General features: G+C 55.6%; 2 protein-coding genes across 6 annotated transcripts; both read right to left on the reverse strand.

Moving 5' to 3' along the window:
• Window positions 1-3202: 3202 nt before the first annotated feature.
• On the reverse strand, window positions 3203-40755 carry pcsk1nl (proprotein convertase subtilisin/kexin type 1 inhibitor, like). 2 transcript variants are annotated; one of them, XM_085979048.1, is made up of 2 exons: window positions 40653-40755; window positions 3203-4487 (listed from the first exon to the last, which is right to left on the reverse strand). In XM_085979048.1, exon 2 carries the CDS (start codon window positions 4395-4397, stop codon window positions 3513-3515), a length of 885 nt encoding a protein of 294 aa, XP_085835174.1. In that variant the 5' UTR covers window positions 4398-4487; window positions 40653-40755; the 3' UTR covers window positions 3203-3512. The 2 variants fall into 2 exon arrangements, with proteins under 2 accessions (XP_085835174.1, XP_085835173.1); XM_085979047.1 differs by lacking the exon at window positions 40653-40755 and adding an exon at window positions 19172-19376.
• A 29287-nt stretch (window positions 40756-70042) lies between these two features.
• idh3g (isocitrate dehydrogenase (NAD(+)) 3 non-catalytic subunit gamma) lies at window positions 70043-120573 on the reverse strand. Of its 4 annotated transcripts, XM_085979049.1 has the most exons (14): window positions 120406-120571; window positions 112559-112606; window positions 106747-106761; window positions 101149-101246; window positions 95625-95740; window positions 93251-93311; window positions 90231-90363; window positions 88860-88993; window positions 86718-86820; window positions 78929-79075; window positions 77799-77893; window positions 76562-76622; window positions 75639-75763; window positions 70043-71189 (listed from the first exon to the last, which is right to left on the reverse strand). In XM_085979049.1, the coding sequence occupies exons 1-13, from the start codon at window positions 120472-120474 to the stop codon at window positions 75662-75664; spliced, it is 1182 nt and encodes a 393-aa protein (XP_085835175.1). In that variant the 5' UTR covers window positions 120475-120571; the 3' UTR covers window positions 70043-71189; window positions 75639-75661. The 4 variants fall into 4 exon arrangements, with proteins under 4 accessions (XP_085835175.1, XP_085835179.1, XP_085835177.1 ...); XM_085979053.1 differs by lacking the exon at window positions 78929-79075 and having other exon boundaries at window positions 120406-120573; XM_085979051.1 differs by lacking the exon at window positions 106747-106761.
• Window positions 120574-141918: the final 21345 nt, after the last annotated feature.

Here is a 141918-nt window from a genome sequence, read left to right on the forward strand (position 1 = left end):
TCCTTCTCGACTTGTCCGCAGCCTTTGACACGGTTGACAACTCCATCCTCCTCCAACGCTTCTCCACCGCCGTCCCGCTGGGCGGGACTGCACTCGCCTGGTTCCATTCTGATCTATCTAATCATAGCCAGTGTGATGAAATATGTCATTCATCAGACTCTGTAGTTAACTGTATATATTGTATTGCCTGCTCCGGTGTTTGTACCTTGTATTGTGTATAGGGCACCGCCCCCTTTGTGTGTCGGCTCCGCCCATACCTGGCCCTACTTAAGACAAGTCCAGGCTTGTCCTGCAGTAGAACAGCAGCACGCCAGGTGAAGCTAGGTGCAGCCACCGGCATCTTTTCTTTGCTAATAAAAGCCTTGTTTTATTCTGCTAACTTCGAGTCTTGAAGTTATTGAGGCACGTCAGCCAGAGAATCACCTGCAACAGCTTCTCCTCCCACTCCCGCATCGTTACCTCTGGTGTCCCCCAAGGATCTATCCTTGGCCCCCTCCTCCTCCTATTTCTCATCTACGTGCTGCCCCTCGGCGACATCATCCAAAAACGCAGCGTCAGTTTCCACATGTACGCTGACCACACCCAGCTCTACCTCACCACCACTTCTCTCGACCCCTCCACGGTCTCTACATTGTCAAACTGCTTGTCCGACCTCCAGTTCTGGATGAGCAGAAATGTTCTCCAATTAAATATTGGGAAGACCGAAGCCATTGTTTTCGGTTCCCGCCACAAACTCCGTTCCCCAGTCACCAACTCCATCCCTCTCCCTAACAACTGTCTGAGGTGAACCAGACTGTTCGCAACCTTGGTGTCATATTTGACCCTGAATTGAGCTTCCGACCACATATCCGCAGCATCACTGAGACCGCCTACTTCCACCTCCGTAACATCGCCCGTCTCCGCCCCTGCCTCAGCTCATCCGCTGCTGAAACCCTCATCCATGTTTTTGTCACCTTCAGTCTCGTCGCACGCACCCATCACCACACCTCCCCACCCCCGCCCGACCCCCCCAGCCGCTCCCGCCGTGTTCACTGCCCTACATTGGCTCCCAGGCCCCCAATTCTCATCCTCGTGTTCAAATCCCTCCACGACCTCCTCGCCACCCCCCCCTCCCTATCGCTGTAACCTCCTCCAACCCTCCCAGATCTCTGCGCTCCTCCAATTCTGGCCTCTTGCCTTCAGCCGCCTGGGCCCCGAGCTCTGGAATTCCCTCCCTAAAACTCGCACCAAGCCCCGTTCACCCATCACTCTCCTGTGCTCGCTGACCTACACTGGCGCCCGGTTAAGCAGTGCCTCGATTTCAAAATTCTCATCTTCTGTTCAAATCCCTCCATGGCCTCCCTGCCCCCTCTCCCTATCTCTGTAACCTCTTCCAGCCCCTACAACCCCCCGCGATCTCTGCGCTCCTCCAATTCCGGCCTCTTGAGCATCCCCCAATTTCCATCACTCCACCATTGGCGACCGCGCCAGGGCCCCTAAGCGCTGGAATTCCCTCCCTAAACCTCTCCGCCTCTCTCTCCTCCTTTAAGACGCTCCTTAAAACCGACCTCTTTGACCAAGCTTTTGGTCGCCGGTCCCTAATATCTCCTTATGTGGCTTGGGGTCAAATTTGCACCTTCGTGAAGCACCTTGGGATGTTTTCCTACGTTAAAGGTGCAAGTTAGTAGTGGAACGCACTGGAACCCTGGTGTTGTGTCGTTTGAAGAAGGGGTTACTGGCCTCGGACTGCGTGACCTTGCGGAGCGCAAACGAACGGAATCGATCGCAAGAGATGGCGAATGTCATCGGGTTAATTGATCAAGGAAAGGGGAGGTCACAGCCACGTCTGACGGCCCCGAGGGGAAGGTCAGAGGTGAGCAATAGGGAGCGGGAACCTGGGGGCTGATTCCTCCACCCACACCTCCCAGACCTGAGGCCACCGAGGCTAGTTTCCTGCTGGGAACAGCAAACTCAGCACAGGTCCGGGATGAGGCCTGGGCGTTCCTGATCCATGAGGCTCCGTTGGTGGGGGAGGGGGCGGGAGAACATTTCTGCCGGTAGAAGGTCTCCTTCAGCCCAGTAGGCCGGGCTGGATTCAGCCCCCTCGAGGCTGTTACATTAGGAACAGGAGGAGGCCATTCAGTCCCTCGAGCCTGTTACATTAGGAACAGGAGGAGGCCGTTCAGCCCCCTCGAGCCTGTTACATTAGGAACAGGAGGAGGCCGTTCAGCCCCCTTGAGCCTGTTACATTAGGAACAGGAGGAGGCCGTTCAGCCCCCTCGAGCCTGTTACATTAGGAACAGGAGTAGGCCATTCAGCCCCCTCGAGCCTGTTACATTAGGAACAGGAGGAGGACATTCGGCCCCCTTGAGCCTGTTACATTAGGAACAGGAGGAGGCCATTCAGCCCCCTCGAGCCTGTTACATTAAGAACAGGAGGCCATTCAGCCCCCTCGAGCCTGTTACATTAGGAACAGGAGGAGGCCATTCAGCCCCACGAGCCTGTTACATTAGGAACAGGAGGAGGCCTTTCAGCTCCTCGAGCCTGTTACATTAGGAACAGGAGGAGGCCAGTCAGCCCCCTCGAGCCTGTTACATTAGGAACAGGAGGAGGCCGTTCAGCCCCCCTCGAGCCTGTTACATTAGGAACAGGAGGAGGCCATTCAGCCCCTCGAGCCTGTTACATTAGGAACAGGAGGAGGACATTCGGCCCCTCGAGCCTGCTCCGCCATTCAATCAGATCACGGCTGATCTGTATCTTAACTCCATCTACCCGCCTTAGTTCCGTATCCCTCGATCCCCTTATCCAACAACAATCTATCAATCTCAGTTTTGAAAGCTCCAATTGACCCCCAGCCTCGACAGCTCTTTGGGGGAGAGAGTCCCAGATTGCCACCAGCCTTTGTGTGAAGAAGTGCTTCCTGACATCACCCCTGAACGGCCTGGCTCTAATTTGAAGGTTCTGCCCCCTTGTTCTGGACTCCCCCCACCAGAGGAAATAGTTTCTCTCTCGATCGACCTGATCGAATCCTTTAATCATCTCAAACACCTCGATCAGATCACCCCCTTAATCTTCGACACTCAAGGGCACAAGTTTCTGCAACCTGTCCTCGGAATTGAACCCTTTTAACGCCCGGTATCATTCTTGGTAGATCTTTGAACCTTTGGTCCACAGTTCCCCCACCCCGCCCCCCCCCTCTTGCAAGTGAGACGGAAAGAAGGAGTGCAGTTTAAATGATGCCAAGTGAGAATACACCAGCGCACTTTATTTATACCAAACATCACTATACACAGATGGCGTGAGCACGACGGGCTATTCGACCGAGAGGCTCTTCGGTCGAATGCAAGGTTCACAGGACAGAGAAGAGCTGGAAACACAGAATCAGTTAGATTTCGCCTCAATCAATGATTTGCAAATTTGGGAACATTTCCCCAACCCACCCCCCCCAATGATTGGTGTTTTAATGAAATATTATTATTTTGGGGATTGTTATTAAGGTTTAATCCGGCAGGAACTAGACGACCCTCCCCCCTCTAGTAACCGGCGTAGCGCCTGCTCTGGATGGGCAGGCCCGCGTCTTGGAACTGCCCGTCTATTCTCTTCATCCGCTGGAGGCCGCCGGCCAGTTGGACCTCCTTGGGGCCCTGGGCTGGGAATTGGTCATCCTCCTCCTCCTCCTCCCCTTCCTCATCCGCGGTGCCACCACCGCCCAGGCGCTTGACCCGCAGCAGGTTGGCCTGGCCTGCCGTCCCCTCGTCCAGTGCCCGCCTGGCCCGCCTGGCGCCCGCCGCGTACTTGGCCTGACCGCCGGGCCGGGCCTCGGCCAGGGAGAGGAGCTCGCGCTTGACCAGCCGGGGCGGCCTGGCGTAGTCGCCGTTGGCATCCATGTTGGCCAGGATGCGGCCCACCAGGTAGCGCATGACCTGCTCCTCCACCTCCTTGCCCCCGTCCAGCGGCCCCTCCAGGTCCGGGCGGGCCGGCACGTTGTACGCGGCGTCCCTGTTGCCGTAGCGAGCCAGCTCAGGGAGCTTCCGGTTGCCCGCGCCAGCCCTGGCGAGCGCCAGCTCATCATAGTCAAGGTAGCCGCTGCGCAGGTCAGCTTCCGTCGCCTCGGCCGGGTAGGCCTCGGGCCGGCCCAGCTCATTCCAGGCGCGCAGCAGGTTGGTCAGGTAGGCGGCATCCTGGTCCCGCCGCCGTCCGTCCTCCACCAGCTGCTGCAGGGCCTGGCCCAGCCGCTCGTCGGCCTCTGGTCCCCCGCCGCCGGCTGGCTTCTCGGCCCGGCCCAGCGCCTGGCCCAGCCGGTCCACCTGCTCCCGCTCCCTGGCGCTCAGGCCCAGCCTGGCCAGCGCCGCCTCGCTCGCCATCTGCGGGTAGAAGGCCTCGTTGCGGCCCGGCTCGGCCGGAGGGTAGGCGAACATCTCTCCCTCGTAGGGCAGCGCGTCCCGCCGGAACCTGGCCACGACCCCCGGCTCCTCGTGGCTTTGGACCCTCAACACGGTGGCCAGCGGCTAGAGGAGAGAGCGGAGAGAGTTAGAGTGCGGCCGTCAGCGGGGGAGAAGGAGAAGGTGAAATGAGGAGGAGAAGCCATCTCATAGAAGAAGGAACTGGATGGAAGGAAGGAAAGAAAAACATAAGAATTAGGGGCAGGAGCCGGCCATTCGGCCCCTCGAGCCTGCTCCGCCATTCAATGAGATCACGGGCTGATCTTCGACCTCAACTCCACTCTCCCGCCCCGATCCCTTGATTCCCCTAGAGTCCAAAAACCTCTCGATCTCAGCCTTGAATATACTCAACGACTGAGCCTCCACAGCCCTCTGGGGCAGAGAATTCCAAAGATTCACCGCCCTCCGAGTGAAGAAATTCCTCCTCATCTCAGTCCAAAATGGCCGACCCCTTATCACGAGACTGTGACCCCTGGTTCTAGACTCCCCAGCCAGGGGGGAAACATCCTCTCAGCATCTACCCTGTCAAGTCCTGTAAGAATCTTATATGTTTCGATGAGATCACCTCTCATTCTTCTAAACTCTGGAGAATATAGGCCTAGTCTACTCAATCTCTCCTCATAGGACAATCCCCCCATCCCAGGAACCAGTCTGGTGAACCTTCGCTGCACTCCCTCTATGGCAAGTATATCCTTCCTCCAAATAAGGAGACCAAAACTGTGCACAGTACTCCAGGTGTGGTCTCACCAGGGCCCTGTACAATTGTAGCAAGGCTTCCTTACTCTTATACTCCAACCCTCCAGGAATTGGATAGGTGAAGGAAGGAAGGGATTGGATGGAAGGTGTCAGACAACCTCGACAACTGTTAGTTGTTGCTTGAACACTGTGTGTGTTTGATCAATTCTGCTAATGTTACTCTGAAGCCTTGTTAAACCCAAATGGGATTGCCAAGAAGAATCATTGCAAAATATGGGGAGAAGGTGGGTGGGTGGGGTTGAGGGAGATGGGGAGAAGGTGGGTGGGTGGGGTTGAGGGATATGGGGAGAAGGTGGGTGGGTGGGGTTGAGGGATATGGGGAGAGGGTGTGTAGGTGGGGTTGAGGGATATGGGGAGAAGGTGGGTGGGTGGGGTTGAGGGATATGGGGAGAAGGTGGGTAGGTGGTGTTGGGGGAGATGGGGAGAAGGTGGGTGGGCGGGGTTGAGGGAGATGGGGAGAAGGCAGGTGGGTGGGGTTGAGGGATATGGGGAGAAGGCGGGGTTGAGGGAGATGGGGAGAAGGTGGGTGGGTGGGGTTGAGGGATATGGGGAGAGGGTGTGTAGGTGGGGTTGAGGGATATGGGGAGAAGGTGGGTGGGTGGGGTTGAGGGATATGGGGAGAAGGTGGGTAGGTGGTGTTGGGGGAGATGGGGAGAAGGTGGGTGGGTGGGGTTGAGGGAGATGGGGAGAAGGTGGGTGGGTGGGGTTGAGGGATATGGGGAGAAGGTGGGTAGGTGGGGTTGAGGGAGATGGGGAGAAGGTGGGTGGGTGGGGTTGAGGATATGGGGAGAAGGTGGGTGGGTGGGGTTGAGGGATATGGGGAGAAGGTGGGTGGGTGGGGTTGAGGGATATGGGGAGAAGGTGGGTAGGTGGGGTTGAGGGAGATGGGGAGAAGGTGGGTGGGTGGGGTTGAGGGATATGGGGAGAAGGTGGGTAGGCGGGGTTGAGGGAGATGGGGAGAAGGTGGGTGGGTGGGGTTGAGGGATATGGGGAGAAGGTGGGTGGGTGGGGTTGAGGGAGATGAGGAGAAGGTGGGTGGGTGGGGTTGAGGGAAATGGGGAGAAGGTGGGTTGGTGGGGTTGAGGGAGATGGGGAGAAGGTAGGTAGGTGGGGTTGAGGGATATGGGGAGAAGGTGGGTGGGTGGGGTTGAGGGAAATGGGGAGAAGGTGGGTGGGTGGGGTTGAGGGAAATGGGGAGAAGGTAGGTAGGTGGGGCTGAGGGATATGGGGAGAAGGTGGGTGGGTGGGGTTGAGAGATAGGGTTGGGGTGGGTCGGTGGGGTTCAGGGATAGGTTTGAGGTGGGTCGGTGGGGTTGAGGGATCTGATCTGGTTGGGGTCATGGTTGGCATCAACACCCCTGGATTAGGGAAGATAAAACCCTACTCCTGATCTCTATCCGGTGAACCTGCTGGTTGGAGCGGGTGTGTGCGAGTGTGTGTGAAGTTGTTGGTGAGGACAGTGACGCCCCTCCCTGCGGACCCTCACTCTCCGGCCCGGTACCTCAGGAGCGGGCACGAGCTTGAGTTACCGGAGGGGCCCAGGAGGTCCACCACACCTGTGGGAGAAGAGGGGGAAAGAGCTGAGGTAAAAAAAAAACACCAAATAAATACATAACAGGCATTCTTCAAAGAGCGGGACTCGATAATAAATCGATTGAATGATCGGACTAATTTCCGGGAGAGCTGGACCTTGAACTGGGCCCAGGATCGGCGAATCATAGAATCACAGAACAGTGCAGCACTGAAGGAGGCCATTCGGCCCATCTGTGCCGGCTCTGTCGGAGAGCGACCTAGTTAGACCGACTCCCCCTTGCTCTTTCCCCACATCCCTGCAGTTTTTCTCCTTCTAGTATTTCTCCAATTCCCTTTCGAAGGCTACTATTGAATCTGCCTCCACCGCCCTCTCACGCAGCGCATTCCAGATCCTGACCACTCGCTGCGTAAAAAAGTTTTTCCTCATGTCGCCTCTGGTTCTTTTGCCAATCGCCTTAAATCTGTGCCCTCTGGTCATCGATCCTCCTGCCAGTGGGAACAGTTTCTCTTTATTTACACAGTCTGGACCTCTCATGACATTGAACACCTCTTTTAAATCTCCCCTTAACCTTCTCTGCTCCAAGGAGAACAACCCCAGCTTCTCCAGTCTCTCCACATCACTGAAGTCCCTCATCCCTGGTACCATTCTGGTCAATCTCCCCTTAACCTTCTCTGCTCCAAGGAGAACAACCCCAGCTTCTCCAGTCTCTCCACATCACTGAAGTCCCTCATCCCCGGTACCATTCTGGTCAATCTCCCCTTAACCTTCTCTGCTCTAAGGAGAACAACCCCAGCTTCTCCAGTCTCTCCACATCACTGAAGTCCCTCATCCCTGGTACCATTCTGGTCAATCTCCCCTTAACCTTCTCTGCTCTAAGGAGAACAATCCCAGCTTCTCCAGTCTCTCCACATCACTGAAATCCCTCATCCCCGGTACCATTCTGGTCAATCTCCCCTTAACCTTCTCTGCTCTAAGGAGAACAATCCCAGCTTCTCCAGTCTCTCCACATCACTGAAGTCCCTCATCCCTGGTACCATTCTGGTCAATCTCCCCTTAACCTTCTCTGCTCTAAGGAGAACAACCCCAGCTTCTCCAGTCTCTCCACATCACTGAAGTCCTTCATCCCTGGTACCATTCTGGTCAATCTCCCCTTAACCTTCTCTGCTCTAAGGAGAACAATCCCAGCTTCTCCAGTCTCTCCACATCAGTGAAGTCCCTCATCCCCGGTACCATTCTGGTCAATCTCCCCTTAACCTTCTCTGCTCTAAGGAGAACAATCCCAGCTTCTCCAGTCTCTCCACATCACTGAAGTCCCTCATCCCTGGTACCATTCTGGTCAATCTCCCCTTAACCTTCTCTGCTCTAAGGAGAACAACCCCAGCTTCTCCACATCACTGAAGTCCCTCATCCCTGGTACCATTCTGGTCAATCTCCCCTTAACCTTCTCTGCTCCAAGGAGAACAATCCCAGCTTCTCCAGTCTCTCCACATCACTGAAGTCCCTTATCCCTGGTACCATTCTGGTCAATCTCCCCTTAACCTTCTCTGCTCCAAGGAGAACAATCCCAGCTTCTCCAGTCTCTCCACATCACTGAAGTCCCTCATCCCTGGTACCATTCTGGTCAATCTCCCCTTAACCTTCTTTGCTCTAAGGAGAACAACCCCAGCTTCTCCAGTCTCTCCACATCACTGAAGTCCCTCATCCCTGGTACCATTCTGGTCAATCTCCCCTTAACCTTCTCTGCTCTAAGGAGAACAATCCCAGCTTCTCCAGTCTCTCCACATCACTGAAGTCCCTCATCCCTGGTACCATTCTGGTCAATCTCCTCTGCACCCTCTCCAAGGTCTTGACATCCTTCCTAAAGTGTGGTGCCCAGAATTGGACACAAGGCTCCAGCTGGGGCCAAACCAGTGTTTTATACAGGTTTAACAGAATCAATAAATTGATTGCTGGCTCCATCTTCACAGCCCCAGCCTTCAGACAATGATTTCCTGGCAGAAGGTAGAACATTTAATCTTTGCGATCCACACCTCTCCCCAGGCAAACAATGCAGGCTAATTGGTAAGCAGCAAATGATTAACCCGATGCCAGGTCAAGGGTCACGGCTGCAGTGTTGCCAAGTTTTAACCCTTGCACCGCTGGCAGTTCCAGAGAGTTTTTGGTCTCACTGAGGGAGCGCCGCACTGTCGGAGGGGCAGTACTGAGGGAGCGCCGCACTGTCGGAGGGGCGGTACTGAGGGAGCGCCGCTCTGTTGGAGGGGCGGTACTGAGGGAGCGCCGCGCTGTCGGAGGGGCGGTACTGAGGGAGCGCCGTGCTGTCGGAGGGGCGGTACTGAGGGAGCGCCGCATTGTCGGAGGGGCGGTACTGAGGGAGCGCCGCACTGTCGGAGGGGCGGTACTGAGGGAGCGCCACACTGTCGGAGGGGCGGTACTGAGGGAGCGCTGCACTGTCGGAGGTGCCGTCTTTCGGGTGTGATGTTAAACCCGAGGCCCCGTCTGCCCTCTCAGGTGGATGTAAAAGATCCCACGGCCACTATTGGAAGAAGAGCAGGGGGGAGTTCTCCCCGGTGTCCTGGGCCCAATATTTATCCCTCAACCAACATCACTAAAAACAGATGATCTGGTCATTTATCACATTGCTGTTTGTGGGAGCTTGCTGTGCGCAAATTGGCTGCCGCGTTTCCCACATTACAACAGTGACCGCACTTCCAAAAAAAAGTCCTTCATTGGCTGTGAGGCGCGTTGGGACGTCCTGAGATGGGGAAAGGCGCTGGAGAAACTCGTCTTTGTATTTTGGTTATGGCACCATGACGTGGGGAGGGGGGGGGGTGCGTGGGTTTAATGCAATAGGGCGAGCTTGATGGGCCGACTGGCCTCCCTCGTCTGTCTCTGCGTGGGCTGGGAGTTGGGTCTCGGCATTGGATGGTGGGATCAGCCTCCTGCGCACTCCTACCATCAGCCCCCACGAGTGGAATAGCTGGCTGTTTATCTGCTTAGCCTTTCTTGCTGAGTAGCGGGCAGCAAACTAGAAGCGATTGCCGGGCTGTTCGAAGACGTCCGCTCGTCCCCCCGCCCAACCCTGCATCTCGAGCTGACTGCACTCTGACACCAGCCCTGTGCCTCAAAGGGACCTTCCCGCACGTGACAATGGACTCACCGTGGCGCCGCGGCCAACCCGCGGACGCTCGTGAGGCCTCGTGGTGCGCAAGATGGCCGCCGCGCTCGCTGACAGCGCCCTTCATCGCAAAGGTAGGGCTTGCATTTCTCCGGCACTTTAACCACCTCAGGACGTCCCGAAGCTCTTCAGATCCAATGAAGGACTTTTCTTTTGACGTGTATTCACTGTTGTAATGTAGGAAACGCGGCAGCCAATTTGCGCACAGCAAGCTCCCACAAACAGCACAGCGATAATAAGCGGTTCATCTGTTTTTAAGTGATGTTGGCTGAGGGATGAATATTGGTCCCCAGGACACCAAGGAGAACTCCCCCTCTCCCACTGGCTCTTCTTCCAATAGCGGCCCGTGGGATCTTTTACGTCCCGCAGGAGAGGGCAGACGGCGGGGTGCCCTCGGGTTTAACGCCTCATCCCAAAAGACGGCCCCTCTGACAGTGCGGCGCTCCCTCAGTATAGATGTGGGGCGGCTGTCATGGTAACAAACGGACCTGCCCAGAGGTGAGTGATCAAGCCTCCAAACAGACTAAAAGACCCGGGCTGCAGTGCTTAAAGGGCTGCAGCAGACTGGGGGTTAAATCCGCTGAGCGGCAGCTTGCAATGGTTTGCACTGTCTCCGGTCGCCAGGCAACCAGCTCGGAACAGACGGGCAGGATATCAATCGGTCGGCAAACACAATAAAGGGACAATGTCGCCTGGCACGGTGAGATGCCCCAAGCTGGTTGGAAGCCAGAGTAACCGTGGCAACAGAGTCAGTGATTCAATGATCTCATTGCAACTTAGATGTTCGTCAGTCGTAGTTCAGAGGGTCTCACTCTCTCTCTGGCCTCTGAGTCAGAGGATCGTGGGTTCGAGCCCCCACTCCAGAGACTCGAGCCCCCCAATCCAGGCCCGACACTCCCCCGGTGCCAGTACTGAGGGAGCGCCGCACTGTCGGAGGGGCGGTACTGAGGGAGCACCGCACTGTCGGGGGGCAGTACTGAGGGAGTGCCGCACTGTCGGAGGGGCAGTACTGAGAGAGCGCCGCACTGTCAGAGGGGCGTTACTGAGGGAGCGCCGCACTGTCGGGGGGGCAGTACTGAGGGAGCACCGCACTGTCGGGGGGGCAGTACTGAGGGAGCACCGCACTGTCGGGGGGCAGTACTGAGGGAGTGCCGCACTATCGGAGGGGCAGTACTGAGGGCTTCACAGCCAATGAAGTACTTTTTTGAAGATTGGTCACTGTTGTAATGTGGAAAACGCAGCAGCCAATTTGCGCACAGCAAGCTCCCACAAACAGCAATGTGATAAATGACCGGATCATCTGTTTTTTAGTGATGTTGGTTGAGGGATAAATATTGGCCCCAGGACACCGGGGAGAACTCCGCCCTGCTCTTCTTCCAATAGTGGCCGTGGGATCTTTTACATCCACCTGAGAGGGCAGACGGGGCTTCGGGTTTAACATCTCATCCCGAAAGACAGCATCTCAGGCAGTGCGGCGCTCCCTCAGTACCGCCTCTCCGACAGTGCGGCGCTCCATCAGCACCGCCCCTCCGACAGTGCGGCGCTCCCTCAGTACCGCCCCTCCGACAGTGCGGCGCTCCCTCAGTACCGCCTCTCCGACAGTGCGGCGCTCCCTCAGTACTGCCCCTCCGACAGTGCGGCGCTCCCTCAGTACTGCCCCTCCGACAGTGCGGCGCTCCCTCAGTACCGCCCCTCCAACAGTGCGGCGCTCCCTCAGTACTGCCCCTCCGACAGTGCAGCGCTCCCTCAGTACTGCTCCTCCGACAGTGCGGCACTCCCTCAGACCCGCCCCTCTGACAGTGCGGTGCTCCCTCAGTACCGCCCCTCCGACAGTGCCGCGCTCCCTCAGTACCCGCCCCTCCGACAGTGCGGCGCTCCCTCAGTACAACCCCTCCGACAGTGTGGTGCTCCCTCAGTACCGCCCCTCCGACAGTACGGCGCTCCCTCAGTACTGGCACCAGGGGAGTGTCGGGCCTGCATTGTGGGTCTCGAGTCTCTGGAGTGGGGGCTCGAACCCACGACCTCCTGATGTTCCAAATTGGGGAATCTGACCTGTGCTCTTGTATTTGACATTTGAATATCACCTGAAGTGTGACAGCGGAAGAGTGACACACTCCAAGTGTTGTTATCTGTCGATGTGAACTTGTTGGATGGTCTTGTTCCTGTTCGCAATTTTTGTCGTACAGGGTTGTTAAAAGAAAAATAATTATATATCTGATTCTGGAAAGGTGAAGTTAAATGTGTAACTGATTTGATTTGAGGGGGAACAACGTTCGAGAGTATCCCTGCACATCCACCACCTTAAACATTCACTCCCTCCACCACCGGCGCACCGTGGCTGCAGTGTGGACCATCTACAAGATGCACTGCAGCAACTCGCCAAGGCTTCTTCGGCAGCACCTCCCAAACCCGCGACCTCTTCCACCTAGAAGGACAAGGGCAGCAGGCGCACGGGGACACCACCACCTCCAAGTTCCCCTCCGAGTCACACACCATCCTGACTTGGAAATATATCGGCCGTTCCTTCATCGTCGCTGGGTCAAAATCCTGGAACTCCCTCCCTAACAGCACTGTGGGAGCACCTTCACCACACGGACTGCAGCGGTTCAAGAAGGCGGCTCACCACCACCTTCTCAAGGGTGACTAGGGATGGGCAATAACTGCCGGCCTTGCCAGCGACGTCCGCATCAGGAAAAAGGCCCCGATTTGATCTGAGTTGGGCTCTCGGGAGTAAAATCGGAGAATGGGGTTGCCCTTGGCGTGCCCGGAGCAGCTAGTGCAAGAGAGACACAGGCAGGGTCCAGGGCACTCCCAGCCTGTCGGGTTAAGGTTGTGCTGTGCAACAGGGTGCCCCCGGTGGCTCCGTCAGTAGGTGCGCCGGCTGAGTTGAACCAGGCCAGGAAAGGGGGCCCGGGGTCGCATTCCGCACACCCCCCCCCCCCGGTCGGTGCTGACCCGCGCCGAGCTTGGCCGGCCGTCGGGGGAGGGGAATTTGGGGGGGGGGGGGGAAGGCTACGATTGCCTTTTCCGTCCCTGGGGCGGCATGATGGTGGGGGGTGGCGAGGAACTGCCCGGGGTCCCTGCTCCTAATTACCATCCAGGCACAGAGTGCGGGTGCGCGGAAATCAGGGCAAGGACAGCATTGAGCCCGGCTGCGATGCACCCCATGGCCGAATATCTTTTGGACAATTGGGCACTTGGAAAGGGAGCTATTGGTGGCTGTGGAACAGTATCCCTACTGGTTAATAAATTTAGCAGAGTGAAGCCTATTCAGAAGAGGTAATTAAAGTATTAAGGAGCAATATCAGAATCTGAATTAAGAATTTGTATGAAGGACAATAACTGGCAGGAGGGTCGGTAACCAGAGGACACAGATTGAAGATAATCAGCAACAGGACCAGAGGGGGGGATAATATTTTCCGCAGCGAGTTGTTGTGATCTGGAACGCGCTGCCTGAAAGGGCGGTGGGAGCAGATTTAATAGTAACTTTCAAAAGGGGGAATTGGAGAAATACTTGAAGGGGAAAATGTGCCGGGCTGTGGGGAAAGAGCAGGGGGGAGTGGGACTAATTGTGCACCAGTCGCTGAAGGTAAGCATGCAGGTGCAGCAGGCGGTTAAGAAGGCAAATGGTATGTGGCCTTCGTAGCGAGAGGATTCGAGTACAAGAACAAGGACGTCTTGCTGCAGTTGTACAGGGCCTTGGTGAGACCACACCTTGAGTATTGTGTGCAGTTTTGGTCGCCTTATCTGAGGAAGGATGTTCTTGCCATGGAGGGAGTGCAGTGAAGATTCACCAGGCTGATACCCGGGATGGCAGGAATGACGTATGAGGAGAGATTGGGTCGATTGGGCCAAAACTCGCTGGAGTTTAGAAGAATGAGAGGGGATCTCATTGAAACTTATAAAATTCTAACAGGACTAGACAGACTAGATGCAGGAAGGATGTTCCCGATGGTCAGGGTGTCCAGAACCAGGGGTCACAGTCTAAGGATAAGGGGTAAGCCATTTAGGACAGAGATGAGGAGGAATTTCTTCACCCAGAGAGTGGTGAACCTGTGGAATTCTCTACCACAGAAGGCAGTTGAGGCCAATTCATTAAATATATTCAAGAAGGAGTTAGATATATTTCTTAAGGCTAAAGGGATCAAGGGATATGCGGAGAAGGCAGGGACAGGGTACTGAATTTGGATGATCAGCCATGATCTCATTGAATGGCGGAGCAGGCTCGAGGGGCCGAATGGCCTCCTCCTGTGCTGTTTCATTCTGCGCTTCGACAAGAGGTGATCTTCAAAGCCACGAGTGGGAGGATTCGGCCCAACGGCATTAGCAAGCCGAATCATGTAAACCTATTTAAACAAGGTTTAATTATGCATTTCTCCACCCTCCCAATGGCAAACTGCGTGCAATTTTCTTTGTACATCTCGGAACCATAATCCGAATGATAATCACATCCCCAGCATCAATGTGCAGAAGGTTCTGGAAGAACCACATATTTTTATGATATTTATTCACAAGCTGCGGATTCAAGGCCATTAACTCTTCGATGGCCAGGGTGAAGTCCTCCGCTTGCCCAGATAGTTTATTCCAAACACTCCCAGGGCAGGTACAGCACGGGTTAGATACAGAGTAATGCTCCCTCTACACTGTCCCATCAAACACTCCCAGGACAGGTACAGCACGGGGTTAGATACAGAGTAAAGCTCCCTCTACACTGTCCCATCAAACACTCCCAGGGCAGGTACAGCACGGGTTAGATACAGAGGAAAGCTCCCTCTACACTGTCCCCATCAAACACTCCCAGGACAGGTACAGCACGGGGTTAGATACAGAGTAAAGCTCCCTCTACACTGTCCCATCAAACACTCCCAGAGCAGGTACAGCACGGGTTAGATACAGAGTAAAGCTCCCTCTACACTGTCCCATCAAACACTCCCAGGGCAGGTACAGCCCAGGGTTAGATACAGAGTAAAGCTCCCTCTACACTGCCCCATCAAACACTCCCAGGGCAGGTACAGCACGGGTTAGATACAGAGTAAAGCTCCCTCTACACTGTCCCATCAAACACGCCCAGGGCAGGTACAGCACGGGTTAGATACAGAGTAAAGCTCCCTCTACACTGTCCCATCAAACACTCCCAGGGCAGGTACAGCACGGGTTAGATACAGAGTAAAGCTCCCTCTACACTGTCCCATCAAACACTCCCAGGGCAGGTACAGCACGGGTTAGATACAGAGTAAAGCTCCCTCTACACTGTCCCATCAAACACTCCCAGGGCAGGGACAGCACGGGTTAGATACAGAGTAAAGCTCCCTCTACACTGTCCCATCAAACACTCCCAGGGCAGGTACAGCACGGGTTAGATACAGAGTAAAGCTCCCTCTACACTGTCCCATCAAACACTCCCAGGGCAGGGACAGCACGGGTTAGATACAGAGTAAAGCTCCATCTACACTGTCCCATCAAACACTCCCAGGGCAGGTACAGCACCGGTTAGATACAGAGTAAAGCTCCATCTACACTGTCCCCATCAAACACTCCCAGGGCAGGTACAGCACCGGTTAGATACAGAGTAAATCTTCCTCTACACTGTCCCCATCAAACACTCCCAGGGCAGGTACAGCACGGGTTAGATACAGAGTAAAGCTCCCTCTACACTGTCCCATCAAACACTCCCAGGGCAGGTACAGCACGGGTTAGATACAGAGTAAATCTTCCTCTACACTGTCCCCATCAAACACTCCCAGGGCAGGTACAGCACGGGTTAGATACAGAGTAAAGCTCCCTCTACACTGTCCCATCAAACACTCCCAGGGCAGGTACAGCACGGGTTAGATACAGAGTAAAGCTCCCTCTACACTGTCCCATCAAACACTCCCAGGGCAGGTACAGCACGGGTTAGATACAGAGTAAAGCTCCCTCTACACTGTCCCATCAAACACTCCCAGGGCAGGTACAGCACGGGTTAGGTACAGAGTAAAGCTCCCTCTACACTGTCCCATCAAACACTCCCAGAGCAGGTACAGCACCGGTTAGATACAGAGTAAAGCTCCCTCTACCTGTCTGTGAGGTGGGGTGTCAGAATTAACATCTCCCTATCTCTGGTGCTTTGCGACGTTTGTGCTTCAGTGTGTCTGGGTTCCAGTGGGTTGGATGCGGTGAGGGGATGCTACAAATGCCCATGGTGCCCGCTGCTGATTCAACCCCATTGGGAGAGGGCAGGATTGGGCTGGGGCCGCGATGCCCGCCGCGGTCGAATAGCCCACACATCTGGGCTCGCCCGTGGGGAAATCAGCTGCCGAATTTGAAGGTCGCACATTAAGACGGGCAGAATTAAGTCGATGGGACTGAGCCAAGGAGCCTTGCTTTTTCGTGCGGGCTGGCAGAATTTAAGATCCATTTCAGAAAGTGACATGTTCCAAGTAATATAACTGAATGGAAGTGGCGGTCACAGTGAGGGTGGGGAAACTGCACCCTGAAGAGATTTCCACCCTGGCCTTCCGAGGCTCTGACCGTCCCTTTAAACGACCAATTTTCGTCCAGGGATCGATTCTGCCCGGGTGCTCAAGAAATATCGCAGATAATCCTGTTTGGATTCTAAGTGGAGTCACTGGTGATGTTGCACCGTGTAATTACTGGGGCGTAGGGTGGAGACACCTCGATCCAGGGGATTTTCGGTCACAGGAACCGTGAGGAGTCACTCAGCATTCTCCACCTATCGTTGGGGTAAGAGAGAAAGACCGGCATTTCTCCAGGGGGAAGGAGATGTGGGAGATGCTCTTCGCCCTTTCGTATCTGCGCCAGACTGCTGGCTGCGAGGTAGGGGTCCCAGGGCACCCCGCAGTTGGTGCAAGGCACAGATTAAAAACAAACAGAAGGGAGAGACAGAGGGATATACAGGGTCTGTGAGAGAGCAGGGAACAGAGAGAGGGAGATACACACAGAGAGACAGACAGAGAGATAGTGAGACTGAGAGAGAGAGACAGAGACAGAGAGACAGAGAGAGACAGAGAGAGAGAGAGAGACAGAGAGAGAGAGAGAGACAGAGAGACAGAGAGAGAGACAGAGAGAGACCGAGAGAGAGACATACAGAGAGAGAGACAGAGAGAGAGACAGAGAGAGAGAAGGAGAGAGAGACAGAGAGGAGAGAGACAGAGAGAGAGAGACAGAGAGAGAGAGAGTGACACAGAGAGAGAGAGACAGAGAGAGAGATAGTGAGACTGAGAGAGAGAGACCGACAGACAGACAGAGAGACAGAGAGAGAGACAAAGTGAGAGATAGAGACAGACAGACAGACAGAGACAGAGAGAGAGAGAGAGAGACAGAGAGAGACAGAGAGAGAGACACAGAGAGAGAGACAGAGAGCGAGATAGAGAGAGAGACAGAGAGAGACAGAGAGAGAGACAGAGAGAGAGAGACAGAGAGAGAGAGAGACAGAGAGAGAGAGACAGAGAGAGAGAGAGACAGAGAGAGACAGAGAGAGAGAGAGACAGAGAGAGAGAGAGAAACGGAGAAACTGAGAAAAACCCTGACAATGTACAGACTTAGTGAACATAGCCTGGCAATCGAAAAAGGTAGACACAGGCAGACCCGGCTACCAAGAGAGGACAGGATATGCTCTCACTGCAGTCAGGGAGTGGTGGAGACAGAGATGCACTTCCTCACAGCTTGTGGAAAATATCAGGGCATAAGGGAGAATTTCTACCCAAAATTCACAAAAATATGCCCGGAATTCAGAAATTTGAATGACGACCAAAAACTCCCATACCTACTAGGGGAAGAGAGAAATTGTGTAACCTTAGCGGCACATTATGTTACAGCTTGCCATAAACAGAGGGACAACCACTAAATATAAGAAAAGAGTATATACAAATTATATGAATGTATATTTATACACTCAGGGATATATCTGTTTGTACATTGTATGGATAGATCTGTATTTTTGTGTACAACCATGAATGTTTTTCGATGCTTTGGCAACATAAGATGTACCTTGTCCTGCCAATAAAGCGATTTGAATTGAATTGAATTGACAGAGAGACAGAGAGAGGGGGGTAATTAAGAGCCGGAGAGATTCTCAGCAGGCTGTCGCGCAGTTCCAATTCCCGAGTCTGTGCAGTGAGCGCCAGGAGACCAATCCGCCTTTAAACACATCACTGATGCAATGAAATAAAGGGGGAATATTGAAAGGAATCTTCCTTTTTGTCATTTGAATGATTCGAGCTCAGACCTGCCGCTCCAACCAATTGGCAAAGGGTCGAATATCTGGATGGGAAAGATCTGAGGCTGAGGTAGAATCGATCTGTTTACCAGATTAGAAAACATGCTCATTTATATAAAAATATTATCATTTACAATAAAGGCGAGCAGCCACCTGTTGGGAGCCTTTCATTGGACTGTCTCCGTCTGCTGCTATAACCGGAGATTTCTCCCAGGGAAAGAGAGAGTGTTGGAGCCTTGTTGGTCCGACCCCGCTTGCATTCTCAGCTCCAACCCCGGACACAGACTGAGGCATTCTCTGAGCAAATCCCAGTGTTTTACTCATGGAAGGGCTGAGAGAGAGGGGGAGAGGGAGAGAGATAGAGAGAGAGAGAGACAGAGGGGGAGAGGGAGAGAGAGATAGAGAGAGACACAGAGAGAGAGAGAGGGGGAGAGGGAGAGAGAGAGAGAGATAGAGAGGGAGAGAAAGGGAGAGAGAGAGAAAGGGAGAGAGAGAGACAGAGAGAGACAGAGAGAGAGAGAGAGAGACAGAGAGAGAGAGAGAGAGACAGACAGACAGAGAGAGACAGAGACAGAGAGAGAGAGACAGAGAGAGAGACAGAGAGAGACAGACAGAGAGAGACAGAGACAGAGAGAGAGAGACAGAGAGAGAGAGAAAGGGAGAGTGAGAGAGAGAAAGGGAGAGAGAGATAGATGGCGAGAGATAGAGGAGAGAGAGACAGAGACAGACAGAAAGAGAGATAGAGGGAGAGATGGAGAGAGAAAGACAGAGAAAGGGGAGAGAGAGACAGAGGGAGACAGACAGAGAGGGAGAAAGAGAGCATACATTAAACAGGGGAATTAAGATGAGAGATTCTGCAGGATAAGACACGAATCTTGCTGCAGTACTCCTGAGCTGGACAGTTCAGCACCGGGGCAGCAGCCTGGATCAGACTGCTGGAGTCTGGGGCAGGGCTCCCGGCTCTCCAGTCTGTGCAGAGGGGGATCCAAGGGCAGGCTGCAGCCGGATGCCCAGCCACCCCAACACCCCAGCCCTACCCAGGGCTAGTTTTAAAAGCGCCTTCTTACCTTGCTCTTGGCTGCTTGCAAGAAGCTGAGGGCGATGCCGGTGCAGAGAAGCAGGGAGCACAACCCCGGGCCCATCATCCTGGGAGCGAATGAGGCTGCTCGGGGCAAGGGGTGGATGCGAGGAGTGGAGAGGAGAGCGATGGGGAGAGGAAGGATATGCAATGGAGGAGGAAACAGTCTCGACAGCCCACTTAAGGGACAGGAGCGTCTACATCACACAGAGGGAGGGGTAAACCAGGGAGAGGGGAGGGGCCTTACACCTGCAGCACAGCTGGCTAGAGAGACACAGACACAAGATATTGAGGCTACTTTGGGCTTTGCATACAATGCAATTTTAATCTCAGATGTGTAAATATTCCTTATCCTCCCCCCTCCTTTTCAAACACACACCACCACGCATCACACTCATCGTGGGTGAGTTTCAGATTGGGGGGGGGGGGGTGGTGTTTGTGGGATATTTGGCTATAGCGGCATCGCTGCAAATCCAGCAAATCCCTCTCGACCCCCACAGACAAAAGCACTCACTCACCAAAATACGGGGGAGTGGGCCTTTGGCGTAGCGGTCGCATCCCCGCCGCTGGGCCAGAAGGCGGAGGGTTTCGAACCCCGCTCCAGACAAGTCCCGGCAAGTGGAGTCGGAGCTCCGGCTCTAAATTCTGGGTTGACATCCAGTGGGATACTTGCGTCCGTGGGTGTGGGTGGCACCACCCCCCCGCCCTCGTATGGGTTGCGGGAGCCCGTAAAACCCTCCCGCCATAGGACTAACCACCCTAATGGCTGGTACGAAGATGGTTACGGTCACGGAAGGAGCGTTAATCGCAGCCAGAAATCCTTCCACCACTTCATACAGTTCCCCAAAGGGAACAGTGTGAAGACACGTATGACGACGACCAAAATACGCACAAACACGCCATATAGAGAATGGAAATGGGAAAAGGGCAAATGGGAACAGGACCAGCCACTTCACATTCACTCCCATTGTACAGGATCCCAATGGACCCATCCCACTCCCATTGTACAGGATCCCAATGGACCCAACCCCTTCCCATTCACTCCCACTGTACACAATCCCAATGGACCCAACCCCTTCCCATTCACTCCCACTGTACACAATCCCAATGGACCCAACCCCTTCCCATTCACTCCCACTGTACACAATCCCAATGGACCCAACCCCTTCCCATTCACTCCCATTGTACACAATCCCAATGGACCCAACCCCTTCCCATTCACTCCCACTGTACACAATCCCAATGGACCCAACCCCTTCCCATTCACTCCCATTGTACACAATTCCATTGGACCCAACCCCTTCCCATTCACTCCCATTGTACACAATCCCAATGGACCCAACCCCTTCCCATTCACTCCGATTGTACACAATCCCAATGGACCCAACCCCTTCCCATTCACACCCATTGTACACAATCCCAATGGACCCAACCCCTTCCCATTCACTCCCATTGCACACAATCCCAATGGACCCAACCCCTTCCCATTCACTCCCATTGTACACAATCCCAATGGATCCAACCCCTTCCCATTCACTCCCATTGTACAGAATCCCAATGGACCCAACCCCTTCCCATTCACTCCCATTGTACACAATCCCAATGGACCCAACCCCTTCCCATTCACTCCCATTGTACAGAATCCCAATGGACCCAACCCCTTCCCATTCACTCCCATTGTACACAATCCCAATGGACCCAACCCCTTCCCATTCACTCCCATTGTACACAATCCCAATGGACCCAACCCCTTCCCATTCACTCCCATTGTACACAATCCCAATGGACCCAACCCCTTCCCATTCACTCCCACTGTACAGAATCCCAATGGACCCAACCCCTTCCCATCCACTCCCATTGTGCAGAATCCCAATGGACCCAACCCCTTCCCATTCACTCCCATTGTACACAATCCCAATGGACCCAACCCCTTCCCATTCACTCCCATTGTACACAATCCCAATGGACCCAACCCCTTCCCATTCACTCCCATTGTACACAATCCCAATGGACCCAACCCCTTCCCATTCACTCCCACTGTACAGAATCCCAATGGACCCAACCCCTTCCCATTCACTCCCATTGTGCAGAATCCCAATGGACCCAACCCCTTCCCATTCACTCCCATTGTACACAATCCCAATGGGCCCAAACCCCTTCCCATTCACTCCCATTGTACACAATCCCAATGGACCCAACCCCTTCCCATTCTCGTAGTCTCAATCCTTGCCCAATGACTTAGTGCGAGAGTTTAACCATCAGCCAGCCTGTTGCTGGATGTTGCCCAAGTGGTACAATTATGAAATTCCCACATATTTATGCAATTCCTGTTTCCTGTTTACCGTGTCCTGATGCGTTCAGTCTGCGCTCTCGAATGAATGAATTGCTGAGCCATGAGACAGAGTTGTTTATTGGTTGGTGTCAGTCATGTCCCATTGTGTCTTGCTCTCCTCTGAGTCTGTAGTTCGTGGGTTTGAGCCCCCACTCCAGAGACTCGAGCCCCAAAATCGAGGTCCGACAATCCCCCAGTGCCAGTACTGAGGGAGCGCCGCACTGTCGGAGGGGCAGTACTGAGGGAGCGCCGCACTGTCGGAGGGGCAGTACTGAGGGAACGCCACACTGTCGGAGGGGCAGTACTGAGGGAGCGCCGCACTGGCGGAGGGGCAGTACTGAGGGAACGCCACACTGTCGGAGGGGCAGTACTGAGGGAGCGCCGCACTGTCGGAGGGGCAGTACTGAGGGAGCGCCGCACTGTCGGAGGGGCAGTACTGAGGGAGCGCCGCACTGTCGGAGGGGCAGTACTGAGGGAACGCCACACTGTCGGAGGGGCAGTACTGAGGGAGCGCCGCACTGTCGGAGGGGCAGTACTAAGGGAGCGCCGCACTGTCAGATGGCAGTACTGAGGGAGTGCTGCACTGTCGGAGTGGCAGTACTGAGGGAGTGCCGCATTGTCAGATGGCAGTACTGAGGGAGGGCTGCACTGTCGGAGTGGCATGTACTGAGGGAGTGCAACCCTGTCGGAGGGTCAGTACTGAGGGAGCGCCGCACTGTCGGAGGGGCAGTACTGAGGGAGTGCCGCACTGTCGGAGGGGCAGTACTGAGGGAGTGCCGCACTGTCGGAGGAGCAGTACTGAGGGCATGCAGCACTGTTAGAGTGGGAGTACTGAGGGAGGGCTGCACTGTCGGAGGGGCAGTACTGAGGGAGTGCCGCACTGTCGGAGTGGCAGTACTGAGGGAGTGCCGCACTGTCGGAGGGGCAGTACTGATGGAGTGCCGCACTGTCAGAGGGGCAGTACTGAGGCAGCGCCGCACTGTCAGAGGGGCAGTACTGAGGGCGCACCGCACTCGCAGATGGCAGTACTGAAGGAGTGCTGCACTGTCGGAAGGGCAGTACTGAGGGAGCGCCGCACTGTCGGAGTGGCAGTACTGAGGGAGTGCAGCACTGTCGGAGGGGCAGTGCTGAGGGAGTGCCGCACTGTCGGAGGGGCAGTACTGAGGGAGCGCCGCACTGTCGGAGAGGCGGTACTGAGGGAGTGCTGCAATGTCGGAGGAGCAGTACAGAGGGCGCGCCGCACTGTCAGTGTAGCAGTGCTGAGGGAGTGCCGCACTGTCGGAGGGGCAGTACTGAGGGAGCGCCGCACTGTCGGAGGGGCGGTACTGAGGGAGTGCTGCATTGTCGGAGGGGCGGTACTAAGGGAGCGCTGCGCTGTCGGAGGGGTAGTACTGAGGGAGCACTGCGATGTCGGAGGGGCGGTACTGAGGGAGCACAGTACTGTCGGAGGGGCAGTACTGAGGGAGCGCCGCACTGTCGGAGGGGCAGTACTGAGGGAGCGCCGCACTGACAGAGGGGCGGTACGGAGGGAGCGCAGCACTGTCGGAGGGGCGGTACTGAGGGAGCGCCGCACTGTCGGATGGGCAGTACTGAGGGAGCACCGCACTGTCGGAGGGACAGGACTAAGGGAGCGCCGCACTGTCGGAGTGGCAGCACCGAGGGAGCGCCGCACTGTCGGAGGGGCGGTACTGAGGGAGCGCCGCACTGTCGGAGGGGCAGTACTGAGGGAGCGCCGCACTGTCGGAGGGGCGGTACTGAGGGAGCGCCGCACTGTCGGAGGGGCGGTACTGAGGGAGCACAGCACTGTCGGAGGGGCAGTACTGAGGGAGCGCCGCACTGTCGGAGGGTGAGTACTGAGGCAGCGCCGCACTGTTGGAGGGGCAGTACTGAGGGAGTGTCGCACTGTCGGAGGGGCAGTACTGAGGGAGTGCCATCTGTCGGAGGGGCAGTACTGAGGGAGCGCCGCACTGTCGGAGTGGCAGTACTGAGGGAGTGCCGCACTGTCGGAGGGGCAGTACTGATGGAGTGCCGCACTGTCAGAGGGGCAGTACTGAGGCAGCGCCGCACTGTCAGAGGGGCAGTACTGAGGGCGCACCGCACTCGCAGATGGCAGTACTGAAGGAGTGCTGCACTGTCGGAAGGGCAGTACTGAGGGAGCGCCGCACTGTCGGAGTGGCAGTACTGAGGGAGTGCAGCACTGTCGGAGGGGCAGTGCTGAGGGAGTGCCGCACTGTCGGAGGGGCAGTACTGAGGGAGCGCCGCACTGTCGGAGAGGCGGTACTGAGGGAGTGCTGCAATGTCGGAGGAGCAGTACAGAGGGCGCGCCGCACTGTCAGTGTAGCAGTGCTGAGGGAGTGCCGCACTGTCGGAGGGGCAGTACTGAGGGAGCGCCGCACTGTCGGAGGGGCGGTACTGAGGGAGTGCTGCATTGTCGGAGGGGCGGTACTAAGGGAGCGCTGCGCTGTCGGAGGGGTAGTACTGAGGGAGCACTGCGATGTCGGAGGGGCGGTACTGAGGGAGCACAGTACTGTCGGAGGGGCAGTACTGAGGGAGCGCCGCACTGTCGGAGGGGCAGTACTGAGGGAGCGCCGCACTGACAGAGGGGCGGTACGGAGGGAGCGCAGCACTGTCGGAGGGGCGGTACTGAGGGAGCGCCGCACTGTCGGATGGGCAGTACTGAGGGAGCACCGCACTGTCGGAGGGACAGGACTAAGGGAGCGCCGCACTGTCGGAGTGGCAGCACCGAGGGAGCGCCGCACTGTCGGAGGGGCGGTACTGAGGGAGCGCCGCACTGTCGGAGGGGCAGTACTGAGGGAGCGCCGCACTGTCGGAGGGGCAGTACTGAGGGAGCGCCGCACTGTCGGAGGGTGAGTACTGAGGCAGCGCCGCACTGTTGGAGGGGCAGTACTGAGGGAGTGTCGCACTGTCGGAGGGGCAGTACTGAGGGAGTGCCATCTGTCGGAGGGGCAGTACTGAGGGAGCGCCGCACTGTCGGAGGGGCAGTACTGAGGGAGTGCCGCACTGTCGGAGGGGCAGTACTGATGGAGTGCCGCACTGTCAGAGGGGCAGTACTGAGGCAGCGCCGCACTGTCAGAGGGGCAGTACTGAGGGCGCAACGCACTCGCAGATGGCAGTACTGAGGGAGTGCTGCACTGTCGGAGGGGCAGTACTGAGGGAGCGCCGCACTGTCGGAGTGGCAGTACTGAGGGAGTGCCGCACTGTCGGAGGGGCAGTGCTGAGGGAGTGCCGCACTGTCGGAGGAGCAGTACAGAGGGCGCGCCGCACTGTCAGTGTAGCAGTACTGAGGGAGTGCTGCACTGTCGGAGGGGCAGTACTGAGGGAGTGCCGCACTGTCGGAGTGGCAGTACTGAGGGAGTGCCGCACTGTCGGAGGGGCAGTGCTGAGGGAGTGCCGCACTGCCGGAGGGGCAGTACTGAGGGAGCGCCGCACTGTCGGAGGGGCGGGACTGAGGGAGTGCTGCATTGTCGGAGGGGCGGTACTGAGGGAGCGCCGCACTGTCGGAGGGGCGGTATTGAGGGAGCACTGCACTGTCGGAGGGGCGGTACTGAGGGAGCACAGCACTGTCAGAGGGGCGGTACTGAGGGAGCGCCGCACTGTCGGAGGGGCAGTACTGAGGGAGTGCTGCACTTTCGGAGGGGCAATACTGAGGGAGCGCCACGCTGTCGGAGGGGCAGTACTGAGGGAGTGTCGCACTGTCGGAGAGGCAGGACTGAGGGAGTGCTGCACTGTTGGAGGGGCCGCACTGAGGGAGCGCCGCACTGTCGGAGGGGCAGTACTGAGGGAGCACTGCACTGTCGGAGGGGCGGTACTGAGGGAGCACAGCACTGTCGGAGGGGCGGTACTGAGGGAGTGCCGCACTGTCGGAGGGGCAGTACTGAGGGAGCGCCACGCTGTCGGAGGGGCAGTACTGAGGGAGTGTCGCACTTTCAGAGTGGCAGTACTGAGGGAGCGCCGCACTGTCGGAGGGGCAGTACTGAGGGAGTGCTGCACTGTTGGAGGGGCCGTACTGAGGGAGCGCCGCACTGTCGGAGGGGCAGTACTGAGGGAGCACTGCACTGTCGGAGGGGCGGTACTGAGGGAGTGCCGCACTGTCGGAGGGGCAGTACTGAGGGAGCGCTGCACTGTCGGAGGGGCGGTACTGAGGGAGTGCCGCACTGTCGGAGGGGCAGTACTGAGGGAGTGCTGCACCTTCGGAGGGGCAATACTGAGGGAGCGCCACGCTGTCGGAGGGGCAGTACTGAGGGGGTGTCGCACTGTCGGAGAGGCAGTACTGAGGGAGTGCCGTACTGTCGGGGGAGCAGTACTGATGGTGCGCCGCACTTTCAGAGTGGCAGTACTGAGGGAGTGCTGCACTGTCGGAGGGGCAGTACTGAGGGAGCGCCGCACTGTCGGAGTGGCAGTACTGAGGGAGCGCCGCACTGTCGGAGGGGCAGTGCTGAGGGAGTGCCGCACTGACGGAGGGGCAGTACTGAGGGAGCGCCGCACTGTCGGAGGGGCGGTACTGAGGGAGCGCCGCACTGTCGGAGGGGCGGTACTGAGGGATTGCTGCAGTGTCGGAAGGGCAGTACTGAGGGAGCGCCGCACTGTCAGAGGGGCAGTACTGAGGGAGTGCTGCACTGTCGGAGGGGCGGTACTGAGGGAGCGCCGCACTATCGGAGGGGCAGTACTGAGGGAGCACTGCACTGTCGGAGGGGCGGTACTGAGGGAGCGCCGCACTGTCGGAGGGGCGGTACTGAGGGAGCACTGCACTGTCGGAGGGGCGGTACTGAGGGAGCGCCGCACTGTCGGAGGGGCGGTACTGAGGGAGTGCCGCACTGTCGGAGGGGCAGTACTGAGGGAGCGCCGCACTGTCGGAGGGGCAGTACTGAGGGAGTGCTGCACTTTCGGAGGGGCAGTACTGAGGGAGTGCTGCACTTTCGGAGGGGCAATACTGAAGGAGCGCCACACTGTCGTAGGGGCAGTACTGAGGGAGTGTCGCACTGTCGGAGAGGCAGTACTGAGGGAGTGCCGTACTGTCGGAGGAGCAGTACTGATGGTGCGCCACACTTTCAGAGTGGCAGTACTGAGGGAGTGCTGCACTGTCGGAGGGGCCGTACTGAGGGAGCGCCGCACTGTCGGAGGGGCAGTACTGAGGGAGCGCCGCACTGTCAGAGAGGCAGTACTGAGCGAGTGCCGTACTGTCGGAGGGGCGGTACTGAGGGAGCGCCGCACTGTCGGAGGGGCAGTACTGAGGGAGTGCCGCACTGTCGGAGGGGCAGTACTGATGGAGTGCCGCACTGTCAGAGGGGCAGTACTGAGGCAGCGCCGCACTGTCAGAGGGGCAGTACTGAGGGCGCACCGCACTCGCAGATGGCAGTACTGAAGGAGTGCTGCACTGTCGGAAGGGCAGTACTGAGGGAGCGCCGCACTGTCGGAGTGGCAGTACTGAGGGAGTGCAGCACTGTCGGAGGGGCAGTGCTGAGGGAGTGCCGCACTGTCGGAGGGGCAGTACTGAGGGAGCGCCGCACTGTCGGAGAGGCGGTACTGAGGGAGTGCTGCAATGTCGGAGGAGCAGTACAGAGGGCGCGCCGCACTGTCAGTGTAGCAGTGCTGAGGGAGTGCCGCACTGTCGGAGGGGCAGTACTGAGGGAGCGCCGCACTGTCGGAGGGGCGGTACTGAGGGAGTGCTGCATTGTCGGAGGGGCGGTACTAAGGGAGCGCTGCGCTGTCGGAGGGGTAGTACTGAGGGAGCACTGCGATGTCGGAGGGGCGGTACTGAGGGAGCACAGTACTGTCGGAGGGGCAGTACTGAGGGAGCGCCGCACTGTCGGAGGGGCAGTACTGAGGGAGCGCCGCACTGACAGAGGGGCGGTACGGAGGGAGCGCAGCACTGTCGGAGGGGCGGTACTGAGGGAGCGCCGCACTGTCGGATGGGCAGTACTGAGGGAGCACCGCACTGTCGGAGGGACAGGACTAAGGGAGCGCCGCACTGTCGGAGTGGCAGCACCGAGGGAGCGCCGCACTGTCGGAGGGGCGGTACTGAGGGAGCGCCGCACTGTCGGAGGGGCAGTACTGAGGGAGCGCCGCACTGTCGGAGGGGCGGTACTGAGGGAGCGCCGCACTGTCGGAGGGGCGGTACTGAGGGAGCACAGCACTGTCGGAGGGGCAGTACTGAGGGAGCGCCGCACTGTCGGAGGGTGAGTACTGAGGCAGCGCCGCACTGTTGGAGGGGCAGTACTGAGGGAGTGTCGCACTGTCGGAGGGGCAGTACTGAGGGAGTGCCATCTGTCGGAGGGGCAGTACTGAGGGAGCGCCGCACTGTCGGAGTGGCAGTACTGAGGGAGTGCCGCACTGTCGGAGGGGCAGTACTGATGGAGTGCCGCACTGTCAGAGGGGCAGTACTGAGGCAGCGCCGCACTGTCAGAGGGGCAGTACTGAGGGCGCACCGCACTCGCAGATGGCAGTACTGAAGGAGTGCTGCACTGTCGGAAGGGCAGTACTGAGGGAGCGCCGCACTGTCGGAGTGGCAGTACTGAGGGAGTGCAGCACTGTCGGAGGGGCAGTGCTGAGGGAGTGCCGCACTGTCGGAGGGGCAGTACTGAGGGAGCGCCGCACTGTCGGAGAGGCGGTACTGAGGGAGTGCTGCAATGTCGGAGGAGCAGTACAGAGGGCGCGCCGCACTGTCAGTGTAGCAGTGCTGAGGGAGTGCCGCACTGTCGGAGGGGCAGTACTGAGGGAGCGCCGCACTGTCGGAGGGGCGGTACTGAGGGAGTGCTGCATTGTCGGAGGGGCGGTACTAAGGGAGCGCTGCGCTGTCGGAGGGGTAGTACTGAGGGAGCACTGCGATGTCGGAGGGGCGGTACTGAGGGAGCACAGTACTGTCGGAGGGGCAGTACTGAGGGAGCGCCGCACTGTCGGAGGGGCAGTACTGAGGGAGCGCCGCACTGACAGAGGGGCGGTACGGAGGGAGCGCAGCACTGTCGGAGGGGCGGTACTGAGGGAGCGCCGCACTGTCGGATGGGCAGTACTGAGGGAGCACCGCACTGTCGGAGGGACAGGACTAAGGGAGCGCCGCACTGTCGGAGTGGCAGCACCGAGGGAGCGCCGCACTGTCGGAGGGGCGGTACTGAGGGAGCGCCGCACTGTCGGAGGGGCAGTACTGAGGGAGCGCCGCACTGTCGGAGGGGCGGTACTGAGGGAGCGCCGCACTGTCGGAGGGGCGGTACTGAGGGAGCACAGCACTGTCGGAGGGGCAGTACTGAGGGAGCGCCGCACTGTCGGAGGGTGAGTACTGAGGCAGCGCCGCACTGTTGGAGGGGCAGTACTGAGGGAGTGTCGCACTGTCGGAGGGGCAGTACTGAGGGAGTGCCATCTGTCGGAGGGGCAGTACTGAGGGAGCGCCGCACTGTCGGAGGGGCAGTACTGAGGGAGTGCCGCACTGTCGGAGGGGCAGTACTGATGGAGTGCCGCACTGTCAGAGGGGCAGTACTGAGGCAGCGCCGCACTGTCAGAGGGGCAGTACTGAGGGCGCAACGCACTCGCAGATGGCAGTACTGAGGGAGTGCTGCACTGTCGGAGGGGCAGTACTGAGGGAGCGCCGCACTGTCGGAGTGGCAGTACTGAGGGAGTGCCGCACTGTCGGAGGGGCAGTGCTGAGGGAGTGCCGCACTGTCGGAGGAGCAGTACAGAGGGCGCGCCGCACTGTCAGTGTAGCAGTACTGAGGGAGTGCTGCACTGTCGGAGGGGCAGTACTGAGGGAGTGCCGCACTGTCGGAGTGGCAGTACTGAGGGAGTGCCGCACTGTCGGAGGGGCAGTGCTGAGGGAGTGCCGCACTGCCGGAGGGGCAGTACTGAGGGAGCGCCGCACTGTCGGAGGGGCGGGACTGAGGGAGTGCTGCATTGTCGGAGGGGCGGTACTGAGGGAGCGCCGCACTGTCGGAGGGGCGGTATTGAGGGAGCACTGCACTGTCGGAGGGGCGGTACTGAGGGAGCACAGCACTGTCAGAGGGGCGGTACTGAGGGAGCGCCGCACTGTCGGAGGGGCAGTACTGAGGGAGTGCTGCACTTTCGGAGGGGCAATACTGAGGGAGCGCCACGCTGTCGGAGGGGCAGTACTGAGGGAGTGTCGCACTGTCGGAGAGGCAGGACTGAGGGAGTGCTGCACTGTTGGAGGGGCCGCACTGAGGGAGCGCCGCACTGTCGGAGGGGCAGTACTGAGGGAGCACTGCACTGTCGGAGGGGCGGTACTGAGGGAGCACAGCACTGTCGGAGGGGCGGTACTGAGGGAGTGCCGCACTGTCGGAGGGGCAGTACTGAGGGAGCGCCACGCTGTCGGAGGGGCAGTACTGAGGGAGTGTCGCACTTTCAGAGTGGCAGTACTGAGGGAGCGCCGCACTGTCGGAGGGGCAGTACTGAGGGAGTGCTGCACTGTTGGAGGGGCCGTACTGAGGGAGCGCCGCACTGTCGGAGGGGCAGTACTGAGGGAGCACTGCACTGTCGGAGGGGCGGTACTGAGGGAGTGCCGCACTGTCGGAGGGGCAGTACTGAGGGAGCGCTGCACTGTCGGAGGGGCGGTACTGAGGGAGTGCCGCACTGTCGGAGGGGCAGTACTGAGGGAGTGCTGCACCTTCGGAGGGGCAATACTGAGGGAGCGCCACGCTGTCGGAGGGGCAGTACTGAGGGGGTGTCGCACTGTCGGAGAGGCAGTACTGAGGGAGTGCCGTACTGTCGGGGGAGCAGTACTGATGGTGCGCCGCACTTTCAGAGTGGCAGTACTGAGGGAGTGCTGCACTGTCGGAGGGGCAGTACTGAGGGAGCGCCGCACTGTCGGAGTGGCAGTACTGAGGGAGCGCCGCACTGTCGGAGGGGCAGTGCTGAGGGAGTGCCGCACTGACGGAGGGGCAGTACTGAGGGAGCGCCGCACTGTCGGAGGGGCGGTACTGAGGGAGCGCCGCACTGTCGGAGGGGCAGTGCTGAGGGATTGCTGCAGTGTCGGAAGGGCAGTACTGAGGGAGCGCCGCACTGTCAGAGGGGCAGTACTGAGGGAGTGCTGCACTGTCGGAGGGGCGGTACTGAGGGAGCGCCGCACTATCGGAGGGGCAGTACTGAGGGAGCACTGCACTGTCGGAGGGGCGGTACTGAGGGAGCGCCGCACTGTCGGAGGGGCGGTACTGAGGGAGTGCCGCACTGTCGGAGGGGCAGTACTGAGGGAGCGCCGCACTGTCGGAGGGGCAGTACTGAGGGAGTGCTGCACTTTCGGAGGGGCAGTACTGAGGGAGTGCTGCACTTTCGGAGGGGCAATACTGAAGGAGCGCCACACTGTCGTAGGGGCGGTACTGAGGGAGTGTCGCACTGTCGGAGAGGCAGTACTGAGGGAGTGCCGTACTGTCGGAGGAGCAGTACTGATGGTGCGCCACACTTTCAGAGTGGCAGTACTGAGGGAGTGCTGCACTGTCGGAGGGGCCGTACTGAGGGAGCGCCGCACTGTCGGAGGGGCAGTACTGAGGGAGCGCCGCACTGTCAGAGAGGCAGTACTGAGCGAGTGCCGTACTGTCGGAGGGGCGGTACTGAGGGAGCGCCGCACTGTCGGAGGGGCAGTACTGAGGGAGCACAGCACTGTCAGAGGGGCAGTACTGAGGGAGCGCCGCACTGTCGGAGGGGCGGTACTGAGGGAGCGCCGCACTGTCGGAGGGGCAGTACTGAGGGAGTGCCGCACTGTCGGAGGGGCAGTACTGAGGGAGCGCTGCACTGTCGGAGGGGCAGTACTGAGGGAGCGCCGCACTGTCGGAGGGGCAGTACTGAGGGAGGGCCGCACTGTCGGAGGGGCAGTACCGAGGGCGCGCCGCACTGTCGGAGGGGCAGTACTGAGGGAATGCCGCACTGTCGGAGGAGCAGTGCTGAGGGCGCGCCGCACTGTCAGTGTGGCAATACTGAGGGAGCGCCGCACTGTCGGAGGGGCGGTACTGAGGGAGCGCCGCACTGTCGGAGGGGCAGTACTGAGGGAGTGCCGCACTGTCGGAGGGGCGGTACTGAGGGAGTGCCGCACTGTCGGAGGGGCGGTACTGAGGGAGCGCCGCACTGTCGGAGGGGCAGTACTGAGGGAGCGCTGCACTGTCGGAGGGGCAGTACTGAGGGAGCCCCGCACTGTTGGAGGGGCGGTACTGAGGGAGCGCCGCACAGTCGGAGGGGCGGTACTGAGGGAGCGCCGCACTGTCGGAGGGGCAGTACTGAGGGAGCGCCGCACTGTCGGGGGGGCGGTACTGAGGGAGCGCCGCACTGTCGGAGTGGCAGTACTGAGGGAGCGCCGCACTGTCAGAGGGGCAGTACCGACGGAGTGCCGCACTGTCGGAGGGGCAGTACTGAGGGAATGCCGCACTGTCGGAGGAGCAGTACTGAGGGCGCGCCGCATTGTCAGTGTGGCAATACTGAGGGAGCGCCGCACTGTCGGAGGGGCGGTACTGAGGGAGCGCCGCACTGTCGGAGGGGCAGTACTGAGGGAGCGCCGCACTGTCGGAGGGGCGGTACTGAGGGAGCGCCGCACTGTCAGAGGGGCAGTACTGAGCGAGTGCTGTACTGTCGGAGGGGCAGTACTGAGGGAGCACCGCACTGTCGGAGTGGCAGTACTGAGGGCGCGCAGCACTGTCGGAGGGGTGGTACTGAGGGAGCGCCGCACTGTCGGAGTGGCAGTACTGAGGGAGTGCCGCACTGTTGGAGGGGCAGTGCTGAGGGAGCGCCGCACTGTCGGAGGGGCAGTACTGAGGGAGCGCCGCACTGTCGGAGGGGCGGTACTGAGGGAGCGCCGCACTGTCGGAGGGGTGGTACTGAGGGAACGCCGCACTGTCGGAGGGGCGGTACTGAGGGAGCGCCGCACTGTCGGAGGGGCAGGACTGAGGGCGCGCCGCAATGTCGGAGGGGCAGTACTGAGGGAGAGCTGCACTGTCGGAGGGGCGGTACTGAGGGAGCGTCGCACTGTCGGAGGGGCGGTACTGAGGGAGCGCCGCACTGTCGGAGGGGCGGTACTGAGGGAGTGCCGCACTGTGGGAGGGGCAGTACTGAGGGAGTGCCGTACTGTCGGAGGAGCAGTACTGATGGTGCGCCGCACTGTCGGAGTGGCAGTACTGAGGGAGTGCCGCACTGTCGGAGGGGCGGTACTGAGGGAGGGCCGCACTGTCGGAGGAGCAGTACTGAGGGCGCGCTGCACTGTCGGAGGGGCGGTACTGAGGGAGTGCTGCACTGTCGGAGAGGCAGTACTGAGGGAGCGCCGCACTGTCGGAGGGGCAGTACTCAGGGAGTGCCGCACTGTCGGAGGGGCGGTACTGAGGGAGTGCCGCACTGTCGGAGGGGCGGTACTGAGGGAGCGCCGCACTGTCGGAGGGGCAGTACTGAGGGAGCGCTGCACTGTCGGAGGGGCAGTACTGAGGGAGCCCCGCACTGTTGGAGGGGCGGTACTGAGGGAGCGCCGCACAGTCGGATGGGCGGTACTGAGGGAGCGCCGCAATGTCGGAGGGGCACTACTGAGGGAGCGCCGCACTGTCGGGGGGGGCGGTACTGAGGGAGCGCCGCACTGTCGGAGTGGCAGTACTGAGGGAGCGCCGCACTGTCAGAGGGGCAGTACCGACGGAGTGCCGCACTGTCGGAGGGGCAGTACTGAGGGAATGCCGCACTGTCGGAGGAGCAGTACTGAGGGCGCGCCGCATTGTCAGTGTGGCAATACTGAGGGAGCGCCGCACTGTCGGACGGGCGGTACTGAGGGAGCGCCGCACTGTCGGAGGGGCAGTACTGAGGGAGCGCCGCACTGTCAGAGGGGCAGTACTGACGGAGTGCTGCACTGAGGGAGCGCCGCACTGTCGGAGGGGCAGTACTGAGGGAGCGCCGCACTGCTGGAGGGGCAGTACTGAGGGCGCACCGCACTGTCAGATGGCAGTACCGAGGGAGTGCTGCAGTGTCGGAAGGGCAGTACTGAGTGAGCGCCGCACTGTCAGAGGGGCAGTATTGAGCGAGTGCTGCAGTGTCGGAGGGGCAGTACTGAGGGAGCGCCGCACTGTCGGAGGGGCGGTACTGAGGGAGCGCCGCATTGTCAGATGGCAGTACTGAGGGAGTGCTGCACTGTCGGAGTGGCATGTACTGAGGGAGTGCCGCCCTGTCGGAGGGTCAGTACTGAGGGAGCGCCGCACTGTCGGAGGGGCAGTACTGAGGGAGTGCCGCACTGTCGGAGGGGCAGTACTGAGGGAGTGCCGCACTGTCGGAGGAGCAGTACTGAGGGCATGCCGCACTGTTAGAGTGGGAGTACTGAGGGAGTGCTGCACTGTCGGAGGGGCAGTACTGAGGGAGTGTCGCACTGTCAGAGGAGCAGTACTGAGGAAGCGCCGCACTGTCGGAGGGGCAGTACTGAGGCAGCGCCGCACTGTCGGAGGGGCGGAACTGAGGGAGCGCCGCACTGTCAGAGGGGCAGTACTGAGGGAGCACCGCACTGTCGGAGGGGCAGTACTGAGGCAGCGCCGCACTGTCGGAGGGGCAGTACTGAGGGAGCGCCGCACTGTCAGAGTGGCAGTACTGAGGGAGTGCTGCAATGTCGGAGGGACAGTACTGAGGGAGCGCTGCACTGTCGGAGTGGCAGTACTGAGGGAGTGCCGCACTGTCGGAGGGGCAGTACTGATGGAGTGCCGCACTGTCAGAGGGGCAGTACTGAGGCAGCGCCGCACTGTCGGAGTGGCAGTACGGAGGGAGTGCCGCACTGTCGGAGGGGCAGTGCTGAGGGAGTGCCGCACTGTCGGAGGGGCAGTACTGAGGGAGCGCCGCACTGTCGGAGGGGCGGTACTGAGGGAGTGCTGCAATGTCGGCGGAGCAGTACAGAGGGCGTGCCGCACTGTCAGTGTAGCAGTCCTGAGGGAGTGCTGCACTGTCGGAGGGGCAGTACGGAGGGAGCGCAGCACTGTCGGAGGGGCGGTACTGAGGGAGCGCCGCACTGTCGGATGGGCAGTACTGAGGGAGCGCCGCACTGTCGGAGGGACAGGACTGAGGCAGCGCCGCACTGTCGGAGGGGCAGTACTGAGGGAGCGCCGCACTGTCAGAGTGGCAGTACTGAGGGAGTGCTGCAATGTCGGAGGGACGGTACTGAGGGAGCGCTGCACTGTCGGAGTGGCAGTACTGAGGGAGCGCCGCACTGTCGGAGGGGCAGTGCTGAGGGAGCGCCGCACTGACAGAGTGGCGGTACGGAGGGAGCGCAGCACTGTCGGAGGGGCGGTACTGAGGGAGCGCCGCACTGTCGGATGGGCAGTACTGAGGGAGCGCCGCACTGTCGGAGGGACAGGACTGAGGCAGCGCCGCACTGTCGGAGGGGCAGTACTGAGGGAGCGCCGCACTGTCAGAGTGGCAGTACTGAGGGAGTGCTGCAATGTCGGAGGGACAGTACTGAGGGAGCGCTGCACTGTCGGAGTGGCAGTACTGAGGGAGTGCCGCACTGTCGGAGTGGCAGTACTGATGGAGTGCCGCACTGTCGGAGGGGCAGTGCTGAGGGAGTGCCGCACTGTCGGAGGGGCAGTACTGAGGGAGCGCCGCACTGTCGGAGGGGCGGTACTGAGGGAGTGCTGCAATGTCGGAGGAGCAGTACAGAGGGCGTGCCGCACTGTCAGTGTAGCAGTACTGAGGGAGTGCGGCACTGTCGGAGGGGCAGTACTGAGGGAGCGCCGCACTGTCGGAGGGGCGGTACTGAGGGAGCGCTGCATTGTCGGAGGGGCGGTACTGAGGGAGCGCTGCGCTGTCGGAGGGGCAGTACTGAGGGAGCGCCGCACTGTCGGATCAGCAGTACTGAGGGCGCGCCACACTGTCGGAGTGGCAGTACCGAGGGAGTGCCGCACTGTCGGAGGGGCAGTACTGAGGGAGTGTCCCACTGTCGGAGGGGCAGTACTGAGGGAGTGTCCCACTGTCGGAGGGGCGGTACTGAGGGTGCGCCGCACTGTCGGAGGGGCAGTACTGAGGGAGTGTCCCACTGTCGGAGGGGCAGTACTGAGGGAGTGCTGCACTGTTGGAGGGGCAGGACTGAGGGAGCGCCGCACTGTCGGAGTGGCAGTACTGAGGGAGTGCCGCACTGTCAGAGGGGCAGTACTGACGGAGTGCTGCACTGAGGGAGCGCCGCACTGTCGGAGGGGCAGTACTGAGGGAGCGCCGCACTGCTGGAGGGGCAGTACTGAGGGCGCACCGCACTATCAGATGGCAGTACAGAGGGAGTGCTGCAGTGTCGGAAGGGCAGTACTGAGGGAGCGCCGCACTATCAGAGGGGCAGTACTGAGCGAGTGCTGCAGTGTCGGAGGGGCAGTACTGAGGGAGCGCCGCACTGTCAGAGGGGCAGTACTGAGGGAGCGCCGCACTGTCGGAGGGGCGGTACTGAGGGAGCGCCGCATTGTCAGATGGCAGTACTGAGGGAGTGCTGCACTGTCGGAGTGGCATGTACTGAGGGAGTGCCGCCCTGTCGGAGGGTCAGTACTGAGGGAGCGCCGCACTGTCGGAGGGGCAGTACTGAGGGAGTGCCGCACTGTCGGAGGGGCAGTACTGAGGTGGTGCCGCACTGTCGGAGGAGCAGTACTGAGGGCATGCCGCACTGTTAGAGTGGGAGTACTGAGGGAGTGCTGCACTGTCGGAGGGGCAGTACTGAGGGAGTGTCGCACTGTCAGAGGAGCAGTACTGAGGAAGCGCCGCACTGTCGGAGGGGCAGTAGTAAGGGAGCGCCGCACTGTCGGAGGAGCAGTACTGAGGGAGCGCCGCACTGTCAGAGTGGCAATACTGAGGGAGTGCTGCACTGTCGGAGGGGCAGTACTGAGGGAGTGCCGCACTGTAGGAGTGGCAGTACTGAGGGAGTGCCGCACTGTCGGAGGGGCAGTACTGAGGGAGCGCCGCATTGTCGGAGGGGCAGTACTGAGGGACCGCCGCACTGTCGGAGGGGCAGTACTGAGGGAGTGTCCCACTGTCGGAGGGGCAGTACTGAGGGAGTGCCGTACTGTCGGAGGAGCAGTACTGAGGGTTCGCCGCACTGTCGGAGGGGCAGTACTGAGGGAGTGCTGCACTGTTGGAGGGGCAGTACTGAGGGAGCGCCGCAATGTCGGAGTGGCAGTACTGAGGGAGTGCCGCACTGTCGGAGGGGCAGAACTGAGGGCGCACCGCACTGTCAGAACTGAGGGAATGTTGCAGTGTCGGAGGGGCAGTACTGAGGGAGCGGCGCACGGTCGGAGGGCCGGTACTGAGGAAGTGCTGCACTGTCGGAGGGGCGGTACTGAGGGAGCACCGCACTGTCGGAGGGGCAGTACTGAGGGAGCGCCGCACTATCGGAGGGGCAGTACTGAGGGAGCGCCGCACTGTCGGAGGGGCGGAACTGAGGGAGCGCCGCACTGTCAGAGGGGCAGTACTGAGGCAGCGCCGCACTGTCGGAGGGACAGTACTGAGGGAGCGCCGCACTGTCAGAGTGGCAGTACTGAGGGAGTGCTGCAATGTCGGAGGGACAGTACTGAGGGAGCGCTGCACTGTCGGAGTGGCAGTACTGAGGGAGTGCCGCACTGTCGGAGGGGCAGTACTGATGGAGTGCCGCACTGTCAGAGGGGCAGTACTGAGGCAGCGCCGCACTGTCGGAGTGGCAGTACGGAGGGAGTGCTGCACTGTCAGAGGGGCAGTGCTGAGGGAGTGCCGCACTGTCGGAGGGGCGGTACTGAGGGAGTGCTGCAATGTCGGAGGAGCAGTACAGAGGGCGTGCCGCACTGTCAGTGTAGCAGTACTGAGGGAGTGCTGCACTGTCGGAGGGGCAGTACTGAGGGAGCGCCGCACTGTCGGAGGGGCGGTACTGAGGGAGTGCTGCATTGTCGGAGGGGCGGTACTGAGGGAGCGCTGCGCTGTCGGAGGGGTAGTACTGAGGGAGCGCTGCGATGTCGGAGGGGCGGTACTGAGGGAGCACAGTACTGTCGGAGGGGCAGTACTGAGGGAGCGCCGCACTGTCGGAGGGGCAGTACTGAGGGAGCGCCGCACTGTCGGAGGGGCAGTACTGAGGGAGCGCCGCACTGTCGGAGGGGCAGTACTGAGGGAGCGCCGCACTGTCGGAGGGGCAGTACTGAGGGAGCGCCGCACTGACAGAGGGGCGGTACTGAGGGAGCGCCGCACTGTCGGAGGGGCAGTACTGAGGGAGCGCCGCACTGTCGGAGGGGCAGTACTGAGGGAGCGCCGCACTGACAGAGGGGCGGTACTGAGGGAGCGCCGCACTGTCAGAGGGGTAGTACTGAGGGAGCGCCGCACTGTCGGAGGGGCAGTACTGAGGGAGCGCCGCACTGTCGGAGGGGGAGTACTGAGGGAGCGCCGCACTGTCGGAGGGGGAGTACTGAGGGAGCGCCGCACTGTCAGAGGGGCAGTACTGAGGGAGCGCCGCACTGTCGGAGGGGGAGTACTGAGGGAGAGCCGCACTGTCGGAGGGGCAGTACTGAGGGAGCGCCGCACTGTCGGAGGGGCAGTACTGAGGGAGCGCCGCACTGTAGGAGGGGCAGTACTGAGGGAGCGCCGCACTGTCGGAGGGGCAGCACTGAGGGAGCGCCGCACTGTCGGAGGGGCAGTACTGAGGGAGCGCCGCACTGTCGGAGGGGCAGTACTGATGGAGCGCCGCACTGTCGGAGGGGCAGTACTGAGGGAGCGCTGCACTGTCGGAGGGGCAGTACTGTGGGAGTGCCGCACTGTCGGAGGGGCAGTACTGAGGGAGCGCCGCACTGTCGGAGGGGCAGTACTGTGGGAGTGCCGCACTGTCGGAGGGACAGTACTGAGGGAGCGCCGCACTGTCAGAGTGGCAGTACTGAGGGAGTGCTGCAATGTCGGAGGGACAGTACTGAGGGAGCGCTGCACTGTCGGAGTGGCAGTACTGAGGGAGTGCCGCACTGTCGGAGGGGCAGTACTGATGGAGTGCCGCACTGTCAGAGGGGCAGTACTGAGGCAGCGCCGCACTGTCGGAGTGGCAGTACGGAGGGAGTGCTGCACTGTCAGAGGGGCAGTGCTGAGGGAGTGCCGCACTGTCGGAGGGGCGGTACTGAGGGAGTGCTGCAATGTCGGAGGAGCAGTACAGAGGGCGTGCCGCACTGTCAGTGTAGCAGTACTGAGGGAGTGCTGCACTGTCGGAGGGGCAGTACTGAGGGAGCGCCGCACTGTCGGAGGGGCGGTACTGAGGGAGTGCTGCATTGTCGGAGGGGCGGTACTGAGGGAGCGCTGCGCTGTCGGAGGGGTAGTACTGAGGGAGCGCTGCGATGTCGGAGGGGCGGTACTGAGGGAGCACAGTACTGTCGGAGGGGCAGTACTGAGGGAGCGCCGCACTGTCGGAGGGGCAGTACTGAGGGAGCGCCGCACTGTCGGAGGGGCAGTACTGAGGGAGCACCGCACTGTCGGAGGGGCAGTACTGAGGGAGCGCCGCACTGTCGGAGGGGCAGTACTGAGGGAGCGCCGCACTGACAGAGGGGCGGTACTGAGGGAGCGCCGCACTGTCGGAGGGGCAGTACTGAGGGAGCGCCGCACTGTCGGAGGGGCAGTACTGAGGGAGCGCCGCACTGACAGAGGGGCGGTACTGAGGGAGCGCCGCACTGTCAGAGGGGTAGTACTGAGGGAGCGCCGCACTGTCGGAGGGGCAGTACTGAGGGAGCGCCGCACTGTCGGAGGGGGAGTACTGAGGGAGCGCCGCACTGTCGGAGGGGGAGTACTGAGGGAGCGCCGCACTGTCAGAGGGGCAGTACTGAGGGAGCGCCGCACTGTCGGAGGGGGAGTACTGAGGGAGAGCCGCACTGTCGGAGGGGCAGTACTGAGGGAGCGCCGCACTGTCGGAGGGGCAGTACTGAGGGAGCGCCGCACTGTAGGAGGGGCAGTACTGAGGGAGCGCCGCACTGTCGGAGGGGCAGCACTGAGGGAGCGCCGCACTGTCGGAGGGGCAGTACTGAGGGAGCGCCGCACTGTCGGAGGGGCAGTACTGATGGAGCGCCGCACTGTCGGAGGGGCAGTACTGAGGGAGCGCTGCACTGTCGGAGGGGCAGTACTGTGGGAGTGCCGCACTGTCGGAGGGGCAGTACTGAGGGAGCGCCGCACTGTCGGAGGGGCAGTACTGAGGGAGCGCCGCACTGTCGGAGGGGCGGTACTGAGGGAGCGCCGCACTGTCGGAGGGGCGGTACTGAGGGAGCGCCGCACTGTCGGAGGGGCAGTACTGTGGGAGTGCCGCACTGTCGGAGGGGCAGTACTGAGGGAGCGCCGCACTGTCGGAGGGGCGGTACTGAGGGAGCGCCGCACTGTCGGAGGGGCAGTACTGAGGGAGCGCCGCACTGTCGGAGGGGCAGTACTGAGGGAGCGTCCCACTGTCGGAGGGGCAGTACTGAGGGAGTGTCCCACTGTCGGAGGGGCAGTACTGAGGGAGTGTCCCACTGTCGGAGGGGGAGTACTGAGGGAGCGCCGCACTGTCGGATGGGCAGTACTGAGGGAGCGCCGCACTGTCGGAGGGGGAGTACTAGCTGAGCGAGTCGTTGTCATCTGCGGGCGAGGCGGTCAGGCGTGGTGAGTAAAATTGCGTCTCCCACGAGGTAGGGCAAAATGACGGAGAAGATGGCTGCCCCCGTAGCTCACATGAGGCACTATTGGGGTCGGTTGCCTTAATCAAAGATGGCCGCCCCATGACTCATGTGTGGGGATGCTGGCCTCAGTTGCCCTAAACAAAGATGGCCGCCCCCATGACTCATGTGTGGGGATGCTGGCCTCAGTTGCCCTAAACAAAGATGGCCGCCCCCATGACTCATGTGTGGGGATGCTGGCCTCAGTTGCCCTAAACGAAGATGGCCGCCCCCATAGTTCGCATGCGGCACTGCTGGCCTCTGAGGATCAGCTCCTGCAGGCCTTGGAGAAGCGGCCTTTCTTCAGGCAGGTTTTGCATATGGAGTTCTTGGCTGGGCAGCGCGACCTCGGGTGCTTCTCCTGGCCACAAAAATAACAGCCGGCGGCCCGATCGCGGATGCCCGATGTCGGGGCCGGTGCCGGGGGTGGCGGGGCCGGTCGGGTCCGGGACGCCGACGCAGAGGTAGGTCCCGGGGGCGGCGCTGGGAAGGGTGCTGTGGTAGGGGTCGGGCCCGAGTCCCAGGGTCGCGAGCAGTACCTGGTGAATGCTTCCTGATCTTGGTGGGCCACTTCCAGGGAGATAGCGAGGGCTTCAGCTTTTTCCATGCTGAGGTCTTTAGCTTCCAGCAGTCTTTGCCGTGAGTACTCGGACCGTAGGCCTTTCAGGAATGCGTCGCGGATATTCTCTTCAGTATTTTCGGCTGCCGACACCGATTTAAAGTCACAGTTCCTGGCGAGTGCATATAGCGCCTGTGAGAATTCGGCTACTGATTCTCCTGGCTGTTGCGGCCGTGATCTTAGGAGGTGCCTAGCGTACATGTAGTTTACCGGGGTCCGGTACTTCTGTTTCAGCAGGTTGATGGCGGTCTCGTAGGTAGTCATGTCCTCGATGAGAGTGTATACTCTCGGGCTCAGTTGTGCCTGCAGGACACTTAGTTTGGATGCCTGAGGGACGCTGGATTCTCTCAGGTATGATTCGAAGCAGACCAGCCAGTGTTTAAAGTCTGCGGCTGAGTTTGCTGCTCGTGGGTTCAGGTCCAGGTACGGCGGTCTGAGGGCTCGCAGCCAAGCTGGCTGGTGTGGCTGAGCTCCTGGGAGCTGCGCTGGTGGCTCCTCCGCCGGTTGTGACTCGTTGTCGGACATCATTAAATTTAGTCAATAAAATTGATATACCTATCAATTCCTCCAATAAAAGGCGAAGAGTTACGAAGGTGACTAAAGGTTTTTATTGACTAAATAACAGAGCCCACTCTCGTGGGTGATCCGATCCAAGCAGGAGGAATACCAGCCAGTCGCTCACCTTTATACCTGGCCTGGTGGGTGGAGCCAAGGCGGAGTCGGCAGTGGTCATCCCAGGTATAGCAGTGTGGCAAGAGGCGACCTCGTACCGTGATACAATAGTGGTCAGTGATACAGTTATAACGAACAGTGGTGAACAGTGCTAACTACTAACAGTGATACGATAGTGAACGTGGCTTACCACAGCGCCGCACTGACAGAGGGGCAGTACGGAGGGAGCGCAGCACTGTCGGAGGGTCGGTACTGAGGGAGCGCCGCACTGTCGGAGGGGCGGTACTGAGGGAGCGCCGCACTGTCGGATGGGCAGTACTGAGGGAGCGCCGCACTGTCGGAGGGACAGGACTGAGGGAGCGCCGCACTGTCGGAGTGGCAGTACTAAGGGAGCGCCGCACTGTCGGAGGAGCAGTACTGAGGGAGTGCCGCACTGTCGGAGGGGCAGTACTGAGGGAGCGCCGCATTGTCGGAGGGGCAGTACTGAGGGAGCGCCGCACTGTCGGAGGGGCAGCACTGAGGGATTGTCCCACTGTCGGAGGGGCAGTACTGAGGGAGTGCCGTACTGTCGGAGGAGCAGTACTGAGGGTGCGCCGCACTGTCGGAGGGGCAGTACTGAGGGAGCGCCGCAATGTCGGAGTGGCAGGACTGAGGGAGTGCTGCAGTGTCGGAGGGGCAGTACTGAGGGAGCGCCGCACTGTCGGAGGTGCGGTACTGAGGGAGCACAGCACTGTCGGAGGGGCAGTACTGAGGGAGCGCCGCACTGTCGGAGGGGCAGTACTGAGGCAGCGCCGCACTGTTGGAGGGGCAGTACTGAGGGAGTGTCGTACGGTCGGAGGGGCAGTATTGAGGGAGTGCCGTACTGTCGGAGGGGCAGTACTGATGGTGCGGCGCACTGTCAGAGTGGCAGTACTGAGGGAGTGCTGCACTGTCGGAGGGACAGTACTGAGGGAGTGCCGCACTGTCAGAGGGGCAGTACTGAGGCAGCGCCGCACTGTCGGAGGGGCAGTACTGAGGGCGCACCGCACTCGCAGATGGCAGTACTGAGGGAGTGCTGCACTGTCGGAGGGGCAGTACTGAGGGAGCGCCGCACTGTCGGAGTGGCAGTACTGAGGGAGTGCCGCACTGTCGGAGGGGCAGTACTGAGGGAGCGCCGCACTGTCGGAGGGGCAGTACTGAGGGAGCGCCGCACTGTCGGAGGGGCAGTACTGAGGGAGAGCTGCACTTTCGGATGGGGCAGTACTGAGGGAGCGCCGCACTGTCAGAGGGGCAGTACTGAGGGAGCGCCGCACTGTCGGAGGGGCAGTATTGAGGAAATGCCGCACTGTCGGAGGAGCAGTGCTGAGGGCGCGCCGCACTGCCAGTGTAGCAATACTGAGGGAGTGCTGCACTGTCGGAGGCGCAGTACTGAGGGAGCGCCGCACTGTTGGAGTGGCAGTGCTGAGGGAGTGCCGCACTGTCGGAGGGGCATTACTGAGGGAGCGCCGCAGTGTCGGAGGGGCAGTATTGAGGGAGCGCCGCACTGTCGGAGGGCCGGTATTGAGGGAGTGCTGCACTGTCGGAGGGGCAGTACTGAGGGAGCGCCGCACTATCGGAGGGGCAGTACTGAGGGAGCACTGCACTGTCGGAGGGGCGGTACTGAGGGAGCACAGCACTGTCAGAGGGGCAGTACTGAGGGAGCGCCGCACTGTCGGAGGGGCGGTACTGAGGGAGTGCCGCACTGTCGGAGGGGCAGTACTGAGGGAGTGCTGCACTTTCGGAGGGGCAATACTGAAGGAGCGCCACACTGTCGGAGGGGCAGTACTGAGGGAGTGTCGCACTGTCGGAGAGGCAGTACTGAGGGAGTGCCGTACTGTCGGAGGAGCAGTACTGATGGTGCGCCGCACTTTCAGAGTGGCAGTACTGAGGGAGTGCTGCACTGTCGGAGGGGCCGTACTGAGGGAGCGCCGCACTGTCGGAGGGGCGGTACTGAGGGAGCGCCGCACTGTCAGAGGGGCAGTACTGAGGGAGCGCCGCAATGTCGGAGTGGCAGGACTGAGGGAGTGCTGCAGTGTCGGAGGGGCAGTACTGAGGGAGCGCCGCACTGTCGGAGGTGCGGTACTGAGGGAGCACAGCACTGTCGGAGGGGCAGTACTGAGGGAGCGCCGCACTGTCGGAGGGGCAGTACTGAGGCAGCGCCGCACTGTTGGAGGGGCAGTACTGAGGGAGTGTCGTACGGTCGGAGGGGCAGTATTGAGGGAGTGCCGTACTGTCGGAGGGGCAGTACTGATGGTGCGGCGCACTGTCAGAGTGGCAGTACTGAGGGAGTGCCGCACTGTCAGAGGGGCAGTACTGAGGCAGCGCCGCACTGTCGGAGGGGCAGTACTGAGGGCGCACCGCACTCGCAGATGGCAGTACTGAGGGAGTGCTGCACTGTCGGAGGGGCAGTACTGAGGGAGCGCCGCACTGTCGGAGTGGCAGTACTGAGGGAGTGCCGCACTGTCGGAGGGGCAGTACTGAGGGAGCGCCGCACTGTCGGAGGGGCAGTACTGAGGGAGCGCCGCACTGTCGGAGGGGCAGTACTGAGGGAGAGCTGCACTTTCGGATGGGGCAGTACTGAGGGAGCGCCGCACTGTCGGAGGGGCAGTATTGAGGAAATGCCGCACTGTCGGAGGAGCAGTGCTGAGGGCGCGCCGCACTGCCAGTGTAGCAATACTGAGGGAGTGCTGCACTGTCGGAGGCGCAGTACTGAGGGAGCGCCGCACTGTTGGAGTGGCAGTGCTGAGGGAGTGCCGCACTGTCGGAGGGGCATTACTGAGGGAGCGCCGCAGTGTCGGAGGGGCAGTATTGAGGGAGCGCCGCACTGTCGGAGGGCCGGTATTGAGGGAGTGCTGCACTGTCGGAGGGGCAGTACTGAGGGAGCGCCGCACTTTCGGAGGGGCAATACTGAAGGAGCGCCACACTGTCGGAGGGGCAGTACTGAGGGAGTGTCGCACTGTCGGAGAGGCAGTACTGAGGGAGTGCCGTACTGTCGGAGGAGCAGTACTGATGGTGCGCCGCACTTTCAGAGTAGCAGTACTGAGGGAGTGCTGCACTGTCGGAGGGGCCGTACTGAGGGAGCGCCGCACTGTCGGAGGGGCGGTACTGAGGGAGCGCCGCACTGTCAGAGGGGCAGTACTGAGGGAGCGCCGCACTCTTGGAGGGGTGGTACTGAGGGAGCGCCGCACTGTCGGAGTGGCAGTACTGAGGGAGTGCCGCACTGTCGGAGGGGCAGTGCTGAGGGAGCGCCGCACTGTCGGAGGGGCAGTACTGAGGGAGCGCCGCACTGTCGGAGGGGCGGTACTGAGGGAGCGCAGCACTGTCGGAGGGGTGGTACTGAGGGAACGCCGCACTGTCGGAGGGGCAGTACTGAGGGCGCGCCGCACTGCCAGTGTAGCAATACTGAGGGAGTGCTGCACTGTCGGAGGCGCAGTACTGAGGGAGCGCCGCACTGTTGGAGGGGCAGTACTGAGGGAGCGCCGCACTGTCGGAGGGGCGGTACTGAGGGAGCGCCGCACTGTCGGAGGGGCGGTACTGAGGGAGCGCCGCACTGTCGGAGGGGCAGTACTGAGAGAGTGCCGTCCTGTCAGAGGAGCAGTACTGATGGTGCGTCGCACTGTCAGAGGGGCAGTACTGAGGGCGCACCGCACTCGCAGATTGCAGTACTGAGGGAGGGCTGCACTGTCGGAGGGGCAGTACTGAGGGAGCGCCGCACTGTCGGAGTGGCAGTACTGAGGAAGTGCCGCACTGTCGGAGGGGCAGTGCTGAGGGAGTACCGCACTGTCGGAGGGGCAGTACTGAGGGAGCGCCGCACTGTCGGAGGAGCGGTACTGAGGGAGCGCCGCACTGTCAGTGTAGCAGTACTGAGGGAGTGCTGCACTGTCGGAGGGGCAGTACTGAGGGAGCGCCGCACTGTCGGAGTGGCAGTACTGAGGGAGTGCCGCACTGTCGGAGGGGCAGTGCTGAGGGAGTGCCGCACTGACGGAGGGGCAGTACTGAGGGAGCGCCGCACTGTCGGAGGGGCGGTACTGAGGGAGTGCTGCATTGTCGGAGGGGCGTTACTGAGGGAGCGCTGCGCTGTCGGAGGGGTAGTACTGAGGGAGCACTGCGATGTCGGAGGGGCGGTACTGAGGGAGCACAGTACGGTCGGAGGGGCAGTACTGAGGGAGCGCCGCACTGACAGAGGGGCGGTACGGAGGGAGCGCAGCACTGTCGGAGGGGCGGTACTGAAGGAGTGCCGCACTGTCGGAGGGGCAGTACTGAGGGATTGCCGCACTGTCGGAGGGGCAGTGCTGAGGGAGCGCCGCACTGCCAGTGTAGCAATACTGAGGGAGTGCTGCACTGTCGGAGGCGCAGTACTGAGGGAGCGCCGCAGTACTGAGGGAGCGCCGCACTGTTGGAGTGGCAGTGCTGAGGGAGTGCCGCACTGTCGGAGGGGCATTACTGAGGGAGCGCCGCAGTGTCGGAGGGGCAGTATTGAGGGAGCGCCGCACTGTCGGAGGGCCGGTATTGAGGGAGTGCTGCACTGTCGGAGGGGCGGTACTGAGGGAGCACAGCACTGTCAGAGGGGCAGTACTGAGGGAGCGCCGCACTGTCGGAGGGGCGGTACTGAGGGAGTGCCGCACTGTCGGAGGGGCAGTACTGAGGGAGTGCTGCACTTTCGGAGGTGCAATACTGAAGCAGCGCCACACTGTCGGAGGGGCAGTACTGAGGGAGTGTCGCACTGTCGGAGAGGCAGTACTGAGGGAGTGCCGTACTGTCGGAGGAGCAGTACTGATGGTGCGCCGCACTTTCAGAGTGGCAGTACTGAGGGAGTGCTGCACTGTCGGAGGGGCCGTACTGAGGGAGCGCCGCACTGTCGGAGGGGCGGTACTGAGGGAGCGCCGCACTGTCAGAGGGGCAGTACTGAGGGAGCGCCGCAGTGTCAGAGAGGCAGTACTGAGCGAGTGCTGTACTGTCGGAGGGGTGGTACTGAGGGAGCGCCGCACTCTTGGAGGGGCAGTACTGAGGGAGTGTCGCACTGTCGGAGGGGCAGTACTGAGAGAGTGCCGTACTGTCAGAGGAGCAGTACTGATGGTGCGGCGCACTGTCAGAGGGGCAGTACTGAGGGCGCACCGCACTCGCAGATGGCAGTACTGAGGGAGTGCTGCACTGTCGGAGGGGCAGTACTGAGGGAGCGCCGCACTGTCGGAGTGGCAGTACTGAGGGAGTGTCGCACTGTCGGAGGGGCAGTGCTGAGGGAGTACCGCACTGTCGGAGGGGCAGTACAGAGGGAGCGCCGCACTGTCGGAGGAGCGGTACTGAGGGAGCGCCGCACTGTCAGTGTAGCAGTACTGAGGGAGTGCTGCACTGTCGGAGGGGCAGTACTGAGGGAGCGCCGCACTGTCGGAGTGGCAGTACTGAGGGAGTGCCGCACTGTCGGAGGGGCAGTGCTGAGGGAGTGCCGCACTGACGGAGGGGCAGTACTGAGGGAGCGCCGCACTGTCGGAGGGGCGGTACTGAGGGAGTGCTGCATTGTCGGAGGGGCGTTACTGAGGGAGCGCTGCGCTGTCGGAGGGGTAGTACTGAGGGAGCACTGCGATGTCGGAGGGGCGGTACTGAGGGAGCACAGTACTGTCGGAGGGGCAGTACTGAGGGAGCGCCGCACTGACAGAGGGGCGGTACGGAGGGAGCGCAGCACTGTCGGAGGGGCGGTACTGAAGGAGTGCCGCACTGTCGGATGGGCAGTACTGAGGGAGCGCCGCACTGTCGGAGGGACAGGACTGAGGGAGCGCCGCACTGTCGGAGTGGCAGGACCGAGGGAGTGCCACACTGTCGGAGGGGCAGTACTGAGGGAGCGCCGCACTGTCGGAGGGGCAGTACTGAGGGAGCGCCGCACTGTCGGAGGGGCAGTACTGAGGGAGCGCCGCTCTGTCGGATCAGCAGTACTGAGGCCGTGCCGCAATGTCAGAGTGGCAGTACTGAGGGAGAGCTGCACTTTCGGAGGGGCAGTACTGAGAGAGCACCGCACTGTCGGAGGGGCAGTACTGAGGGAGCGCCGCACTGTCGGAGGGGCAGTACTGAGGGTGCACCGCACTGTCGGAGGGGCAGTACTGAGGGAGCGCCGCACTGTCGGAGGGGCAGTATTGAGGGAGTGCCGCACTGTCGGAGGGGCAGTACTGAGGGAGCGCCGCACTGTTGGAGGGGCAGTACTGAGGGAGTGCTGCAGTGTCGGAGGGGCAGTACTGAGGGAGCGCCGCACTGTCGGAGGGGCAGTACTGAGGGAGCGCCGCACTGTCGGAGGGGCAGTGCTGAGGGAGCGCCGCACTGTCGGACGGGCAGTACTGAGGGAGCACCGCACTGTCGGAGGGGCGGTACTGAGGGAGCGCCGCACTGTCGGAGTGGCAGTACTGAGGGAGTGCCGCACTGTCAGTGTAGCAGTACTGAGGGAGCACCGCACTGTCGGAGGGGAAGTATTGAGGAAATGCCGCACTGTCGGAGGAGCAGTACTGAGGGCGCGCCGCACTGTCAGTGTAGCAATACTGAGGGAGAGCTGCACTGTCGGAGGCGCAGTGCTGAGGGAGTGCCGCACTATCGGAGGGGCAGTACTGAGGGAGCACTGCACTGTCGGAGGGGCGGTACTGAGGGAGCGCCGCACTGTCAGAGGGGCAGTACTGAGGGAGCGCCGCAGTGTCAGAGAGGCAGTACTGAGCGAGTGCTGTACTGTTGGAGGGGCAGTACTGAGGGAGCGCCGCACTGTCGGAGTGGCAGTACTGAGGGCGCACAGCACTGTCGGAGGGGTGGTACTGAGGGAGAGCCGCACTGTCGGAGTGGCAGTACTGAGGGAGTGCCGCACTGTCGGAGGGGCAGTGCTGAGGGAGCGCCGCACTGTCGGAGGGGCAGTACTGAGGGAGCGCCGCACTGTCGGAGGGGCGGTACTGAGGGAGCGCAGCACTGTCGGAGGGGTGGTACTGAGGGAGCGCCGCACTGTCGGAGTGGCAGTACTGAGGGAGTGCCGCACTGTCAGAGGGGCGGTACTGAGGGAGCGCCGCACTGTCGGAGGGGTGGTACTGAGGGAACGCCGCACTGTCGGAGGGGCAGTACTGAGGGAGCGCCGCACTGTCGGAGGGGCGGTACTGAGGGAGCACAGCACTGTCGGAGGGGCAGTACTGAGGGAGCGCCGCATTGTCGGAGGGGCAGTACTGAGGGAGCAGCGCACTGTCGGAGGGGCGGTACTGAGGGAGCGCCGCACTGTCGGAGGGGCGGTACTGAGGGAGCGCCGCACTGTTGGAGGGGCAGTACTGAGGGAGTGTCGCACTGTCGGAGGGGCAGTACTGATGGTGCGGCGCACTGTCAGAGTGGCAGTACTGAGGGAGCGCTGCACTGTCGGAGTGGCAGTACTGAGGGAGTGCCGCACTGTCGGAGGGGCAGTACTGATGGAGTGCCGCACTGTCAGAGGGGCAGTACTGAGGCAGCGCCGCACTGTCAGAGGGGCAGTACTGAGGGCGCACCGCACTCGCAGATGGCAGTACTGAGGGAGTGCTGCACTGTCGGAGGGGCAGTACTGAGGGAGCGCCGCACTGTCGGAGTGGCAGTACTGAGGGAGTGCCGCACTGTCGGAGGGGCAGTGCTGAGGGAGTACCGCACTGTCGGAGGGGCAGTACTGAGGGAGCGCCGCACTGTCGGAGGAGCGGTACTGAGGGAGTGCTGCAATGTCGGAGGAGCAGTACAGAGGGCGCGCCGCACTGTCAGTGTAGCAGTACTGAGGGAGTGCTGCACTGTCGGAGGGGCAGTACTGAGGGAGCGCCGCACTGTCGGAGTGGCAGTACTGAGGGAGTGCCGCACTGTCGGAGGGGCAGTGCTGAGGGAGTGCCGCACTGACGGAGGGGCAGAACTGAGGGAGCGCCGCACTGTCGGAGGGGCGGTACTGAGGGAGTGCTGCATTGTCGGAGGGGCGTTACTGAGGGAGCGCTGCGCTGTCGGAGGGGTAGTACTGAGGGAGCACTGCGATGTCGGAGGGGCGGTACTGAGGGAGCACAGTTCTGTCGGAGGGGCAGTACTGAGGGAGCGCCGCACTGACAGAGGGGCGGTACGGAGGGAGCGCAGCACTGTCGGAGGGGCGGTACTGAAGGAGTGCCGCACTGTCGGATGGGCAGTACTGAGGGAGCGCCGCACTGTCGGAGGGACAGGACTGAGGGAGCGCCGCACTGTCGGAGTGGCAGTACCGAGGGAGTGCCACACTGTCGGAGGGGCAGTACTGAGGGAGTGCCGCACTGTCGGAGGGGCAGTACTGAGGGAGCGCCGCACTGACGGAGGGGCAGTACTGAGGGAGTGCCGCACTGTCGGAGGGGCAGTACTGAGGGAGCGCCGCACTGTCGGATCAGCAGTACTGTGGCCGTGCCGCAATGTCAGAGTGGCAGTACTGAGGGAGTGCCACACTGTCGGAGGGGCAGTACTGAGGGAGTGCCGCACTGTCGGAGGGGCAGTGCTGAGGGAGTGCCGCACTGTCGGAGGGACAGTACTGAGGGAGCGCCGCACTGTCGGAGGGGCGGTACTGAGGGAGTGCTGCACTGTCGGAGGAGCAGTACAGAGGGCGTGCCGCACTGTCAGTGTAGCAGTACTGAGGGAGTGCTGCACTGTCGGAGGGGCTGTACTGAGGGAGCGCCGCACTGTCGGAGTGGCAGTACTGAGGGAGTGCCGCACTGTCGGAGGGGCAGTGCTGAGGGAGTGCCGCACTGACGGAGGGGCAGGACTGAGGGAGCGCCGCACTGTCGGAGGGGCGGTACTGAGGGAGTGCTGCATTGTCGGAGGGGCGGTACTAAGGGAGCGCTGCACTGTCGGAGGGGTAGTACTGAGGGAGCACTGCGCTGTCGGAGGGGCGGTACTGAGGGAGCACAGTACTGTCGGAGGGGCAGTACTGAGGGAGTGCCGCACTGTCGGAGGGGCAGTACTGAGGGAGCGCCGCACTGGCAGAGGGGCAGTACGGAGGGAGCGCAGCACTGTCGGAGGGGCGGTACTGAGGGAGTCGGATCAGCAGTGCTGAGGGCGCGCCGCAATGTCAGAGTGGCAGTACTGAGGGAGAGCCGCACTGTCGGAGGGGCAGTACTGAGGGAGCGCCGCACTGTCGGAGGGGCAGTACTGAGGGAGTGCCGCACTGTCGGAGGGGCAGTACTGAGGGAGCGCCGCACTGTCGGAGTGTCAGTACTGAGGGAGTGCCGCACTGTCGGAGGGGCAGTGCTGAGGGACTGCCGCACTGTCGGAGGGGCAGTACTGAGGGAGCGCCGCACTGTCGGAGGGGCGGTACTGAGGGAGTGCTGCACTGTCGGAGGAGCAGTACAGAGGGCGCGCCGCACTGTCAGTGCAGCAGTACTGAGGGAGAGCTGCACTTTAGGAGGGGCAGTACTGAGAGAGCGCCGCACTGTTGGAGGGGCAGTACTGAGGGAGTGTCCCACTGTCGGAGGGGCAGTACTGAGGGAGTGCCGTACTGTCGGAGGGGCAGTATTGAGGGAGCGCAGCACTGTCGGAGGGGCGGTACTGAGGGAGTGCCACACTGTCGGAGGGGCAGTATTGAGGGAGTGCCGCACTGTCGGAGGGGCAGTACTGAGGGAGCGCCGCACTGTTGGAGGGGCAGTACTGAGGGAGTGCTGCAGTGTCGGAGGGGCAGTACTGAGGGAGCGCCGCACTGTCGGAGGGGCAGTACTGAGGGAGCGCCGCACTGTCGGAGGGGCAGTGCTGAGGGAGCGCCGCACTGTCGGACGGGCAGTACTGAGGGAGCACCGCACTGTCGGAGGGGCGGTACTGAGGGAGCGCCGCACTGTCGGAGTGGCAGTACTGAGGGAGTGCCGCACTGTCAGTGTAGCAGTACTGAGGGAGCACCGCACTGTCGGAGGGGAAGTATTGAGGAAATGCCGCACTGTCGGAGGAGCAGTACTGAGGGCGCGCCGCACTGTCAGTGTAGCAATACTGAGGGAGAGCTGCACTGTCGGAGGCGCAGTGCTGAGGGAGCGCCGCACTGTCGGAGGGGCATTACTGAGGGAGCGCCGCAGTGTCGGAGGGGCAGTATTGAGGGAGCGCCGCACTGTCGGAGGGCCGGTACTGAGGGAGTGCCGCACTATCGGAGGGGCAGTACTGAGGGAGCACTGCACTGTCGGAGGGGCGGTACTGAGGGAGCGCCGCACTGTCAGAGGGGCAGTACTGAGGGAGCGCCGCAGTGTCAGAGAGGCAGTACTGAGCGAGTGCTGTACTGTTGGAGGGGCAGTACTGAGGGAGCGCCGCACTGTCGGAGTGGCAGTACTGAGGGAGTGCCGCACTGTCGGAGGGGCAGTGCTGAGGGAGCGCCGCACTGTCGGAGGGGCAGTACTGAGGGAGCGCCGCACTGTCGGAGGGGCGGTACTGAGGGAGCGCAGCACTGTCGGAGGGGTGGTACTGAGGGAGCGCCGCACTGTCGGAGTGGCAGTACTGAGGGAGTGCCGCACTGTCAGAGGGGCGGTACTGAGGGAGCGCCGCACTGTCGGAGGGGTGGTACTGAGGGAACGCCGCACTGTCGGAGGGGCAGTACTGAGGGAGCGCCGCACTGTCGGAGGGGCGGTACTGAGGGAGCACAGCACTGTCGGAGGGGCAGTACTGAGGGAGCGCCGCATTGTCGGAGGGGCAGTACTGAGGGAGCGGCGCACTGTCGGAGGGGCGGTACTGAGGGAGCGCCGCACTGTCGGAGGGGCGGTACTGAGGGAGCGCCGCACTGTTGGAGGGGCAGTACTGAGGGAGTGCCGCACTGTCGGAGGGGCAGTACTGATGGTGCGGCGCACTGTCAGAGTGGCAGTACTGAGGGAGCGCTGCACTGTCGGAGTGGCAGTACTGAGGGAGTGCCGCACTGTCGGAGGGGCAGTACTGATGGAGTGCCGCACTGTCAGAGGGGCAGTACTGAGGCAGCGCCGCACTGTCAGAGGGGCAGTACTGAGGGCGCACCGCACTCGCAGATGGCAGTACTGAGGGAGTGCTGCACTGTCGGAGGGGCAGTACTGAGGGAGCGCCGCACTGTCGGAGTGGCAGTACTGAGGGAGCGCCGCACTGTCGGAGGAGCGGTACTGAGGGAGTGCTGCAATGTCGGATGAGCAGTACAGAGGGCGCGCCGCACTGTCAGTGTAGCAGTACTGAGGGAGTGCTGCACTGTCGGAGGGGCAGTACTGAGGGAGCGCCGCACTGTCGGAGGGGCAGTGCTGAGGGAGTGCCGCACTGACGGAGGGGCAGAACTGAGGGAGCGCCGCACTGTCGGAGGGGCGGTACTGAGGGAGTGCTGCATTGTCGGAGGGGCGTTACTGAGGGAGCGCTGCGCTGTCGGAGGGGTAGTACTGAGGGAGCACTGCGATGTCGGAGGGGCGGTACTGAGGGAGCACAGTACTGTCGGAGGGGCAGTACTGAGGGAGCGCCGCACTGACGGAGGGGCGGTACGGAGGGAGCGCAGCACTGTCGGAGGGGCGGTACTGAAGGAGTGCCGCACTGTCGGATGGGCAGTACTGAGGGAGCGCCGCACTGTCGGAGGGACAGGACTGAGGGAGCGCCGCACTGTCGGAGTGGCAGTACCGAGGGAGTGCCACACTGTCGGAGGGGCAGTACTGAGGGAGTGCCGCACTGTCGGAGGGGCAGTACTGAGGGAGCGCCGCACTGACGGAGGGGCAGTACTGAGGGAGTGCCGCACTGTCGGAGGGGCAGTACTGAGGGAGCGCCGCACTGTCGGATCAGCAGTACTGAGGCCGTGCCGCAATGTCAGAGTGGCAGTACTGAGGGAGTGCCGCACTGTCGGAGGGGCAGTACTGAGGGAGTGCCGCACTGTCGGAGGGGCAGTGCTGAGGGAGCGCCGCACTGTCGGAGGGGCAGTACTGAGGGAGCGCCGCACTGTCGGAGGGGCGGTACTGAGGGAGTGCTGCACTGTCGGAGGAGCAGTACAGAGGGCGTGCCGCACTGTCAGTGTAGCAGTACTGAGGGAGTGCTGCACTGTCGGAGGGGCTGTACTGAGGGAGCGCCGCACTGTCGGAGTGGCAGTACTGAGGGAGTGCCGCACTGTCGGAGGGGCAGTGCTGAGGGAGTGCCGCACTGACGGAGGGGCAGGACTGAGGGAGCGCCGCACTGTCGGAGGGGCGGTACTGAGGGAGTGCTGCATTGTCGGAGGGGCGGTCCTAAGGGAGCGCTGCACTGTCGGAGGGGTAGTACTGAGGGAGCACTGCGCTGTCGGAGGGGCGGTACTGAGGGAGCACAGTACTGTCGGAGGGGCAGTACTGAGGGAGCGCCGCACTGTCGGAGGGGCAGTACTGAGGGAGCGCCGCACTGGCAGAGGGGCAGTACGGAGGGAGCGCAGCACTGTCGGAGGGGCGGTACTGAGGGAGTCGGATCAGCAGTGCTGAGGGCGCGCCGCAATGTCAGAGTGGCAGTACTGAGGGAGAGCCGCACTGTCGGAGGGGCAGTACTGAGGGAGCGCCGCACTGTCGGAGGGGCAGTACTGAGGGAGTGCCGCACTGTCGGAGGGGCAGTACTGAGGGAGCGCCGCACTGTCGGAGTGTCAGTACTGAGGGAGTGCCGCACTGTCGGAGTGGCAGTGCTGAGGGACTGCCGCACTGTCGGAGGGGCAGTACTGAGGGAGCGCTGCACTGTCGGAGGGGCGGTACTGAGGGAGTGCTGCACTGTCGGAGGAGCAGTACAGAGGGCGCGCCGCACTGTCAGTGCAGCAGTACTGAGGGAGAGCTGCACTTTAGGAGGGGCAGTACTGAGAGAGCGCCGCACTGTTGGAGGGGCAGTACTGAGGGAGTGTCCCACTGTCGGAGGGGCAGTACTGAGGGAGTGCCGTACTGTCGGAGGGGCGGTACGGAGGGAGCGCAGCACTGTCGGAGGGGCAGTACTGAGGGAGTGCCGCACTGTCGGAGGGGCAGCACTGAGGGAGCGCCGCACTGACAGAGGGGCGGCACGGAGGGAGCGCAGCACTGTCGGAGGGGCGGTACTGAGGGAGTGCCGCACTGTCGGAGGGGCAGTACTGAGGGAGCGCCGCACTGTCGGAGTGGCAGTACTGAGGGAGTGCCGCACTGTCGGAGGGGCAGTGCTGAGGGACTGCCGCACTGTCGGAGGGGCAGTACTGAGGGAGCGCCGCACTGTCGGAGGGGCGGTACTGAGGGAGTGCTGCACTGTCGGAGGAGCAGTACAGAGGGCGCGCCGCACTGTCAGTGTAGCAGTACTGAGGGAGAGCTGCACTTTCGGAGGGGCAGTATTGAGAGAGCGCCGCACTGTCGGAGGGGCAGTACTGAGGGAGTGTCCCACTGTCGGATGGGCAGTACTGAGGGTGCGCCGCACTGTTGGAGGGGCAGTACTGAGGGAGTGCCGCACTGTCGGAGGAGCAGTACTGAGGGTGCGCCGCACTGTCGGAGGGGCATTACTGAGGGAGTGTCCCACTGTCGGAGGGGCAGTACTGAGGGAGTGCCGCAGTGTCGGAGGGGCAGTACTGAGGGAGCGCCGCACTGTCAGAGGGGCAGTACTGAGGGAGTGCTGCAGTGTCGGAGGGGCAGTACTGAGGGAGCGCTGCACTGTCAGAGGGGCAGTACTGAGGGAGCGCCGCACTGTCGGAGGGGCAGTACTGAGGGAGCGCTGCACTGTCGGAGTGGCAGTACTGAGGGAGTGCCGCACTGTCGGAGGGGCAGTGCTGAGGGAGCGCCGCACTGTCGGACGGGCAGTACTGAGGGAGCACCGCACTGTCGGAGGGGCAGTGCTGAGGGAGCGCCGCACTGTCGGAGGGGCGGTACTGAGGGAGCGCTGCAGTTTCAGAGGGGCAGTGCTGAGGGCGCGCCGCACTGTCAGTGTAGCAATACTGAGGGAGTGCTGCACTGTCGGAGGCGCAGTACTGAGGGAGCGCCGCACTGTCGGAGTGGCAGTGCTGAGGGAGTGCCGCACTGTCGGAGGGGCATTACTGAGGGAGCGCCGCAGTGTCGGAGGGGCAGTATTGAGGGAGCGCCGCACTGTCGGAGGGCCGGTATTGCGGGAGTGCTGCACTGTCGGAGGGGCGGTACTGAGGGAGCGCCGCACTATCGGAGGGGCAGTACTGAGGGAGCACTGCACTGTCGGAGGGGCGGTACTGAGGGAGCACAGCACTGTCAGAGGGGCAGTACTGAGGGAGCGCCGCACTGTCGGAGGGGCGGTACTGAGGGAGTGCCGCACTGTCGGAGGGGCAGTACTGAGGGAGTGCTGCACTTTCGGAGGGGCAGTACTGAGGGAGCGCCACACTGTCGGAGGGGCAGTACTGAGGGAGTGTCGCACTGTCGGAGAGGCAGTACTGAGGGAGTGCCGTACTGTCGGAGGAGCAGTACTGATGGTGCGCCGCACTTTCAGAGTGGCAGTACTGAGGGAGTGCTGCACTGTCGGAGGGGCCGTACTGAGGGAGCGCCGCACTGTCGGAGGGGCGGTACTGAGGGAGCGCCGCACTGTCAGAGGGGCAGTACTGAGGGAGCGCCGCACTGTCAGAGAGGCAGTACTGAGCGAGTGCTGTACTGTCGGAGTGGCAGTACTGAGGGAGCGCAGCACTGTCGGAGGGGAGGTACTGAGGGAGCGCCGCACTGTCGGAGGGGCAGTACTGAGGGATTGCCGCACTGTCGGAGGGGCAGTGCTGAGGGAGCGCCGCACTGTCGGAGGGGCAGTACTGAGGGAGCGCCGCACTGTCGGAGGGGCAGTACTGAGGAAATGCCGCACTGTCGGAGGAGCAGTACTGAGGGCGCGCCGCACTGTCAGTGTAGCAGTACTGAGGGAGTGCTGCACTGTCGGAGTGGCAGTACTGAGGGAGCGCCGCACTGTCGGAGTGGCAGTACTGAGGAAGTGCCGCACTGTCGGAGGGGCAGTACTGAGGGAGCGCTGCATTGTCGGAGGGGCAGTATTGAGGGAGTGCCGGTACTGAGGGAGTGCTGCATTGTCGGAGGGGCGGTACTGAGGGAGCGCCGTACTGTCGGAGAGGCGGTACTGAGGGAGCACAGCACTGTCGGAGGGGCGGTACTGAGGGAGCGGCGCACTGTCGGAGGGGCAGTACTGAGGGAGCGCCGCACTGTTGGAGTGGCAGTACTGAGGGAGTGCCGCACTGTCAGAGGGGCAGTACTGACGGAGTGCCACACTGTCGGAGTGGCAGTACTGAGGGAGCGCCGCACTGTCGGAGTGGCAGTACTGAGGGGGTGCTGCTCTGTCGGAGGGGCAGTACTGAGGGAGCGCCGCACTGTCGGAGTGGCAGTACTGAGGGAGTGCCGCACTGTCGGAGGGGCAGTACTGAGGGAGTGCCGCACTGTTGGAGGAGCAGTACTGAGGGAGCGCCGCACTGTCGGAGGGGCGGTACTGAGGGAGCGCCGCACTGTCGGAGGGGCAGTACTGAGGGACGCCGCACTGTCCGAGGGGCAGTACTGAGGGAGCGCCGCACTGTCGGAGTGGCAGTAATGAGGGAGTGCCGCACTGTCAGAGGGGCAGTACTGACGGAGTGCCGCACTGTCGGAGGGGCAGTACTGAGGGAATGCCGCACTGTCGGAGGAGCAGTACTGAGGGAGTGTCCCACTGCCGGAGGGGCAGTACTGAGGGAGTGCCGTACTGTCGGAGGAGCAGTACTGAGGGTGCACCGCACTGTCAGAGGGGGAGTACTGAGGGAGTGCCGCACTGTCGGAGGGGCAGTACTGAGGAAATGCCGCACTGTCGGAGGAGCAGTACTGAGGGCGTGCCGCACTGTCAGTGTAGCAGTACTGAGGGAGTGCTGCACTGTCGGAGTGGCAGTACTGAGAGAGCGCCGCACTGTCGGAGTGGCAGTACTGAGGGCGCGCCGCACTGTCAGTGTAGCAGTACTGAGGGAGTGCTGCACTGTCGGAGTGGCAGTACTGAGGGAGCGCTGCACTGTCGGAGTGGCAGTACTGAGGGAGTGCCGCACTGTCGGAGGGGCAGTACTGAGGGAGCGCAGCATTGTCGGAGGGGCAGTATTGAGGGAGTGCCGCACTGTCGGAGGGCCGGTACTGAGGGAGTGCTGCATTGTCGGAGGGGCGGTACTGATGGAGCGCCGTAGTGTCGGAGCGGCGGTACTGAGGGAGCACAGCACTGTCGGAGGGGCGGTACTGAGGGAGCGGCGCACTGTCGGAGGGGCAGTACTGAGGGAGCGCCGCACTGTCGGAGTGGCAGTACTGAGGGAGTGCCGCACTGTCAGAGGGGCAGTACTGATGGAGTGCCGCACTGTTGGAGTGGCAGTACTGAGGGAGCGCCGCACTTTAGGAGGGGCGGTACTGAGGGAGTGCCGTACTGTCGGAGAGGCAGTACTGAGGGAGCGCCGCACTGTCGGTGGGGCGGTACTGAGGGAGCGCCGCACTGTCGGAGGGGCAGTACTGAGGGAGCGCCGCACTGTCGGAGGGGCGGTACTGAGGGAGCGCCGCACTGTCGGAGGGGCGGTACTGAGGGAGCGCCGCACTGTCGGAGCGGCAGTACTGAGGGAGCGCCGCACTGTCGGAGGGGCGGTACTGAGGGAGCGCCGCACTGTCGGAGGGGCGGTACTGAGGGAGCGCTGCACTGTCGGAGGGGCAGTACTGAGGGAGCGCCGCACTGTCGGAGGGGCGGTACTGAGGGAGCGCCGCACTGTCGGAGGGGCGGTACTGAGGGAGCGCTGCACTGTCGGAGGGGCAGTACTGAGGGAGCGCCGCACTCTCGGAGGGGCAGTACTGAGGGAGCGCTGCACTGTCGGAGGGGCAGTACTGAGGGAGCGCTGCACTGTCGGAGTGGCAGTACTGAGGGAGCGCTGCACTGTCGGAGGGGCAGTACTGAGGGAGTGCCGCACTGTCGGAGGGGCAGTACTGAGGGAGCTCCGCCTTGTTGGAGACGTTAAACCCGAGGTCCCCGTCTGCCCTCTCAGGTGGATGTAAAAGATCCCACGGCCACTATTGGAAGAAGAGCAGGGGGGAGTTCTCCCCGGTGTCTGGGGCCCGATATTTATCCCTCAACCAACATCGCTAAAAAACAGATGATCCGGTCATTTATCACATTGGCTCTTTGTGGGAGCTTGCTGTGCGCAAATTGGCTGCCGCGTTTCCCACAATACAACAGTGAGCGCACTGCAAGACGCTGTAGAAAGGCAGAGTTCTTTCGCTGTTCTCCCAGACAGTATGACTTCACCTCTGCTGTTTTTCGATGAACTTTCTCGTGTTCCCAGCTAATTAAATAAGCCCACAGGGGATGTCCCGGCCTTTTCCGCATGCATTTAATTGCGTCTAAGGCTTTCAGTGAAGGTTAAAGCGCGGGGGACTAATGGCCAATTACCCACAGGTTTGAAGAGCGTCTTGGCGAAGGGGAGTAGGTGGTGGGAGGTGAAGGGAAGGAGATTCTCCTGGCGAGATGGGTCGGGGTGCACTGAGCGATGATTAGCATTTATCCAGTGCCTTTAACGTCGTAAAATGTCCCAAGGCGCTTCACAGGAGCGATTATCAATCGAAATCTGACAGCCAGCCACATCAGGAGGTATTAGAGCAGGGCTGGGCCACAGAAGTAGGTTTTTAGCAACCTCTTAAAGGCGGAGAGGTTTAGGGAGGGAATTCCAGACCTCGGGACCCAGGCGGCTGAAGGCACGGCCGCCAATGGCGGAGCGATGGAAACCGGGGGGATGCGCGAGAGGCCAGAATTGGAGGAGCGCAGAGATCGCGGAGGGTTGCAGGGGCTGGAGGAGGTTACAGAGATAGGGAGTGGCAGGCAGTGACTAGTGGGGTACCACAGGGATCGGTCCTTGGACCCCAGCTATTCACAATATATATTGATGATCTAGACGCGGGAACTAGATGTAATATCTCCAAGTTTGCAGACGACACAAAGCTGGGTGGGCGTGTGTGCTGTGAGGAGGAAGCAGAGAAACTCCAGTATGATTTGGACAGGTTGGTTGATTGGGCAGATGCATGGCAAATGCACTATAATGTGGATAAATGCGAGGTTATCCACTTCGGTGGCAAAAACAGGAAGACAGATTATTATCTGAATGGCAATAGATTGGGAAAAGGGGAAGTGAAACGAGACCTGGGTGTCCTTGTGCACCAGTCGCTGAAGGTAAGCATGCAGGTGCAGCAGGCGGTTAAGAAGGCAAATGGTATGTTGGCCTTCGTAGCGAGAGGATTCGAGTACAGGAACAAGGATGTCTTGCTGCAGTTGTACAGGGCCTTGGTGAGACCACACCTTGAGTATTGTGTGCAGTTTTGGTCGCCTTATCTGAGGAAGGATGTTCTTGCCATGGAGGGAGTGCAGCGAAGATTCACCAGACTGATACCTGGGATGGCAGGAATGACGTATGAGGAGAGATTGGGTCGATTGGGCTTATACTCATTGGAGTTTAGAAGAATGAGAGGGGATCTCATTGAAACTTATAAAATTCTAACAGGACTAGACAGACTAGATGCAGGAAGGATGTTCCCGATGGCGGAGGAGTCCAGAACCAGGGGTCACAGTCTAAGGATAAGGGGTAAGCCATTTAGGGCAGAAATGAGGAGGAATTTCTTCACCCAGAGAGTGGTGAACCTGTGGAATTCTCTACCACACAGGGCAGTAGAGGCCAATTCATTAAATATATTCAAGAAGGAGTTGGATAGATTTCTTAAGGCTAAAGGGATCAAGGGATATGGGGAGAAAGCAGGGACAGGGTACTGAATTTGGATGATCAGCCGTGATCGCATTGAATGCCGAATGGCCTCCTCCTGCTCCTATCTTCTATGTTTAGCCTTGGCGAGTTGCTGCAGTGCATCTTGTAGATGGTGCACCACCTATCGCGACCGCCCCACTGCCTCTACATTGTCACACTGCTGGTCCGACATCCAGCCTTGGATCAGTCACAATTTCCTCAGGTTACCTTGTTCTCTGGGGTTTCTCACCACCCACGTGATTCATTCTTCTTCCTTCTATCTTCCGTCCATCTCTTCCCCCCTCCGTTCCTCCCTCCCTCATCTCCTCACCCTTTCCCTCCCCATCCAGCAACTCTCCCCACCCCCGCCCCTCACCACAGCTACTGCGTGCAGTTCTGGTCACCACATTACAGGAAAGATGTGATCGCACTGGAGAGGGTGCAGAGGAGATTTACCAGGATGTTGCCTGGGCTGGGGAATTTTAGCAATGAGGAAGGATTGGAGAATCACACAGAAATCACAGAAACCCCACAGTGCAGATAGAGGCCATTTCAGCCCATCGAGCCTGCACCGACACATATCCCACCCGATCCCTGTAACCCCTACACCAACACACATCCCACCCCCATAACCCCACGTATTTAATCCCCCTAACACTAAGGGTCAATTTATCATAGCCAATCAACCTAACCCGCACATCTTTGGACTGTGGGAGGAAACCGGAGCACCCGGAGGAAACCCACGCAAACACGGGGAGAATGTGCAAACTCCACACAGACAGTCGCCCGAGGCCGGATTCGAACCCGGGTCCCTGGCGCTGTGAGGCAACAGTGCTAACCACTATGCCACCGTGCTGGGGTTGTTTTCTTTGGAACAGAGGAGGCTGAGGGGAGATTTAATTGAGGTGTATAAAATGATGAAGGGGCCCTGGATAGAGTGGATAGGAAGGACCTATTTCCCTTAGTAGAGGGGTCAATAACCAGGGGGGCAGAGATTTAAAGTAGAAGGAATAGTGGGGGTCTATTTCCACCTCCGTAACATCGCCCGTCACCGCCCTTACCTCAGCTCATCGACTGCTGAAACCCTCACCCCAGCCTTTGTTACCTCCAGACTCAACTATTCCAACGCACTCCTGGCTAGCCTCCCACATTAAACTCGAGGTCATCCAAAACTCTGCTGCCCCGTGTCCTAACTCGCACCGAGTCCCGTTCGCCCATCACCCCCCTGTGCTCGCTGACCTACACTGGCTCCCGGTTAAGCAGCGCCTCGATTTCAAAATTCTCACCCTTGTTTTCAAATCCCTCCATGGCCCTCGCCCCCCTCCCTATCTCTGTAACCTCCTTCAGCCCCACAACCCCCCGGGATATCTACACTCCTCTAATTCTGCCCGCTTGAGCATCCCTGATTATAATCGCTAAACCCTTGGTGGCCGTGCCTTCTGTTGCCTAGGCCCGAAGCTCTGGAATTCCCTGGCTAAACCTCTCCGCCTCGCTACCTCTCTCTCCTCCTTTAAGACGCTCCTTAAAACCGACCTCTTTGACCAAGCTTTTGGTCACCTGCCCTAATTTATCTTTATATACAAAAGCAAAATACTGCAGATGCTGGAAATCCGAAATAACAACAGAAAACGCTGGAAAAACTCAGCAGGCCAGGCAGCATCGGTGGAGAGGGAAACAGAGTTAACGTTTCAGGTCTGGGACCCTTCTTCAGAACTGGGAAAAAAAAGCAGGAAAAGGGAATAGATTTTAAAGCAAGCGGGGGCTGGGAAAAGAGAGTGGCCTAGAAATTCGGTGGGCTGCGCCACCAGTTAGCGCCTAAAGAGGGCACTCAGTGGCTTTAGCGCCACTGGCCGCGCCTCCCGCGATATGTAGCTGGGGCGCTAATGGCGGCGTTAGCCTGTTGCGCTGCGCCGCCACCGATGACGTCATCGGTGTGCGCAGCGCCCCGATCTCGATATTCGGTAGCGCCATTCGCAACTCGCGCCCGGTTCACGGGGCCTACCTGTGGCGGCAGTGGCGCAGATCAAGGTGGAGGTGCGGGGCGGCCGTTTTTTTCCGGCGGCCGCCTGCCAGCACCTCCGTCCCCAGCCTCCTGAGCTCCCCCCCTGCGGCAGCGCCGGCTGTTTTCCCAGAGCCCGGCGCTTCTCCTCGGCACCGGGCTCTTTTGCCGGCACTCGCCATCTCCGATCGCGCCGGTGCAGGCCCCCTCCCCCCTTAAGAATGGGAGGAAGGCCTGCAGTACCGCAGCGCGCCGTGCCGCGGCGTGTGGCGCTGCGATATTCAGTTTCAGCGCCCTAAGAGGGACGCGGAGCGCCTCGAGCCTCGCCCCCGTCTCCCTCTTGGGGCGCTCAAGCTGAATTTCCGGCGGTCGCAACTGCTCCGAACGCTGCGCTAATTCCGGCGCCCAGGCGAGCTTGCCGCCCCGTTTACAGCTCCGCCCAATTTCTCCCCCAGTATCTCTTAATGTCTCTTAATCTCTCCTGCTTTCTATCCTGTCTCTGACCTTCCCTTTTGTTCTTTTATTCCCTCCCCGCTCTTCCCAGCCCTCAAACTTCTTTTGAAATCTATCCCTCTTCCTGTTTTTTTTCCCAGTTCTGACGAAGGGTCTTCGACCCGAAACGTCGACTCTGTTTCTCTCTCCACGGATGCTGCTCTGGCCTGCTGAGTTTTTCCAGCGTTTCAGATTTATTCTGATGTGGATCGGTGTCATTTTTTTTTGGTCTTAATAATACTCCTGTGCAGCGCCTTGGGACATTTTACGATGTCAAAGGCGCGATACAAATGCAAGTACAAGGTATTGGTGAGACCGCACCTGGAATACTGCGTACAGTTTTGGTGTCCATACTTAAGAAAGGACATACTTGCTCTCGAGTCAGTCCAAAGAAGGTTCACTCGGTTAATCCCGGGGATGAGGGGATGGACATATGAGGAGAGGTTGAGTAGATTGGGACTCTACTCATTGGAGTTCAGAAGAATGAGAGGCCATCTTATTGAAACATATAAGATTGTGAAGGGGTTGGATCGGGTGGATGCGGGGAGGATGTTCCCGATGATGGGTGAAACTAGAACTAGGGGGCATAGTCTTAGAATAAGGGGCTGCTCTTTCAAAACTGAGATGAGGAGGAACTTCTTCACTCAGAGGGTGGTAGGTTTGTGGAATTTGCTGCCCCAGAAAGCTGTGGAAGCTACATCATTAAATAAATTAAAAACAGAAATAGATAGTTTCCTAGAAGTAAAGGGACTTAAGGGTTACGGGGAGCGGGCAGGAAATTGGACATGAGTCTAGGTTCGGAATGGTCATGGCCCTGTGGGTAGTGGAGCGGGCCCAGGGGCCGTGTAGCCTTGTTCTGCTCCTACTGTGTTCTAATTCTGTTAGATTTCAGGAGATGGTTTTATTCCTGTTCCTGGCTGGGGTGGAGATCGCCTTTACAGAAGGTAAGTACTGTAGAAAATATAGGGACAGAGTGATCTCCTGGAAGAATTTCGATCGCCTAGATGGGTCGGAGAGGAATTTCCCAGATTTTTTTCTCCCAAATTGGCCATTGGGTCTTTTATCTGGTTTTTCGCCTCTCCCGGGAGATCACATGGGTTCGGGTGGATGCAGAGTGATAGAAGATTTGAGGTTAGGATCAGATCAGCCATGATCTTATTGAATGGTGGAGCAGGCTCAAGGGGCCGATTGGCCTACTCCTGCTCCTATTTCTTATGTTAAGTTATTGTTGCAGTGCGGTACGGACCGAGAGCTGGACAGTGGGATGAGGCTGGGATAGCTCTTGTTGTCGGGCGGAGCGGACACGACACGACGGGCCGAATGGCCTCCTCCCGTGCCGTAAATTGCTCCGATTCTCTGACTGCAGAACCTCCCCTCCTTTGCCTGCTCTCTCTCGCTGCTCCCGTCCGCTCCCCGACCCGTGACCTCCCACCTTTCACCAGGGACGGAGGCCGGGGGTTTTGTGCAGGGAGATGCAGTTGCCGCGGCAACAGTCGCTCATTCTCTGCGGGCGCTAATGGTCCTGTTGCCAGGGCGATAAATCCAGATTAAAACAGTTATTCCTCCTGCGAAGAGACACTGAACCATTAATAGGCCACCGCTGGTGGGCCGGCTGTGGATTGGCTGCACGCCAAAAACACTTTCGAGAGAAAATAAAACCCATCTTCTATCACATTCTACACAAAGAAAAGTGGCTCCGGCACCTTTCCCGACCTCAGTACATCCCAAAGCACTTCACACTGCTTCTGAGAGCCAGTCGATGCTGCAATGCAGGGAACTGCGTCAGCCGGTGTGCGCACAGCAAGATCGCACAAATAGCACGCGACCAGGTGGTCAGATTCAGATGATGGTGGTTGAGGGATGAATAGTGACAGCGGGAAGAACTTTTCTCCCAATAGTGGCCCGTGTGGGATCTTTATCGTCCCGCCTGAGAGGGCAGACGAGGGGCCTCGGGTTTAATGTCGCATCCCGAAAGACGGCACGTCCGACAGTGCGGCGCTCCCTCAGTACTGCCCCTCCGACAGTGCGGCGCTCCCTCAGTACCGCCCCTCCGACAGTGCGGCGCTCCCTCAGTACCGCCCCTCCGACAGTGCGGCGCTCCCTCAGCACCGCCCCTCCGACAGTGCGGCGCTCCCTCAGTACTGCCCCTCCGACAGTGCGGCGCTCCCTCAGTACCGCCCCTCCGACAGTGCGGCGCTCCCTCAGTACCGCCCCTCCGACAGTGCGGCGCTTCCACAGTACCGCCCCTCCGACAGTGCGGCGCTCCCTCAGTACCGCCCCTCCGACAGTGCGGCGCTCCCTCAGTACCGCCCCTCCGACAGTGCGGCGCTTCCACAGTACCGCCCCTCCGACAGTGCGGCGCTCCCTCAGTACAGCCCCTCCGACAGTGCGGCGCTCCCTCGGTACTGCCCCTCCGACAGTGCGGCGCTCCCTCGGTACTGCCCCTCCGACAGTGCGGCGCTCCCTCAGTACTGCCCCTCCGACAGTGCGGCGCTCCCTCAGTACCGCCCCTCCGACAGTGCGGCGCTCCCTCAGTACCGCCCCTCCGACAGTGCGGCGCTTCCACAGTACCGCCCCTCCGACAGTGCGGCGCTCCCTCAGTACCGCCCCTCCGACAGTGCGGCGCTCCCTCAGTACCGCCCCTCCGACAGTGCGGCGCTTCCACAGTACCGCCCCTCCGACAGTGCGGCGCTCCCTCGGTACAGCCCCTCCGACAGTGCGGCGCTCCCTCGGTACTGCCCCTCCGACAGTGCGGCGCTCCCTCGGTACTGCCCCTCCGACAGTGCGGCGCTCCCTCAGTACTGCCCCTCCGACAGTGTGGCGCTCCCTCAGTACTGCCCCTCCGACAGTGCGGCGCTCCCTCGGCACTGCCCCTCTGACAGTGTGGCGCTCCCTCAGTACTGCCCCTCTGACAGTGCGGCACTCCCTCAGCACTGCCCCTCTGCCAGTGTGGCGCTCCCTCAGTACTGCCCCTCCGTTATTCTATATGTAAACCCCCCGAACAGATTCCAGCCTGTAACTCACTCCTGGGTATCTGTTATTCTATATATAACCCCCCCGAACCCCTCAATTAGATTCCAGCCTGTAACTGATAGCAATGGACTGGTCAGGTGGGCAGAACAGTGGCAAATGGAATTCAATCCGGAGAAGTGTGAGGTAATGCATTTGGGGAGGGCTAACAAGGCGAGGGAATACACAATAAAAGGTAGGACACTGAGAAGTGCAGAGGGACCTTGGAGTGCATCTCCACAGATCCCTGAAGGTAGCAGGACAGGTAGAGAAGGTGGTTAAGAAGGTATACGGGATACTTGCCTTTATTAGCCGAGGCACAGAATACAAGGGCAGGGAGGTTGTGCTTGAACTGTATAAAACACTAGTTAGGCCACAGCTAGAATACTGCGTGCAGTTCTGGTCACCACATTACAGGAAGGATGTGATTGCACTAGAGAGGGTGCAGAGGAGATTTACAAGGGCGTTGCCGGGACTGGGGAATTTTAGCTATGAGGGAAGATCGGAGAGGCTGGGGTTGTTTTCTTTGGAACAGAGGAGGCTGAGGAGAGATTTAATCGAGGTGTATAAAATGATGAGGGGGCCCTGGATAGAGTGGATAGGAAGGACCTATTTCCCTGAGCAGAGAGGTCACTAACCAGGGGGGCAGAGATTTAAAGTCATTGGGAGAAGGATTAGAGGGGAGTTGAGGAGAACTTTCTTCACCCAGAGGGTGGTGGGGGTCTGGAACTCACTGCCTGAAAGGGTGGTCGAGGCAGAAACCCTCACCACATTTAAAAAGTACTTGGATACGCACTCGAAGCGCCGTAACCCACAGGGCTGCGGACCGAGAGCTGGACAGTGGGATTAGGCTGGAGTGGACACGATGGGCCGAATGGCCTCCTTCAGTGCTGTAAATGTTTATGATTCTACGTCCACTGGCTCCCCTTTATCTACACTGCTAGTTACATCCTGAAAAAGCTCTGTAATAGATTTATCAAACACAATTTCCCTTTCATAAAACCATGTTGACTCTCCCTAATCATGTTATGATTTTCTAAGCGCCCTGTTACCACTTCTTCAATAATTGATTCCAGCATTTCCCCCACGACTGATGTCAGGCAAACTGGCCTGTAGTTCCCCGTTTTCTTTCTCCCTCCTTTCTTGACGAGCGGGGTTACATTTGTTACCTTCCAAATCCACTGGGCCCATTCCAGAATCTAGGGAATTTTGGAAGATCGCAACCGATGCATCCACCATCTCTGCAGCCACCTCTTAGAACCCTAGGATGTAGGCGGTCAGGTCCAGGGGATTTGTCGGCTTTCAGTCCCATTAATTTCTCCACCCGAACCCCTCGATTAGATTCCAGCCTGTAACTCACTCCCGGGTATCTGTTATTCTATATATAAACCCCCCGAACCCCTCGATTAGATTCCTGCCTCTAACTTACTCCCAGGTATCTGTTATTCTATATATAAACCCCCGAACCCCTCGATTAGATTCCAGCCTGTAACTCACTCCCGGGTATGTTATTCTATATATAAACCCCCCGAACCTCTCGATTAGATTCCAGCCTGTAACTCACTCCCGGGTATCCGTTATTCTATATATAAACCCCCCGAACCCCTCAATTAGATTCCTGCCTGTAACTCACTCCCGGGTATCTGTTATTCTATAAAAAACCCCCGAACCCCTCGATTAGATTCCAGCCTGTAACTCACTCCCGGGTATCCGTTATTCTATATATAAACCCCCCCGAACCCCTCGATTAGATTCCTGCCTGTAACTCACTCCCGGGTATCCGTTATTCTATATATAAACCCCCCCCGAACCCCTCGATTAGATTCCAGCCTGTAACTCACTCCCGGGCATCTGTTATTCTATATATAAACCCCCCGAACCCCTCGATTAGATTCCAGGCTGTAACTCACTCCCGGGTATCTGTTATTCTATATATAAACCCCCCGAACCCCTCGATTAGATTCCAGCCTGTAACTCACTCCCGGGTATGTTATTCTATATATAAACCCCCCGAACCCCTCGATTAGATTCCAGGCTGTAACTCACTCCCGGGTATCTGTTATTCTATATATAAACCTCCCGAACCCCTCGATTAGATTCCAGGCTGTAACTCACTCCCGGGTATCTGTTATTCTATATATAAACCCCCCGAACCCCTCGATTAGATTCCAGCCTGTAACTCACTCCCGGGTATCTTCTTCTATATATAAACCCCCCGAACCCCTCGATTAGATTCCAGGCTGTAACTCACTCCTGGGTGTCCGTTATTCTATATATAAACCCCCCGAACCCCTCGATTAGATTCCAGGCTGTAACTCACTCCCGGGTATCTGTTATTCTATATATAAACCCCCCGAACCCCTCGATTAGATTCCAGCCTGTAACTCACTCCCGGGTATCTGTTATTCTATATATAAACCCCCCGAACCCCTCGATTAGATTCCAGCCTGTAACTCACTCCCGGGTAGCTGTTATTCTATATATAAACCCCCCGAACCCCTCGATTAGATTCCAGGCTGTAACTCACTCCCGGGTGTCCGTTATTCTATATATAAACCCCCCCGATTAGATTCCAGCCTGTAACTGATAGCAATGGACTGGTCAGGTGGGCAGTTAACTGGCAAATGGAATTCAATCCGGAGAAGTATGAGGTAATGCATTTGGGGAGGGCTAACAAGGCGAGGGAATACACAATAAAAGGTAGGACACTGAGAAGTGCAGAGGGACCTTGGAGTGCATCTCCACAGATCCCTGAAGGTAGCAGGACAGGTAGATAAGGTGGTTAAGAAGGTATACGTGATACTTTCCCTTTATTAGACGAGGCACAGAATACAAGAGCAGGGAGATTATGCTTGAACTGTATAAAACACTAATTAGGCCGCAGCTAGAATACTGCGTGCAGTTCTGGTCACCACATTACAGGAAGGATGTGATTGCACTAGAGAGGGTGCGGAGGAGATTTACAAGGGCGTTGCCGGGACTGGGGAATTTTAGCTATGAGGGAAGATTGGAGAGGCTGGGGTTGTTTTCTTTGGAACAGAGGAGGCTGAGGAGAGATTTAATCGAGGTGTATAAAATGATGAGGGGCCTGGATAGAGTGGATAGGAAGGGCCTATTTCCCTGAGCAGAGGGGTCACTAACCAGGGGGGGCAGAGATTTAAAGTCATTGGGAGAAGGATTAGAGGGGAGTTGAGGAGAACTTTCTTCACCCAGAGGGTGGTGGGGGTCTGGAACTCACTGCCTGAAAGGGTGGTCGAGGCAGAAACCCTCACCACATTTAAAAAGTACTTGGATACGCACTCGAAGCGCCGTAACCCACAGGGCTGCGGACCGAGAGCTGGACAGTGGGATTAGGCTGGAGTGGACACGATGGGCCGAATGGCCTCCTTCAGTGCTGTAAATGTTTATGATTCTACGTCCACTGGCTCCCCTTTATCTACACTGCTAGTTACATCCTGAAAAAGCTCTGTAATAGATTTGTCAAACACAATTTCCCTTTCATAAAACCATGTTGACTCTCCCTAATCATGTTATGATTTTCTAAGCGCCCTGTTACCACTTCTTCAATAATTGATTCCAGCATTTCCCCCACGACTGATGTCAGGCAAACTGGCCTGTAGTTCCCCGTTTTCTCTCTCCCTCCTTTCTTGACGAGCGGGGTTACATTTGTTACCTTCCAAATCCACTGGGCCCATTCCAGAATCTAGGGAATTTTGGAAGATCGCAACCGATGCATCCACCATCTCTGCAGCCACCTCTTAGAACCCTAGGATGTAGGCGGTCAGGTCCAGGGGATTTGTCGGCTTTCAGTCCCATGAATTTCTCCACCCGAACCCCTCGATTAGATTCCAGCCTGTAACTCACTCCCGGGTATCTGTTATTCTATATATAAACCCCCCGAACCCCTCGATTAGATTCCTGCCTCTAACTTACTCCCAGGTATCTGTTATTCTATATATAAACCCCCGAACCCCTCGATTAGATTCCAGCCTGTAACTCACTCCCGGGTATCTGTTATTCTATATATAAACCCCCCAAACTCCCCGATTAGATTCCAGCCTGTAACTCACTCCCGGGTATCCGTTATTCTATATATAAACCCCCCGAACCCCTCGATTAGATTCCAATCTGTAACTCACTCCCGGGTATCTGTTATTCGATATATAAACCCCCCGAACCCCTCGATTAGATTCCAGCCAGTAACTCACTCCCGGGTATCCGTTATTCTATATATAAACCCCCCGAACCCCTCGATTAGATTCCAGCCTGTAACTCACTCCCGGGTATCTGTTATTCTATATATAAACCCCCTGAACCCCTCGATTAGATTCCAGCCTGTAACTCACTCCCGGGTATCTGTTATTCTATATATAAACCCCCCCGAACCCCTCGCTTAGATTCCAGCCTGTAGCTCACTCCCGGGTATCCGTTATCCTGTTGATAAGCCAGCTGACCAGAAGCTTGATTCACAACGCTAGGGGCGAGAAGTAAAGATTCAACACGGAGCCTGGGTTTAACGTGTCTTTATTGGAATGCTAGCGGGTACAGAATGCTCATGGAATGGGTAGTAGAGTTCACGCACGCACGCACACACACTGGTCACCTCCGACACCAGGACAAGCCACTCTGAAGCACGGGAGTGGAGTCAAGCTACTACACACTGGCCTCACGCACTTTGGGACATGGGTGCATGCGACGGTTTAACAGAGGTGGTGTTGAGTGGCGCGGGAAGTTAAATTTGTTGCGTTACTAAGTAGATCTTCATTGGTCCGCTATCCAGGCCGGGGAGGGGAAGGGGGAGTGGGGGGCGGAGGGAGAGAAGGGGCTGCTAACACTCTTAAGCTGCAGTCGGTGCGAAGCTGGGCTGAGGGCCTTCGTAAAGGACTGGTGGAGCCCTCCGCCCCTCCGACAGTGTGGCGCTCCCTCAGTACTAGCACTGGGGGAGTGTCAGCTTGGATTACTCGCGTCTCTGGAGTGGGGGCTCAAACCCACAGCCTCAGGAGGGGGAGAGCATGCGAGACTGACTGAGCCAAGCTGGAGTGCAAGAGCGGCCAGCTCGGTTCGACGGTACAGGCCCTTCAAGATATTTACAATGACGGGGCGGGGGGGGGGGGGGGGTGAGAAATCTAGTGGAATTGCCCTCCCCGCTAATATCAGCAAGACAGATGGGCTCACCTTGAGGTGGCAGCCAATGAGGAGGAAGCTAGCGATCTGGTTTAACCCCTATCTGGGCAGGGTAGACAGGTGGCGCCTCCTTGAGTTAATGGGTGGTCCTGCGGGCTGCGAACGGATTGATACGGAAACGCCGGGAATCTGAACCGAGAGGATTGGGAATTCTGGAGCCTCAAGGGCCGGGGGATTGCGGGGTTGACGGAGGAGGAGAAGGGGGGAGGAGAGAGCACCCACGGGAGCGTTTGAGACGGGCGACGAGAGCCCCACGGGGTTACCCCATGGCCCCTTGCCCATCGGGGACCAACGGTAACAGATGTAGACGCCGCCGGAGGACATCCCGTGAGCGACGGAAGGGCGGCCGCGTGGCGTTGAGACGAGGCGACCGCGGAGGATGATAAAGACGCTCGGCTTCTGGGAAAGGCCGAGTGCCCCCCCCCCCCACCCTTCCATCGAGGTCAAGCGCCCAGCCGATAGGTCAGCATCTGGAAAGAGAACAGAAAGAACCCGCATTTCTACAGCAGCTTTCACCACCCCAACAACCATAGCTTGCATTTCTATACCGCCCTTAACATAGTAAAACATCACAAGGTGCTACAAGGCAGAGATCTCCGCGCTCCTCCAATTCTGGCCTCTCGAGCGTCACCCTGATTTCCATCGCTCCGCCATTGGCGACCGCGCCAGGGCCCCCGAGCTCTGGAATTCCCTCCCTAAACCTCTCCGCCTCTCTCGCTCCTCCTTTAAGACGCTCCTTAAAACCGACCTCTTTGACCCAAGCTTTTGGTCACCGGTCCCTAATATCTCCTGATGTGGCTCGGGGTCAAATTGTGTCTGATTTACGCTCCTGTGAAGCGCCTTGGGACGTTTCACTACGTTAAAGGCGCCGGATAAATACAGGTTGTTGTTGTTGTTGGCCACCGCGGAGAGTTAAAGGACCAACAGTCGAACCTCTTCAACAGACTTTCCAATATAGACAGGATGACTTTGAAGAGTCGTGAGGAGAAAGCCTAGCTCGTCTTCGGATATGTAAAGTGCGTGTGTAAGGAAATAAGGGACAGTCATGGTGTCAGCCATGAGTGATTAAAGTGTAACTTCTAGGGGCTAGGGTAATAAACATAGACAGACAGATCCATTAACTAGAGTATAGAAAGATAACGGCTAATAAAGCCTGTTCTGCAAAGATGCGAGGAAGCCTTGTTTAAGGGAAGCAGCTTTGACGTAAACAACTACAAAGGTTGACAATAATAATCTTTCTTCAAAGGATTTGGGAACAGATACGTCAAGCAGTCTTATCCATGACATTTTCCTTTGATGTAGGCAATGTATCTTCTATATATATAAAAACAGTATGTCTCTCTGTCTGTCTGTCTGTACAATCAAAAGTTATAGAGCGTACCTACACATATGTTATATCAAAAGAAAGCTCATCATTAGGGGACTCTTGTAAGTGTATTTACTTTTTGGTCGAACAAAAATTGTGCCGACGGTATCCAAAAAACGTTCAAAATTCCGCTCATTATCCACTCATTAGCATTGAGTGACGTCAAGGTCGACCAATCCTGTGCCGTGATGATTGACCAATCCTACAGTTCAGTCACCTGATGGTTGACCAATCGGTGTGTGTGTGGGCGGGACTAATCATTCTCAGCTCAGGGATCTGGCAGCCATTATGCACCAGCCAGGGCAGCTAAAAATATGGTCATCGAGGTCAGTATCTTTTTAAAAAAAAAAATAAGATTTACCAAAAATGTTTTATAAGTACTTTAACTTTCATCTTTGAAGGTATTAAAAGCTAGAAATGTTTAGGTTAAAAAACACTGGAAAATACCCCAGCCCCGGGGCCTAGGCTTCTCCAACTGCTGACAGCCCAAATCCAGTCCCAGGCTCCCGGCCCAGACATCGACCAGGCCCAAAAAAACCCTGGCAACGCGGGGCTCCCCAGCTAGTGGTGTATAAAGGAGCGTGGTTTTCAGCAGTCCTAGAGAAGGGTCTAAAGGTAGAACTCGCAAGCGAAAAGGCACTCTCTGTACACAGTTACGCCGAGCGCCTTTACTGTATATCAATAAAAAGTCGGCTCCGTATTCTTTTTCTTCTTAGGCAGTCCCTCGAAACCGAGGATGACTTGCTTCCATACTAAAAATGAGTTCTCAGGTGGCTGATGAGTCCAATATAGTCTGTCACAGGTGGGGCAGACGGTGGGTGGGGTGCCGCTTGCCAGTGTTGGGGCGTATGCACTGATGACCGTAGCGCACCGGTTCCGGGCTAGGGTGAGCCGTAGAGTCATGAGGCGCTCGCTTATTCCACAAGGAGAGTCTCGGAGACGTTCAAATGGCTCATTTTTTATGGCGACTCCTACCCCATGGAGGCGGCGTTCTTCTTCAGGTTTGCCTTTCCAGAAGGAGGTGTAACCACCGCCCTGCTCCTTGAGCTGGCCTTCCCCTAAGCCTGCCAGGTCTCGCTTAGGGCGGCGATGTCTATGTCGAAACGTCTGAGCTCCCGGGCAACGATAGCAGTACGGCGTTCCGGTCTGTCGCTGTTGGGGTTGTCCATGAGGGTCCTGACGTTCCAGGTCCCGAACTTCATTTTAAAGGGTGGAAGATGCCTGTGTGTGAATTCTTTTAATGTGGGGTGGCCGTTGTACACCAGCTACCACACGGGACTGACAGAGCAAGGTCTTGGTCCAACGGCAAGGGGATCCAAGACGATTGGAGACCAGGCTCTGCTCCGTATACTCCACTACAAAGTCACATGCTTACTCGAAACATGTTCTTTTTTTAAAATTCGTATATGGGATGTAGGCGTCGCTGGCAAGGCCAGCATTTATTGCCCATCCCTAGTTGCCCTTGAGAAGGTGGTGGTGAGCCGCCTTCTTGAACTGCATTGCGTGTGGTGAAGGTGCTCCCACAGTGCTGTTAGGGAGGGAGTTCCAGGATTTTGACCCTGCGACGATGAAGGAACGGCCGATATATTTCCAAGTCAGGATGGTGTGTGACTTGGAGGTGGTGGTGTTCCCCATGCGCCTGCTGCCCTTGTCCTTCAAGGTGGAAGAGGTGGCGGGTTTGGGAGGTGCTGCCGAAGAAGCCTTGGCGAGTTGCTGCAGCGCATTTTGTAGATGGTGCACACTGCAGCCACGGTGCGCCGGTGGTGGAGGGAGTGAATGTTTAAGGTGGTGGACGGGGTGCCGATCAAGCGGGCTGCTTTGTCCTGGATGGTGTCGAGCTTCTCGAGTGTTGTTGGAGCTGCAACTCATCCAGGCAAGTGGAGAGTATTCCATCACACTCCTGACTTGTGCCTTGTAGATGGTGGAAAGGCTTTGGGGAGTCAGGAGGTGAGACACTCGCTGCAGAATACCCAGCCTCTGACCTGCTCTTGTAGCCACAGTATTTATGTGGCTTTGAAGCGGAGAAGGAAGGAGGCTGGCTGCTAACACTTCACGGGAGCGATTATAAAACACAATTTGACACCCGAGCCAAGGTGATATTAGGGACAGGTGACCAATGGCTCAGTCAAAGAGGTCGGTTTTAAGGAGTGTCTTAAAGGAGGAGAGAGGCGGAGAGGTTTAGGGAGGGAATTCCAGAGCTCGGGGGCCCTGGCGCGGTCGCCAATGGTGGAGCGATGGAAATCGGGGGATGCGCGAGAGGCCAGAATTGGAGGAGCGCCGAGATCTCGGAGGGTTGTAGGGCCTGGAGGAGGTTACAGAGATAGGGAGAGGGGCGGCGGGGGGGGGGGGGGGGGGGGGGGGGGAAGCAGTGGAGAGGAGAAAAGACGCTATAGTTCGTCCCAAAGCATTTCACAGACAATGAAGTAATTTTTCTGAAATGTGGTCACTGCTGTAATGCAGGAAACGCCGCAGCCAATTTGCGCACAGCAAGATCCCACAAACAGCAATGTGATAAATCAGTTCATTTTTTTTTTAGTGAAGTTGGTTGAGGGATAAATATTGAGACCAGGTCACAGGGGAGAACTCCCCCACCCCCTGCTCTTCTTCCAATAGTGGCCTCGACCATCTGCCACGTCCTCCTGAGAGGGCAGACGGTGCTTCGGGTTGAACGTCTCATCCCGAAAGATGGCACCTCCGACAGTGCGGCGCTCCCTCAGTACCGCCCCTCCGAGAGTGCGGCGCTCCCTCAGTACCGCCCCTCCGACAGTGCGGCGCTCCCTCAGTACTGCCCCTCCGACAGTGCGGCGCTCCCTCAGTACCGCCCCTCCGACAGTGCGGCGCTCCCTCAGTACCGCCCCTCCGACAGTGCGGCGCTCCCTCAGTACTGGCACCGGGGGGAGTGTCGGGCCTGGTTTATGGGGGTCGAGTCTTTCAGGGCTCCTCCCCTGTTTTGGGCAATGGGAGAGACACCTTCAGCTCCAGCGAGATCCAACCCGCAGAGCTCTACCATCTCGCTCCGACTACCCCTCCTCCCTCTTTAGGGCCCTGCGCGCCCCACTGGAAGCGGAGTCACCCTGGGACGCCAGTTACGCCCCTCCATCTCTCCACCCCTCACAGGGCGGTGGGCACAGACCACACCAGCGCGACACTGGCCAACATGGATCGAAAGGAGCAGTGCTCGGGGAGAGACCAGCAATCCCGGGAGCAAGCCGGCCGTATTTCCGGGATGATGGGGGGTGGTGGTGTGGGGGTCGAGAGGGGTCAAGGAGGCCGGGGGGGGGAGGGGGGGGAGGGAGTAAGTGTTATAGCAAACCCACAAGGGCTCGGTACTTCACTGGGAGCGGAGCGATGTTCTACTGCTGTGTCGAGAGAACCTAAAATATAACTTAATAAAAAGGGAAACAGCGCCCTCGTGTGTAGCATGATTTAGAAGAGGACGGGCAAGTCTTTATCAATGGTAAGCAACTGAAACGATATTAATTAACATTTACACTCTATTCTACCCCTCATACACGCCCAGTAATACCAATGGCCCCCATAGCCCTCCACTTACCCCTCTCCCCCTCTGCTCCTGGTTTACGTCAGGGCGGGTCTGGTCCCTCCGTTCTGAATAAGCCGGGTTATGGCCTGAACCACTTCCACTGTGGTGCCCATCCCGCCGATATCTGGAGTGTGCAGCTACGCCAGAGAGAGAGACAGAATACAGGTACAGCACGGGTTAGATGCAGAGTAAAGCTCCCTCTACACTGTCCCCATCAAATACTCCCAGGACAAGTACAGCACGGGTTCGATACAGAGTAAAGCTCCCTCTACACTGTCCCCATCAAACACTCCCAGGGCAGGTACAGCACGGGTTAGGTACAGAGTAAAGCTCCCTCTACACTGTCCCCATCAAATACTCCCAGGGCAGGTACAGCACGGGTTAGATACAGAGTAAAGCTCCCTCTACACTGTCCCCATCAAACACTCCCAGGGCAGGTACAGCACGGGTTCGATACAGAGTAAAGCTCCCTCTACACTGTCCCCATCAAACACTCCCAGGGCAGGTACAGCACGGGTTCGATACAGAGTAAAGCTCCCTCTTCACTGTCCCATCAAATACTCCCAGGGCAGGTACAGCACGGGTTCGATACAGAGTAAAGCTCCCTCTACACTGTCCCCATCAAACACTCCCAGGGCAGGTGCAGCACGGGTTAGATACAGAGTAAAGCTCCCTCTACACTGTCCCATCAAACACTCCGGGGGCAGGTACAGGGGAGAGGGTAATCATGGACTGCATTCCCAGGTTATGGATAGTACAGATCCTGAAGGTAGTAGATACTCCTCAAGCCTGACCTTGGGTTGGACACTATGGCGATGGGTAACCCACCCGTTCTTGTAACTTGCTGGTGCCCGCCCCTCACCCGCCAGTGCATTTGTACGGAGAAAGGGGGAGCGGAGTGCCGTATTAAGCAAAGAATTAAATGTGCCACTTACTCTGTGTTCGTTCATGGTCACCATTACAGCGTTTCGGATCAAATTAGCAAAGTTATGCAGCCTTGGAGAGAGATAAATAAAGACGTGTTAGAGGATAATTGGCATGTACTGGTGGACCTCCTGTGGCATTGCTGATAGGAGGTCAAACTGAATCCTGTGGCATTGCTCAGATGGTCAGAATACATTTTCACCTCCCCTGGCATTGCTCAGCTGGTTAGAGGGTACATACTGACCTCCCCTGGCATTGCTCAGCTGGTTAGAGGATACATACTGACCTCCCCTGGCATTGCTCAGCTGGTCAGATACATACTGACCACCCCTGGCAGTGCTCAGCTGGTTAGAGGATACATAATGACCTCCCCTGGCATTGCTCAGCTGGTTAGAGGATACATACTGACCTCCCCTGGCATTGCTCAGCTGGTCAGATACATACTGACCTCCCCTGGCATTGCTCAGCTGGTCAGAGGATACATATGGACCTCCTCTGGCATTGCTCAGCTGGTCAGAGACACATACTGACCACCCCTGGCAGTGCTCAGCTGGTTAGAGGATACATACTGACATCCTGTGGCATTGCTCAGCTGGTCAGAGATACATACTGACCACCCCTGGCAGTGCTCAGCTGGTTAGAGGATACGTAATGACCTCCCCTGGCATTGCCCAGCTGGTCAGAGGATACATACTGACCTCCCGTGGCATTGCTCAGCTGAAGTCAGTGGAAAGATTGATGTAACTCCATTCCCGCCTCGACCTCCCGTCCCCTTGAGCTACCGGAATGCGGGTACACTGGGAGAGGCTGCTCTGCAGCACCAAGCTCTAGATATAAACCCCCCCCGCCGAACCCCTCGATTAGATTCCAGCCTGTAACTCACTCCCAGGTATCGGTTATTCTATATATAAACCCCCTGAACCCCTCGATTAGATTCCAGCCTGTAACTCACTCCCGGGTATCTGTTATTCTATATATAAACCCCCCCCGAACCCCTCGATTAGATTCCAGCCTGTAACTCACTCCCAGGTATCGGTTATTCTATATATAAACCCCCTGAACCCCTCGATTAGATTCCAGCCTGTAACTCACTCCCAGGTATCGGTTATTCTATATATAAACCCCCTGAACCCTTCGATTAGATTCCAGCCTGTAACTCACTCCCGGGTATCTGTTATTCTATTCTATATATAAACTCCCCGACACCCTCGATTAAATTCAAGCCTGTAAATCCCATGGGCTCCCTACTTGAGGTGGTCGAGCATGAGGCAGCTGGCCAGCAGCATGGCGGTCGGATTCGCGACGTTCTTGTTGGCAATGCTTTTCCCAGTGTTCCTTGTGCCCTGCAGGGAGACAAAACATCCAATAAGCAACTGGCAACACCTTATTTTGGCCTGCTGCCAATGCAAAGCAACCCGAATGAGACACTCTTACACATTCACTAAACATCTTTTGAAGTGTTGACACTTGTGTGGGCAGAAGCAGTGGCCAATTGGCACACAGCAAGATCCCACAAACAGCACAGAGATGAATGAGCAGATAATCTAATTTTTTAAATTTTTTTTATAAAGTGATGTTGGTTGAGGGATAAATACTAGCCCCCGGACACCGGAGTGGATCCCCCCTGCTCTTCTTCCAATAGTGGCCATGGGATCTTTTACATCCACCTGAGAGGGGAGACGGGGGTCTCGGGTTTAACGTCTCATCCTGAAAGACAGCACCTCCGACAGTGCGGCGCTCCCTCAGTACCGCCCCTCCGACAGTGCGGCGCTCCCTCAGTACCGCCCCTCCGACAGTGCGGCGCTCCCTCAGTACCGCCCCTCCGACAGTGCAGCGCTCCCTCAGTACCGCCCCTCCGACAGTGCGGCGCTCCCTCAGTACCGCCCCTCCGACAGTGCGACGCTCCCTCAGTACCACCCCTCCGACAGTGCGACGCTCCCTCAGTACTGCCCCTCCGACAGTGCGACGCTCCCTCAGTACCGCCCCTCCGACAGTGCGGCGCTCCCTCAGTACCGCCCCTCCGACAGTGCGGCGCTCCCTCAGTACCGCCCCTCCGACAGTGCGGCGCTCCCTCAGTACTGCCCCTCCGACAGTGCGGCGCTCCCTCAGTACCGCCCCTCCGACAGTGCGGCGCTCCCTCAGTACCGCACCTCCGACCGTGCGGCGCTCCCTCAGTACTGCCCCTCCGACAGTGCGGCGCTCCCTCAGTACTGGCACCGGGGGAGTGGATTATGGGGCTCGAGTCTCTGGAGTGGGGGGCCCGCACCCATGACTTTCTGACTCGGACGTGAGAGTCCCGCTGAGCCAGGGCTGAGACTGCAGTGGTTTGCCCATGCGTGCTGTGATCACCCCCACCGCCACCCCCGCCGGACACTCACCGTTTCGAACACCGCGTAGTCCTTGCCGTAGTTGGCGCCGGGCGCCAGCCCGGGACCCCCGACCAGCCCAGCGCACACGTTGCTCACCACGTTACCGTACAGGTTGGGCATCACCATCACGTCGAACTGCTGCGGCTTAGACACAAGCTTTGGAGGAGAGGGCGGGGGGTGGGGTGGAAAGAGGAAACGTCAGGGAGTTAGGAGTCGAGTGTGGAGCGACAAGCCTCAAGATAGCGGCGGCATCGTTCGAGGAGATTCCGGCCAGTCTGCTGCTGCTACCGAGCCCCGCCCTCCCCGCCCAGACCGTGCGCTGGATTCCCGCCCCTGCATTGCGCACTGGCGATCTGCGGTGGACGCCATTTTGTCCTGATGCGGGACCCTGCTCGGGCCGCGGTTTGAACGCTGCGCCCCCCCCCCCCCCTTTAGGTCTCCTCACATGGCAAAGGGGGACATCGAGGCCTCGAAAAGGGTGCGGAGGAGGGCCGCAAGATCAAGGCCCAGTCTAAGACACCTCAGTTACCCAGCTAGGCTTAGACAATCGGGTCGCTATACTTTTAGAAAGGACCATCTGATCAAAGTTTATAAAATAAAAAAGAGGGGACTAGATTGCGTTTGCGAGGACCAACTATTTCTAATGGAGAGGTTAGGGAGGACCAGGGGCCAGAATTTTAAGATGTGTAAGAAAGAAAGTCTTGCATTTCTCCAGCGCCTTTCCCCACCTCAGGACGTCCCAAAGCGCTTCACGGCCAATGAAGGACTTTTTTTGAAGTGTGGTCACTGTTGTAATGTAGGAAACGCGGCAGCCAATTTGCGCACAGCAATCTCCCACAAACAGCAATGTGATAAATGACCAGATCATCTGTTTTTTAGTGATGTTGGTTGAGGGATAAATATTGGCCCCAGGACACCGGGGAGAACTCCCCCCTGCTCTTCTTCCAATAGTGGCCGTGGGATCTTTTACATCCACCTGAGAGGGCGGACGGGGCCTCGGGTTTAATGTCTCATCCGAAGAACGGCACCTCCGACAGTGCAGCGCTCCCTCAGTACTGCCCCTCCGACAGTGCGGCGCTCCCTCAGTACCGTCCCTCCGACAGTGCGGCGCTCCCTCGGTACTGCCCCTCCGACAGTGCGGCGCTCCCTCAGTACTGCCCCTCCGACAGTGCGGTGCTCCCTCAGTACTGCCCCTCCGAGAGTGCGGCGCTCCCTCGGTACTGCCCCTCCGACAGTGCGGCGCTCCCTCAGCACTGCCCCTCCGACAGTGCGGCGCTCCCTCAGTACCGCCCCTCCCACAGTGCGGTGCTCCCTCAGTACTGCCCCTCCGACAGTGCGGCGCTCCCTCAGTACTGCCCCTCCGACAGTGCGGCGCTCCCTCAGTACCGCCCCTCCCACAGTGCGGTGCTCCCTCAGTACTGCCCCTCCGACAGTGCGGCGCTCCCTCAGTACCGCCCCTCCGACAGTGCGGCGCTCCCTCAGTACCGCCCCTCCCACAGTGCGGCGCTCCCTCAGTACTGCCCCTCCGACAGTGCGGCGCTCCCTCAGTACCGCCCCTCCGACAGTGCGGCGCTCCCTCAGCACTGCCCCTCCGACAGTGCGGCGCTCCCTCAGTACCGCCCCTCCGACAGTGCGGCGCTCCCTCAGTACTGCCCCTCCCACAGTGCGGCGCTCCCTCAGTACTGCCCCTCCCACAGTGCGGCGCTCCCTCAGTACCGCCCCTCCGACAGTGCGGCGCTCCCTCAGTACCGCCCCTCCGACAGTGCGGCGCACCCTCAGTACCGCCCCTCCGACAGTGCGGCGCTCCCTCAGTACCGCCCCTCCGACAGTGCGGCGCTCCCTCAGCACTGCACTGGGAGTGTCAGCCTAGATTTTTGTGCTCGAGTCTCGGGAGTGGGACTTGAACCCACAGCCTCCTGACTCAGACAAGTGTGCTGCCCACTGAGTCACAGCGGACAAGGCCAGATCTTGGTTAGTCAGGAGGTGGTTCTTTCCCCAGAGAATAGTGGACCTCTGGGACAGGCTGCCATCTTGAGTGCTGGACGCCGACTCGCTGAATTCCTTTGAGCGAGAGGCGGACCCGTTTCTGGCTGGGGCGGGACTCACCTCTTACAAGAGGTCGGTTACTGCACAACATCAATCCAGGCCAGAGAGAGCTCCTCAATGGTTTCTGTCGCCTAAGAGGAGGGGGGGGGGGGGCGGTCGGAGAGGAGTTTCCACATTTTATTCATCCCAAATTGAATGTGCATTTTTTAAAAATCGGGTCTTTGGCCTCTCCCAGGAGATCACATGGGTTTCGGGTGGGGTGGGCAGTGTCTGTATTGTGATGCGTGGGATGGGCTGGATAGACGAGAGGATCTTTCCCTGGCCATTATTGCTCGTGTGCTACAACGACTGCTGATGTACTGGTACAGAAATAGAACGTACAGCACAGAAACTGGCCGTTTGGCCCCTCTGCTCCGTTGCCGGTGTTTCTGCTCCACACGAGCCTCCTTCCGCTGCTCTTCATCTCACCCCATCACCATCTCCTTCTATTCCTTTCTCCCTCATGTGCTTATCCAGCCTCCCCATAAATAAATCTACGCTATTCGCCTCGACCACTCCCGATGGTCGCGAGTTCCACATTCTCACCACTCTCTGGGTAAAAGACGTCACCCCTCAACCTTCTCTTTTCTAGAGAAAAGAGCCCCAGCCTGTTCAGTCTTTCCTGGTAAGTATATACTGAGCAGTAAAGCCATACAGAGTCACCAGTCAGTGCACAGATATCTCCCTGAGGGAGAGGGACTGAGAGACACCAGTCAGTGTACAGATATCTACCTGAGGGAGAGGGGACTGAGAGACACCAGTCAGTGTACAGATGTCTCCCTGAGAGAGAGGGGATTGAGACACACCAGTCAGTGTACAGATATCTCCCTGAGAGAGAGGGACTGAGAGACACCAGTCAGTGTACAGATATCTCCCTGAGCGAGAGGGGACCGAGAGACACCAGTCAGTGTACAGATATCTCCCTGAGAGAGAGGGGACTGAGAGACACCAGTCAGTGTACAGATATCTCCCTGAGAGAGAGGGGACTGAGAGACACCAGTCAGTGTACAGATATCTCCCTGAGGGAGAGGGGACTGAGAGACACCAGTCAGTGTACAGATATCTCCCTGAGGGAGAGGGACTGAAAGACACCAGTCAGTGTACAGATATCTCCCTGAGAGAGAGGGGACCGAGAGACACCAGTCAGTGTACAGATATCTCCCTGAGAGAGAGGGACTGAGAGACACCAGTCAGTGTACAGATATCTCCCTGAGGGAGAGGGGACCGAGAGACACCAGTCAGTGTACAGATATCTCCCTGAGAGAGAGGGGACTGAGAGACACCAGTCAGTGTACAGATATCTCCCTGAGAGAGAGGGGACTGAGAGACACCAGTCAGTGTACAGATATCTCCCTGAGGGAGAGGGGACTGAGAGACACCAGTCAGTGTACAGATATCTCCCTGAGGGAGAGGGACTGAAAGACACCAGTCAGTGTACAGATATCTCCCTGAGGGAGAGGGACTGAGAGACACCAGTCAGTGTACAGACATCTACCTGAGGGAGAGGGACTGAGAGACACCAGTCAGTGTACAGATACCTCCCTGAGAGAGAGGGGACTGAGAGACACCAGTCAGTGTACAGATATCTCCCCGAGAGAGAGGGACTGAGAGACACCAGTCAGTGTACAGATATCTCCCTGAGGGAGAGGGGACTGAGAGACACCAGTCAGTGTACAGATATCTCCCTGAGGGAGAGGGGACTGAGAGACACCAGTCAGTGTACAGGTATCTCCCTGAGGGAGAGAGGACCGAGAGACACCAGTCAGTGTACAGATATCTCCCTGAGAGACACCAGTCAGTGTACAGATGTCTCCCTGAGAGAGAGGGGATTGAGAGACACCAGTCAGTGTACAGATATCTCCCTGAGAGAGAGGGGATTGAGAGACACCAGTCAGTGTACAGATATCTACCTGAGGGAGAGGGACTGAGAGACACCAGTCAGTGTACAGATATCTCCCTGAGAGAGAGGGACTGAGAGACACCAGTCAGTGTACAGATATCTCCCTGAGAGAGAGGGACTGAGAGTCACCAGTCAGTGTACAGATATCTCCCTGAGAGAGAGAGGGGACTGAGAGACACCAGTCAGTGTACAGATATCTCCCTGAGAGAGAGGGACTGAGAGACACCAGTCAGTGTACAGATATCTCCCTGAGGGAGAGGGACTGAGAGTCACCAGTCAGTGTACAGATATCTCCCTGAGAGAGAGAGGGGACTGAGAGACACCAGTCAGTGTACAGATACCTCCCTGAGAGAGAGGGGACTGAGAGACACCAGTCAGTGTACAGATATCTCCCTGAGAGAGAGGGACTGAGAGACACCAGTCAGTTTACAGATATCTCCCTGAGAGAGAGGGGACTGAGAGACACCAGTCAGTGTACAGATATCTCCCTGAGAGAGAGGGGACTGAGAGACACCAGTCAGTGTACAGATATCTCCCTGAGGGAGAGGGGACTGAGAGACACCAGTCAGTGTACAGATATCTCCCCGAGAGAGAGGGACTGAGAGACACCAGTCAGTGTACAGATATCTCCCTGAGGGAGAGGGGACTGAGAGACACCAGTCAGTGTACAGATATCTCCCTGAGGGAGAGGGGACTGAGAGACACCAGTCAGTGTACAGATATCTCCCTGAGGGAGAGAGGACCGAGAGACACCAGTCAGTGTACAGATATCTCCCTGAGAGAGAGGGGACTGAGAGACACCAGTCAGTGTACAGATATCTCCCTGAGAGAGAGGGGACTGAGAGACACCAGTCAGTGTACAGATGTCTCCCTGAGAGAGAGGGGATTGAGACACACCAGTCAGTGTACAGATATCTCCCTGAGAGAGAGGGACTGAGAGACACCAGTCAGTGTACAGATATCTCCCCGAGGGAGAGGGGACTGAGAGACACCAGTCAGTGTACAGATATCTCCCTGAGGGAGAGGGGACTGAGAGACACCAGTCAGTGTACAGATATCTCCCTGAGAGAGAGGGGACTGAGAGACACCAGTCAGTGTACAGATGTCTCCCTGAGAGAGAGGGGATTGAGACACACCAGTCAGTGTACAGATATCTCCCTGAGAGAGAGGGACTGAGAGACACCAGTCAGTGTACAGATATCTCCCTGAGAGAGAGGGGACTGAGAGACACCAGTCAGTGTACAGATATCTCCCTGAGAGAGAGGGGACTGAGAGACACCAGTCAGTGTACAGATATCTCCCTGAGAGAGAGGGACTGAGAGACACCAGTCAGTGTACAGATATCTCCCCGAGGGAGAGGGGACTGAGAGACACCAGTCAGTGTACAGATATCTCCCTGAGGGAGAGGGGACTGAGAGACACCAGTCAGTGTACAGATATCTCCCGGAGAGAGAGGGACTGAGAGACACCAGTCAGTGTACAGATATCTCCCTGAGGGAGAGGGGACTGAGAGACACCAGTCAGTGTACAGATATCTCCCTGAGAGAGAGGGGACTGAGAGACACCAGTCAGTGTACAGATATCTCCCCGAGGGAGAGGGGACTGAGAGACACCAGTCAGTGTACAGATATCTCCCTGAGGGAGAGGGGACTGAGAGACACCAGTCAGTGTACAGATATCTCCCTGAGAGAGAGGGGACTGAGAGACACCAGTCAGTGTACAGATATCTCCCTGAGGGAGAGGGACTGAGAGACACCAGTCAGTGTACAGATATCTCCCTGAGAGAGAGGGGACTGAGAGACACCAGTCAGTGTAGAGATATCTCCCTGAGAGAGAGGGACTGAGAGACACCAGTCAGTGTACAGATAATTTACAATTTTTACAATTTAAATCGCTTTATTGGCATGATAAGTTACATCTTATGTTGCCAAAGCATCAAAATACATTTATGGTTTAGCACATAAACGCAGTTCTATTCATACAGTGTATAAACAGGTATATCCCTGAGTGTATAAATATACATTTGCATTGTTTATATATATTTTTTTCTTAGTTTACTGGTTGTCCCTCTGTTCATGGCAAGCTGTAACATAGTGCGCCGCCAGTGTTATACAGCTTCTCTCCTCTCCCAGTAGGAATGGGAGTTTTTGGTTGTCATTCAGATTTCTGAAATCAGGGCATATTTGTGAGAATTTTTGGTAGAAATTCTCCCTGATGCCCTGATATTTTCCACAAGCTGTGAGGAAGTGCATCTCTGTCTCCACCACTCCCTGACTGCAGTGAGAGCATATCCTGTCCTCTCTTGGCAGCCTGGTCTGCCTGTGTCTGCCTTTTTCGATCGCTAGGCTATGTTCGCTAAGTCTGTACCTTGTCAAGGTTCTTCTCAGTTTGTTATCCTTTACCATGGTCAGGTAATCAGCTATGTTGTATTGTCTGTTTAGGGCCAAGTAGCAATTGAGTTTGCTTTGGGTTTTTGTTGTTTCTGCCCAATATGTCAGATATTTTTCCTTTTGCTTAGCGACGATTGTGTTGGGTCGAATTCTTTGTGTTACCCTGTCACTGTCCTGGGGCTGGTTATTGTTAGTATTGTTAGTAGTTACTTCACTGAGTCCCAGGACTAGTTGACTGAGGGTATTCTTCTTTATGGTCAGCTCTTGGCATTTCAGGGCGTCGTAGTGATAGCATTGGGGATTGCTCATTTGTAGGTGATTCCAAAATTTGGTGGCTCTTTTTTGGATAGTGATTATTAATGGATATTGGCCTAGTTCCGCCCTGCATGCATTGTTTACTGTTTTCCTTTGAGTCCGGAGGATACTTTTACAGAATTCTGCATGTAGGATCTCAATTGGGTGTTTGTCCCATTTTGCAAATTCTTGTTGAGTTAGCGGTCCCCATACCTCACTGCCATAGAGTGCAATTGGTTCAATTACTGATTTGAAAATTTTGAGCCAAATGCTAATTGGGATTTCTATTTGGATTGATTTTTTGATGGCATAGAAAGCCCTTCTTGCTTTCTCTTTCAGTTCATTCACAGCCAGTTTGAAGTTTCCCGTAGAACTGATTTTTAAGCCCAAGTATGTGTAGTTAGTGGTTTGTTCAATTTTGGTTGTTCCTACTGTGAAATTTATTTTGGGTCCCTGATGTTTGGATCTTTGCTGGAACACAAGGACTTTGGTTTTTTGGGGATTTATTGTCAGGGCCCAAGTCTGGCAGTACGACTCCAGCAGGTCCAGGTTTTGCTGTCTCCCTGATATCTCCCTGAGAGAGAGGGACTGAGAGACACCAGTCAGTGAACAGATATCTCCCTGAGAGAGAGGGGACTGAGAGACACCAGTCAGTGTACAGATATCTCCCCGAGAGAGAGGGACTGAGAGACACCAGTCAGTGAACAGATATCTCCCTGATGGCCCCTAGTTCTAGGCTCCCCCAGAAGTGGAATCATCTCTCTGTCTAACCTATCGAAACCCCGTCACAAATGTTATAAAGATGGAGAAAGGGGAAGGGGGAAATTCCTTCATCTGGAGCACCGCACTCCCCGAAGGTTCTGGGGTACTGTTCCTCAGCCGGCAGTACCCAGTCAATGGTTGTCCTTAACGCGAGTTCGGGCGGTGATTGGAGGACTGGGGCTAGGGGCGGCTGCAATCAGACCCACGCACACTCCGGGGGTGGGGGTGGGGTGACGACATGGGGGAAGCCAATCAGGAGTCGACGCTCTCTCTTGGCGATTCCAAACCTCCAACCCAATTCCCCCCGCCACCAGCCCAAAACTCCAGAGCGCGACACAGCATCCCCCGGCCCGAGGAAGACACATACCTGCATGGTGGTGTTGTCCACGATCATGCTGTCGAACTTGATGTCGGGGTAGCCTCCCGCCACCTCCTTGCAGCACTGCAGGAACAGCCCATCGGCCAGCTTCCTGAAAGAAAAGTGGGGGGGGGAACGGCAGATTATTACCAGCGTCTCGCTGTCAGAATTCCCCTCCTCCTCCTCTTCAAATCCTTCCATGGCCCTTTTAAGGTCAGATTTAAGCAGCTTCATAAAAAAAGGAGAGGGGGGTTTGGGGCGGTTTAGGGAGGGAATTCCAGATATTGGGACCTAATCCGAGCTCGTACCGAGTCCCGTTCACCCATCACCCCCCACCCCCTGTGCTCGCTGACCTACATTGGCTCCCGGTCCGGCAACGCCTCAATTTTAAAATTCTCATCCTCCTGTTCACATCTCTCCGCAGCCTCGCTCCACCTCCCTCCCCACCTCTGTAACCTCCTCCAGCCCCTACAGCCCTCCGAGATCTCTGCGCTCCTCCAATTCCAGCCTCTCGCGCATCCCCCGATTTCCGTCGCTCCACCGTTGGCGACCGCGCCAGGGCCCCCGCGCTCTGGAATTCCCTCCCTAAACCTCTCCGCCTCTCTCTCTCCTCCTTTAAGACGCTCCTTAAAACCGACCTCTGTGACCCAGCTTTTGGTCGCCGGTCCCTAATATCTCCGTTTGTGGCTCGGGGTCAAATTTTGACTGATTTACGCTCCTGTGAAGCGCCGCGGGACGTTTTACTACGTTAAAGGCGCTATATAAATACAAGCCGTCGTCCCAGCACACCCGCCGTGCAACCACAAACCAAAACGGTCGCCACTTTAGATTGAGAACGTCAGTACTCCCCACCCTCTCCCCGCCGTGTGGTGACTGGAGGCATCGCTCACCCCAGACCTCGCTCTGCTACGATACACAGTGCAGATCAGTCCTACTGTCACAGCAAGTCTCGGGGGTGCCTACCCCCGTGACTTTTAACCCCGCTATACTGGCAACTTAACGCCAAATGAGCTACTTCCTCAGCGCACGAGCCCCCCCCCCCCCCTCTATTCTGCGCCATATTCCTCAGCACGCCCCCTGCCCTCTCACACTTTACTGCCCCGTCTCCTCAAATGTACCTGTCGACACATTCCTGCCCCTTTGGCGACTCACGGGCTCTTCCTGTGTGCCCTCCCCACCCCTTGAAATATATTGATTACGCTTCTCCCCGTCATCACCTGCTGAACGGCAAAGGTGTTTAGAACCACCCTCCCGCGTGGGTTTAGCTCACTGCGTTGCCGGTCCCTCCTGCCCTTGAAACCCGCTCCTGCTCAAACGCCTCTGCCCAGCACCTCCGAGCAGCCGAACCCTCACCTCCCTCCGTCTATTAATAGAGCAGAAATATAACAGGGAGAACTCGAGGAAAGACTCGCATTTCTCCAGCCCCTTTCACCACCTCAGGACGTCCCAAAGCGCTTCACAGCCAATGAAGGACTTTTTTGACGTGTGGTCACTGTTGTAATGTGGGAAACGCGGCAGCCAATTTGCGCACAGCAAGCTCCCACAAACAGCAATGTGATAAATGACCGGATCATCTGCCCTTGTAGTTATTTGAGGATAAATATTGGGCCCCAGGACACAGGGGAGAACTCCCCCCTGCTCGTCTTCCAATAGTGGCCGTGGGATCTTTTACATCCACCTGAGGGGGCAGACGGGGGCCTCGGGTTTACCATCTCATCTGAAAGACGGCACCTCCGACAGTGCGGCGCTCCCTCAGTACTGCCGCTCCGACAGTGCGGCGCTCCCTCAGTACTGCCGCTCCGACAGTGCGGCGCTCCCTCAGTACTGCCCCTCCGACACTGCGGCGCTCCCTCAGTACTGCCCCTCCGACAGTGCGGCACTCCCTCAGTACCGCCCCTCCGACAGTGCGGCGCTCCCTCAGTACCGCCCCTCCGACAGCGCGGCGCTCCCTCAGTACTGCCCCTCCGACATTGCGGCGCTCCCTCAGTACTGCCCCTCCGACAGTGCGGCGCTCCCAGTACCGCTCCTTCGACAGTGTGGCGCTCCCTCAGTACCGCCCCTCCGACAGTGCGGCGCTCCCTCAGTACTGCCCCTCCGACAGTGCGGCGTTGCCTCAGTACTGCCCCTCCGACAGTGTGGCGCTCCACTTACATGATGTTGGCCTTGTGCACTGCGGTGATCTTCTTCCTGCCCTTGGCCCGGGCCAGCTCGAAGGCGTACTCCGCGATACGCATCGAGTTACGCTTGGTGATGATCTTCAGGCTCTCCACCACTCCGGCCACGCTCTGAGGACGACACAGGCAGACGTGTGGCCACCGTTATAATGTTGGAAACGCGGCGGCCAAATTGGCGCATACGCACAGCAAGATCACACAAACAGCAGTGTGATAAATGACTGGATCATGTTTTGGTTGAGGGCACCAGGGAGGCCGTTCAGTCCCCTCGAGCCTGTTACATTAGGAACAGGAGGAGGATGCTCCGCCCCCTTGAGCCTGTTACATTAGGAACAGGAGGAGGCCATTCAGACCCCCTCGAGCCTGTTACATTAGAAACAGGAGGAGGCCATTCAGCCCCCTCGAGCCTGTTACATTAGGAACAGGAGGAGGCCATTCAGCCCCCTCGAGCCTGTTACATTAGGAACAGGAGGAGGCCATTCAGCCCCTCGAGCCTGTTACATTAGGAACAGGAGGAGGCCGTTCAGCCCCCTCGAGCCTGTTACATTAGGAACAGGAGGAGGATGCTCAGCGCCCTCGAGCCTGTTACATTAGGAACAGGAGGAGGACGCTCCGCCCCCTCGAGCCTGTTACATTAGAAACAGGAGGAGGCCATTCAGCCCCCTCGAGCCTGTTACATTAGGAACAGGAGGAGGCCGTTCAGCCCCCTCGAGCCTGTTACATTAGGAACAGGAGGAGGCCCATTCAGCCCCCTCGAGCCTGTTACATTAGGAACAGGAGGATGCCATTCAGCCCCCTCGAGCCTGTTTCATTAGGAACAGGAGGAAGCCATTCAACCCCTCGAGTAGTGACTCTCAGACGCACACACACACACTCGCAGCAGAGAGAGCAGTGACTTTAACACGGCTTGGGATTTACTTCAGTGTCACGTGGTGATTTTAGTGTTCCCCAGTTTAGTTCCTGATGTGGAGAGGTTTGTCCGTAACGGGGTCTTTCCATGCATTATCGGGGAACAGGAAACAGCTGGATTCAAGCCCTGGCTCCAGCTCATCCCTCGCAGATAGCAAAAGGTGCCTGTACCTTGACCAAGGGCCCATTCTTTACCTGAGCACAGACAGCGAGCTGTCCAACCAGAGCACACTGGGCGGGCGGGCAGACAGACGCGCGCATGGAGACACAGGCGCACAGACAGAGACACACAGACAGACAGACACACAGACAGACAGACACTACACTTGTGCAAGTGGTGTGAACACCTACACGTGCGTCCGTCCATACACACACACACGACTTGTAGAAGTGGCGCCCACAGACAGATCTGAGGAAGCGAGCGGTCTGCGGGGCGCACCTCGTGCTCTAGGTTGCTGTACTCTCCCTCCGTGTTCTCCCGGATGATCAGGATGTCGATGCCCTGGTGCCTGGTCTGGACGCCCGGCAGGCTCTGGCAGTGGATCACGTTGGCGTAAAGGTCCAGCGACATCCTACAAATGGCAGCAAGGGGGGGCGGGGGGGGAGAAAAGAGGCAAGTCAGGCGGCTGGTCCAGGTGTTGGGAAGGGGGGGGGGGGTGCTCCGACCGCAGACACCGGCCTGTCCACACACCTAAACCTACGTGTTGGAGCGAAGCCCAACTCCCCGCGCGGCTCTGTGCTGCTGCCACACAGTGAAACCTCAGCACCACGCATCAGGAAAGGTTTGACCAGAATCGCACCGCACAGGAGGCCGGTCGGCCCATCGTGCCTGTGCCGGCTCTTTGAACCAGCTCTCCAATTAGTCCCACTCCCCCCTGCTCTTTCCCCACAGCCCGGCACATTTTTCCCCTTCCAGTATTTCTCCAATTCCCCCTTTTGAAAGTTACTATTGAATCTGCTCCCACCGCCCTTTCAGGCAGCGCGTTCCAGATCACAACAACTCGCTGCGTAAAAAAACATTCTCCTCATCTCCCCTCTGGTTCTTTTACCGATTATCTTCAATCTGTGTCCTCTGGTCACCGACCCTCCTGCTACTGGAAACAGTTTCTCCCGATTTACTCCATCAAAACCCCTCATGATTTTGAACACCTCTATTAAATCTCCCCTTAACCTTCTCTGCTCCAAGGAGAACAACCCCAGCTTCTCCAGTCTCTCCACATCACTGAAGTCCCTCATCCCCGGTACCATTCTGGTCAATCTCCCCTTAACCTTCTCTGCTCTGAGGAGAACAATCCCGGCTTCTCCAGTCTCTCCACATCACTGAAGTCCCTCATCCCTGGTACCATTCTGGTCAATCTCCCCTTAACCTTCTCTGCTCTAAGGAGAACAATCCCAGCTTCTCCAGTCTCTCCACATCACTGAAGTCCCTCATCCCCGGTACCATTCTGGTCAATCTCCCCTTAACCTTCTCTGCTCTGAGGAGAACAATCCCGGCTTCTCCAGTCTCTCCACATCACTGAAGTCTCTCATCCCTGGTACCATTCTGGTCAATCTCCCCTTAACCTTCTCTGCTCGGAGGAGAACAATCCCGGCTTCTCCAGTCTCTCCACGTAACAAAGACGGACGCAACGAGCATTATTTCGCTCTCCTCCCTCCGACAGTGATGGACCCGGCTACCATGGAGCCGACGGGCACCTTGCCCGCAGTGGGAGTGGAACGAGAGATCTCTGGGTTGCTAGTGCGATACCCGAGTGTTCAGCCTAGTGCTGGAGGACGTGGGAAAAACACTGGTCGGGTCACTTATTCCCACCATCGAGGCAATGCACGCCCGTGTCCCCACCAGTGTCAAAACCCACATTCTTGGCTCTACCAACACGAGCCTCGATTATTGCAACGCTCCCTACCCAGGACTCCTCACCTCACCCGAAAGCAACTCGATTAGATTCCAGCCTGTAACTCACTCCCGGGTATCTGTTATTCTATATATAAACCCCCTGAACCCCTCGATTAGATTCCAGCCTGTAACTCACTCCCGGGTATGTTATTCTATATATAAACCCCCTGAACCCCTCGATTAGATTCCAGCCTGTAACTCACTCCCGGGTATGTTATTCTATATATAAACCCCCGAACCCCTCGATTAGATTCCAGCCTGTAACTCACTCCCGGGTATCTGTTATTCTATATATAAACCCCCCGAACCCCTCGATTAGATTCCAGCCTGTAACTCACTCCCGGGTATCTGTTATTCTATATATAAACCCCCAAACCCCTCGATTAGATTCCAGCCTGTAACTCACTCCCGGGTATCTGTTATTCTATATATAAACCCCCTGAACCCCTCGATTAGATTCCAGCCTGTAACTCACTCCCGGGTATCTGTTATTCTATATATAAACCCCCCGAACCCCTCGATTAGATTCCAGCCTGTAACTCACTCCCGGGTATCTGTTATTCTATATATAAACCCCCTGAACCCCTCGATTAGATTCCAGCCTGTAACTCACTCCCGGGTATCTGTTATTCTAAATATAAACCCCCCGAACCCCTCGATTAGATTCCAGCGTGTAACTCACTCCCGGGTATCTGTTATTCTGTATATAAACCCCACCCCCCGAACCCCTCGATTAGATCCCAGCCTGTAACTCACTCCTGGGTATCTGTTATTCTATATATAAACCCCCTGAACCCCTCGATTAGATTCCAGCCTGTAACTCACTCCCGGGTATCTGTTATTCTGTATATAAACCCCACCCCCCGAACCCCTCGATTAGATCCCAGCCTGTAACTCACTCCTGGGTATCTGTTATTCTATATATAAACCCCCTGAACCCCTCGATTAGATTCCAGCCTGTAACTCACTCCCGGGTATCCGTTATTCTGTATATAAACCCCACCCCCCGAACCCCTCGATTAGATCCCAGCCTGTAACTCACTCCTGGGTATCTGTTATTCTATATATAAACCCCCTGAACCCCTCGATTAGATTCCAGCCTGTAACTCACTCCTGGGTATCTGTTATTCTATATATAAGCTCCCTGAACCCCTCGATTAGATTCCAGCCTGTAACTCACTCCCGGGTATCTGTTATTCTAAATATAAACCCCCCGAACCCTTCGATTAGATTCCAGCCTGTAACTCACTCCCGGGTATCTGTTATTCTATATATAAACCCCCCGAACCCCTCGATTAGATTCCAGCCTGTAACTCACTCCCGGGTATCCGTTATTTTATATATAAACCCCCCGAACCCCTCGATTAGATTCCATCCTGTAACTCACTCCCGGGTATCTGTTATTCTATATATAAACCCCGCCGAACCCCTCGATTAGATTCCAGCCTGTAACTCACTCCCGGGTATCCGTTATTCTATATATAAACCCCCTGAACCCCTCGATTAGATTCCAGACGGTAACTCACTCCCGGGTATCCGTTATTCTATATATAAACCAGGCTTACCGCAGTAAGTTGTTACTAGACTTGTGCGATGGGGGCATGTTGTGGTTGGTTTCGATGTTCCCTGCGAGAGAGAGGAGGTACAGTTGGGAAAAGCGTGATGGTGACAGAACAGCGCGTCCTCGGGCTTACTGCGAGGTTAACCACAGGCGAATAGCTGTTACAAGAAAGGCCTGTCGCGCATTGTAACGTCACATTCAGTGCCGGAGCCAGAGTGTCTGCAGCATCTTAAACTGAGCGATCCACAAACACTGGCCGGGGTGGCGGGGTCTTTGATCTGCAAGTGATCTCCAGTTTTGAGAATGCCCAGTGACTGCACCTTTCAGTCTTAAAGGGGCATGCCCCCTAACCTCAGCAGCAGAATGGTGTAATGTCCCCGCTTGTATATAGAAACATAGAAGATAGGAGCAGGAGTAGGCCATTCGGCCCCTCGAGCCTGCTCCGCCATTCAATGAGATCATGGCGGATCATCCAAATTCAGTACCCTGTCCCTGCCTTCTCCCCATACCCCTTGATCCCCTTAGCTTCAAGAAATATATCTAACTCCTTCTTGAATATATTTAATGAATTGGCCTCCACTGCCCTCTGTGGTAGAGAATTCCACAGGTTCACCACTCTCTGGGTGAAGAAATTCCTCCTCATCTCTGTCCTAAATGGCTTACCCCTTATCCTTAGACTGTGACCCCAGGTTCAGAACTCCCCCGCCATTGGGAACAGCCTTCCTGCATCTAGTCTGTCTAGTCCTGTTAGAATTTTATAAGTTTCAATGAGATCCCCTCTCATTCTTCTAAACTCCAGCGAGTATAAGCCCAACATCCCAATCTCTCCTCATAAGTCATTTCCTGCCATCCCAGGTATCAGTCTGGTGAATCTTCGCTGCACTCCCTCCATGGCAAGAACATCCTTCCTCAGATAAGGCGACCAAAACTGCACACAATACTCAAGCAGCCCCCCGCCCCCCGAACCACCTTAAACATCCAACCCTCGCCCCCCGCCCCCCCCCCCACCTATCTACAGGACGCACTGTAGGAACTTGCGGCTGATCCAACACTGGATGTCGGAACAGTGGTGTGATCACATAAGGGCAGTCGAGAGCGGTGGTGTACTATCTACAAGATGCACTGCAGCATCTCGCCGAGGCTTCTTTATCAGTACCTCCCAGCCCCGCCACCTAGAAGGACAAGGGCAGCAGGCGCACAGGAACACCAGCATCTCAAAGTTCCCCTCCAAGTCACACACACCATCCTGACTATCTCCAACAAGCGAGAGTCTAACCGCCTCCCCTTGACATTCAACGGCATTACCATCGCCGAATCCCCCACCATCAACATCCTGGGGGTCACCATTGACCAGAAACTTAACTGGACCAGCCACATAAATACTGTGGTAACAAGAGCAGGTCAGAGGCTGGGTATTCTGCGGCGAGTGTCTCACCTCCTGACTCCCCAAAGCCTTTCCACCATCTACAAGGCACAAGTCAGGATTGTGATGGAATACTCTCCACTTGCCTGGATGAGTGCAGCTCCAACAACACTCGAGAAGCTCGACACCATCCAGGACAAAGCAGCCCGCTTGATCGGCACCCCATCCACCACCTTAAACATTCACTCCCTCCACCACCAGCGCACCGTGGCTGCAGTGTGGACCATCTACAAGATGCACTGCAGCAACTCGCCAAGGCTTCTTCAGCAGCACCTCCCAAACCCGCGACCTCCACCACCTAGAAGGACAAGGGCAGCAGGCACACGGGAACACCACCACCTCCAAGTTCCCCTCCAAGTCACACACACCATCCTGACTTGGAAATATATCGGCCGTTCCTTCATCGTCGCTGGGTCAAAATCCTGGAACTCCCTCCCTAACAGCGCTGTGGGAGCACCTTCACCACACGGACTGCAGCGGTTCAAGAAGGCAGCTCACCATTGACCAGAGACTTAACTGGACCAGCCACATAAATACTGTGGCAACAAGAGCAGGTCAGAGGCTGGGTATTCTGCAGCAAGTGTCTCACCTCCTGACTCGAGGGCGATTAGGGATGGGCAATAAATGCTGGCCTCGCCAGCGATGCCCACATCCTGAGAAGGAGTAAAATTTTAGAGACTGAAATATTTACAGCCTTTGCCCCCCCCATATGCTGCCACACTTACCTGTAAGGGGCTACATCCCTTAAAATTGTAACTACACGCACAACGGATTACTTGAGCGCCGACTGTTGTTAAGTAGGTAAAGGCGGCAGCCATTTTGCTCACAGCAAGCTCCTGCAAATATCAACAAGATGGCCGACCGGCGGCACTGCGTTGGGAAGCGCCAGCCTAAAACCAAGAGCGGGACTTCGACCCACGGCCCCCCCCCCCACCTTCCCCGCGACCCCACTCACCCTTCAGTGCCACACGGTTCCTCCGGATGGCGGTCAGCGCGCCCTCGATGCCGGCCTTGTTGTCGAGGGAAGGATGGACATCGACCACCTCAAAGTCAACCGGCACGCAGGCGCACCTGTGGCGGGTGGGAAAGGAAATGGGGGTCAAGACAAAGCAACAGTATAAGAAATAGGAGTAGGAATAGGCAACTTGAAGTGGGGAAAGAGTTAAAATAAACATCGCTGGCAGTGCGCAGAACGGTGTAAGAGAGACAGTTGCTAACATGAAAGGCCACATCCATAAGGTGTGGTCAAGATAACCGACCTTTGAAGACTAAAAACAACTCAGTTGAGACATGGGCCTAGAAATTCAGTTGTTTGCGCCAGCCGCTAGCGCCTTAGGAGGAGGAGATGTTGGGCGCTAGGCGGCCGGGCGCAGCGCGATCTGCACCTCTCCCCAACTTCAGTAAAGATTTAGCGGCGGCGCAAAGCCATTGCGCGCGCTCAGCTGCGCGCGCAGATCCTGACGTCATTTCATCGTGCAATGCCCTTTGTTCGCCCCAAACCGGAAATTCAGTGGCGCCGGCCTATTGTGCGCCTGGCGCCCCTAGCGACTGGTAGAGGGGAACGGTTCTCAGTCGATGCGGGGCGCGGGGGGCGCTAATTAAAGGGCACTCCTCCTGCAGTAGAAATGGCAGCCATTTTGCAACACTCCTTCTTTGTGAGAAACGGATCTTTGGAGAGAGACAAAGGTAGAGAGCTTTCTGGTTTGGCTCAACACTCGCACAGGTACTTGTGGCTTCAGGCCACAGCTTTGCACTTGTCTTTAACTTCAGAGTCATAGCATTGATTGGAAACATATAATGGGGGCTGCAATGGGTGTAAACGTTGGGCTTCTCCATTGCACTGGGCGTTGTACAGATCAAGCAGCAGTGGTCAGGCCTTGCTTCAGGGCTGCAGTGTGCAGGGCGTGCCAGCCAAACAAATCCACCCTCCCCCTTTAAGAGCTGACCGGCGCCAGAGTGTCTGCCGTCAATCAGCAACTCGCCGCACCTGCGCTGCGCCCGCCCTGGGGGGTTTCGCCCCTGGCCGCCGGCTTAGCGCCTAATGATAGTCGTGCATCGCCTGTTTTAGCGCAGCAGCAACCTCTTGGGGCGATGCCACTGAATATCGGCGAAGGTGGCGCGAACTTGCGCCGGGCGCAAACTTTAACGGCCACCCGACTGTAGCGCCACAAACATGGCTATACTGAATTTCTAGGCCATGATGTCTACCACTTTGCCCTTAGGGTATGGTGATCTGGGTCACAATGCTTCCAAGTTATCTTTTAATCAGCATTCAGCAGTTTGGGCTAATAATTTGAGTATGCAGCTTACACATGTTTACCTTAGGACATGTAACCCAATCCGTGAAGGTGCATGTGGGCCAAGATCCAATCAGGTTGCGGGAATGAATTGTGCATGAGGCCACCATGCTTATTTGAATGTATAAAAATGTAGTGTTTGCTGTAGCAATTTGGAGAAGTCTGGCTAAAGACAGAGCAGACTGCCTCCCCACCGGAGTAATAAAGACAACTTGACGATAGATCAAAAAACCTTGTGTCGAGTGTTGGTTTAAAATACTCCACATCACCCCTCGAGCCTGCTCCGCCATTCAATAGGATCGTGGCTGATGTCGGGCTCAAAGCCACTTCCCCGCCCGCTCCCCATAACCCTTCACTCCCTTATCTTGCAAAAATCAGTCTATCTCCACCTCAATGACCCAGCCTCCGCAGCTCTCTGGTGCAGAGAATTCCACAGATTTACGACCCTCAGAGAAGAAATTCCTCCTCATCTCAGTTCTAAAAGGGCGACCCTTTATTCTGAGACTGTGCCCCCGAGTTCCAGATTCCCCCATGAGAGGAAACATCCTCGCTGCATCTACCTTGTCGAGCTCCCTTCAGAATCTTATATGTTTCAATAAGATCCCCTCTCATTCTTCTAAACTCCAATGAGTGCAGGCCCAACCTGCTCAACCTTTCCTCATAAGTCAAACCCCCTCATCTCTGGAATTAACCGAGTGAATCATCTCTGAACTGCCTCCAATGCAAGCATTGCCCGCCTGCTCTGCTGAAGCCCTCTTCGATGCCTTAGTTACCTCTAGACTTGACTATTCCACAAGCTCTCCTGTCAGCTTCCCATCTTCCACCCTCCATAAACTTCAGCTCATCCAAAACTCGGCTGCCCCGTATCCTAGTCCCGTTCACCCATCACCCACCCTCTGCTCGCTGACCTACACTGGCTCCCGGTCTGGCAACGCCTCGATTTTAAAACTCACATCCTCCTGTTCAAATCCCTGTGGCCTCCTCGCTCTCCTCTCCCTCTCCCTGCGACCTCCTCCGGCCCCACAACCCTCCGAGATCTCTGCGCTCCCCAAATTCCAGCCTCTCACGCGTTCCCCGATTTCCATCGCTCCACCACTGGCGACCGCGCCAGGGCCCCCGAGCTCTGGAATTCCCTCCCTAAACCTCTCCGCCTCTCTCTCCTCCTTTAAGACGCTCCTTAAAACTGACGTCTTCGACCCAGCTTTTGGTCACCTGTCCCTAACATCTCATGTGGCTCAGGGTCTGATGTTGTTTGATAATCGCTCCTGTGAAGCGCCTTGGGACGTTTTACTAACGTTAAAGGCGCTGGATAACTACAAGCTGTTGTTCCCCTTCACCTCTGTCACCCTGTTGCAGAGACCGGATGAAAGGCTCCTCGCCTTCACATGCAAGGATCTCGGAACAAAATGTATTTGGGACCTTCTCAGTCCGGCTCCAAGGGCTCGTAAGCCACAAGGCAAAGATGTCCACTGCTTGGCACCAATTGAACAATACCAGCGACAGCTTCCAGCTTTATTGGTGGGGTTAGTCCCACCTATCAAGTAAAAGGAGATATCTGCACACAAACCATGTCTCTCAGTCCCCTCTCCCTCAGGGAGATATCTGTACACTGACTGGTGTCTCTCAGTCCCCTCTCTCTCAGGGAGATATCTGTACACTGACTGGTGTCTCTCAGTCCCTCTCCCTCAGGGAGATATCTGTACACTGACTGGTGTCTCTCAGTCCCCTCTCTCAGGGAGATATCTGTACACTGACTGGTGTCTCTCAGTCCCCTCTCTCTCAGGGAGATATCTGTACACTGACTGGTGTCTCTCAGTCCCCCTCTCTCAGGGAGATATCTGTACACTGACTGGTGTCTCTCAGTCCCCTCTCCCTCAGGGAGATATCTGTACACTGACTGGTGTCTCTCAGTCCCTCTCCCTCAGGGAGATATCTGTACACTGACTGGTGTCTCTCAGTCCCTCTCTCTCAGGGAGATATCTGTACACTGACTGGTGTCTCTCAGTCCCTCTCTCTCAGGGAGATATCTGTACACTGACTGGTGTCTCTCAGTCCCTCTCCCTCAGGGAGATATCCGCACACTGACTGGTGTCTCTCAGTCCCTCTCTCTCAGGGAGATATCTGTACACTGACTGGTGTCTCTCAGTCCCCTCTCCCTCAGGGAGATATCTGCACACTGACTGGTGTCTCTCTGTCCCACTCTCTCAGGGAGATATCTGTACACTGACTGATGTCTCCCAGTCCCTCTCCCTCTGGGAGATATCTGTACACTGACTGGGGTCTCAGTTCTTGATGTGGGACAATGGGAGTGAATGGGAAGGGGTTGGGTCCATTGGGATTCTGTGCAATGGGAGTGAATGGGAAAGGGTTGGGTCCATTGGGATTGTGTACAATGGAAGTGAATGTGAAGGGGTTGGGTCCATTGGGATTGTGTACAATGGGATTGTGTACAATGGGAGTGAATGTGAAGGGGTTGGGTCCATTGGGATTCTCTGCAATGGGAGTGAATGGGAAAGGGTTGGGTCCATTGGGATTGTGTACAATGGGAGTGAATGTGAAGGGGTTGGGTCCATTGGGATTCTCTGCAATGGGAGTGAATGGGAAAGGGTTGGGTCCATTGGGATTGTGTACAATGGGACATGGCTCAAGATAAAAAATCACGGGATTGGGGGTAATATTCTGGCATGGGTAGAGGATTGGCTCTCTAACAGAAAGCAGAGAGTTGGGATAAATGGTTCGTTCTCAGATTGGCAACCAGTAACTAGTGGTGTTCCGCAGGGGTCAGTGCTGGGTCCCCAACTCTTTACAATCTATATTAACGATTTGGAGGAGGGGACCGAGTGTAACATATCAAAGTTTGCAGATGATACAAAGATGGGACGGAAAGTAGTGAGTGAGGAGGACATAAAAAACCTGCAAAGGGACATAGACAGGCTAAGTAAGTGGGCAGAGATTTGGCAGATGGAATACAATACTGGAAAGTGTGAAGTTATGCACTTTGGCAGGAAAAATCATAGAGCAAGTTATTATCTTAATGGCAAAAAACTGGAAAGTACTGTAGTACAAAGGGATCTGGGGGTCCTGGTGCACGAAACTCAAAAAGTTAGTATGCAGGTGCAGCAAGTGATCAAGAAGGCCAATGGAATGTTGGCTTTTATTGCTAGGGGGTTGGAATATAAAAACAGGGAGGTATTGCTGCAGTTGTACAAGGTATTGGTGAGGCCGCACCTGGAATACTGCATACAGTTTTGGTGTCCATACTTAAGAAAAGACATACTTGCTCTCGAGTCAGTACAAAGAAGGTTCACTCGGTTAATCCCGGGGATGAGGGGGTGGTCATATGAGGAGAGGTTGAGTAGATTGGGACTCTACTCATTGGAGTTCAGAAGAATGAGAGGCGATCTTATTGAAACATATAAGATTGTGAAGGGGCTTGATCGGGTGGATGCGGTGAGGATGTTCCCAATGATGGGTGAAACTAGAACTAGGGGGCATAATCTTAAAATAAGGGGCTGCTCATTCAAAACGGAGATGAGGAGAAACTTCTTCACTCAGAGGGTGGTAGGTTTGTGGAATTTGCTGCCCCAGAAAGCTGTGGAAGCTACATCATTAAATAAATTTAAAACAGAAATAGATAGTTTCCTGGAAGTAAAGGGAATAAAGGGTTACGGGGAGCGGGCAGGAAATTGGACATGAGTCTGGGTTCTGAATGGTCATGGCCCTGTGGGTAGTGGAGTGGGCCCAGGGGCCGTGTAGCCTGGTTCTGCTCCTACTGTGTTCTAATTCTGTGTTAGATTTCAGGAGATGGTTTTATTCCTGTTCCTGGCTGGGGTGGAGATCGCCTTTACAGAAGGTAAGTACTGTAGAAAATATAGGGACAGAGTGATCTCCTGGAAGAATTTCGATCGCCTAGATGGGTCGGAGAGGAATTTCCCAGATTTTTTTCTCCCAAATTGGCCATTGGGTCTTTATCTGGTTTTTCGCCTCTCCCGGGAGATCACATGGGTTCGGGTGGATGCAGAGTGATAGAAGATTTGAGGTTAGGATCAGATCAGCCATGATCTTATTGAATGGTGGAGCAGGCTCGAGGGGCCGATTGGCCTACTCCTGCTCCTATTTCTTATGTTCTTATGTTCTTATGATCGCTCCCGATTTCCATTCGGTATCGTCGAGCATTCTCACCTGAAAACATCTCGGACATGCACCATCAGTTCAGGGCCAATTCCATCTCCCGGGATCATCGCTACTGTATGTCGGCCTCCGTACTTGGCCGGAGGAGGCTGCAGGAAAAACAGGATCAGTCAGTCAACGGGCGAGAGACCTCGAATAAAAAGTCTCACATGCAGGGACAGGGAGTGGCTACCAGCATACAGATCAGATTTTGATGTATTGTTGCCTGGCCACATTTTTCTGCACCTGTTTTGGGTCCATGAGCACAAGAACTAGGAGCAGGAGTCTGCCATACGGCCCCTCGAGCCTGCTCCGCCATTCAATGAGATCATGGCTGATCTTCGACCTCAAGTTCACTTTCCTGCCAAATCCCTGGATTCCCTATCGATCTCAGCCTTGAATATACTCAACGACTGAGCCTCCACAGCCCTCTGGGGAAGAGAATTCCAAAGATTCACCGCCCTCTGAGTGAAGAAATTCCTCCTCATCTCAGTCCTAAATGGCCGACCCCTTATCCTGAGACTGTGACCCCTGGTTCTAGACTCTCCAGCCAGGGGGAAACAGCCTCTCAGCATCTACCCTGTCAATCCCCCCTCAGAATCTTGTATGTTTCAATGAGATCACCTCTCATTCTTCTAAACTCCAGAGAGTATCGGCCCAACCTACTCAATCTCTCCTCATAGGACAGACCTCTCGTCGCAGGACCCCCTGACACCCCTCCCAACGGTAGTACCCTTCCCTTGGGAGACGTAGGAACAGATGGAGGTGACTCCCTCCCTAGTTCCTCCATCTTGTCTTTGATCCCTGCCCTGGACGTTGCGAGCCTTCCATCCCAGACGCGCTTCAAACCCTCTCTGCGCCCTGACCCTTTCCCAGGGATTTCCGGCAGTGGCCCTGTTCAAAGACTCTGCTGTTCTCTATCTACCCTGGGGGGCCCTTCTGACCCGGAGGCGAGAGTCTTAGCAGTTGGGCTTTTTACAATATCCAACAGCGCCTCGTGGTCAACTTTGCCCTGGTGCCAGCTTACAAATTACCAGAGTTTCACAACTTGGCGTGGTGGGAACTGAACCCGCAATCTCTGGGGTGGGTTGGGGTGGTGCTCCGCGCTCGCGTCCGGGCAGGAGCGAGCTCGGCCGCGATGCCCCCCATGGCCGAAGAGTTGTCCGACACACAACGTCCCAAGGGTGCACAAGGGGACAAAGCTGCTGGAGGAATGCCGGCCCTGATCAGGAGACGAGGGGAGAATCTTAGGAGGGAGAGCGTACATAGGATTACACAGGCTATACAGCACAGAAACAGGCCATTCGGCCCAACCAGTCCATGCCGGTTTATGCTCCACTCGAGCCTCCTCCAGTCTTTCCTCATCTAACTCTATCAGCGTAACCCTCTATTCCCTACTCCCTCATACGCTTGTCCAGCCTCCCCTTAAATGCATCGATACTATTCGCTTCAACCACTCCCTGTGGTAGCGAGTTCCACATTCTCACCACTCTCTGGGTAAAGAAGTTTCTCCTGAATTCCCTATTGGATTTCTTGGTGACGATCTTATATTGATGGCCTCTAGTTTTGCTCTTCCCCACAAGTGGAAACATTCTCTCTGTATCCACTCTATCAAAACCTTTCATCATTTTAAAGACCTCTATTAGGTCACCCCTCAGCCTTCTGTTTTCAAGAGAAAAGAGACCCAGCCTGTTCATCCTTTCCTGATATGTGCACCCTCGCATTTCTGGTATTATCCTTGTAAATCTTCTCTGCACCCTCTCCAGTGCCTCTATATCCTTTTTATAATATGGCGACCAGAACTGTACGCAGTGCTCCAAGTGTGGTCTCACCAAGGTTCGATACAGGTTTAGCATAACTTCCCGACTTTTCAATTCTATCCCTCTAGAAATAAACCCGAGTTCTTGGTTTGCTTGTTTTTAAATGGCCTTGTTAACCTGTGTCGTAACTTGTTAGTGATTTGTGTATTTGTACTCCGAGATCCCTTTGTTCCTCTACCCCACCTAGACTCGCACCCTCCAAGTGATAAGTGACCTCCCTATTCTTCCGACCGCAATGTAATACCTCACATTTATCTACGTTGAACTTCATTTGCCAATTATATGCCCATTTTGCAAGTTTATTAATGTCCTCCTGTAACTTGTTGCAGTCCTCCTCAGTATTGACTATCTCCCCAATTTGGTGTCATCCGCGAATTCAGAAATTGTGTTTTGATTCCAAAGTCTAAATCGTTAATATAAATTGTGAACAGCAGTGGTCCCAGCACTGATCCTTGTGGAACACCACTACCCACCTTCTGCCACTGTGAATAGCTACCCTTTACTCCCACTCTCTGCTTTCTGTCTTGAATCCAGCTAGCTATCCATTCTGCTACTTGTCCCCTGTCTCCGCATTCTCTGACCTTGTTCATCAGTCTATTATGGGGGACCTTATCGAAGGCCTTTTGAAAATCTAGATAAATTACATCTACTGCATTACCCTTGTCTACTCTCTCTGTTACCTCTTCAAAAACATTCGATGAGGTCGGTCAAGGAAGACTTTCCCTTTTGAAATCCATGCTGACTATTCATCATTATTATATTTTTGGTTTCTAGATGTTCTTCTATTTTCTCCTTTAGTAGGGATTCCATTATTTTTCCTACCACCGATGTTAAGCTGACTGGTCTATAATTCCCTGGATATGTTCTATCTCCCTTCTTAAATATAGGTATATTATGTTAGCTATCCGCCAGTCCTCTGGCACTACACCTTTTTCTAACGAATTATTGGCCCAGAAATTTCGGATCGGGGGCCTCCCGCGGGTGCAAGCCCTCGACCTGCACTTACCTAGCGCGCCGGCCATTGAGCTGTGGGCCCGCGTGGGATTCCGATCCTGGGCCTGCTCCAGCTGCCGGCGTGCAGTGCTTGCGTATCCCAGGGGCGCAGTTAGTTCGATGCGTCCCCTGGGATCACATGGGCCATGGAGAGCCAATGGTAGCAGGGAATGCTTCATTCATAAGTTTGACAGGAAGAGCTGTCAAACCTATAAATACTGTAAGCCCCAAAACATCACTAAAACTTCAAATACATTTTTTTTAAAAACATCACATTTTTAAAATAACTATAAATGACATGAAATAACTATTTTAAACAATAATTTAAATTTTTGAAAAAATTAATTATATTTTCTAACGGGGCTAAAAATAAACTTACCTTTCTCTAAAGTATTTAAAAATAATAAACCTGTGGAAAAAATGTTTTAATTTTACTTAATTCACCACTTACCTTGTTAAAAGCAGGCCTTGCGCCTGCTTTTTAAAAGTGCAACTCCTGGAGACTTACCCTCCCGGGAAAACCTGGGAAAAAAAACGTAAGTTCGATGCGCACGCGCTGCCTCTCCGGCGCACGCGTTCGACCTCTGAACCCCTTACTTCAGGGGAACGGAAGTGCCGGTTTCCCGCGCGTGCGCAGTGTGTGCACGAAACCGGCACTTTCGTTGGGCCTACGCGCGAGTACCCCGTGCGTACTCACCTGTGGAGACCCGAATTTCTGGGCCAATAAGCATGTGCAGTAATGCTTCTGCTATCTCTTCCCTAGATTCCGTCAAAATGTGCGGATGTAATCTGTCCGGACCAGGGTTTTTTTCCTTTGAGTTTGATTAGTTTATTTAATATATCCGTTATATTTTAAATGCATTTATGTTGTTACTAATCTCATGATCTGATGTCATGTCCACCCTTTCCATCTCCCTGGCAATTATTTAATATTTCGGCCATCTCGCTATCACTGCCTGTGGTATTATCCTGTCCATCCCTTAATGGCCCTATTCCCATCTCGACCTTCCTGTTTTTATTGATGTGCCGATAAAATACTTTGCTATATTGTTTTATGTTCCTTGATAATTTAATTTCACAGTTCCTCTTTGCTTTTTTTGACTTCTCTCCTAATCTCTTCGTATACGAGCAGTGACAGACAGGTGAAGACCCTCCGGTCCATCCAGCCCGTCCCATACAACTGCGATACCTTGTACACACTCGCCACCTCACCCAAAACCGCGTGATCTCCTGGGAGAGGCCAAAGAAACCGATTTAAAAAACCCCCAGGTCAATTTGGGGTGGGAAAAAAAAAAAATCAGAGAAATTCCTCTCTGACCCATCTAGGCGATGGAAAGCCCCTAGTCCAGGGGATCACACTGGCCCTTAATTCCCCGCAGCACCTACCTCCTGCAAGAGGTGATCTCCGCCCCAGCCACAAACAGGACCAGCTCTCGCTTGAAGGGATTCAGCCAGTCGGTCTCCACCGCACCAGACGGTGGCCCTAGCCCAGTGGGCCCACTATTCTCTGGGAGAAAAACCGCCTCCTGACATCCAACCTAGATCTGGCCTCGCACAACTTCAAAATGGTGACCCCTGGTCCTCCCTAACCTACTGTAACAACCTGCCAACTGCAGCAGAATCCAATCCCTTCATTATCTTATAGATCCCAATCAGAGAGGGGGGTAATTAAAGAGACATAGAAAAAGAGGAGTAGGCCATTCGGCCCTTCGAGCCTGCTCCGCCATTCAATATGATCATGGCTGATCCTCTATCTCAATACCATATTCCCGCTCTCTCCCCATACCCCTTGATGCCTTTTGTGTCTAGAAATCTATCTATCTCCTTCTTAAATAGATTCAGTGACTTGGCCTCCACAGCCTTCTGTGGTAGAGAATTCCACAGGTTCACCACCCTCGGAGTGAAGAAATTTCTCCTCATCTCAGTCCTAAATGTCCTACCCCGTGTTCCGAGACTGTGACCCCTCGTTCTAGACCCCCCCCCCCAGCCAGGGGAAACATCCTCCCTGCATCCAGTCTGTCTAGCCCCATCAGAATTTTATACGTTTCAATGAGATCCCCTCTCATTCTTCTAAACTCTAGTGAATACAGGCCTAGTCGACCCAATCTCTCCTCATACGACAGTCCTGCCATCCCAGGAATCAGTCTGGTGAACCTTCGCTGCACTCCCTCTATGGCAAGTATATCCTTTCTTAGGTAAGGAGACCAAAACTGCACACAATACTCCAGGTGTGGTCTCACCAAGGCCCTGTACAACTGTAGTAAGACATCCTTGCTCCTGTACTCAAATCCTCTTGCAATGAAGGCCAACATACCATTTGTCTTCCTAACTGCTTGCTGCACCTGCATGTTTGCTTTCAGTGACTGGTGTACAAGGACACCCAGGTCCCTCTGTACATCAGCATTTCCCAAACTATCACCATTTAAATAATACTCTACCTTTCTGTTTTTCCTACCGAAGTGGATAACTTCACATTTATCCACGTTATACTACATCTGCCATGTATTTGCCCGCTCACTCAACTTGTCAAAAATCGCCTTGAAGCCTCTTTGCATCCTCCTCACAACTCACAATCCCACCTAGTTTTGTGTCGTCAGCAAACTTGGAAATATTACATTTGGTTCCCTCATCCAAATCATTGATATATATTGTGAATAGCTGAGGCCCAAGCACTGATACCTGGGCAGATACAGAGGGGTTCCCACACAACTTACTCGCCGATCAAGTCCTGTGCAAGGTTTCCCGCCCAACGCCAGCTCCTGTTAGTAGCGATGTACGTGCAATAAAAAATACTTACTATTGATTGATCGGTCTAGTCGAGAGGGAGGAGAAAGGAAGAGACGGTTAATTAAACACACACCCAGCAGCCGGTGAAGCTTCATTAAGGCATAATCACATTCCCGTGAGCCTGGGCCAGTGCCACTGTCCGGGGGTAAACTGCACTTCGGTGAGGCGGAGGTTTCTGCAAAGGGTCCAGCCCAGGCAGGGCGTCCCGAAGACAAGACTCGTGCAAGCTTCAGGGTGGAAGCTCCCAATTGGGCAACGTTTGTATCGCAGCTCAGCTCAGGGTCGGTGCTTTCATCACCAGTGACAATATATAGAGTGGCCATCCGGTATCGAGTGTAACTACTGGGAGTGTGTACAGTGGGAGTGAATGGGGAGGGGTTGGGTCCATTGGGGTTGTGTACAATGGGAGTGAATGGGAAGGGTTTGGGTCCATTGGGATTGTGTACAATGGGAGTGAATGGGAAGGGGTTGGGTCCATTGGGATTGTGTACAATGGGAGTGAATGGGAAGGGGCTGGGTCCATTGGGATTGTGTACAATGGGAGTGAATGGGAAGGGGTTGGGTCCATTGGGATTGTGTACAGTGGGAGTGAATGGGAAGGGGTTGGGTCCATTCGGATTGTGTACAATGGGAGTGAATGGGAAGGGGTTCGGTCCATTGGGATTGTGTATAATGGGAGTGAATGGGAAGGGGTTGGGTCCATTGGGATTGTGTACAATGGGAGTGAATGTGCAGGGGTTGGGTCCATTGGGATTGTGTACAATGGGAGTGAATGGGAAAGAGTTGGGTCCATTGGGATTGTGTACAATGGGAGTGAATGGGAAGGGGCTGGGTCCATTGGGATTCTGTCCAGTGGGAGTTACCAGGAGTTAATGGAATACCACAGTCGCCGAGCGGTCACAGTGCCCGAGCTTGCTGAGTGTTTGACGTCAGCTGGAAGGGGTTCTTCCTGCCTTTGAAGAGCAGTTTAAGGAAGTGTCGGCCCAGGACTCACATGACATCCATCCGAGCTCTCGGGGTGGGGGGTGGGGGGAAACCAGAGACACCAATCACAAAACAAACGGATATACCTCCGAGCTGGAAGGTTCACAAACTTGAGGTTTCCTAGTCTTGGAATCAATTTTTGTCGGGGTGATGTGGGCAGGGGAGGAGTGGGGGGGGGGGTGCGGCGGGCGGAAGTGAGGGAAAGGAAGAGTGAAGTAGAAATGAGCAGAAATAATGATATTGAAGCACAGGCTTTAGGTTCAACGCAAGGAGCTGGGGGTTAAGTCAATCTCCGAAGGCACTGTGCCTTTGAACACGGGGAGAATGGGCACTGACTGGGGGGGCGGCGGAGAGAGAAGGGGCAAGATGGGGATCGGGGAGCGGACATCATTTGAAGGGAAGGGTTTCTGGAAGCACTGAAGGAGGTTACAAGGTGGAGGTGATAAGAAAAAGGGGTAGAGAGAGAATTGTAGAGGGGGGCGGGGGAGGGAAGGACACAGAGGGACGAACCAACGAGTACAGTTTCAGCAGAGAGACAGCAGTGGCAGGGTAGGGCAAGGGCACGGGGCGGAGAGGGGGCAGAAAGGGGAGGAGGAACTTCTTGGTGGGACGGGAGACACGCCGTGGCATTCCGGATAGGGTAAAGAACATAGAATATAGGAGCAGGAGGCGGCCATTCGGCCCCTCGAGCCTGCTCCGCCATTCAATGCGATCATGGCTGATCATCCAAACTCAGTACCCTGTCCCTGCCTTCTCCCCATATCCCTTGATCACATTAGCCTTAAGAAATATATCTAACTCCTTCTTGAATATATTTAATGAATTGGCCTCTACTGCCTTCTGTGGTAGAGAATTCCACAGGTTCACCACTCTCTGGGTGAAGAAATTCCTCCTCATCTCAGTCCTAAATAGCTTACCCCTTATCCTAAGACTGTGACCCCTGGTTCTGGACTCCCCCGCCATCGGGAACATCCTTCCTGCATCTAGTCTGTCCAGTCCTGTTAGAATTTTATAAGTTGCAATGAGATCCCCTCTCATTCTTCTAAACTCCAGTGAGTATAAGCCCAATCGACCCAATCTCTCCTCATACGTCATTCCTGCCATCCCAGGTATCAGCCTGGTGAATCTTCGCTGCACTCCTTCCATGGCAAGAACATCCTTCCTCAGATAAGGTGACCAAAACTGCACACAATACTCAAGGTGTGGTCTCACCAAGGCCCTGTACAACTGCAGCAAGACATCCTTGTTCCTGTACTCGAACCCTCTCGCTACGAAGGCCAACATACCATTTGCCTTCTTAGCCGCCTGCTGCACCTGCATGCTTACCTTCAGCGGGCATTTATATAGCGCCTTTAACGTAATAAAACGTCCCGAGGCGCCTCACAGGCCCGTAATCAGACTACATTTGACCCCGAGCCACATAAGGCGATATTAGGGACTGGTGACCAAAAGCTGGGTCAAAGAGGTCGGTTTTAAGGAGCGTCTTAAAGGAGGAGAGGGTTGGAGTATAAAAGTAGGGAAGTCCTGCTACAACTGTACAGGGCGTTGGTGAGACCACACCTGGAGTACTGCATACAGTTTTGGTCTCCTTATTTAAGGAAGGATATACTTGCATTGGAAGCAGTTCAGAGAAGGTTCACTCGGTTAATTCCGGAGATGAAGGGGTTGACTTATGAAGAACAATGAGCATAGGCTCATTGGAGTTTAGAAGAATGAGAGGGGATCTTATTGAAACATATAAGACACTGAAGGGGCTCGACAAGGTAGATGTAGAGAGGATGTTTCCCCTCGTGGGGAAATCTAGAACTCGGGGGCACAATTTCAGAATAAAGGGTCGCCCTTTTAGAACTGAGATGAGGAGGAATTTCTTCTCTCAGAGGGTCGTAAATCTGTGGAATTCTCTGGGGCAGAGAGCCGTGGAGGCTGGATCATTTGAGGTGGAGATAGACAGATTTTTGCAAGATAAGGGAGTGAAGGGTTATGGGGAGTGGGCGGGGAAGTGGCTTTGAGCCCTAGATCAGCCGTGATCTTATTGAATGGCAGAGCAGGCTCGAGGGGCCGAGTGGCCTATTCCTGCTCCGATTTCTTATGTTCTTATGAGAGGCGGAGAGGTTTAGGGAGGGAATTCCAGAGCTCAGGGGCCCAGGCAGCTGAAGGCACGGCCGCCAATGGTGGAGTGATGGAAATCAGGGGGATGCTCGAGAGGCCAGAATTGGAGGAGCGCAGAGATCTCGGAGGGTTGTAGGAGGAGGTTACAGAGATAGGGAGGGGGGGGCGAGGAGGCCATGGAGGGATTGCAACACGAGGATGGAGAATTTTAAAATGAGGGTGTTGGTAGACCGGGAGCACAGGGGGGGTGATGGGTGAACGGGACTGGGTGCGAGTTAGGACACGGGGCAGCAGAGTTTTAGATGAGTTGATGGTTACGGAGGGTGGAAGGTTGGAGGCCGGCCGGGAGAGGGTTGGAATAGTCGAGTCGTGAGGTAACAAAGGCAGGGATGAGGGTATCCGAGGGAGAAGGTCAAATTCCACAGGTGACGGTTTCGGATTGCTGACCGCTCCGGGACTCCGAAACCCCGGAGAGCTCGGGGAAAAATCCCGTTCCTTCAAATTCTACACCGGCGGGACGTGCAATCGCTCGTCTAAAAGCGGGGAGCTCGCTGTCGCTGTGCTGCTTATCCAGACCACCCCACCACCCCACCCCCCCCCCACCCCCCCCCTCGCACCTGCTCACCGCCCCCTGTAACACAAGCAGAACAGACAGATACCGGCAAGAGTCAGCAAAAGTCCCCACCTTCCCCCCCCCCCCCCCCCGCCCGATCAGCAGGGATTCCAAGCTCATGGAGAATGGGATTGTCGGCGGTCGGGGGGAGGGGGGGGGGAGAGCGGATAGCAAGCCTGCGCTTTGCTCCCGGGGGAGCGCGAGTGGTGGAGGGGGCCAAGTCGCGGACGTTAAATTATAGCCTCTCGCTTGCTGGCCTCTCTGGGCGCGGGGGTAGACCATCGATGCTAAATCGCAGTAGATGCGATTGATGAAAGATTGCAATCATGCTGTGCTCTAAAATCACAGAGTTGGGAGGGTGGCGGGGGGGGGGAAACAGTGGAGGGTTTCACTAAAGCAAAACTGGAGGGGGATTGTAGAGCCTCGTGGGCATTCGGGTGGTCTTTGGCTGAAGTTCCCCCATCAGAGGCAAACGGTGAGGAGGATACCAATCGACTGCAACAGGACATCGAAAGGCTCGCAGAATGGGCAGACAAGTGGCAGATGGAGTTTAATACAGAGAGGTGTGAGGTGATGCATTTTGGCAGAAGGAACAGGGAGAGGCAATATACACTTAATGGCACAGTTTTAAAGAGTGTGCAGGGACAGAGGGACCTGGGAGTTAATGTGTATAGGTCCCTGAAGGTGGCAGGACATATTGAAAGAGCGGTTAGCAAAGCATATGGGATCTTGGGCTTCATAAATAGAGGTATTGAGTACAAAAGTAGAGAAGTTATGCTGAACCTTTATAAAGCGCTGGTTAGGCCACAACTGGAGTATTGCGTCCAGTTCTGGTCACCACACTTTAGGAAGGATGTGAAGGCCCTTGAGAGGGTGCGGAGGAGATTTACCAGAATGGTTCCGGGGATGGGGGATCTTAGCTACAAGGACAGGTTGGAGAAGCTGGATTTGTTTACATTAGAGCAAAGGAGGTTGAGGGGTGATTTGATCGAGGTGTACAAGATTATGACAGGTTTGGATAGGCTAGACGGGGAAAGGCTGTTCCCACTAGTTGATGGTACAAGGACTAGGGGACACAGATTGAAGGTTTTGGGCAAGAGATACACGGGGGGATGTGATGTTTTTACGCAGTGAGTGGTGATGACCTGGAACTCGCTGCCGACGGAAGTGGTGGAAGCGGAGACACTCGATGTTTTCAAGGGGAGACTGGATAGGCACTTGAGGGAAATAAACTTGCAGGGCTACAGGGATAGAGCGGGGGAATGGGACTGACTGGATCGCTCTACAGAGAGCCGGCATGGACTCGCTGGGCCGAATGGCCTCCTTCTGTGCCGTTACGACCAGCTGCTGCTGTCTGAACGGGACAGTGCCCCGCTGCACAAGCCGATTACGGGAAACTCTCGATTTACCAGCACCTGAATAACCAGAAATCTCTGTTAACCGGCAAAATTCAGGAGTAGGTTCAGGTAAGTTTTACTTCATATTAGTGGCAGTTCCTGGATCTGTGGCTGTGTAGCTGGGGTTCGTGCACTTGTTGCTAAGCAACAGGGACGCTTGGTCTGTGGCCGGCGTTCCTGCACATGTTGCTAAGCAACAGGGAAGCCTGGATTTGTTGCTGTGTACGGAGCGCTCGTACCTTTTAAACTATACCGCTCTGTAATCTGGACTTTTTGATAAACCGGCATCACACCGGTCCTGGATAAAAAAGTTTCCTGTACTACACAGGGCGCGAACCCTGGCTCGGAGGGTCCAAGGGGGCCGCGCGGTGTGGAAACAAAGCGGTCAGGAACAACTGTGGTTCAAGGGGGGGTGGGAGAGGGTGAGGGGACGAGTGTGAGGGCGGGCGAGGGGGGGATTAGAGTGAAGGGGGTGTAAAGTCTCCCAGCCCAGCCTGCTCCTTCCCTCACCAGCGCCCAATCAATGCTAGCCGCAAAGCCCAGCTAACAGCAGAGCTGCCGAAGGAGCTATCAGTGAGGATTTGCGTTAACAGCAGAAGCGTCGGAGCGTGAAGAGGTGGCAAGCGGACCGCAGGAAGCCGTCGGGTCACATGGCAAGCACGCCGTCCTATTGGCCGACGGCCAGAAAGAGTATGAGTGAGGCCGGCGATCAGACTTACAATGAATGCCGCGAGGCCTCGGTGACTGGACACTGTCGCACCCAGAACCTGGGGGAGTGAAAGAAAAAAAAGAAAGACTTGCATTTATATAGCGCCTTTCACAGCCACCGGTCGTCTCAAAGCGCTTTACAGCCAATTAAGTACTTCTGGAGTGTGGTCACTGTTGTAATGTGGGAAACGCAGCAGCCCATTTACGCACAGCAAGGTCCCACAAACAGCAATGTGATAATAACTGTTATAAATCTCATCATCATGAAGAAACGACTCATGAAATAACACTGGACAGCCAGCTGGTGGCGCCGTCCAAGGAGTAGAAATACGCGGGCGTGGGCCCAGCTTGTCCAGGGACATTTTGTAAGACAGGAACTAGTGAAGTACAACTAGACCTCCATGTTTTGAACCAAGTTGATTAAAGCCTTATAATAGCAAAATTGATTAAAGCCTTGCTTTATACTCGAACCAAGTGCGTAGTGAGTTCTGTTATGTCAATAACGACCAGATCATCTGTTTTTGTTATGTTGGTTGAGGGATAAATATTGGCCCCAGGACACCGGGGAGAAATCCCCCCTTGCTCTTCTTCGAAATAGTGCAATGGGATCTTTTATGTCCACCTAGAGAGAGAGCAGACTGGGCCTCGGTTTAACGTCTCATCCGAAACGCGGCAGCGCGGCGCTCTCAGTACTGCCCCTCCGACAGTGCAGCGCTCCCTCAGTACTGCCCCTCCGACAGTGCGGCACTCCCTCAGTACCGCTCCTCCGACAGTGCGGCACTCCCTCAGTACCGCTCCTCCGACAGTGCGGCACTCCCTCAGTACTGCCCCTCCGACAGTGTGGCGCTCCCTCAGCACTGCCCCTCCGACAGTGCGGCGCTCCCTCAGTACTGCCCCTCCGACAGTGCGGCGCTCCCTCAGTACCGCCCCTCCGACAGTGCGGCGTTCCCTCAGTACCGCACCTCCGACAGTGCGGCGCTCCCTCAGTACCGCCCCTCCGACAGTGCGGCACTCCCTCAGCACTGCACTGGAGTGTCAGCCTAGCTTTGTGTGCTCAAGTCCCTGGAGCGGGACTCGAACCCACAACCTTCTGACTCAGAGGGCGTGGGTGCTGCCCACTGAGCCACAGCTGACACGGGGGCACAAAATGAGGCAGGGTTAGCAGGAGGGGAAAACGCCACAATGGCTGGTCTGCACGCAGTTCCTGTCCACAACACCTTACTGTCTGTCGGCGCGTTCCTGTCACACTTTCGTGTCAACTCCCTCCCACCAGTGTAGATTCCAGTTATAATGGAAACAGCTATGTAAACAGGTCACGCTGCAATGGCAGCCTCCCGCCAGAGGGTGGCGGTGTGGGCCTTCCTTTTTTTTTTAGCAACTCTGAATCTTTCAGCCTGTTCTGTTTCTCCAACTACCTCTAGAATCATTGAATGATGCAGGACAGAAGGAGGCCATTCGGCCCATCGTGCCGGCTCTTTGAACGAGCTCCCCAATTAGTCTCACTCTTCCCTCTGCTCTTTCCCCATAGCCCTACAATTTTTCCCCTTCAAGTATTTCTCCAATTCCCCTTTTGAAAGTTACTATTGAATCTGCTCCCGCCGCCCTTTCAGGCAGCGCATTCCAGATCACAACAACTCGCTGCGTAAAAAACATTCTCCTCATCTCCCCTCTGGGTCTTTTACCGATTCTATTTAAAAAGCACCTCCCTGGATTAGATTGCAGGGTGTAACCCACTCCCTGGGTATATTATTCTATATAAAACCCCCCCTGGATTAGATTGCAGTCTGTAACCCACTCCCTGGGTATATTATTCTATATAAAAACCACCTGAATTAGATTGCAGTCTGTAACTCACTCCCTGGGTATATTATTCTTTATATAAACCCCCTGGATTAGAGTGCAGTCTGCAACCCACTCCGCGGGTATATTATTCTATATATAAACCCCCCTGCATTAGAGTGCAGTCTGTAACCCACTCCCTGGGTATATTTTTTCTATATATAAACCCCCCTGGATTAGAGTGCAGTCTGTAACCCACTCCCTGTGTATATTATTCTATATATAAACCCCCCTGGATTAGATTGCAGGGTGTAACTCACTCCCTGGGTATATTATTCTTTATATAAACCCCCTGGATTAGAGTGCAGTCTGCAACCCACTCCCCGGGTATATTATTCTATATATAAACCCCCCTGCATCAGAGTGCAGTCTGTAACCCACTCCCTGGGTATATTTTTTCTATATATAAACCCCCCTGCATTAGAGTGCAGTCTGTAACCCACTCCCTGTGTATATTATTCTATATATAAACCCCCCTGGATTAGATTGCAGGGTGTAACCCACTCCCTGGGTATATTATTATTCTATATATAAACCCCCTGGATTAGAGTGCAGTCTGTAACCCACTCCCTGGATATATTATTCTACATATAAATCCCCTGGATTAGATTGCAGGGTGTAACCCACTCCCTGGGTATATTATTCTACATATAAATCCCCTGGATTAGATTGCAGTCTGTAACCCACTCCCTGGATATATTATTCTATATATAAACCCCTCTGGATTAGATTGCAGGGTGTAACCCACTCCCTGGGTATATTATTCTATATATAAACCCCCTGGATTAGAGTGCAGGGTGTAACCCACTCCCTGGGTATATTATTATTCTATATATAAACCCCCCTGGATTAGATTGCAGTCTGTAACCCACTCCCTGGGTATATTATTCTACATATAAACCCCCTGGATTAGATTGCAGGGTGTAACCCACTCCCTGGGTATATTTATTCTATATATAAACCCCCTGGATTAGATTGCAGTCTGCAACCCACTCCTTGGGTATATTATATTCTATATATAAACCCCACTGGATTAGATTGCAGTCTGTAACCCACGCCCTGGGTATATTATTCTAAACATAAACCCCCCTGGATTAGAATGCAGTCTGTACACCCACTCCCTGGGTATATTATTCTACATACAAACCCCCCTGGATTAGAGTGCAGTCTGTAACCCACTCCCTGGGTATATTATTCTATATATAAACCCCCCTGGATTAGATTGCAGGGTGTAACCCACTCCCTGGGTATATTATTCTATATATAAACCCCTCTGGATTAGATTGCAGGGTGTAACCCACTCCCTGGGTATATTATTCTATATATAAACCCCTCTGGATTAGATTGCAGGGTGTAACCCACTCCCTGGGTATATTATTCTATATATAAACCCCTCTGGATTAGATTGCAGGGTGTAACCCACTCCCTGGGTATATTATTCTATATATAAACCCCTCTGGATTAGATTGCAGGGTGTAACCCACTCCCTGTGTATATTATTCCAAACATAAACCCCCCTGGATTAGAATGCAGTCTGTACACCCACTCCCTGGGTATATTATTCTACATACAAACCCCCCTGGATTAGAGTGCAGTCTGTAACCCACTCCCTGGGTATATTATTCTATATATAAACCCCCCTGGATTAGATTGCAGGGTGTAACCCACTCCCTGGGTATATTATTCTATATATAAACCCCTCTGGATTAGATTGCAGGGTGTAACCCACTCCCTGGGTATATTATTCTATATATAAACCCCCCTGGATTAGAGTGCAGGGTGTAACCCACTCCCTGGGTATATTATTCTATATATAAACCCCCCTGGATTAGATTGCAGTCTGTAACCCACTCCCTGGGTATATTATTCTATATATAAACCCCCCTGGATTAGATGGCAGGGTGTAACCCACTCCCTGGGTATATTATTCTATATATAAACCCCCCTGGATTAGATTGCAGGGTGTAACCCACTCCCTGGGTATATTATTCTATATATAAACCCCCCTGGATTAGATTGCAGGGTGTAACCCACTCCCTGGCTATATTACTCTATATATAAACCCCCCTGGATTAGATTGCAGGGTGTAACCCACTCCCTGGGTGTATTATTATTCTATATATAAACCCCCTGGATTAGAGTGCAGTCTGTAACCCACTCCCTGGGTATATTATTCTATATATAAAACCCCTGGATTAGATTGCAGGGTGTAACCCACTCCCTGGGTATATTATTCTATATATAAACCTCCCTGGATTAGATTGCAGTCTGTAACCCACTCCCTGGGTATATTATTCTATATATAAACCCCCCTGGATTAGATTGCAGGGTGTAACCCGCTCCCTGGGTATATTATTCTATATATAAACCCCCCTGGATTAGATGGCAGGGTGTAACCCACTCCCTGGGTATATTATTCTATATATAAACCCCCCTGGGTTAGATTGCAGGGTGTAAACCACTCCCTGGGTATATTATTCTATATATAAACCCTGCTGGATTAGATTGCAGGGTGTAACCCACTCCCTGTGTATATTATTCTATATATAAACCCCCCTGGATTAGATGGCAGGGTGTAACCCACTCCCTGTGTATATTATTCTATATATAAACCCCCTGGATTAGAGTGCAGTCTGTAACCCACTCCCTGGGTATATTATTCTATATATAAACCCCCCTGGATTAGATTGCAGGGTGTAACCCACTCCCTGGGTATATTATTCTATATATAACCCCCCCTGGATTAGAGTGCAGTCTGTAACCCACTCCCTGGGTATATTATTCTACATATAAACCCCCCTGGATTAGATTGCAGGGTGTAACCCACTCCCTGGGTATATTATTCTATATATAAACCCCCCTGGATTAGATTGCAGGGTGTAACCCACTCCCTGGGTATATTATTCTATATATAAACCCCCCTGGATTAGATTGCAGGGTGTAACCCACTCCCTGGGTATATTATTCTATATATAAACCCCCTGGATTAGTTTGCAGGGTGTAACCCACTCCCTGGCTATATTACTCTATATATAAACCCCCCTGGATTAGATTGCAGGGTGTAACCCACTCCCTGGGTGTATTATTATTCTATATATAAACCCCCTGGATTAGAGTGCAGTCTGTAACCCACTCCCTGGGTATATTATTCTATATATAAACCCCCCTGGATTAGATTGCAGGGTGTAACCCACTCCCTGGGTATATTATTCTATATATAAACCCCCCTGGATTAGAGTGCAGTCTGTAACCCACTCCCTGGGTGTTTTATTCTATATATAAACCTCCCTGGATTAGAGTGCAGGGTGTAACCCACTCCCTGGGTATATTATTCTATATATAAACCCCCCTGGGTTAGATTGCAGGGTGTAACCCGCTCCCTGGGTATATTATTCTATATATAAACCCCCCTGGATTAGAGTGCAGTCTGTAACCCACTCCCTGGGTATTTTATTCTATATATAAACCTCCCTGGATTAGAGTGCAGGGTGTAACCCACTCCCTGGGCATATTATTCTATATATAAACCCCCCTGGATTAGAGTGCAGTCTGTAACCCACTCCCTGGGTATATTATTCTATATATAAACCCCCCTGGATTAGATTGCAGGGTGTAACCCACTCCCTGGGTATATTATTCTACATATAAACCTCCCTGGATTAGATTGCAGTCTGTAACCCACTCCCTGGGTATATTATTCTACATATAAACCCCCCTGGAAAAGATTGCAGGGCGTAACCCACTCCCTGGGTATATTATTCGATATATAAACCCCCCTGGATTAGATTGCAGGGTGTAACCCACTCCCTGGGTATATTATTCTGTATATAAACCCCCCTGGAAAAGATTGCAGGGCGTAACCCACTCCCTGGGTATATTATTCTATATATAAAACCCCCTGGATTAGATTGCAGGGTGTAACCCACTCCCTGTGTATATTATTCCATATATAAACCCCCCTGGGTTAGATTGCAGGGTGTAACCCACTCCCTGGGTATATTATTCTATATATAAACCCCCCTGGATTAGATTGCAGTCTGTAACCCACTCCCTGGGTATATTATTCTATATATAAACCCCCCTGGAAAAGATTGCAGGGCGTAACCCACTCCCTGGGTATATTATTCTATATATAAACCCCCCTGGATTAGATTGCAGGGTGTAACCCGCTCCCTGGGTATATTATTCTGTATATAAACCCCCCTGGAAAAGATTGCAGGGCGTAACCCACTCCCTGGGTATATTATTCGATATATAAACCCCCCTGGATTAGATTGCAGGGTGTAACCCACTCCCTGGGTATATTATTCTATATATAAAACCCCCTGGATTAGATTGCAGGGTGTAACCCACTCCCTGGTTATATTATTCTATATATAAACCCCTCTGGATTGGAGTGCAGTCTGTAACCCACTCCCTGGGTATATTATTCTATATATAAACCCCTCTGGATTAGATGGCAGGGTGTAACCCACTCCCTGGGTATATTATTCTATATATAAACCCCCCTGGGTTAGATTGCAGGGTGTAACCCACTCCCTGGGTATATTATTCTATATATAAACCCCCCTGGATTAGATGGCAGGGTGTAACCCACTCCCTGGGTATATTATTCTATATATAAACCCTCCTGGATTAGATTGCAGGGTGTAACCCACTCCCTGGGTATATTATTCTATATATAAACCCCCCTGGGTTAGATTGCAGTCTGTAACCCACTCCCTGGGTATATTATTCTATATATAAACCCCCCTGGGTTAGATTGCAGGGTGTAACCCACTCCCTGGTTATATTATTCTATATATAAACCCCCCTGGATTAGAGTGCAGTCTGTAACCCACTCCCTGGGTATATTATTCTACATTTCAACCCCCCTGGATTAGATTGCAGTCTGTAACCCACTCCCTGGGTATATTATTCTATATATAAACCCCCCTGGATTAGATTGCAGTCTGTAACCCACTCCCTGGGTATATTATTCTATATATAAACCCCCTGGATTAGATTGCAGGGTGTAACCCACTCCCTGGGTATATTATTATTCTATATATAAACCCCCCCTGGATTAGATTGCAGGGTGTAACCCACTCCCTGGGTATATTATTCTATATATAAACCTCCCTGGATTAGATTGCAGTCTGTAACCCACTCCCTGGGTATATTATTCTATATATAAACCCCCCTTGATTGGATTGCAGTCTGTAACCCAATCCCTGGGTATATTATTCTATATATAAACCCCCCTGGATTAGAGTGCAGGGTGTAACCCACTCCCTAGGTATATTATTCTATATATAAACCCCCCTGGATTAGATTGCAGGGTGTAACCCAGTCCCTGTGTATATTATTCGATATATAAACCTCCCTGGATTAGATTGCAGGGTGTAACCCACTCCCTGGGTATATTATTCTATATATAAACCCCCCTGGATTAGATTGCAGGGTGTAACCCACTCCCTGGGTATATTATTATTCTATATATAAACTCCTCTGGATTAGATTGCAGTCTGTAACCCACTCCCTGGGTATATTATTCTATATATAAACCCCCCCTGGATTAGATTGCAGGGTGTAACCCAGTCCCTGGGTATATTATTCTATATATAAACCTCCCTGGATTAGATTGCAGAGTGTAACCCACACCCTGGGTATATTATTCTATATATAAACCCCGCTGGATTAGATTGCAGGGTGTAACCCACTCCCTGGGTATATTATTATTCTATATATAAACCCCTCTGGATTAGATTGCAGGGTGTAACCCACTCCCTGGGTATATTATTCTATATATAAACTATATAAACCCCTCTGGATTAGAGTTGTGTCTTGCTGGTTAAGATGGGGCTGCAATTTCCTGCTTGCAAGCCAGAAATTGCCAGGTGGACTGCCCCTTTAAGAGAGGAGGCGGTGACCGAAAATGGCCGCGGACGACCTTGGAGGCGCGGCTTTGTAAGAAAGATGCGGACAGAATACATCCTCTGCTGGCTTGGCGGTGTTGGGAGCCGCCACTGCCGTTTACCTGGGCCGGGTTGTTGAGGGCTGTCCGTGCCGTCCAACATCTCGCCGTCCATCGCAATGCTGCCGCCATCTTCCTTCTTTCCTTCCCTCACCGGCTCCTCTCACTGCGCATGCTCTCCTAGCCCCGCTGCGATCTGTAGTTCTTCCTTTCCGGCACGCCAGCTACTGCGCATGCCCACTCCCTTCACTGCCCACTGCGCATGCCCCGCTGCCCGCCGGGAATTGTAGTTCCCGCTGCCAGCATTGCAGCCACGTGTTGTCTCCTATTTGCCCAGTTTGGTAGCTCAAGTTAACAACTTGCCTTCTTTTACCAATTTTATTATCCCTCTAGAAATAAACCCTAGTGCTTGGGTTGCATTTTTTTTTATGTCCTTGTCAAGCTGCCTCGCTACTTTTAGTGATTTGTAGTAAAGATTTGTTACCTGGACTGGAGCACTTACATAGAAACAGAGAAGATAGGAGCAGGAGTCGGCCATTCGGCCCCTCGAGCCTGCTCCGCCATTCAATGAGATCATGGCTGATCATCCAAATTCAGTACCCTGTCCCTGCCTTCTCCCCAGATCCCTTGATCCCTTTAGCCTTAAGAAATATATCCAACTCCTTCTTGAATATATTTAATGAATTGGCCTCTATTGCCTTCTGTGGTAGAGAATTCCACAGGTTCACCACTCTCTGGGTGAAGAAATTCCTCCTCATCTCTGTCCTAAATGGCTTACCCCTTACCCTTAGACTGTGACCCCTGGTTCTGGACTCCCCTGCCATCGGGAACATCCTTCCTGCATCTAGTCTGTCTAGTCCTGTTAGAATTTTATAAGTTTCAATGAGATCCCCTCTCATTCTTCTAAACTCCAGCTATGAAGAGAGACTGGACAGGCTGGGGTTGTTTTCCTTAGTGTAATGTATATACCTTTATTAAGGGGGGAACTATGTTTTACAGCTCATGTATACCACAGTACCGGCAGTGACCACACCTGTATATAGCACTGAGTAGTAATCTGTACAGATCAGTTGCGGTGTGAGCCACGTTGAGTATACACCTGTTGTACCGTTCTCCGCAGTCTGTGTCTTATTATACACGGACGCAACATTGGCGACGAGGCAAGTTCGAACCTACCTGCAACTCTGCATCACCTCCCGGGGATTCGTTCCTGGAGATCAGTGGATTGGAGGTCAAGGCCAGAGACTCGGGCGTCGACCACGGGCAACCGCCCAGTCATCCAGCAGAGACTCGAGAATTGCAGGGGAGGCTGTCGAGAGCCAGGCTTGGCTTTCCAGTCGAGGTGGTCCAGCGAAACGGGCTGGCAACAGGTAGTGCGCAGACCCTTCCCGAACAGCGGCGGGCTAGAGCCCGACCGAGCGGCACAGCAAAGGGCCGAGCAGCGTCGACGGGGGAGAGAGAGAGATGGCAGAGCGCACAGGGCGCAGCCGGTGTTCAGGGGCCGAGCAGCGTCGAAGAGAGGGAGAGAGAGACGCGCAGAAACCCGCGAGGCGCCGCCATTGCTACGAGGACCGCCGAGAGCGGCGTTGGCAGCAGCGCAGGAGAAGCGCGCGAAACCTACAGGGCACCGCCATTGCCACGAGAACCGCCGGGAGCGGCGTTGGCAGCAGCGGGGGAGGAAGGAAAGCGCGGGAGACGCCATTTTAAACCACACCCAAAATGCCGAAGAGTGGCAGTATCACCACGTTTGACAATGAAGTCGAAGATTGGACTACATATGTCGAACGAATAGAGGTATACTGCAAGGCAAATGAGGTGTGTGGTAAACCACTGTTGTTCACTTCACTGTTGTTCACTGTTGTTCACTTCACTGTTGTTCACTCTTGCCCATTGTTGTACCTGTCTGTGGATGCCTCAGCTGGCTCCGCCCCTGGCTCCACCCATATGCCCTGGTATAAAGGCGGCTGCTCTGCAGTTCCCCAGGCATTCAGGACCGGTCGACCACTAGAGGCATGCCTTTGTTCTTTAGCTAATAAAAGCCTGTTTGTTACTCTCTTAACTTCCAGTCTTTCTCAGTAATTGATAGCGCATCAATTTTATTAGCTAAAACTTTTTTTCGATGGAGCAAATCCTCAAACCAGCACGCCTGGAACTAGACCCTCAAGAGGCGGATTCATCTACCAAGTTCGCACACTGGCTGCGATGCTTCGAATTTTTCCTAGAAGCCTCCGTCGAAACTGTTCAAAACGATGGCGACAAACTAAGGGTTCTGACCTCCAAGGTGAACCACCAAGCTTATTCGCTCATCCAAGATGCGACTACCTACAAGGGTGCTCTCGACCTCCTTAAAGAACAGTATGCACGCCCGGTAAATGAGGTTTACGCCAGACACCTCCTGGGGTCCCGCAAACAGCAACCCGGGGAATCGATGGAGGTATACCTACGGGTGCTGAAGGTGCTCGGCTGGGCCTGCAAATGTAAAGAGGTGTCGGCTGCGGTGTACACGGAGGAACTTGTCCGGGACGCCTTCGTCGCGGGCCTCAGGTCCAACTACACCCGGCAGAGACTGTTGGAGCAGGGCGAACTCGACCTGAAGAAGGCCACGGCCCTCGCACTCTCGCTAGACGTGGCCCACAGGAATATGGACGCCTACTCCCCTGACCGCGCGGCCGCATCGTGGATGGCGCGGGCGCCGCCATCCTGGGACACGGTAGGACCGCCACCTTGCGCCGCGCCACCCCCGTCACATCCCGCCAACGGCCCAACTTCTGCAGCGATGTCCCGGGGCCCGAAGTGTTACTTCTGTGGCCAAGCCAAACACCCCAGAGCGCGCTGCCCGGCGAAAAACGCTACTTACTCTGGTTGTGGGAAGAAAGGGCACTACGCCAGCGTCTGCAAGGCTAAACCTACCCCAAACTCCAGCGGTGCCGCGTGTGGGCCGAGCGGGCCGCCATCTTGGACGCCGCCATCTTGGACGCCATCTTGTACGCCTCCAGCCGCGTGTGGATCATGGGCGCCGCCATCTTGGACGCCATCTTGGATGCCTTCGACCATGGGTGATCCGTTCCAGCCGCCATTTTTGCAACGGGCCCCCGACTCACCCACCGCCTCACCTGATGACTGCAGCGACACGCCTGACCCTACGCTGGCCTCCGTTACACTGGACCAATCTAGACCTCACCAACTAGCCAGGTCCATGATGGACATTAAGGTAAACGGCCGCGCCACGACCTGCCTTTTCGACTGCGGGAGCACGGAGAGCTTTATCCACCCCGACACGGTGCGGCGTTACTCTCTCCCGGTCCTGCCAGCGCGCCACCGGGTCTCTATGGCCTCCAAGTCCCATTCAGCGGACGTCGGCGGCTACTGCGTGGTGACCCTTTCGGTGAGGGGCACAGAGTACAGAAACTTTAAACTGCTTGTCCTGCCCCATCTCTGCACTGCCGTTCTACTGGGGTTGGATTTTCAGTGCCACCTTAAGAGTGTCACGATGGCGTACGGTGGACCCCTTCCCCCACTCACAGTCTGCAACCAGCAGTTTTCAAATTGCCCGCCGCGCAACTTTTGCAGCCTCTCCACGCTTAAAGTCACCCCCCCCCCCCCCCCCCCCCCCCCGTTGTTCGCTAACCTTGCCCACGACTGTAAGCTCATCGCCACCAAAAGCAGGCGATACAGTGCTGGTGACAGAGTTTTTATTAAATCTGAGGTGGAGCGGCTCCTGAAGGAGGGGATTATTGAAGCTAGCACCAGCCCCTGGCGAGCCCAGGTTGTGGTCGTCAAGACCGGCGAGAAGCAGCGCCTGGTCATTGACTACAGCCAAACAATTAATCGATATACCCAACTGGACGCATACCCCCTCCCCCGCATATCTGATATGGTCAATCAGATCGCACAATACCGCGTATTCTCCACCATTGACCTTAAGTCAGCATATCACCAACTCCCTATCCGCTATGAGGACCGCCAGTATACTGCCTTCGAGGCAAACGGCCGCCTCTACCACTTCCTTCGGGTTCCCTTCAGCGTCACCAACGGGGTCTCCGTTTTCCAAAGGGAGATGGACCGGATGGTCGACCAGAATGCGTTGCAGGCCACTTTTCCCTACCTGGACAATGTGACCATCTGCGGCCATGACCTGCAGGACCATGACGCCAACCTCGACAAATTCCTCCGCACTGCCCAACTCCTAAACCTTACGTATAACAAGGAGAAGTGCATATTCCGCACAACCCACCTCGCTATCCTTGGCTGTGTTGTGGAACACGGAGTCATCGGCCCCGACCCCGACCGGATGCATCCCCTTATGGACCTTCCCCTGCCCCACTGCCTCAAGGCCCTGAAGAGATGCCTGGGGTTTTTCTCCTACTACGCCCAGTGGGTCCCTAATTATGCGGACAAAGCCCGTCCACTTATCAAGTCCACCTCTTTTCCCCTGGCGGCAGAGGCCGGCTTAGCCTTCCACCGTATCAAAGAGGACATTGCTAAAGCCACCATGCACGCGGTGGACGAGTCCATCCCTTTCCAGGTGGAGAGCGATGCGTCCGACTTTGCCCTGGCCGCTACCCTTAACCAGGCGGGAAGGCCCGTGGCCTTCTTTTCACGAACCCTCCAAGGCTCCGAAATCAGACACTCCTCTGTCGAAAAGGAGGCCCAGGTCATTGTGGAAGCTGTGCGACATTGGAGGCATTACCTGGCCGGAAAATGATTCACCCTACTCACTGACCAGCGTTCAGTTGCTTTTATGTTTAATAACAAGCAGAGGGGCAAAATCAAAAACGACAAGATTTTGAGGTGGAGAATTGAACTTTCCACCTACAATTACGATATCTTGTACCGGCCCGGGAAACTCAATGAGCCCCCGGATGCTCTATCGTGAGGTACATGTGCCAACGCACAGGTTGATAGACTGCGGGCCCTCCACAATGACCTCTGCCACCCGGGGGTCACCAGGTTCTTCCATTTCATCAAGGCCCGCAACCTGCCTCACTCCATTGAGGAGGTCAGGACCATGACCAGGAACTGCCAAGTCTGCGCTGAGTGCAAACCGCACTTTTATAGACCAGACAGGGCTCACCTGATAAAAGCCACTCGCCCCTTCGAGCGCCTGAGCGTTGATTTTAAAGGGCCTCTCCCCTCCTCCGACCGCAATGTGTACTTCCTCAACATTATTGATGAGTACTCTTGTTTCCCGTTCGCCATCCCCTGCCCGGACATGACCAGTGCCTCGGTCATTAAATGTCTGAACGACCTCTTCACCCTGTTCGGTTTCCCCAGCTATATCCATAGCGACCAGGGCTCATCGTTTATGAGCGACGAACTCCGTCAGTACCTGCTCGCTAGGGGTATTGCCACAAGCAGGACCACCAGTTACAACCCCCGGGGGAACGGACAGGTGGAAAGAGAGAATGCGACAGTTTGGAAGGCCGCCCTGCTAGCCTTAAAGTCTAGGGGCCTTCCGACCTCTCGCTGGCAGGATGTGCTCCCTGATGCGCTCCACTCTATTCGGTCACTGCTCTGCACTGCCACTAACGCCACCCCTCATGAGAAAATGTTTGTCTTCCCAAGGAAGTCCACATCGGGGACATCGCTACTGCCATGGCTGACGTCCCCAGGGCCGGTCCTACTGAGAAGACACGTGAGGACCCATAAAACGGACCCCCTGGTCGAGAGGGTCGACCTCCTCCACGCCAACCCCCAGTATGCTTACATTGCATACCCGGACGGGCGGGAGGACACAGTCTCCATACGAGACCTCGCACCCTCGGGGGCCCCTGAAACCAACATCACCGCTACCCACAATGCACCGGCGGCAACGGACCCATACCTAACCCCTGTAGACGGCACGCCGTGGCCCCGTGACCCGCCATTGATCACCAACCAACTCAACACCCATAAGGATGACACGCCAGTGCTCCGGCCCACGCGGGACTCGGCGTCGGAAGCTGCACCACCTCCGCCGTCATCACGACGGCATACAAGACCCCCAGAAAGACTTAATTATACGAACTTTTAATACACTTCACCCCGTCGGACTCATTTTTTAAGCAAGGGGTGAATGTGGTAAACCACTGTTGTTCACTTTACTGTTCACTGTTGTTCACTCCACTGTTGTTCACTCTTGCCCATTGTTGTACCTGCCTGTGCATGCCTCAGCTGGCTCCGCCCCTGGCTCCACCCATATGCCCTGGTATAAAGGCGGCTGCTCTGCAGTTCCCCAGGCATTCAGGACCGGTCGACCACTAGAGGCATGCCTTCGTTCTTTAGCTAATAAAAGCCTGTTTGTTACTCTCTTAACTTCCAGTCTTTCTCAGTAACTGATAGCGCATCAAGGTGTCAGATGACAAGAAAGCGTCGGTATTGTTAAATTTAATGGGTGCAAAGACGTATGGTTTATTACGAAATCTAGTAACCCCAACGAAGCCAATGGAAAAGAGTTTTGAAGACATAGTAACGATACTACAGGAACATTTAAACCCCACACCGCTACTGATAGCAGAAAGATTCAAGTTTCACAAACGGAACCAGCATAAGGATGAAAGCAATGCTGATTATTTAACAGAACTGCGCAAACTATCGAAACACTGCCAGTTTGGAGCGGGACTGGCAGATACCTTAAGGGGCAAGTTTGTGTGTGGGCTTCAAAGCGAAGGAACCCAGAAACGGCTTTTATCTGAAAAGGACCTTACGCTGGAAAAGGCTTTCAGCATTGCGGTATCATATGAAGCAGCAGCACGGGGCGCTGCAGAGATACAACAGAGACCGCAAGAATATGGCACAAACGAAATGTCATAGAGAACAGAGAAGTGCTATCGCTGCGGCAGAACAACACACGACCAGAATGATTGCTGGTTCAAAGACAAAGTGTGCAGACAGTGTGGAAAAGTAGGACACATAGCACGAGTCTGCAGGTCGGGAAAGAAAACCAGCAATAAGAAACCTACCAAAGAAAAGTACAAGAAGGTACATAAGGTGACGGAGAATAGTTCAGATGAACAAAAGAGTGATAACGACTCCGAAAGCAAGGAACTGAGTTGTCTGAAACTACATAATGTGATCACAACGGAGGATCACCGAACCATTTGGGTCACTCTCAAGATAGCAGGAGTCCAGGTAAAGATGGAATTGGACACAGGATCAGCCCTAACAGTCATAAACCGACGGGTCTACGAGCGGCTATTCTCACACATACCCTTGAGAGACACAAAAATTATTTTGAAGATGTACACGGGGCAAAAAGTCTACCCCAAAGGAAAAATAAGGGTGACCGTTATAAATAACGGTAAGGAAACACCAAAACTAGACCTGTATGTATTGCAAGATGGAGGACCACCATTACTGGGACGTGAATGGATCCGGAAAATACAACTGGCTTGGCATTCCATACAGGCACTGACTGTGGCTGACAAAAAGGATGATGACGTCACACCTGGGCAACTGTCAAAGATCCTAACTGACACGAAAGAAGTGTTCCAGCAAGGACTCGGAACACTAAAAGGCATGACAGCGACGATTAAAATTGAAGAAAACGCAAGCCCAACATTTTTTAAGGCCAGACCGGTACCTTATGCGATCCGCCCAGCCGTCGAAGCAGAGCTGGAGAGTCTGGAACGTTCAGGTGTACTGTCCAAGGTAGACTGGAGCAAGTGGGCTACACCCATCGTCCCTGTGATGAAAAAGTCGTTGAGCAGCACGCCTGGGGAACCAAGGAAGGTTCGCATCTGTGGGGACTTTAAGGTAACAGTGAACCCGGTCCTTCACACCGTACAATATCCACTTCCGCGGATTGAAGATATTTTCGCCTCGCTATCTGGAGGGAAACGCTTCACTAAGATTGATCTGGCCCAGGCGTATCTGCAAATGGAGGTAGAAGAAGCATCAAAAAAATACCTCACAATCAACACCCATAAAGGTCTCTACCAATACAACCGGCTGGTATTCGGGGTAGCATCAGCTCCGGCTATTTGGCAGAGGGCAATGGAACAAGTCCTGCAAGGGATCCCAGGGACCCAGTGTTATTTGGACGACATCCTGGTCACGGGCAAAAATGACAGTGATCACCTTGCCAACCTGGAGCAGGTGCTCACTAGATTGAAGGAATATGGGCTCCGAGCTAACCGCCCCAAATGCGAGTTTTTTAGAAAACAGATCTCGTATTGTGGCCACGTTATCGATAAAGAGGGGTTACATAAGTCCCCAGAGAAGATTGAGGCAGTAGTCAAGGCTCCAGCACCGGAAAATGTGTCACAACTGAGGTCGTTCCTCGGGCTGGTAAACTACTACCATAAGTTCTTGCCAAATTTGTCTACAATACTACACCCACTGAACACCCTACTGCAAACTGGGGTGCCATGGAAGTGGAGTGACGAATGTAGATGAGCTTTCCAGAAGAGCAAAACACTAATCACATCGAAAAAGGTATTGGCCCATTACAACCCGGCATTACCAATTCGGTTGGCATGTGATGCGTCTCCCTACGGCATTGGAGCGGTGCTGTCGCACAAATTCTCGGATGGCTCAGAGAGGCCAATAGCCTTTGCGTCACAATCATTAACCTCAGCCGAGCGTAACTACGCCCAGATTGACAGGGAGGCCCTCAGCCTAGTGTGGGGAGTGAAAAAGTTCAATCACTATCTGCACGGGCAGAAATTCACCTTGCTGACTGATCACCAGCCTCTTGTCTCCATTTTTAATCCGAAGAAGGGCGTTCCGGTGATGACTGCACAACGACTACAAAGATGGTCACTTAGGGACGCACCACTATGAGATTAAATATAAGGGCACGAAACAGCATGGAAATGCTGATGGGCTATCACGCCTGCCACTGCCTACTGCGGAGGAAGCACCAGCAGTGGATCCTGTCGAAATATTCCATTCGACTATAGTTGAATACCTACTAACGCTTGTATCGAAAAGGAAACCCGAAATGACCCGACACTGTCTCGGGTATATGATTTGACGGTGAAGGGATGGCCAGCACATGGCGACTCACTGTTGCCAGCATTCTCGACAAGGAGAGAACAGCTGTCAGTGTGCCGGGGGACCTTGATGTGTGGATCCCGAGTGGTAATTCCACCCAAGTTAAGGGATAGAGTGCTCAATGAGCTTCATGAGGGTCATCTGGGAGGGGTAAAAATGAAAAGCCTAGCCAGGGCTTATGTGTGGTGGCCGGGAATCTATAAACAAATCGAGGACATGACCAAAAGCTGCTCAGGATGCCAGAAAGTCCAAAATGCACCAACACAGGCCCCTCTACACTCATGGGAAGGACCCTCATCTCCATGGCAACGGGTGCATATTGATTTTGCTGGTCCATTCATGGACTCAATGTTTTTAATAGCCGTGGATGCGCACTTGAAATGGCCTGAGGTCATCAAAATGTCCTCCACCACCACGGAGAAAACTATTGCAGTCCTACGGACCATTTTTGCCAGGAATGGCTTGCCAGAACAGATTTGCTCCGACAACGGACCACAGTTTGTGTCCGAAGAGTTCCGGAGGTTCTTGAAAAAGAATGGGGTAAGGCATTACACATCCGCCCCGTATCATCCAGCCACAAATGGATTGGCTGAGAGGTTCGTACAAACCTTTAAGAAGGCAATAAAGGCTATGTACAATGACAACATTCCGCTGCAGCACAAGGTGGACAATTTCCTGTTCGCCTACCGGAATGCGACACATGCAGTCACCAACCAGGCCCCAGCCATGATGTTCTTTAACCGAAGGTTAAGATCTCGCCTGGATTTGCTCAGACCAAACGTACGAAGAGATGTTGAGAGTAAGCAATTCCAGCACATCCATGAGAAGCCAACAAGGAGTTTCAATGTAGGGCAACCAGTCTTGGCCCGCGACTACCGAACAGAAAAATGGCAGCCAGGAACGATATGCACACGGCAGGGCCCACTAATGTACACAGTGGACGTTGGGGAGAGCATCGTGAGATGCCATGCTGACCAGATCCTAGAGTCACAGGAACAAGTCAACCCCATGCCTCGCCCATACGTACCTGGTGATGAACCCGACGTACAGGTCGCATCTACCCCAGAAACAGTAGCATCGGAAGCTGATGAACCAACCGACGACAGGGGGCCAGAATCGCCTCCGCACCAAGAGCAAGACACTCGGGAAAGGCGCTATCCAGAAAGGATCAGGAAGCCTCCCCAAAGACTGAATATATAAATAGACTATTTTCAGCTAATGTTGCGTGTTAAAAGTGTTAATTATAATTAGTTTGATATTTAATTGTTAAATGAGTGTTATGGTACTGTTAATCTAAAAGGGGAGGAATTGTAATGTATATACCTTTAAGGGGGGAACTATCTTTTACAGCTCATGTATACTGCAGTACCGGCAGTGACCACACCTGTATATAGCACTGAGTAGTAATCTGTACAGATCAGTTCCAGTGTGAGCCACGTTGAGTAAACACCTGTTGTACCGTTCTCCTGCAGTCTGTGTCTTATTATACACAGACACAACAATATCTAACTCCTTCTTGAATATGTTTAATGAATTGGCCTCAACTGCCTTCTGTGGTAGAGAATTCCACAGGTTCACCACTCTCTGGGTGAAGAAATTCCTCCTCATCTCTGTCCTAAATGGCTTACCCCTTATCCTTAGACTGTGACCCCTGGTTCTGGACTCCCCGACCATCGGGAACATCCTTCCTGCATCTAGTCTGTCCAGTCCTGTTAGAATTTTATAAGTTTCAATGAGATCCCCTCTCATTCTTCTAAACTCCAGCTATGAAGAGAGACTGGACAGGCTGGGGTTGTTTTTCTTAGAGCAGAGAAGGCTGAGGGGGGGTCCTGATTGAGGTGTACAGAATTATGAGGGGCATAGATAGGGTAGATAGAAAGGAACTTTTCCCCTTAGTAGAGAGGTCAATAACCAGGGGGCATAGTTTCAAGGTAAGGGGCAGGAGGTTTAGAGGGGATTTGAGGAAAAACTTTTTCACCCAGAGGGTGGTTGGAATCTGGAACATAAGAACATAAGAACATAAGAAATAGGAGCAGGAGTAGGCCAATCGGCCCCTCGAGCCTGCTCCACCATTCAATAAGATCATGGCTGATCTGATCCTAACCTCAAATCTTCTATCACTCTGCATCCACCCAAACCCATGTGATCTCCCGGGAGAGGCGAAAAACCAGATAAAGACCCAATGGCCAATTTGGGAGAAAAAAATCTGGGAAATTCCTCTCCGACCCATCTAGGCGATCGAAATTCTTCCAGGAGATCTCCACCCCAGCCAGGAACAGGAATAAAACCATCTCCTGAAATCTAACACAGAATTAGAACACAGTAGGAGCAGAACCAGGCTACACGGCCCCTGGGCCCACTCCACTACCCACAGGGCCATGACCATTCCGAACCTAGACTCATGTCCAATTTCCTGCCCGCTCCCCGTAACCCTTAATTCCCTTTACTTCTAGGAAACTATCTATTTCTGTTTTAAATTTATTTAATGATGTAGCTTCCACAGCTTTCTGGGGCAGCAAATTCCACAAACCTACCACCCTCTGAGTGAAGAAGTTTCTCCTCATCTCAGTTTTGAAAGAGCAGCCCCTTATTTTAAGATTATGCCCCCTAGTTCTAGTTTCACCCATCATTGGGAACATCCTCACCGCATCCACCCGATCCAACCCCTTCACAATCTTATATGTTTCAATAAGATTGCCTCTCATTCTTCTGAACTCCAATGAGTAGAGTCCCAATCTACTCAACCTCTCCTCATATGTCCACCCCCTCATCCCCGGGATTAACCGAGTGAACTTTCTTTGTACTGACTCGAGAGCAAGTATGTCTTTTCTTAAGTATGGACACCAAAACTGTATGCAGTATTCCAGGTGCGGTCTCACGAATACCTTGTACAACTGCAGCAATACCTCCCTGTTTTTATATTCCATCCCCCTAGCAATGAAAGCCAACATTCCATTGGCCTTCTTAATCACTTGCTGCAGCTGCATACTAACTTTTTGAGTTTCGTGCACCAGGACCCCCAGATCCCTTTGTACTTCAGTACTTTCCAGTTTCTTGCCATTAAGATAATAACTTGCTCTATGATTTTTCCTGCCAAAGTGCATAACCTCACACTTTCCAGTATTGTATTCCATCTGCCAAATCTCTGCCCACTTACTTAGCCTGTCTATGTCCCCTTGCAGGTTTTTTATGTCCTCCTCACTCACTACTTTCCCTCCCATCTTAGTATCATCTGCAAACTGCCTGAAAGGGTGGTAGAGGCAGGAACCCTCACAACATTCAAGAAGCGTTTAGATGAGCACTTGAAACGCCATAGCATACAAGGCTACGGACCAAGTGCTGGGAAATGGGATTAGAATAGACAGGGCTTGATGGCCGGCGCGGACACGACGGGCCGAAGGGCCAATTTCTGTGCTGTATAACTCTGTGACTCTATGACTTCATATAAATAAGACTTACATTTCTCCGGCACCTTTCACGACCACCGGATGTCCCAAAGCGCTTCACAGCCCATGAAGTACTTTTTTTTGAAGTGCGGTCACTGTTGCTATGTGGGAGACGCGGCAGCCAATTCGCGCACAGCAAGCTCCCATCAAAACGACCAACGTGATAAAGTCATGTCCACAAATGATCCGGTCATTTATCACATTGGCCGTTTTGCGGGAGCTTGCTGTGCGCGAATTGGCTGCCGCGCTTTGCCACACTGCAGCAGTGACCGCACTTCAGGAAAAGTACAGGTAGACTATCCTTTATCCGAAAACCATGGGACCAGCCGTGTTTCGGTTTTCGGAAAATTTCGGATTTCAGAAGGTATTTTATAAGACTGGGAAATTTGTCGGGGGTGGGTTGGCGGGGGTCCGCGGGGGGGGGGGTCCGCGGGGGGGTCGGTGGTGGGGGTCATCGGGGTCGGCGGTGGGGGTCGGCGGGGGGGGTCGGCGGGGGGGTCGGCGGGTGGGTCGGCGGGGGGGGGGGTCGGCGCGGGTCGGCAGGGGGGCCGGCGGGGGTCCGCGGGGGGGTCGGGGGTGGGGGTCGGCGGGGTCGGCGGGGGGGTCGGCGGGGTTCGGGGTCGGCGGGGGGTCGGCGGGTGGGTCGGCGGGGGGGGGTCGGCGCGGGTCGGCAGGGGGGCCGGCGGGGGTCCGCGGGGGGGTCGGGGGTGGGGGTCGGCGGGGTCGGCGGTGGGGGTCGGCGGGGGGGGTCGGCGGGGTTCGGGGTCGGCGGGGGGGTCGGCGGGGGTCAGGGTCGGCGGGGGGGGTCGGCGGGGGTCCGCGGGAGGTCCTCGGGGGGTCGTCGGCGGAGGTCGGGGGTCGTGCGCAAGACTTACGCTGACCCTCTGCTCAGCGTAAGTCGTGCGCCACTCTGGTCATGTCGTGCGCACGACTTACGCTGAACGAAAAAACCTTCGGTTTTTAGAGGGTTTCGGTTTTCGGAAGTTCGGATAAAAGGTAGTCTACCTGTACTTCATTGGCTGTAAAGCGCTTTGGGACCTCTGGTGGTCGTGAAAGGCGCCACACAAGTGCCAGGCAATGACAATCCCCAACAAGCGAGAGTCTAACCATTGCCGAATCCCCCACCATCAACATCCTGGGGGTCACCATTGACCAGAAACTTAACTGGACCAGCCACATAAATACTGTGGCAACAAGAGCAGGTCAGAGGCTGGGTATTCTGCGGCGAGTGTCTCACCTCCTGACTCCCCAAAGCCTTTCCACCATCTACAAGGCACAAGTCAGGAGTGTGATGGAATACTCACCACTTGCCTGGATGAGTGCAGCTCCAACAACACTCAAGAAGCTCGACACCATCCAGGACAAAGCAGCCCGCTTGATCGACACCCCATCCACCACCTTAAACATTCACTCCCTCCACCACCGGCGCACCGTGGCTGCAGTGTGGACCATCTACAAGATGCACTGCAGCAACTCGCCAAGGCTTCTTCGGCAGCACCTCCCAAACGCGCCACCTCTTCCACCTAGAAGGACAAGGGCAGCAAGCGCACGGGAACACCACCACCTCCAAGTTCCCCTCCGAGTCACACACACCATCCTGACTTGGAAATATATCGGCCGTTCCTTCATCGTCGCTGGGTCAAAATCCTGGAACTCCCTCCCTAACAGCGCTGTGGGAGCACCTTCACCACACGGGACTGCAGCGGTTCAAGGCGGCTCACCACCACCTTCTCGAGGGCGATTAGGGATGGGCAATAAATGCTGGGCCTTGCCAGCGACGCCCACATCCCAGGAACGAATTTTTAAAAAACTTACAGTTTATAGTTAGATTTATGTAATTTTTTAAATTAATTTTTATTTGCTATTTAGAACTTTCAAAAGGGAATCAGTTAAATACTTGAAAATTAATTATTTGCAGGGCTGTGGGGAAAGAGCAGGGGGGAGTGGGACTAATTGGAGAGCTCGTTCAAAGAGTCGGCACAGGCCCGATGGGCCGAATGGCCTCCTTCTGTGCTGTGTGATTGTATGCTATGATACCATGCCTCTAACATAGTAAAACGTCCCAAGGTGCTTCACCGAAGCATTAATCAGGCAAAATTTGACACCGAGCCACATATAAGTAGATATTAGGACAGGTGACCATAAGAACATAAGAAATAGGAGCAGGAGTAGGCCATTCGGCCCCTCGAGCCTGCTCCGCCATTCAATGAGATCACGGCTGATCTCTGGCTCAAAGCCACATCCCCGCCCGCTCCCCATAACCCTTCACTCCCTTATCTTGTAAAAATCAGTCTATCTCCACCCTAATGACCCAACCTCCATGGCTCTCTGGGGCAGAGAATTCCACAGATTTACGACCCTCTGAGAGAAGGAATTCCTCCTCATCTCAGTTCTAAAAGGGCGGCCCGTTATTCTGAGACTGTGCCCCCGAGTTCTAGATTTCCCCACGAGGGGAAACATCCTCTCTGCATCTACCTTGTCGAGCCCCCTCGGTATCTTATATGTTTCAAAAGCTTGGTCAAAGGTGTCGGTTTTAAGGAGTGTCTTAAAGGAGGAGAGAGAGAGGCGGAGGGGTTTAGGGAGGGAATTCCAGAGCTCGGGGCCCAGGCGGCTGAAGGCAAGGCCGCCAATGGTGGAGCGATGGAAATCGGGGGATGCGCAAGAGGCTAGATTGATCCCAGATTGGTCGCGGATTGGTCCCAGATTGGTCTCAGATTGGTCCCAGATTGGTCCCAGATTGGTCTCAGATTGGTCCTAGATTGGTCCCAGATTGGTCTCAGATTGGTCCCAGATTGGTCCCAGATTGGTCTCAGATTGGCCCCAGATTGGTCTCAGATTGGTCCCAGATTGGTCTCAGAATGGTCTAAGATTGGTCCCAGATTGGTCTCAGAATGGTCTAAGATTGGTCCCAGATTGGTCTCAGAATGGTCCCAGATTGGCCCCAGATTGGTCTCAGATTGGCCCCAGATTGGTCTCAGAATGGTCTAAGATTGGTCCCAGATTGGTCTCAGATTGGTCCCAGATTGGTCCCAGATTGGTCTCAGATTGATCTCAGATTGGCCCCAGATTGGTCTCAGATTGGTCCCAGATTGGGCCCAGATTGGTCCCAGATTGGGCCCAGATTGGTCCCGGATTGGGCCCAGATTGGTCTCTGATTGGTCTCAGATTGGTCTCAGATTGGTCCCAGATTGGTCTCAGATTGGTCTCAGATTGGTCTCAGATTGGTCTCAGATTGGTCTCTGATTGGTCCCAGATTGGTCTCTGATTGGTCTCAGATTGGTCTCAGATTGGTCTCAGATTGGTCTCAGATTGGTCTTAGATTGGTCCCAGATTGGTCTCAGATTGGTCCCAGATTGGTCTCTGATTGGTCTCTGATTGGTCTCAGATTGGTCTTAGATTGGTCCCAGATTGGTCTCTGATTGGTCTCTGATTGGTCCCAGATTGGTCCCAGATTGGTCTCTGATTGGTCTCAGATTGGTCCCAGATTGGTCTCAGATTGGTCTTAGATTGGTCCCAGATTGGTCTCAGATTGGTCCCAGATTGGTCCCAGATTGGTCCCAGATTGATCTCAGATTGGTCTTAGATTGGTCCCAGATTGGTCTCAGATTGGTCTTAGATTGGTCCCAGATTGGTCTCAGATTGGTCTCAGATTGGTCTTAGATTGGTCCCAGATTGATCTCAGATTGGTCTCAGATTGGTCTTAGATTGGTCCCAGATTGGTCTCAGATTGGTCTTAGATTGGTCCCAGATTGGTCTCAGATTGATCTCAGATTGGTCTTAGATTGGTCCCAGATTGATCTCAGATTGGTCTTAGATTGGTCCCAGATTGGTCTCAGATTGGTCCCAGATTGGTCTTAGATTGGTCCCAGATTGGTCTCAGATTGGTCCCAGATTGGTCCCAGATTGATCTCAGATTGGCCCCAGATTGGTCTCAGATTGGTCTCAGATTGGTCCCAGATTGGTCCCAGATTGGTCCCAGATTGGTCTTAGATTGGTCCCAGATTGGTCTCAGATTGGTCTCAGATTGGTCCCAGATTGGTCCCAGATTGGTCCCAGATTGGTCTCAGATTGATCTCAGATTGGCCCCAGATTGGTCCCAGGTTGGTCTCTGATTGGGCCCAGATTGGTCCCAGATTGGGCCCAGGTTGGTCCCGGATTGGGCCCAGGTTGGTCTCTGATTGGTCTCAGATTGGTCTCAGATTGGGCCCAGGTTGGTCTCTGATTGGTCTCTGATTGGGCCCAGATTGGTCTCTGATTGGTCTTAGATTGGTCCCAGATTGGTCCCAGATTGGTCCCAGATTGGTCTCAGAATGGTCTAAGATTGGTCCCAGATTGGTCTCAGATTGGTCCCAGATTGGTCTCAGATTGGTCTCTGATTGGTCCCAGGTTGGTCTCTGATTGGTCTCAGATTGGTCTTAGATTGGTCCCAGATTGGTCCCAGATTGGTCCCAGATTGGTCTCAGATTGGTCTCAGATTGGTCTCAGATTGGTCTCTGATTGGTCCCAGGTTGGTCTCTGATTGGTCTCAGATTGGTCTTAGATTGGTCCCAGATTGGTCTCAGATTGGTCTCAGATTGGTCTCAGATTGGTCCCAGATTGGTCCCAGGTTGGTCTCTGATTGGTCTCAGATTGGTCTCAGATTGGTCCCAGGTTGGTCTCTGATTGGTCTCAGATTGGTCTTAGATTGGTCCCAGATTGGTCTCAGATTAGTCCCAGGTTGGTCTCTGATTGGGCCCAGATTGGTCCCAGATTGGTCTCAGATTGGTCTCAGATTGGTTTCAGATTGGTCTCAGATTGGCCCCAGATTGGTCCCGGATTGGGCCCAGATTGGTCTCAGATTGGTCTCAGATTGGTTTCAGATTGGTCTCAGATTGGCCCCAGATTGGTCCCGGATTGGGCCCAGATTGGTCCCAGATTGGTCTTAGATTGGTCTCAGATTGGTCCCGGATTGGGCCCAGGTTGGTCTCTGATTGGTCTCAGATTGGTCTCAGATTGGTCCCAGGTTGGTCTCTGATTGGTCTCCGATTGGTCTTAGATTGGTCTCAGATTGGTCTCAGATTGGTCTCAGATTGGCCCCAGATTGGCCCCAGATTGGTCCCAGATTGGTCCCAGATTGGTCTCAGATTGGTCTCAGATTGGTCTCAGATTGGCCCCAGATTGGCCCCAGATTGGTCCCAGATTGGTCCCAGATTGGTCCCAGATTGGTCTCAGATTGGTCTCAGATTGGTCTCTGATTGGTCTCAGATTGGTCTCAGATTGGTCCCAGGTTGGTCTCTGATTGGTCTCCGATTGGTCTCAGATTGGTCTCTGATTGGTCTCAGATTGGTCTCTGATTGGTCTCTGATTGGTCCCAGATTGGCCCCAGATTGGCCCCAGATTGGTCTCAGATTGGCCCCAGATTGGTCTCAGATTGGTCTCAGATTGGTCCCAGATTGGTCTCAGATTGGTCTCAGATTGGTCTCAGATTGGTCCCAGATTGGTCCCAGATTGGTCTCTGATTGGTCTCAGATTGGTCCCAGATTGGTCTCAGATTGGTCTCAGATTGGTCTCAGATTGGTCCCAGATTGGTCTCAGATTGGTCCCAGATTGGTCTCAGATTGGTCCCAGATTGGTCTCTGATTGGTCTCAGATTGGTCTCAGATTGGTCTCAGATTGGTCTCTGATTGGTCTCAGATTGGTCTCAGATTGGTCCCAGGTTGGTCTCTGATTGGTCTCAGATTGGTCTCAGATTGGTCTCAGATTGGTCTCAGATTGGTCTCAGATTGGTCTCAGATTGGTCCCAGATTGGTCTCAGATTGGTCTCTGATTGGTCTCAGATTGGTCTCAGATTGGTCCCAGATTGGTCTCAGATTGGTCTCTGATTGGTCCCAGATTGGTCTCAGATTGGTCTCAGATTGGTCTCAGATTGGTCCCAGATTGGTCTCAGATTGGTCTCTGATTGGTCTCAGATTGGTCTCAGATTGGTCCCAGATTGGTCTCTGATTGGTCTCAGATTGGTCTCAGATTGGTCTCAGATTGGTCTCTGATTGGTCTCAGATTGGTCTCAGATTGGTCTCAGATTGGTCTCAGATTGGTCTCAGATTGGTCTCAGATTGGTCTCAGATTGGTCCCAGATTGGTCTCAGATTGGTCTCAGATTGGTCTCAGATTGGTCTCAGATTGGTCCCAGGTTGGTCTCTGATTGGTCTCCGATTGGTCTCCGATTGGTCTCAGATTGGTCCCAGATTGGTCCCAGATTGGTCTCAGATTGGTCTCAGATTGGTCCCAGATTGGTCTCTGATTGGTCTCAGATTGGTCTCAGATTGGTCCCAGATTGGTCTCAGATTGGTCCCAGATTGGTCCCAGATTGGTCTCAGATTGGTCTCAGATTGGTCCCAGATTGGTCTCAGATTGGTCTCAGATTGGTCCCAGATTGGTCCCAGATTGGTCTCAGATTGGTCTCAGATTGGTCTCAGATTGGTCTCAGATTGGTCTCAGATTGGTCCCAGATTGGTCCCAGATTGGTCTCAGATTGGTCTCAGATTGGTCCCAGATTGGTCCCAGATTGGTCTCAGATTGGTCTCAGATTGGTCTCAGATTGGTCTCAGATTGGTCCCAGGTTGGTCTCTGATTGGTCTCCGATTGGTCTCCGATTGGTCTCAGATTGGTCCCAGATTGGTCTCAGATTGGTCTCAGATTGGTCCCAGATTGGTCTCAGATTGGTCTCAGATTGGTCCCAGATTGGTCCCAGATTGGTCTCAGATTGGTCCCAGATTGGTCTTAGATTGGTCTCTGATTGGTCCCAGATTGGGCCCAGATTGGTCTTAGATTGGTCTCAGATTGGTCCCAGATTGGTCCCAGATTGGTCTTAGATTGGTCTCAGATTGGTCTTAGATTGGTCTCAGATTGGTCCCAGATTGGTCCCAGATTGGTCTTAGATTGGTCTCTGATTGGCCCCAGATTGGTCTCAGATTGGTCCCAGATTGGTCCCAGATTGGTCTCAGATTGGTCTCAGATTGGTCTTAGATTGGTCTCAGATTGGTCTCAGATTGGTCCCAGATTGGTCTCAGATTGGTCTCAGATTGGTCTCAGATTGGTCTCAGATTGGTCTCAGATTGGTCTCAGATTGGTCTCAGATTGGTCTCAGATTGGTCTCAGATTGGTCCCAGATTGGTCTCAGATTGGTCTCAGATTGGTCCCAGATTGGTCTCAGATTGGTCCCAGATTGGTCCCAGATTGGTCTCAGATTGGTCTCAGATTGGTCTCAGATTGGTCTCAGATTGGTCCCAGATTGGTCTCAGATTGGTCTCAGATTGGTCTCAGATTGGTCCCAGATTGGTCTCAGATTGGTCTCAGATTGGTCTCAGATTGGTCTCAGATTGGTCCCAGATTGGTCCCAGATTGGTCCCAGATTGGTCTCAGATTGGTCCCAGATTGGTCCCAGATTGGTCCCAGATTGGTCTCAGATTGGTCCCAGATTGGTCTCAGATTGGTCTCAGGTTGGTCTCTGATTGGTCCCAGATTGGTCCCAGATTGGTCCCAGATTGGTCCCAGATTGGTCTCAGATTGGTCCCAGATTGGTCTCAGATTGGTCTCAGGTTGGTCTCTGATTGGTCTCAGATTGGTCTCTGATTGGTCTCAGATTGGTCTCAGATTGGTCCCAGATTGGTCTCTGATTGGTCTCAGATTGGTCTCAGATTGGTCCCAGATTGGTCCCAGATTGGTCCCAGATTGGTCTCAGATTGGTCTCAGATTGGTCTCAGATTGGTCTTAGATTGGTCCCAGATTGGTCCCAGATTGGTCTCAGATTGGTCTCAGATTGGTCCCAGATTGATCTCAGATTGGTCTCAGATTGGTCTCAGATTGGTCTCAGATTGGTCTCAGATTGGTCTCAGATTGGTCTCAGATTGGTCCCAGATTGATCTCAGATTGGTCTCAGATTGGTCCCAGATTGGTCTCAGATTGGTCTCAGATTGGTCTCAGATTGGTCTCAGATTGGTCTCAGATTGGTCTCAGATTGGTCTCAGATTGGTCTCAGATTGGTCTTAGATTGGTCCCAGATTGGTCTCAGATTGGTCTCAGATTGGTCTCAGATTGGTCTCAGATTGGTCCCAGATTGGTCTCAGATTGGTCTCAGATTGGTCTCAGATTGGTCTCAGATTGGTCCCAGATTGGTCTCAGATTGGTCTTAGATTGGTCCCAGATTGGTCTCAGATTGGTCCCAGATTGGTCTCAGATTGGTCTCAGATTGGTCCCAGATTGGTCTCAGATTGGTCCCAGATTGGTCTCAGATTGGTCTCAGATTGGTCCCAGATTGGTCTCAGATTGGTCCCAGATTGGTCTCAGATTGGTCTTAGATTGGTCCCAGATTGGTCTCAGATTGGTCCCAGATTGGTCTCAGATTGGTCTCAGATTGGTCTCAGATTGGTCTCAGATTGGTCTTAGATTGGTCTCAGATTGGTCCCAGATTGGTCTCAGATTGGTCTCAGATTGGTCTCAGATTGGTCTTAGATTGGTCCCAGATTGGTCTTAGATTGGTCTCAGATTGGTCCCAGATTGGTCTCAGATTGGTCTCAGATTGGTCTCAGATTGGTCTTAGATTGGTCTCAGATTGGTCCCAGATTGGTCTCAGATTGGTCTCAGATTGGTCCCAGATTGGTCTCAGATTGGTCTCAGATTGGTCTCAGATTGGTCTCAGATTGGTCTCAGATTGGTCTCAGATTGGTCTTAGATTGGTCCCAGATTGGTCTCAGATTGGTCTTAGATTGGTCTCAGATTGGTCTCAGATTGGTCTCAGATTGGTCTCAGATTGGTCTCAGATTGGTCTCAGATTGGTCTTAGATTGGTCTCAGATTGGTCTCAGATTGGTCTCAGATTGGTCTCAGATTGGTCCCAGATTGGTCCCAGATTGGTCTCAGATTGGTCTCAGATTGGTCCCAGATTGGTCTCAGATTGGTCTTAGATTGGTCTCAGATTGGTCCCAGATTGGTCCCAGATTGGTCTCAGATTGGTCCCAGATTGGTCTCAGATTGGTCTCAGATTGGTCTCTGATTGGTCTCAGATTGGTCTCAGATTGGTCCCAGATTGGTCTCAGATTGGTCCCAGATTGGTCCCAGATTGGTCTCAGATTGGTCTCAGATTGGTCCCAGATTGGTCCCAGATTGGTCTCAGATTGG

This window comes from Somniosus microcephalus, unplaced genomic scaffold (genome assembly GCF_052327205.1).
Source record: "Somniosus microcephalus isolate GS21.2 unplaced genomic scaffold, FLI_Smic_1.0 unresolved_chr7, whole genome shotgun sequence".
Lineage (NCBI taxonomy): Eukaryota > Metazoa > Chordata > Chondrichthyes > Squaliformes > Somniosidae > Somniosus > Somniosus microcephalus.

What these genes read in the sequence shown, in the direction of transcription:
- pcsk1nl (XM_085979047.1), bottom strand. Translation starts at nt 19,249, where the DNA reads ATGATGGGCCCGGGGTTGTGCTCCCTGCTTCTCTGCACCGGCATCGCC. An exon ending in TGCAAGCAGCCAAGAGCAAG is followed by an intron (nt 4,488 to 19,171) that starts GTAAGAAGGCGC and finishes TCTCTCCTCTAG; the next exon opens with CCGCTGGCCACCGTGTTGAG.
- idh3g (XM_085979049.1), bottom strand. Translation starts at nt 120,474, where the DNA reads ATGGCGGCAGCATTGCGATGGACGGCGAGATGTTGGACGGCACGGACA. An exon ending in CCCTCAACAACCCGGCCCAG is followed by an intron (nt 112,607 to 120,405) that starts GTAAACGGCAGT and finishes TCACTCCCCCAG; the next exon opens with GTTCTGGGTGCGACAGTGTC. An exon ending in CATGTCCGAGATGTTTTCAG is followed by an intron (nt 95,741 to 101,148) that starts GTGAGAATGCTC and finishes CACCCGCCACAG; the next exon opens with GTGCGCCTGCGTGCCGGTTG.